We start from the raw sequence: 144,179 nt of genomic DNA, 5'->3' as shown, positions 1-144,179 counted from the left end.
TTAGCACTTGTGCCCTGTGCTACTTATCCAGCAGACCTTCCACTGTGGATTTATGGCTGCTGTCACAGTACTTTCTTCTCTGGCTTTTCTCGGAAGAAAGCTTTTCTAAGAACTAAATGAATTAAATTCATATAGAGTGTTAAAGTAAAAATACTGTCCATATAGATATACACACACACACATATACAGGCATATACATATAATTAGTAAGCAGTTGTTATAGGGATTTGATCTAAATCCAACAGATTAGATTATTTGATAATTATTTTGTTTTTAGTTCAGATCTCTACGGTAGGAGCTGGACTCCACACAACATAATTAGCTTGCAAAAGACCACCAGCTTGTCAGTAATTCCTGTCAGATGTTCTCAAACGTGCTTCCCGAGAGTCTTACAAAGCTCTTCCGTTCCAAATAAACTCAAAGCTATGTCTTGGTTGCCAACTATAAAAAAACAAAAAAGATAGGGAGTTTCAGGCGCTAGTCTTTTTGAGAGTACTCCGCTCATACAGTTTCTCAACTCTTAGCTCGGTATTTCCAGCATTTGTGGTGCAACAGAATAAAGATCACAGAATCACTGGGATTGGCAGGGACCTCTGGAGATCAGCTGGTCCAACCCATCTGCTCAAGCAGGGTCAGCTACAGCAGCCTGCTCAGGGCCATGTCCAGTCGGGTTTTAAACACCCCCAAGGATGGAGACTCCATAACCTCTGTGGGCAACCTGTTCCAGTGTTAACCACCCTCACAGTGAAGAAGTGTCTTCTTGTGTTCAAGTAGAATTTCCTGTGTTTCAGTTTTTGCCCATCGCTTCTCATCCTGTCACTGGGCACCACTGAGAAAAGTCTGGCCCAATCTTCGTTACACCAAAACATGGGCCAAAATGAGTAACGTTTTGTCACCAGTGAATTTCTGCTGCTTCAGAAAAGAAGTGATCTTACCTTCATGATCAGCTATGATCTTTCATCAAGCATCTTCAGATGAAATTTGGTTTCTTGTGGCCATGCTAGAAAAGTGGTACATTTTCTGTTTGCTCTATGAGCAGAATTTCAGCTGTCCTGGCTTTTTCTTTTGCTGCCTACAAATAAGGAGTGTCATCCAAGTTTTATTTTTCCTATGTGTAAATAAGAAATCCCATTCTCATTTGGCATAGAGACGCTTCAAATGCTTAACTAACATTTTATTGTCTGCTTCAATAACAGCTATTCTGGCTGTTCTGAAACACTGTGGCTTCCATTAGACGGTTTTATTCATTTGACGCCAGTGGACAATAAAACATGCTGAATGATAATGTGTCTATAGAGACTTAAAGAAAGAAACCATTCTGCCTTCTGGCTCTCCATTGGTTTTCCCATATCTGAGTGTGTCCCCCACCAGTGTATTTTAATGGAGGCATGGCTCTTTTAACGTATTTCTGTTACTTTTGTAAGGCCCAGTGTAGGTCTTGTTAGATAAAATTGATTACCTTTTTTTCCAAAGGGGAGGGTGGGCTACCAAGATCTCAAAGATTAGCACCATGCTGTTGGCAAATGCTGTTTAAATGCTTTTGTGGCAGATTATTCTGGAGTACTTGAAAATCATTGGAAAACTGAGTGCTTTAAACAAAAGTACTGCTGCTATGGGTATAGATGCAAGAGATGGCTGAGAATCAGTGCTGAGTGCTAAAAATGACTAGTCGGTGTCTCACAGCAGGGGAGACATAATTTCTCTGCATAAATTGGCAGAGTAAGGTAGCTGGTATGGAAACAAAAGACAATTCTTTCACTCAGGTTGGAATTTACCGTGTTGCAGAAGCCTGATACAACATCGGCACCATTTACATTTCCATCTGGCATAGGCCTCATAGTCTGCATGGGGATATGGATTTATTTACATTTACATATTTTTAGTCCTCCCACTCAAAAAGAACTATAACCATCTGTGACTGTAATACTTTTCTCTAGTAACTAGACTTGACAATTCCACAACTTCTGTCTGCCATACATTTGGCTTTCTGGAGTTCATCGGAGGTCCCTTCTCCTTCTGAGAGATCAGCTAGAGCTTCAGATGCCCTTCAGATATTAAATATCAATATGCAACTTTCAAGGTGATGCAGGAAATTAATTTCTCTCTTTCTGGAATGCAAGCCGGGATCTTTCCTGTTTATCACATTTTTTCTGCAGGTAAGAAATATTCCAAAGCATGTTAGAATTACTCCTTCCCTTTCTGAATATTTACATTTCGTTCCTTAATTAGAAAGTCAGGAAGTGGCTAGAGGCTGTAACTTGGATGCAGTGGCCTCTTTTCAAGAAACCGGTTCTTGAAAACTTGGCTATAAGCAGTGGGCTAAGAGGGTTTTTGTGTTTCCTTTTTTTTTTTTTTAAGATGGAAGACTTAACACAACATTATTACAGAAATATACAGTGCTCCAGCAAACACATCCCTCACCTTCTAAGTGATGTTCTACCTTGTGTTCAGCCGTGCACACCACAGCCTTTGCTTCCAGGAGGTAAGATCTATGAGACGGCGAGCTTTTTGGGAGAAGCAGCATCTTTTCATCACGTGCGAGTATAAGACATAGCATAATTGTGACATCGAGAAGCTACTGCAACATTTGTAGGACCAGGCTGTGAATCTCAGCTACTGTAATAAGCTGCTGCTTACCCAGATGAGCTCTGTGAAAGCAGTGCTTGCAATACGGGCCATAATAAACAATAATGATAGAAAATAACCATAACTGTGCATTTCTGTGGCTCCCTCCTTTTTCTATTACATGGGAGACATTCAGGTACTGCAAGACGGATGTGGTATAAAATATAGATGTATTGTATTTGAAACCAGAAGTAACAGCACCACATGAGAGGTAACTATAAATGAATGCTCTTGGAGAATGATGATAGTGTATGCTTAAAATGTTCCATCTCTCCCCCTTTTAAAATTACATATACTATTTACAACATCTCTTGGTTGAGTGGGGGCTTATTTATGTTGTTTTATGTGCAGCTAAAATGTCAGAAATGACGTCATGCGCTATTGCTCCATCTCTGGTTGAAGGCACAAGCGGAAAGACATACAGAACTTTCTTTTCTTTTGTGACATCCCAATCTATAGATATGTATGAATTGATAGAACTAACCTTTCGTAATACCCACAATTTTCTGTAGTTCTAATTTTTATTGTGCCTGCTGCCTGAAAGATGATAAGACTTATTCATAGAATTCACACTCCAGTGGTTTGATAAATATATAACAGGCTGAAAAGGAGTTTCTTGGTGCAGTGCATGTTATTCATCAGATCTCAGTTTTCCTTGGTTTTGGTTCTGAGGTTTATTCTTTTTCATTTTATTTTTTTATTTGACATTTTTGGCTGACTTCTCTGATCCTCTTCCTACCAATATCCACAAAGAAAAATAGCATTTGGGGCAACTAAAACTAAATATGGCGTGACAAAAAATATGTTTATATACCTTTATTATATTATCTCTTATTCTCTATCTGACAAATGAGGGTGAGAGAATATTGTAAAGTGATATTCTATAGCAGGCACAATGCTTATCAGTTATTTTCCTTTGACCTTCTGCCTTAGAAAATTAATTCACTTGAGCTGTTCATACACTAGAACATTAGGGAAAAAATAATGTTAGCACTAGTGAATATAATCTCTGCAGGAAAGCTGGGCAATTATTCAAAGGTCTAATCTTATCTCTTGTTTCATTTTTATATGGCAAGTCTACATTTAAAGTATTAGATATACTGTGCTTCTGCCCAGTACCTTCAAACCACAGTAAATAAATGCTGCTAAGTGCCACCATGAGTGAAAGAGCTTATAATGAGAAGTGTGAGGAGACATGTGCGCCATTCATCATTCTGTTCAGGCCGATATTGGGGCTCTTTTTATCAGCACTATTCGTAGCAGTGTCATCACCTCTGGTATAAATCTTCTGTCAGTGGCTGTCGTCCCCGTGCCCTATTAAACTCTTGCTCTCACATAATCACCGAATGACCTTTGGATGTCTTTCATTAACCTCTGACCTGAACCCCGCTGGCTTCTTGTTGGTAGGTAAATCTATAACATGACATTTGCTTATGACTCAACCTTTATCCCTGCTTAATAGTCTTGCCTTTCAGTTTTTTTTGTTGCGGAGCACAAAGATAGTTACAATCTTAAACAGCAGCTTGGATTTCAAAGGTTGGAACACAATAGTCTCCGCTACAACATCCCTAAGTGTCCACTAATAGACGGTCTCATATTTTTCCACTGCTGCTTGCTGAAACTCAGTAATTGTAAACTGATGCAAGGTGTTAGGCTCACAAATAATATTTTCGTTTCTGAGAGAAGTTTGTTGTCTCTCAGATATTTTCCTCTTACTGTGTTCCCCTAATCAGGGATTAGGGATTGAATAATTAAAATTAAATTGTGCAGCTGCAACACAGCTTAGCCTAAAATTTCTGGTGCTGGAGATGAGGGTAGCTATTGCACAGCAATAATAATAATAATAATAATAATAGCAATAACACAAGTTTTAGTTCTCAAGAGGATCAACCTGGGCTGGAAACTAGTTACTCCAGAGCTCTATGTTGCCAATATCTTACTGCAAAGCCTTGGTCAAGCTACTTGCTTTTTCTATGACCCATTTACCTCATTTGTAAAACGGGCCATGGCAAAACTCTACTCTGCAGAGTAAAACATGAAAAATGGCTTCTATTTACCCAGCAGATCTCCTTTTGTGTGCTTGGGAATCATGCTGATACTCTTATTAACCCTGCTCAGCTAAGTGTGTGTACAGTTAAGACTGTGCTGAATTTTTTTCCTCCTCCTTCAGCCCTACCTCCCCCTGCGACTGTGGCCCCAATTACAGCTACCTATAATTAGTACCAATTAACTAAAATTCTTAGCCGTTGTATTCCTGCAAACCCACTGACGAAAGGCCCCGTCACCAGTGCCCGCCAAAGCCAACGCTCAGGATTTGTGAAGGCATCGGAGAGGGGTGTTGAGGGACAGCCGCAGCAGGGACCAGCGCGCCCGTGGCCGGCACGAAGAGGGTGCGTTCGGTGTCTCGGAGAGAGGAAACACATAGAGCAGCAGAGGAAACGGGGGGAAATGGAGTTAACTGCGAGGGAAGCAGTGTGAGCAGAACAGGGTGGATAGTTTCTATTAGGGGCTGTCTACAAGCTGCTGTGTTCCTAACTCAGGCTTTTGGAAGTCCACCCAACCAGGAGGAGCACAGAGCTGCCTGCAGGAAAACTAAGGGAAAAACCTGAACGAATGTTTGCGCAACGTCGTCTGCATTTTCTGCTGCAAGTCATTCTTAAGCACTGCTAACGTAAGAAGTGATTGGATGATAGTATCTTCTCCTCAACTTTATATATACCTTTAATTAGGGTATCTCAACGGACTTGTGTACTTAAAATTAATTCAACTAACTTGTGTAATGGCAGCAAGCTATCCTGAACCATGTAATGCACACACACACTTGCAGAATCCACATCTTGATGGTTTTGCTATTGCAAAAAGCAAAATGCCAATAGCTTTTTCTGAAATTTTCTCTCTCTGTTTCTCCTTGCTGCATTCAAATACAGTAAATAAATTATACTTCTGATTCCTGCTTCAGTATCAGGCTGTCTCCTCACAGTTGGAGGGCCCATCTCCTCTCAGCTCATGATGAAGCACCATCAAACTGGAAAAAAAATTCAGGGTATTGGGAATGGGCAGATGAGCAATTTGGCTCTTCTTTAATTTACTATGTTTTGCTATGGCATTTCTCCCTGTTTTTTTCAATGTTGGCCTCATTCCTCTTTTCCCTCTCTCTTAATTTTCTTCTACACTTGGATATTTTTCTTTTGATATCAAAAAGGGCAAATAACCTAGATGTGATATTTTGCACTTGATAAAATACCTCAGACAAGTTATGTGGATAGCTAATGAAACTGTGACAAGCCAGAGAGGTCAACACACAGACATCGCTGGTGTCAGCAGACTGCCAGCACTAAAGGCACATTCCTATCATCCAGCCAAAACAGTAACTTTTTAAACTCTCTGGAAACACTAGGTTGTCCTAGACATCAGACCTCACCCTTGTAGGGTGACAACAGACTACATGCTTAGGACCAATGTCCTGTGGATGACTGAGATATCATCTGAAGTGGTATCAGCTAACTTGTGATGCCTAAAGGCTGGGTATGATAGATACTAAGAGAAGTAGCTGCAGCCCTTTGGCAGGGAGCAGAGATGACAACAGAGGCATGTGCTTCAAGCCTTTGCGTGATCTTCCTCATTTTTAGATCACTCCTAATTAAGCTGCATAGAGAAATCCTGAGTCATACAGACGTGGAACAACAGCGAACTCATTGCCTGATCCCAGGCTCATCACATGGATGGTGTTATCAAATATAATACAACTTCCGTACAGATATTTTGCAACATTATGCCTCTTATTTAAGATGCATGTATATTTTACTTTTTTATATTTAAATCAAAATGAAAAAGAACAAGGATGGGATAAACAAAGAAAACAATACAGTGTAACAATCCATACCTCCTAGGTCATTTTTAAGCATCTTGCCCTCCCCCTTTAAACGTATAGCTATTTCACAACTCATAGGCAGCAGCAGGGGGAAATCCTTGAGAGGGGAGATGAGGGGCCAGGAGTCCTCGTGGGAAGGCAGGATGCTGGGACCTAGAATTGGGGTCCCCCCAGCGCCACCCCCGGGCCCAGCCCAGGCTCCTGAGCGACCCCCACTGCCGCCAGCCTCCCGGGCTCCCCAGGGTGGCTTCAGCATCCTCCTTGCCCCCTCAGCCCTCCTGGGCTCCTCTTGGGCAGGCCGAACACTCCAAATCCCCTCCTGCCACGTCCCTTTTCAGTTCCCTGCCCCAGCTCTGTGTGCCCTCAGATAGCCCACTATTTATTTTTAAGACCCCACAGGAATTAAATCCCTCCACAGCAAGTCCCTTCTGAGGCCAGAGCTCGGTCAGGCCCAGGGATACACCGCGCTGGGAGGGGAGGCTGTTTCCCCAGGATAATCGGAAAAGTGTAACGTCCTTCTGTGGTCCAAAAGGCAACTGCAGCCCAAAACAGACTTAGTTTTGGTTCACGGTTCCAGAGAAGAGACCAGGTCATACCTAAAGGGACAGAGGTCTGTTACTCACACTGATTTAAGTGAATACATAAATGAAAAAAGAATTTGGACTTCATTTAAGATCTGGTTTTGAACTCTTCACTCGGTCTTCTAAACTGGAGAACTGGGACAGAGCTATTACATTGCTATTACTTCATATAGCCAGTTCCACCAATCTGATACAAAGCAAATGTGTGCAAAAACCCTACCGTGAGATGGCTGGTGGGCAGGTATACAAAGCAGGAAGAATGAAGTCAAAAAAGCATGGGACAGGAATGGGAAAATACCCTTTATTTTTTGTTTAGATTTACAAATACATTTGGAAAAGCTGTTTGGGGTGGAGTTTAACTGAGCACAGTTCAGAGAATTTTTGGAAGAAGTGAATTTTGAAGAGAAGCACATAGACTGGGGACTCTGGCCCTGAGATGTCTCTGTCCTACAGGTTTCAGTGGACTTTTGATCTGGCTAGCAGAAGATTTTCAACCAAAGAGGACAACTGAGAGGATCTGGGATGACAGCAGCAAAGAAACACAAATGGGTGGTTAATTGTGTGACCCACAGGGAGCACTGGAAGACATTAGTGGGTGTGAAGAGGCCATATTTCCATAAATGACCATTAGTCTTCTGCAAATGTTCCTTCAAAAGTAAAGGAATGATTTTCTCTCTCCAATTAATCATCCTGGAAATCCTCCTTCGTGTAATCTTGAAAATACCAGAGAGGACTTAGCATCAGCAAATGTTGCCAGATGTACAAAATGGCAGAGTAATGTGTTGTATAAAATGATTTTGGGTGGCAGAAACTGGATAGCAAGCCAAGAATACTGCACCAACATTTGAGCTTTCAATGAGAGGCGTTGCCAGCCGCAGGAGGGAGCACTGGATAATTTATAGGTTAACATTTTCTTTTTATGTGAATAGCATTTTTTCTCATTTATAGTTAATTAGGTTAAGCATGCATGGGGAGCGAGGGAGGGAAGACTTTCAGAGAGGATCTAAACGATTAGTAATTTGAATGAAGTAAAGGAAACTGCTAAAAGCTGTAGCTCTGGAATTAAATATGTTGCTGTAACACATGTAAGTATCAGATAGGAGTTTTAGAGGTTCTTACATTAATTATAGCACCAGCATAAAAAGAGGTAGAGCATATTTACAGATTTGGCATGTGGATTCTTTTAACAAGTAACTGCTGTTTAATTTTACTAGAAGAGTAGAAGTTATTTTCCCGCTATTTCACACGTTTATATCTTTTGCACACATTTCTTGTCCTAGAAGTTTTGGCTCACATAGAGGATCATTTAAGGGGAACTCTGAAGAATGAACATTGACCTAACCACTGACTTTCTTTGAATCCTTTTTCTGGATCAAAATCCTCTTGACTGAGCAGTTTTTTCAGGCAGATTCTGTATGTCCATCTACACACAGAGACTGGAACAATTTAACTAAGATCCACCTAACAGCGCTACACCATATTTAGACTGGGGCAAATGCCTATGCAGACACTCAGAATGGTTCATGGTATTAAAATCACCCAAGTTGCAGTGATATTACTGGTACACAGACTTGACAAATCCTGCACGTTGACAGCGAGGCTCACACAGTTTGCTCTTATCTCCCACTTCCCACCATCAGGGCTGTATATCACTGGTTTGCAGCGTTGCACCACGGACTCTCTCCCGTTTTGTAGCCCCATTTGCAGGCACAGGTGAGCAGCTTCCCCCATCACACGGCTTGTTCTTTTCTCCCCGCCTACATCGGATGATCCAGCACGTGGCTGTTGGATCCGGAGCTACCATGTTCCAGGGTGTCTTTGATGAAGAAGACAGAATTTTAGAAAAAGGAGGAATATTACGAAAAGTTAGTTAAAATGTATTTCCATCCTCAATGCCTTCCGCTGCATAATTTTTGAAAACTCTCAGAACAGCATTTAACTAATTTTCAGTTTATTTTGCAAGCTACCTTTAAGTATTGGGTACAGTTTTTAAATGTAAACCTGTAAGTCCCAATTTAAGCACCTTATTAGAGGTTTCTGGTCATAAATTCTCAAGGTCTCCCAGCTTGTGCAGTACTTCTGAAAATCAGGCAGAACTTTGACTAAGAGACTAAATATAGATTTAACAGTTTATCCTGCAACACCCCAATAATTCAAGAAGTGAATGATTTATGATTTCAAGAAGGGAATGATTACTTATACTGAGAAATACTGCCATTGTTATTGCACATGAGCAGCTCCACATGGAGAATTATTCAAAGTATTTTAATGCTTGTGCTACATCCATGAAAGCCATTTTCTTTTTCTAGGCTGGGATCTGTAAAATAGCCTAAAAGAGTTGAATGAGCACCCCCCGTGAAAGTCAGGGAGAGAAGACCACCTGATTCCCTTACACTTGTTGGAAAAAAAACAATGTTTTCCGGCTTAGCCTCAGCTGCCTAGCAGCCAAGCCCAAATGCTGGACCAGTTGTGCAACAGTGACATAGTCTGCAGGCATCTGTATTAGGCTTTATGTTAAAAAAAAAAAAAAAGGACAGCACCCACAGGCACAGATCATGTGCTCGATGTGGGGGACGTGGTTAAGGAAGGAGTGACTCAAGCCAGAATTAGAAGGAAGCTCCTCGGAGCACAAAGCCAAAACCTGGAAATCTGGATCCATAACCACCCAGGAACAGCTGGGCGCAGCCCTGAATCGCCCCGCACTGCACTGGGCTGGCGTAACGACCTGTTAGGGGCTCTCCTGGGTTTCCCTGACGTGGCACGTGTGGTGCAGTGTGTTTCAATGCCTTGCCGAACTCAGGTGCATCAGTGGCAGACTTAGTAAGAGGCCAAGCCACCTTCCCAGAGCCAAGCCACCCTCTGAAGCACAGGCCTTCAGCTACAAGCTAAAGGGAAGGCTTTTGCACACGCGAGGGGAAATGTCAGAGAAAACAGTATAACTGGCTCACAGTGAGCTTGGATAAATATGTTGTGGTCGAGCAGCCAGAGGTGAGGACCAGAGCCCAGGCCTTTGAGATCTGTTCCCGACTAGCCTCATTTGTGCCCATGTCCTTCACTGGCAGTCAGTAGAGCAGGGCAGTGGTAGCTTATGGAGTGCTTGTGAGAATTAAGTAGTTAACACTGGGGAAAAGCTCTGACAGAGAACAGACTGCAATATATGCTCTGTCCAGAGGTTATAGACTGTTGTCTGTTGCTGTTGTGATCACTGGGAGGCATTTTGATCCACCCTACAGCCCATGTATTTTCCCTAGCAGCCCCATTAAGCAAGAACATGCCGAAGGTGTGACTGGTGCAGTAGAAGGTAATTCTAGGCATGTTGGGCACCGTCCGGCTCCCACAGAGCTGCTCAAATACGGAACTACGTAGAGCTGTGCTTCAGCAGCCTGGGGGATCACTGCTGCCTGCGGAGCAGCACCAGATCAGGAGGGGCAGCGGGACTTCTGCGGTGCCGAACTGCTGCACCTCCAAAGCATGTCCACAGCTTGCTGTGCGGTGATGCCAGCCCAGCTAGAAAGCTGATGCGACTCACCCGTCCGCACACGTATTGGCTCTCACGCATGGCAGGAAGGGGCTCAGTAAAGGGAACCAGGCAGGGAGCCGCAAGACTATCATTGCCCAACACCCTTGTCTTCAGAGAGTCGGGCTGCTGCGAGAGGGACCTCTCTGGGGTTAGCAGGGCAGGCTGGCGGCAGCTGCTGCTTTATTTGTGCCAGCAGCACCCAAGTGTCTTCTCTCTGGGTCTGAGAGAAGAAGGGCTGCAGGCAGAATATTTTGTAACTGGTAAAAATAGCAACAAACACCGAAGGTGAGGGATCAAGAAGGGTTAAGAAGCTTTGATGTGGCATCTTTTCCTTTGCAGGGCTGGACCACACCATTGTTAGCAGAAATACTGGTATTTGGACCAGTTGTTTTTCCCATGTCTGGGGAGGGCTCCATTCCCTGCACCTGGGCTATGTCTTTTCACCGCTCCTACACCTGAAAGGCACGGCAGTGGGAGGTGTTGGGGTGGAGTAACATATTGCCTGCAGAACTGCATAGCTCTGCGCAACATCTATGATTTCCTCACAGTATCGAACCTGGAATCTGTGCCAGTGGATGTACAAGGCCTGGCTCATAGCAATGTTCCCTTGAGAAATAATGATTTCACTGGAAGAAGGTGCCAGTGTGTTAAAAATGTAAGAAGGACAGCATTTTTCATGCAAACGCTTGCTGTCAGTATGTATAATGAGTTACTTGCTACTAGTTTCCTTCTTTCTGGGGATGGGAGGCAAGGAAGGAGAACCAGACTTAGCGCTGAATGGGTAGTTCTGAGAAGCAGATACTATTCGGTCATTTATGAGCAGCTTGCAGACACTGGGAGTGCAGGTTCATTGCATCTCTAATTTTTTTTTTCTTCCTTTGGGCAGGTGGTCTAACAGCCAAGCAGCTGATGCTACTTTTTAAATTTAATTTTAATTGAATGCACTGCTAGAGATGCCTTAAATTGACTCTTTTTGTTTAAATTTCCTAAGGGAGTTTCCCCCAAGACCTCTATCCTGTGATAACTTATTCTGGCCAATGGAACCAGTGTATATTTATTGTATTCTCCTTCCCTTCTCCAGCTTCTGCTACCATGAACACTGCAGTTGCTGATGACTAGAAAATTACTCAAGTGTGAACTGGTTCACTGTCTGTCACCTTCCTCATTAGGCTAGTGAGAAAATGTATCTATGACTCTGTCACACACAGCCCTCATTAGGTTAGCGGCACATTGCGATCATTGCCTTTTTCAAAGATGGCTGCAGGAAAATGGCTGTTTAGCTTGATGCTCCTCAGTAATAAGTGTAAGTAGCAAAACTAGGGCTCACTGCACTCTCTTCTGCAATAATTACATTGTTTGCAGAGCCTGATCAAAGGACTGAACTGGTACTGCTGGGGAAGTCAGATGGCAGTGCATAATCTCACCGCTTACTCTGAGCGGAGGGGGCAGAAGATGCTCGAGGTAAGACTAATTTGTTGCGCAAACTAGATTTAGGACAGAAACACTATCCATTTTTGGCATCTGCTTCTCCTTTTGCCTCTTAAACTGGAGGAACTCTATCGAAGGCAGCTTTTTTTCTTCATGTATTAATAACAGCAAATTCAGGTCTATTAGATGTAGCTCTGACCCCTAGCAGTGAGGGACTCCTGTGTTCTAAACCTAATTTCTACCTAGGGGCAGTTAGCCAAAATAGCACTAATTGGTAATATACACCTGCTTTTGCCATTCCCAGGAGGCTGCTTTTAGACAGTATCACTGCCAGATGCCCATGCTGAGTTTCTGCTAGAAAAGATGTGCTAAATGACTGCATGCCTGCTCTCTGACTCGTGCTCTTTTCTTTTTAGCACTCCTGTTCTTTTCCTAAGCAAAGTGAAGATTGCCACTGCCTTCCGTATTGGATTTCCCCCTGAAATTGGTCCATTAACTCCTGTATGCTCTAGAAAGACAGGTAACTATTTTCATGCCTGAATTCCTTTATTTGGAGAAAAAAAAAAAAAAAGAGTAACTTATGAACTGCAACATATGCCAACCACCAGAACAGCTACATAATCCTGCATGCAGTAGGGCTGAAGTGTTGAATGGGACCATTATATTGGTGAGAACTGCTGCTCGCTTCACTTGAAAGTGCATTTCTGAAAATTACAGTACAGCCTAGTCTGCTGTGGCTGTTAGGTTTTTGCTTTGGTGCAGCAGACACAGCCTAGTTTACCTACTTGCTAGATGTTGTAGGTGATGGTGTGCACGGCACACAGCATATAAAAAGTACTGAGAAAAGTCATTTTATATGAGGAGCTTCTGTGCTTTCATTATAATGTATTCCTACCTAATGATTGCTTTTGTAATGCAGTCCCAATGACCTGAAAGGCAGTTCACACAAAAATACTTGCACCCACTGAATCTCGATAGAAATGTGTAGGGCAATGTCCAGTTGCCACATCAGACCTTCAGTGCTGATGACCCATCTCTGCTTTGCCATAAAAATGTTCTTGCATTAGCACTGGCATAGAGGACAAGTGATGTACTGTAGTTGATTAGGTTCATAGCAGATGTGTATCCCCTAGGAATAAGTTGATGAAAAATCTTATGGCCTTTTTGCTTGTTTAAAGTTGATATCAAACTCTAAATTAAATTGGATATCAAGTACTAGACTTGCTCTGCATATATTCTCTACAATTCCATATACTTATGATCCTTCTAATTAGCTGCATTTACAAATTCAAACCAATTAGCCCTGAAATTGCTAGAAATATAGAGAAAGAAGTTTGATTTTTTTTCTTTCCCATAAAGTTCCTATTTCCATTTCCATTTAAGTCAAACTTTAATTCCTTCTAAAGAACAGAAGACAAATATTAAAAAAAAAAAAAATCCCTCATGAGACTTGAGGCTGAAAAGGACCATTACCATGAAAGAGAATATTAACCTCCCAGGCTGGTGATTCAAAAGCTGTTCAAGAAGCTGAGTCTATACTGGCAGGCAAAATGTAGGCCCTGGTCTGCAGTCTGTGTGTTGAGACTGCCAGCCCTGGCACGACAGGGCTCAGATATGTTTCTTCTTCTTTTTCTTTTTTTTTTTTTTTCTGGGTAGCTTAAGCTCAGGATGTGTGCAATACTGAATATTTCTGGGATGGAGTCTGGCTTCTCTGCTTGATATCAGCCTGCAATGTCCCTACAGGCACCGGTAAGCTTGCACCACACCATCTGGTGCACTGAAGGTCTGATGTGGCAACTGGACATTGCCTTCCACATCTGTGCCCAGTCCGTCTGTAGAGCAGGCTGGCATGCAGCTGGCTCCAGGGTGAGTAGCATGAGCTCAAGCTGTCATCGTAGCCAACCAAGCTCTGGAGCTACCTATACATGAGCACCTTGAGTTCAGCCAGGTGCTGAATGGATGTTAAGGAACATTTGGGCTCAAGAAGTTCAAACCCCTGTTTCAAATATGATCTAGATGTAATCTATGTGAAATAAGCCCTTCCAGTTGCAAAGGAATAAGTATCCTCATAGTAAGAATTAGTATGGCTGAAAAGGATTGGCTCTCTTAAGAAAAGCCCAGTCACTGGGCAGCCATAGGACAGGAACCATTTTCTTAGATTTTGTTCCTTTTTGTCAGAATCACAGTACTTTGGTCAATATGAAAGCTTGAAATATGACTGGTTTGGAGGGTAGCTCTGGGACCCTCTCTTCACCATCAGTACATTCACTGAAGACCATGCTGTAAACCCTTACACCCAAAGATGAGCAGTATTTCATATGGCTAGTCCCAGTTTGCCGATCTGAGTAAAAGGTTCACGCTCTGTGTTAACTTCATAATTGCCTTCAGTTTTATAATAGCAATTACTTTTCCTTTCCACACATAACTCAGCTTCAGACACCAACTTTTCATGAAAATAATTCATTTACAGCAATATTACTTCAGCCTGCTGGTTGTGCCTTAATAATGCCTAGGTCCTGGGTTTTTTCTTCATTCTGACAGGGATTCTGGGAGCCTCAATTAGCAATTAGTATTAAAAAAGCTGTCCCGGGGAGACAGAATTAATATCAAAAAAACCCCAAGCTCAAACCTGCAAATCTTCAAAATGTCTGAAGTTTGCATATTTTTTTTATTCATTAAAGGATGCATTACTAACGAACCATCTTCCCAAAAAATACATGCCAGCTATTAAAAAAAAAGGCTAATAGCTTTTCCTTAAAGGTTTCACAAGTTAATTTTAATAATTTTAATTTAAAGTAAAAGCATAATGTCATATTCCAGGAGATCAAAAAGTGTCTTGTTTCACAGATGATGCTTCAAGAGCCCTTTTTTTTTTTTTTTTTTTTTTTTTTTTTTGTAGAACAACAATTTTCATAACGAGGTACTATTTCCAAGAGCGTAATTACCAATGGAGTTTCCATTTGGACTGTGTGAAGGACCGTTGACAGCATCAGTTTCTTCTTTTTATTATTTTTATGAGAGCTGGTAGAAGCCAAAAATAGATTATTTGGGTTTGTAACAGGTGTAAACTATGCAATACCTTCTGCAGTAGGAAAAGTAAATAACAGCATCGCATGAAGACATTATACGTAACATGGCCCAAACTGGTATCTCGCTAATGTGTATATAACCTGCTTTACAGAACCATGTCTTTACCACGCTAAGTGCTTAATTGTTATTGATTAGCTCTGCCCACTGTTCCAATATCAGTCGTTATTGAAATAATCTCCGTATCCCTCATTAAACATGCATCTGTTTCCATGGGAATGCATTTTTAAATAAGAAGTGCTATTTGAATATTATTGGTTTCACTGGTTGTTCAGGCACTTGGTACTGTGGTCGCCCAATCTGTCATAGTTAATCAACTCTCATCTCTTAACACTGGCTGCAGTTATCAATGAGTTGAGGATTAATATTCTGGGCGAAGCAGATGATAAATCATTTGTATATAATTAGTGTACAGCAAGGTTACAGCTGACATGAATTTTTATCTTAATTATGAGAGAAATTTGTTCCATTAATTTAATTTAGTTTGCATGAGTGGCTAGACACCTAACAAAGTTAATCTTACACCTGTCATTACAACATTAAGGAGAGGCTCATTTTCAAGCTGTAGACACAGATACTCCAGCATATAAGGATAATGTTGCTCATTCTGATGTGAAAATAGATGATCGTAGACAGAAGATATAGAGCCTACTCTTTTTAAAGTCTTCCCAAAGGATTTATGTGAGAATATTACAGAGATTCAAATCCTGTTGCCAGTGTACTGAATAGACTAATTTTCCTTCAATCTTCCTTCCGTTCTTCCTCATGAAAGAAGTATGAAGCACTTATAAACAAAGGGAGATGGTTTTCTTCCTTATTTTTATAGATGTGCATTTTAATTATTTTAACTATACACATATATATTGTTAGCAGAAGGCATGTGACATAATGAAATACCTCTTGTATGACACGGTATCTGCATTAAAGGCAATAGATGAGGAAATATGTATTGCCTCTACTCTAGCCTTCGTATTTATATGGAAAAGAATTATTCATAACTTGATCTACTACACAAATGACAATTATGCAGGCATTTCTGAGGTTTCAGCACTCTGAGTAAACCTAAATTCTGTGTTAATTATCCAAGCAATTATCAAGTCTGATAAATCATACATGATTGATAGATAAGGTGGGGCTGTTTAGGTAACAGGATATGGTGTTAGTTATTTTGCTGATAATTAACCAAGCACCTAAATGAAAGAAGACTATTTGTGGCATCCCTTATAAAAATGTTTATTTTTATAGATTTGTTGATTATAGTTATTTTATTCTGGTAGGATGACTTTGGAAAAAGAAAAGCCGATACCCAAGTCTTTTTACAGCTAATGAGATGAGACTGAATACAGCGGAGACAGAAATATAACTGAAAATTGCATTCTGCACTAGCTGAAGTCCAAACACATATTTGTAATACAAGCCACAGTCTCCTTCACATTTGCAGCATAAAAATAACCCTCGAAGAGAAACATTAATTGAACAGTAACTCAGATTAATGTTTTGTAATATTAGTTCACAATTATTACTCTGAGAGAGGGTCAAGAAGTATATAGTTGGATATTCACAAAGAAATGACTGATTTAAAAACAAAGAGCTCTAATGGAATTCAATAGTGCTTTTCAGTCATTCTAGTTGGCATCTCTATTACCTGAAATGATTCACAGTCCATTATGGGAGCTTCCATGCTAATAGAATGTCTATCTTCTGTAATACAGACACATCAGGGCACTAACTGAGAATCTGTCACAATGAATTTCATCTAGATTTCACTTCATCTCTTCATGGACTGTAAAATTTGCTCTTGTACAATGCCTAAATTTACTGTGGGTAATTGAGAGAGATCTATAGATGCAGCACACAGTAAAAAGCCGTTTTCCAAAGATCTATTGTAAATTCTGTAGATTTGGTTCAGCTGGGAAAAGATTATGAAGTGCTGAACACCAGTCTTTGCTAATTAAATGTTTTTGGTGAGCTCTGGAAATATTTTGAATGGATCACAGTGAACAGAAAAGTGAAAACAGCAGCCTGGTTAAAATGTCTCTCTTGCAGCTAGAAAGGCAATGAAGAAGCTTTTGAAATTTAAGAAACCCAAAAAAGAGGTAGGCAAATGAGTGAAAGTAGGCTCCATTACCCCTTGTATGATTTATGAATCATATCAAGTAGACCTATGCTATTTTTTATCTGTCTTGTGTTTACATAGTGCAAAGTGGGATATTACCCACTTAATCTGACTTCCTCTACATCTTGAAAATCCTCCTTAAATAGTGTAGGTAACTCCATTTTATTTTTGCAACTGAGATTATTCATCCTAACTAAAAATGTTGCTATTAAGTTTTATGCATGAATTGTTGATAAAAAATTAAAATAACGTTTAATGCACGGCTCATTTTTTTCCCAGCTGAATACTTACTCCTCAGCTCATAAAATAGATATGCTGTGCATTTTCAACCATTTCTTTTTTTTACATTTTACTTGTTCCTGTTAAAAGCTAAACGAAATTATTGGTATCCTTACCAATCACAGACTTTAATATTTGTTAGCCAATTACAATTGTGATACATTCTATAGCTTTTTTCCTAAGCCACAAACTGAATAATAGCATCATGCTCCACTGCAAGTGAAGTGATCTCAGCCTTTACATTAGGAGAAAATCAGAATGGTATGACTGCACTTCATTACTGAAATAGGTAACTGATGAACTGAAAAGACAAAGGGCATTGTTAAATGAAATGTCATTATTAGAGCTGCTCATGTTTAACAAATGTACTGTAAGTTAATTCAGTGGTGTTTTCTCCAAAGTTCTCCGTAGAATGTTCACCATTCATTCTTATGTTCTTTACATGTTCAACATTTTTATTTTCTTCAAAGAAACAATGCTAAGTAAACCTTAAATAAACACCAGTTAAAGTGATGCAAAAAATGTCACATAACTTCCGTCCGAGCTTTACTTCCAGTGCTATTGCTCACCCACTGATCCCTAGAAGACATGCCATTGTAAATGTTTATTTATATTGTGTTTGAATAAACAAAAATGCCTTATTTTCCTCAAAGGAAATTGGAAGGTAAATTCTGAGTTCCATGGGAAAAAGATTTAGTCTTTGGGCTCCAATTCAGCAATCTATGACTATGCAACAAAGCACTTTGGCACGTGCTTAATGTCAGGAACTGAAGTATCTGTTTTAATATGTGGCTGAATTGGGGCCTTAAAGCACAAGCAGAATCTTGGACCTCATATTTTAAGAGCTGTGTAAAAGTGGTGTTCTGATATCAAATAAAAAACATATCATACTTTCAGCATCTGTGGGAAACTGTTTGCATTGCCCCAGAGGTGATAAAAATAATTTATGGACCTCAATATTTTTCACAACAAGGAAATGACCTCAGCTTTGGCAATCTGAGGTAGTTAGTGAAGCTTTTCTGCTACATTTATGGATTTACTTGAGCTACATATTCTTTGACCTGTATTTTAGATTTATTGGCAGATACATAAGTCACAGTAAATAACCTAAAAAGCAATTGATGCTCTGTGCATTTTGTGCATGGATTGATTGAAAGATTAAGAAGGGCTGCTTCTTCACAAGTGATTGAAACTTGTGCCCTTGCTTGTTATAAATATGTCTACTGGTGTGTCATGCACATTTTTTAAACAAAAATTCTAATATAACTGGAAGATAAAAAGCATATTCAGACTATGGTATGTGTAAATATGAGCCTGAAAAGAAAATATGTAGTTATGCATGCTACGATAAGGGCAATCAAACTCTGAGAAGAGCCCTGAAGAGAGCCTGAAGCTCTCTTCTCTGAGTAGTCCCACTGGCTTGATACCTCTCTTGGGAACAGGGCAACAGAATCCAACTCGTTGTGTGACAGAGCATTAACGATCCAAACAAGAGGGGCAAGAAAAGATCCTGTCCTTCTGCTATCGCAGTATTTACATCCAGACCAGCACTGTAATATCTGAGGACTTCAGAGATTGCTAATGTCTTGAACAGGTTTTGAAATGAAGAGCTGGGCCTTCAGTGCCATATCCAATTTGAGTGCCTTGCATAAGCATACAGGGTGGCATAATTACCTTGGTATGTGACGGAGGGAGTGTAGTGTTGTGTTTCCTCAGGTGTATCAAGTACTTAGCAGTGAATAAGAGAGATTTTGTATATGATGGTCTAGCATCTGACTGGAAATCACAGACCCTACAAACTTGTTTTTCATGATACCACTATGGAACTAACACATTAATGACATTAAGCAGTTAATATTGATCAATCGAGTAAATTACCTTGAAGAAAAAGGTAAAATCTTTAAATCTTCTGTAATTTTCTTTAAATCTTTAAATTTTTTTCATCGCTTTTTTCACTTTAGATAATGAATGTAAAAGTTGTGATCAAATATCTCTACTGACATCTCCATCATTTGCCTGATGGAAATCGGAAAAAAAAAACCCTCCCCTCCCAACCTTCCACCAGAAGCAAGATTAATATAAATTCTGAGGCTGGTTTGTAGAAGTTTACTCTTAATCTCTTTGTTCTCATGCCTTTAAATCAAGATCTTATTAAACCTTTCATGCAGCTTTTGTGGTGGTAAAAAAATGGTATTATGAAAGTTTCAAAGCAACCCTTGGTGATATAGCTTCATTCTCTTGAACGTAGTACAAGATACATAATAAAGAATAGAAGTTTACTCACTTGAAACTGAGCTTCATCCTCATGAGTTCAGATATGCATAGGTTTAAAAGGTTTAAGAAATCATGGCAGAATCTATCTGTTCAAATGTAAAAACATAACAAAATAAACATGCATTGGATTGCAATAGCCATTAATTAATTAATATTTTCTGCTACCTGAATGTGCCTAAGACATCCCACGGGTGATCTGTGCACTCGAAATGAACCTTGCACTGTCTGAATATGCATGGAGCGCTACGAGCTATCTGCAGCAGCACCGTCCAGAAGGCAAGACACATTTTCTCTATTTATTTCCACCCATTTGTTTAACTTCACTGCCATCTGCTGTTAAGAGATGGAAACCTGCACTGCAGGCCCTGGAAATGTCTCCGATACGCACAAGTATTGCCGTGTCACTTCTAACTTTTCCATATTTTAACCTGATGTAAAGGACAGGGGGGGAAATGTTAGCCCATATAACTATTTGCCCACTATGCTACTGCTACCATTGTCAGGAGCTCCTTAGTAGACTGGAAGGTGCTGTGTTCCTACCAAATTGTGTTAAATGGCCAGTGATTAAATCACAAGCAAGCCTGGCCCCTAGGACATGTTGCTGCTTGATGCCACCCTCTGCATGCGTATACCCTGCCCAAGGGAGCATTTTATCACAGTCACATCTTGCCAAGACACCAGCAATAGCAATACCAACCTAAGTAATCCCTTTGCTCCTTGTGCTCATTTCCTCTTCAGCACCTTCCTCCCACTTTTGCTGTCGAGAGAAAGCCTTCCTCAAGTTCCTTTTCCCAGCACCATTTCCCGGTCCTCCTACAAACAGATCCCTGAAAATCCCATCTTTCCGACCCTGCTTATAAGACCTTAGAAGAACAACTTGGGAAGTAATCTGAAAGTATAACACCTTTCAGTCTGTGCAGTGGAAACACCAGCAGTTTATTAGGCACACAGGACCAGGCCAGATGGATCATCAACTCCTGTCATTCAGTATGGCAGGTAGTGCCTTCGAGTCCAATATGACTTGCTGACATTTTCACGTGTTTAACAATTAGAAATATGCTCAATGTGGACAACTGGTTGCATCCAGCAAGAAATGGGGCTATATGTAAAGACTATGAATTCAAACAATAGATTTTGATTACGGAAAAGATGTTAAAAGTGGAAAATATTCTGTCAGTGCTGGGTGTAGTTAGAGATAGGAAGTCTGAAAAAGCAAGGCATTTTCTATTACTTCTCATGTATGCTCACCAGGCTTTTTACTCAATGGCTTAATTCTTTGGCTTGATTCAGTATAAAGGCAACAGAAATTTTTCCTTTGAATTCAGCAGGCTTTGGATGAGACTCTCAGTACAACCGCTGTGCAAGCTGAAGCAATTCTTGGATATTAAACCAAATATTGTGTTTAAATAATTAATCTGACGGCCTTGAAAGGTAATCAATGATATTATAAAGTTATATAAATAAAAATAAATAAATAAATAAACATATATATTAAAAAAACCCAAGCAGTTTAGTTTTCCTCTGCAGTGTCAGCTGCCAGAAGCAAGTTACTACTCTAGTAGTAACTCCTTCCCCATGGCAACACCCGCTATCTCTTTGCTTTTCTGATCTTTTTTAATTACTAAAGAGCTTGATAATCAATACAGCTGCAGAAAAAGCAAGATACAGTCCATCTCCCCTTATGCCTCAGCAATAAAATTACAGTTCAGTCCTGATCTCAGAATCTCTGTTGCTATCAAAGGTAAGTTATGAACTACAAGGCAGAAAAAAACATAGCTCGATTTTCAGATATTCTGTTAAGTGCAGATCTGGCAGTTCAAAAAAATCTTATTTTGCCTTATAAATGGAGTGAATTTGATATGGAATTCAGTGAAGAAGCACCAGAATGGAACACCAACATGTCACTTCCCAAGTAGAACAACATCCTTCAGGGCAATCAGATTCATATGAAAAAATATTATCCAGTTTTGGGTTACCTGGTGGCACTGGAGTGTGTTCTGGTGGACAGAATCTATTAACTCACACTCATGTTTGGATCTCCCGAAAAATCTCTGTATGAGACATGGAACAAAATGCTCACCTTCCATGTCTTAAATGAAAGAGCTAAATGAAAAACTTTATAAAGAGGTTGGTCTAGAGAGCTGAACAAGGTCAAAGGCCAGATATTTGTTTTTCCTTTGCTTTTTTCTTTGACATGCTGAAAATAATATATTTTTTCTGATTCTAACCCTTTCTCAATGCATTTCTTCTTTTCCTTATTTCTCCTGTTTGAACATCCAGTCTTCTGCACATCATTGCAGCATATAGGCAGATAGACTTTCTGTATACCAGAACCTCTTCAGAACTGACCTAACATGAGAAATTCTGCCTCTGCTGGCAGGTTCATGGGCAATCACTGGCATTTCTGACTTACCGCATGACATAAGAGGCACTGTTTGCCATATTATTTTGGAACCCCTAGTTCACTTCATCTTACTTACTGAAAGCAGACACTGTTTCTCTCTTACAAATCAGCACAGACCTGCTTTCTCTGAGCAACTCAGCACTATGACCAAGAACAGCTGCAACTTTTCTCCCTCCTGTGCTGACTTCCCCATCTCCCTCTGATCCATAGCATGCTGCTTCACTTCATATATGCCTCCCGAAATAGAGGCAGGCAGATCCTGATACGATATTCTGATATAGCATATGCAGCTCATGTCATCCCATTTTCTAAATGGAAAGATAGCAGAATATTTTCTGCTGTATGAGAGGAGAAGTACAGCAGAAGAACTGACTACAGGGCAGACAGGTAGAGAAGCAGAGACTGTCAAGAAAGAGAATGCGTTTTCAGATTTTTCTTTAAATCTGCAGTAGAAAGGGAGCTGGGAGCAATTCCAGACAGAAGTTACACAGAGACAAAGACAGAGAAGTGGCTTTAAGCTCAATAGAACAATAGTCAAAGTAAAAGCTTCAACCTTCTCTCTGTGGAAATGATAGTCCCTGAATTAAAGGGAGCAACTGTATCTCCTCCCTAGAAGCAGTTATTGGATTTGGATCATTTCTGTTCCATATTGACTGTGCTGAACTGACAATTTAGAGCATTGCTCAGTGCTCACTGTTCACCCTCCTGCCAGCACAAGACTTGTGAAAGGTGAAAGGAAGCGGAAGGAAACGATTTTCTGCTAAATCCATCTGCAGGGAGTTGACATTTTTATAGGACAGCATTTTAGGTTACAAAAAGTCTGAATAAGAGAAGCAATGGGTCTCTGGAATCACAGGTAATATTAGCCAGGAGGACACTGCTAAAGGAGGACCAGTAAATTCTAAGAGCAGGGTCAAGGGATAGGAAGCTGGAAGAGATTATATTGCTTACACGGAGACAGATTTAGGAAAGAAGAGGTAGTTGAAGGTCTACTTCTTATACCAGGCAGAAGTAGCACTGATCCAGTAGCAGTAGTAGTGGGAAGCAGAGCTAGGGACAGCTTTTAATGCTTGCTTTGAGCTGTGATTTTAATAGCCATTCTCATCAAACTAGACTGGACAGCCTCCAGCATAGCCCAAATGTTAGTGTATCGGTAGGAAATTCTTCTTCCTAATTGCAAAAGTCATGGAAGTTACAAGGAATCCTGTTCCATCTTCAATTTCTAGAAGGAATAGTCAGTGATAAGAGGCCACGCTTTGGGGATATGCACTATAATTCCAAACATATTACTTTGAGCCTTCCAAACTCACAGGAATATGAACTGCTGGAGACAGCAGAAAAATTGCTAGGAGAATTCTACAACAAAAAGACCTCATTAGCTTTGAACTGTAAAAAAAAATCCAACACAGTCACTGGAGTCAGTCAAAGTCTGCTGCTTATGAGTTGACTGATAAGAAAAATGCTAACGATTTTAGGGGTAAATCTTTGTCCTAAGTGGCCCTGCTTAAAGGCTGTGAGGCTGTGTAATAAGGAATTGCCAATTCTCCCTGTTTTTATTATGGGCCTTGCAATATTTGATGTTTGTTTAAAGCCCAGCTCCTGGAACCAAGAGATTAGGTGAAAGTCTCTGTTTTAATTAAGAAACAAGCAAAAAAAGGTTTTCTTCATTTTGTGGTTGCTGAAAAAAAGGTCTCCAAGGGTTCAAAAGCCAAAAAGCAGATAGAAAAACCTTCATATTGATATATGATTTGTATATATTAAATCACCTGAGTTAAGTCAATTACATTATTTATGGAGACTGAATTTTTAATGTTCATTGTTTAGCAACACTGAAGATCCCCAACCCAAGAGGTGTCAGGTTTCTTTTTTTAAATACCCCGTCTTTCTTTAATCAGCAACAAAACAGCTTCAAAGACATCCAAATTCAAATCAGTTTATTCCTTTCTGTTAGAACTGGTGAAGGAAAAATAGCAGGTAGCACTGACAGCTGCTACTACCTGTATAATTGGGGCTAAACAGAATATGATTATAAAGACAGAGAATGAATCCATGGCTGTTTCCAAAGCGAGTGGCCATCTGACTGACATCAGATGCACAGGATAATAGCAATAGTATTACTCTGAAGCACACAAAAAAAGGAAATAATTTTGTCTGGAAAACTTGTAAATCTGTTGAAGAGGAATCTTCCTCTTCTGGCCTGTGACACTGGATCCTTGGCAAGATTGAAATGCAGATGTCCAATCCTAAAAGCATGACCCTCAACTGAAGTCGACTCACAGTTCTGGCCACAATATGCACCTGGTCTTGCTATTAGAAGGTCAGAAAGCTATCACAAATGAATGCAGGCTGCTTATTCTCTCTGCATGAAACAGCTTCTTGCAAGCTATAGACAGATGAATTTAATGACCCTTTAATGAACTTAATCCTACTGGGTTCAGTTTTGACAACTGAACTAGAACTGGGTCTTCTGGACTTGAGTCTTTCTTGCTTTTTATCTGCAGCATATAATAGTTGTGGCTGTTTTCTATAGATCTTAAATCTGTTATAACGCATTTGTAAGAGATTTGGGGCATGGAGTGTGTGGACGTTAGAACTCCATTTGCAGGATGCCTGCAAAAGGGATGTTAGACTTACAGACCCTGCTTCGAAGACCCTGCTTCCTTTCTTGTGTTTCCAAAGAACCATTTCTCAGAAACCAGATCTTTCACATTCTTGTTTTGAATTTTGCGCTCTAAGAAGTCTTAGAACTTATGTACCAATTGGAAGCTAAGGCTTTTGGAGGTGCAACTTTTTTCTGCCTCATCATTTTGGGCATTGATAGGCCTGATTTATAATTTACAATTTAGTATGAGTGACTTTCTCCAACTCACCAGCTACTGCAACCTTCTTCAATATTCCTCACTGCACAAAACAGTAAACTTACCAGCTGTGTGTCTTTGCTACAGTGTGATCAACAAAGTTAACATTTTTAGATGTCATCATAGGCTGAAGATTTATCACTCCACTGATGTGTGATGGTGGGAGGAAGCAGGACATATCACTTCTCTTTCAGAATAATCCCCATATGGTATGTGCAGACTTATTCAGACACATTGCACAGTTTTATGCTAGGTGACATTTTGATGATTACTTTTAGACTTGCCAGAGGTAGTGGTTTAATATCTTATTAAATGCAAGATTAGGTGAATATTATGCGGATTAGGATTATGTGAGAAATTAAAAAATGACTTGGTAATTATGTGACCATGTTTTTCAGGAATTACATACTTGAGAGTCCTGCTTAACACTTAGGAAAAAGAACTTCCATGGTTTGCATATTCTTGATCTTTATCTAATTTTCAGCAAGGTTCCCTGAGGTTTAGGGGCTTTGCATAGCTTTCAAAGTGAGTAAATTAGTCTGCACAAATCAAAAGCCTTAGAAAACTAGTTGTTTGCATAAACTGAATTTCCAGAAATTATTTTCTGAGTCTGATATGACTACTAAATGCTTTTATTGATTCCTAACTAAATTCATGTTAATTTGGTCTTGAACGTCAATGAAATGGGTGTCATCATCATTGTGAAAAGGAACCTTTTCAGAAAAAAACATATATTTTATTTGTTAGCATATTCAGGTTTAATCTGTGCTGAAATTACCTATGATTTGAAAATAATTGTCAGGTTAGGATCTATTCTTCTTCCCTGCCTCTGAATAGATGGAATGGCAAAAGCTAAATCATTTTTCTTAATAATTGCTTCTGTAGAAAATGAGAATCTTTGAAAAGACAGCTAAGCCAAGCTTCTTCAACACTGCAAGAAAATACTTGGATCACACACACAAAATCCTTGAAATGTCCAGGGCAATAAAACTTAGGACTGGATTTCATGGGGCCCATAAAATCTGCTCCATAGCCTCCTAAAAAATGGCTCAGAACAACTCAAGAGAATGTTTGATTCAAATTATGAGAACTTCTCAGTGATTTAAAGGACAGTAGAGGTAGGGTCACCATCAACTCTTTTTCTTCCTCTTTTTTTTTTTTTTTTAGCAAGTTCACTCTTGTAATCCTTATGCATAATTGAATAACTATTAAAACACACTAAAACACATTAAAGTAGGATTTCCAAAACACAGGCTTCACCCAAACATGAACAGTGTATTTTGTAATGGCAGCAGAATATAGCGTGGTGGCTGATGTCACCAGATGGTGCTCTTCCACAAGTTTCCAAAGTGCTTGCCTTAGTGTGAGCAAATTTTGACTCATAAAAAGATAAGTTGTTCTGATGTCACTTTTGGGTTATGTCAGAATCTGCTTAGAGATAGTTTCAAGATGGAGGGAGTAGAGTGAGCAGTAACAAAGTTTACTTTTCATTTAGGGTTAAGTTGCTTATTGGGCTAAAATTCCTAAAAGACATTGCTCCATGGAACTATTTCATTTCAGGATGGGGATACATGCATAAATTAATCAAGTTAAACTTGGCGTCTATGCAGACTCTACACAACTAATTTATTCTGCATAGGAAGCTGCTTCACAAGGTCCGGGATATCTTAGAGGCCTGGTATTAGTGCCAGAATTAGACATTAGCATGAAAAGAAGATGGGGGTTAAATGTTCACATTTTTTATCCAATTTTTTTCATTAAATAAAGCCTGTAAGTTGTTTCTTTGAGAAGTCAATGAAGTGAAGTAACACTTGATGCAATGCTTGTAATTCACAGAGAAGACAAAGTCCTATTTACTTGAGTAAAACAGGAATCAGACAAGAAGTTGGGAATGTGTTTGTTCAGTACTTTACATGCCTTTCTACTGCCTTCTTGCTTAGCTTTGTTCAGGGTTACATTTCAAGTGCTTGCCTTGTGTCTGCACCTTTCTGTAGCCTTTTCTACCTCCACTTCACTGATACTTTCTCTTGCTCATCTTACTGCTTCTCTGCTTTTTCAATTCTCTTTCACAAAAACCTGAACCAACATGAAAAACAAAAGCCAATGAAATTCCTCCACCTTAGACTCTTCTTTTCCCTGGAAAAAGGGAAAGCCTAGATTTCTCTTGGGAGTGAGGTGTATCTGTGAGGCATCTGTTACTGTTTTAGAAGAACTTAGCTGTTCATTCTTATAACTGTTTTAAGTGAAGGAAGTGCATACTATTATGGCATGCAAAAGATAAAGTCTAAATCCATATATCTTGCCTGAAAAGCAAAGGTGAAAATACACAATTCTCTTCCCCTTTGTAAGGATTTGTTCCAAGACACTCAGTGATCCGGCAACTTAGATTCTTTTGTTCTCTGAACAGCAAATAAGTCTTAAAGCATGATTCTATTTGGAAAAAGTTTTACCTTTAGAAGTATTTTAATACTTCTTGTGCTTTTTGTTTTCCAACAATTCCAAATCAGATTTGCTCAGTCTAAATATAAAAATGAAACAAAACATTTCTCCCCAGTGCTAGCATCAGAGACATAGCTGCGATCTGAAATTTAATATCCTGGCCCAAATAAAGGAGGGCTCTGCGACGCACTTACAGTGCAATTGTTCTCATTTTCTTTGTACCTTTCCAGGTAAATGTTCTATGACTCGGACTTAATTAGTTGTTCATGGATTATGAGAGTCATAAAATACCTGCCTCATTCTCTCATAGATGAATTCCTCCTGACTGTAACAGTTACAGATGCCCTGAGACTTCTAGAAGAGATGGGTAACAGTATTGTCCTGAATAAACTTCACTATGGATAATTATTCTGTGTCAGTGTGTAGTGTGCCTGTCCTCTTCTGGACTTTGTGATGTGCACCTGTATAGAAAGAGAGCTGCCCCCATGCTACCCAGCCTTTCCACTACGGAGAACAAGCCCCTAGGCCATCAGCTGCACAAGACAGAACTCCAGAGGTCAGCAGGACAGAGATGAAGCAGATCCAGGTGATAAGTTTCAGAGTAGCTCAGATAGCTACTCTGCCTGTATATTTTCCGGCTTTAATCATGAATCTCCATCATTAACTCCATGTAATTCTTCTTAGCAGCTGCTATTCCACAGACAAAAATGACCCAGATAAGAGCTGTGAGGACTGATTGAGGTAATGCTTATTATGAGTCATTAATATAGATAACAACAACCTAACAAACATTTCAAGAAACAGATTATGAAGGCCAGAGAGGAGGAATCTAATTATTTTTCTTTCAGTTGCACCACTTACCCACAACCAACACAAATTATTCTTGCTCTCCATGAGGATTATTCCCAGGGAAGGGGACTCCTTGGTGGTGGCCTGATTTTCAAAGCGGGCACACTAGGTACGCTCTGAAAATCAAGCCACTCATAAAGTTTCTCAAAAATCAAAGCACCCCAAATCACTACTCACTTGAATATTCTGACCAGAGACTTTGAGCGATATGGCCAAAATCATGACACCACAAAAGACAAGTCAGATAAAACTTGAGTCTTACTGAGATAATTGGTCACAATATTGTTGTCTTCTCCAGCCAGACTGCTTTGCTTTCACAGATGAAACTGTAGAGAAGATCAGCTACCAGTTTTGTCGACTTTAGCCTATGCAGACCATGAGTGAGTAGTTTATTTTCTTACCAGAACATAAGCAATTTTACCATTGGGCTGTCTTGTCCTCTACAAATTCCACAGGCCATAAAGTCTTACTGTTCCATCTGCTTAAAAAAGGAACTATTGCATGGCCCTTTGCTATCTACTATTATTAAGTAGGTGACCATGAACAGAAGCTTTTTCATTTTCTCATCCATTACTCCCATCTTCTTTTTTACTTGTGTCTGCCTTGGGTTTGGTTGATAGCTTGGTAAGTGAGCTAAAAATTCTCATGTTACCAATCCTAAAATCCTAAAAAATAATATTAAAAATAACACAAACATAATTTTCAAGAAACATTTCTTTTTCCTATCTCCCTGTATGTTTTAAGCTATTAAATGCTGGGAATATGAATCATTCAGAGGAGAGACTGGAAAGGATTTTGGCTAGACTGTACTTTCTAGATGCCATCACTGGATGTGATAGCAGGCATGTTTAAAACATCACTATCTAATGTCATCTGTGATTGCTAAAAGGGCACTATACCTTGCAAAACATATCAGCCTGTCTGATGGGATGCAATGGTCTGCTGCAGCCTCTAACACAAGGGCTAGTGTAACAGGTCTGTGACTTTTTCATTTCACAGTGCACAGAGTCTCACTTTCACAGATGATAATTGGGAATTTGCAATTGCCTGCCAAATGACTCCTCATGCCTACTACATTTTAAGCAATAGCTGAAATGCAAAATCACAGAATCGCTAGGGTTGGTAGGGACCTCTGGAGATCGCCTGGTCCAGCCCCCTGCTCAAGCAGGGTCAGCTACAGGAAGTTGCCCAGGGCCGTGTCCAGTCAGGTTTTGAGTATTTCCAAGGATGGAGACACCACAACCTCTGTGGGCAACCTGTTCCAGTGTAAATGTGTGCACAGGAAGATACTGCCGCTGTGCCTGGCAGTCCTGCTAATCCTGGAAATCCAGATACCTGCCTCCATGGCAGTAATCATTCCATTAGAGATCAGAAGTGCTCTCTGCCAGGCAACAAAACAGGAGGAAAATAGAGCTCACCCAAGGCCTAAGACACAGAAAACAATGCAAAAATTGATATTGGCTTCAGGAAGCTTGGGTTCAGTCTCGTATGGTTGGCTCCAGCTTCTCTTCAAATTAGGAACAAAACTCAGAAGATGCAGTTATGACATTATTGAAGTCAACAGCAGAACTCCAGAATTTGAGGGACACAGTAATTTCCATAGCGCAATGCTTAAGAGGAAAAATATGTTTATTAAAAATTATGAAAAATTAGCTTCAGATACAGATGATGCATTGCTTGATTCACAGTCCAATGAAATCACTGAGAACCTTTGCATTTACTCTCAAATCTCTTCACGATGCTTTATTTTACCATACACATAAAAGAACACTGTACGCTTCTATCACCAAAAAAAGGACCAGTATGCAGGGAGTTGTAATTATTTTATCTTTATTTTATCTATTATACAGAATTTATGGAAATAAATCTGTCTTTTAGGCCTCCTCAGCATAAAGATCATTGGAAAATTCCTTAAGTCTATCTGATTCACTGTGCCAGGCCAACAAAGAATGGAGCCCTTGCTGTTGTTGTTATAACCCCATCTCATCTTTTAATTCTTGGTGTTATGAGAAAAAGCAAATATGTGCTACAAGATACAGGGAAACCTGACTGCTACATTCAGTGGTAACCAAGTCTGATGTCAGAAGTCCAGGCTGAACAGTGAAATAAAGTGTGTGGTTATAAACAGGGAGGAAGCTCTTTAGTTCAGCTTCATCGGCTCAAGATTAATGAAATGGAAAAATCAAGACAGGATTGTTCAAAGCAGCTGCACCAAAACCCAGAATCTGACTTATCTTCACAGATCAAAATAGAGCAGGGAAGGAGAAAAACAGGACTAACACTGAATCTGCTAGAAATTTACAAGCACAAAATCTAACGATTTGAGGGAAAAAATGTTTTTCTTTTTTAGGCTGTACCCCTCATGGGACTTTTTTTAAACCTAATTGGTATTTAGAAGCTTGATTATCTGAATGTCATAGGGGACAACGGCTCTGACTGAATAATTGGGTGAATTTGCATCACAATTAGGTATTGGGAAGCAAAGCCTTTGTTAGGTATTTTATTGAGGTTCAAGTAATCAAAGATGAGTTGTAATGACAATAGAGATACATTTTTGTATTTTCATGCCTTTCCTTTTGATTTCCTAGCCATATACCATGTGAATGAAAATTCCAGCCTTCGCTGTAAAAGAGAAAAATGTTTCCAGTTTTCATGATCACATAAACAAAAAAGCAAACTAGAAGAACCTATTACATTTCTTTCAGTATGTAATTTCAAGTCAGCTTTGTGATTTTGGGTGCCAGATGTATGGGCTGTAAACTCCACAGGACTTAATTAGTCCTGTCTCCCTTCTTTCCTTTACTGTACTTGAAGAAATCAATGAAACAGTAAGTTTCCCAGGGTAGTTTTGATCCCTTCCCGTCTGATATGCAGTTACTACTTAAGCCTCTAGTTTATAATGCCCTGACCTTATTTATCTATTTATTTATTTATTCCTACGGGTTTCTCTGAAAAGGAATCCAATGACAATATCACAGCTCAGGAATCCTGTTTCCGGGCTGGTGTTTCTTTACAGTAGTTACGTTACATCCTGTGCTGGCCACCTCAAAGGACACACGTATCAACTCCTAATATCCTTCCATTTCAACTATTCTTTTAGTCTTTTTGTTCTTTTTTTTTCAGTCTTCCTCTCCCTGACAAACAAATTAGCGCCTTATAGTTTTCCGTGAGTAGAAAGCATGCCAGACAAAAAGCAGAAAGCGTGTATTGCTCTGGTGAGCATGTTAGCCTCTGGGGCTGCAAAACAGTTTTCTGCAACTCTAATTAAGACATGGCCTGTGGTTATACCAGTACTCAGACTGAGCTAGTCTGGCATATTTTTGCTTTTATTATTATTGTTTTGATCATTCTGTCACAGCAGTAGTCAGTATGGACTGGCTTGTGTATGCACTGCTGCCCTCCAATGGACGGAAAAGACACTTGTGCGGCTTTTCTTGTTCTTTCACCTGAGAGAGGTCTTCACTTGCAGCCTAATACAGAGTTGATTTTTTATAATGCTCTACATATGGTAAACAGCCTAGAAACGGAATATCTGGGGTAGACGTAAAAAGAAATCACTGTCAGATATTCATTTCTGAAATCTTAGTCAATAAGAAAAGCTACCCTGCCTCCAAGCTGTGGATGAGTTTACTACTGGGCTGTTATCACCCTGCAAATCCTTGTGCATCTGTATGATTTTATTCATGAGATCCAAGGGTGGACTTGCTGCATTGGGGTGTCAGCATTTATGAGCAGCTTTCCAGCCCCTGACCTTGCAAACTCCCACTAACCTTTCCACAAGGACTTCCATGTGTTTGTAAAAGTGTAAGGGAAGGCCTGGCTTTAAGAAATCGTACCGCTACAGCCAAATCCATACCCGCCCTCCTGCCAGGGCAGGGCTTCAGCAGGGGCGCTCAGAGGAGCCGGCTGCATTGCTGCAGCGCTCACCCAAGAGCCAGACATCGCAATGAAGTAACCGGGTACAAAGGTCCCGGAGCACAAGACCCATGTTCAGGCCAGAAAAAAACACCCTTAAATCCCCCATTGGCTATTATTTTACTGAACGCCCATGAAGTTACTAATGAGGAATAATACTGCCTAGCGGGGCGACAGAAGCAGTGAGACATCTCTCAGGTCACAGAGCGCTGAATAATTGTCCTCCATGCCAGCCACAGGCCTTAGTTCCCCTTCCCCCCCCCACAAAAAAAAAAGAAAAAAAGAGTAAAGCAGAGGAAGAGGTGCCTGGCACTACAGCGTGCGGCCAGGGAGGGCACAGCCGTGAGGGGAAGCCTCCGCCGCCCGCCCTGCGGCTCAGGTGGCGCCTGGCAGCCGTTAGCGCGGCCGTTGGGGGGAGGGGGAGGGGGGTACCGAGCGGCGGCGGGGCGGGGCAGCAGCGGGCACCGGCGGGCGGGGGGCGGGGCGGAGCTCCCGCGGTTGCGCTCCAAGCGGTCACGTGAGCCGCCGGGGCGCGCCCGCCCATCCTTCCCCCGACACCCCTTTGGCCGCGAATGGCACGGCCCGGATGCGCTTGCACGCAAGGAGGGCGCGGGCGAACCACTGAGCGGGGGCGGGGGAACCCGGTAGCCGCCGGCTGCGCACACCCCTTGGCCTGGGCGTTGCGGCGGGGGGCGCGGACGTGACAGGATCAGCTGCGGGGCGCCGGCTGCCGCAGACGGAGGGATGGTGGTGCCGCGGGGACAGGAGTACCAGGCCCCCCAGGAGGTACGGAGCCAGCGCCGCTTCCCCCCCGCTCTGCGGCGCAGCCGGGCTCGCGTGTGGCTGCCGCTGCCCCTGCGACCCCTTCCTCCCCCGGGGCGCCCCTGCCTGCTCCTCACCTCGCCGCCTCCGCGCGGGCGCCCCCGAGGGGCCGGGGGGCTGCGCTGGGCTTCTGGGGCCGCTGCCGTGCCGGGGGGGCTCTGCCCCGCCTGGTGGGGTCCCTGGGCCCTCCGCGGGGGCCGCCCCCGCTCCGGGACGAGTCCCCCGGCACGAGGCCCCGCGCAGGGCTGCGGGCTGCGCCGTCGTAGGTCACCTTCTGCGCGGCGCCGTGGTTCCCCGCTCGTGAGGCTCCGCGGGCTGGAGGGGCTCCGGGGGGAGCTCGGCGGTGCCTCGGCCGGAGAGGAGCGCTGGGAGGCTGCTCGGAGGATTTGGGGGAGCGGAGGGAAGGAGGGAGGCGAGGCGCTGCTGAGGGGGGTGCCCAGGCGGGTCTCCGCAGCGTGCAGCGCCTGAAGAAGATGCCTAAAGCGCTGTTGGCGCCTGTGCGGGCGCGCTGGAGGCCTCGGTCGGAGACTTGTGGGTGCTCAGTGCCCCTAGTGAGCCCCACAAATCCTTGTAGCCACGGGTTTTCACCCTGCATAGGGAGAGCCCTTCTAAAAGGGTATTGGGCTGATCAAGCTCGGGAGCACTGAAGCTATCCAGGCCACCCATAAAGGCTTACTGTTTGTTACTGCCTTATTTTGCGTTTGCTTGAATTACCTCAAAGTGGAAATCCACATGAATTCCCGTTTCTGCTTTTGTAGGAAGCTTACAGAAACGTTAAGGTGAGGTATGCTGTTGTGTGAACCCTGAAGTTGGAAGTGGCTTGCAAAATGGAGAATAAATTAACTGTCTTAAGGCAATAGGAATAAATTATTTTTATCCAGTTGAAGGCAAGCCATGACCAGACATTTGTACAATAAAAGCAGATGAAAATACTTCACTAGATTCAAAAATGGGATATTAAATCCACCTAGAAATGCATTACTTATTTCCTTAATATTTTTCAGTTTAATAACCAAATCAAAAATGGAAGTCAAGAGAGTTTCTCTGACATGTGGTCTGTGTTAAGACAAAATTTGGAAAATGTTCATTGGAAAATATTGGAATAATGAAGGGGAAACACTGAATGTTAAGTTGTTTATTTGTTAGGTTGAAACAAGAGAAGATGAGGAACAAAACATCAAGTTGACAGAAATTTTGGAACTTTTGGTGGCTGCTGGGTATTTTCGAGCGAGAATCAAAGGGTTATCACCCTTTGACAAGGTGAGACCAATATGGTAGTCTTAAAAACCTGTTTTCAGTATATGTGTGTGAAATATTTTTCCAAGTTAGTTCAGCAGTTCCAGGTAGCAAAAAAGGATGTTTGCATCAAGTGAAGCTTTCTTAGGTAAATAATTCTGCCAATGAGCTTCTTTCAGGCAGGTAGGATTTCCTCAGTCTTATAAAACATTTTTGTGTGGCTAGGCCTGCTTTAATAGAAACAATTAGATGCAAAGCTGGTTGCTGGTGTACTTGTTCTGGGCATTATGGCATAAATTTATCTGTCGGTTACATTGGGAATTTTGCCCCTTTCTCACTTGGTTGCAATTAGAATAGTTAAAAGACTTGATTTTTGGAGATAGCATGGTCATTTTTAAGAAATACTTATTCTAAATAATGAGAAACAAAGAAAGATTTATCTTGGGAGGCTCTGTGAAAGAATGGAACAGTTAGCCCAGTGAGATGATTTTTTGGGTTCTTGTTTCATATCTTTAGAATGTTTTGTATATTAACCTTTCTTTGTCGTAGACAGGAAGTATGTGATACTGATGGTGAGCAGAGTTCAGGCTGCAAGAGGTTTCTTCATTGTTTTTGTGCTGACTGTATGTGAAATTTCTGAACCAAGCTTTGAGAAAACAGAAGTATGACAGAGTCTTTGAAATGGGCTCTTCTGTCTTCTACTGTTTGCTTGGTCATAGCACAGCTCCACTTTACAATACAATCTTAGTTTATTAAAACTGTGTGCCATAACAGACCGTAAGTGATCTGGAGGCTCTGCACATAGACAAAAAGGAGACTGCGTCAGTATGCAATATTATTGCATTTATTTGTAGAAAGGGGTGCATCAGGTCTGTATTTGCCTAAATATGATTTTGTATGACAATGGCCAGTTGTTAGAAAAATGAGCATTGCTATTGAAAATGAGTTAGCTACTAATGTAAAAGGGATACTGATTAACTTTATTAGATGGGACTGTGAAAGAGATAATGGGTGTTAGAAAACCTTATATGGAACACCTGAACTTATGTGATGTTGGTTAGTCACTCCACATTTTGAATCCTTTTTTCCTATTTTGTTCACTGTCTTTGCATGTATTTAGTTTGTTATGATGAGTTGTTGATGAGATGATTCAGGAGCTTAAATATGCTTAAATGTCTATGGGAATAGGGCCTGATTTTTAGAGCTGTGGATTTCTGCTACTGTGTTTGTACAGTGCCTAGCACTTGCTGTTGCAAATGACAGCATGCAAAGAATAATAGAAGTAAAAGTGTTGCTAAATATATGAAGGCAAAAATTATCTTTAGTAAAACTTTCATTTGGTCCATCTGGTCAGTTTTTAATCATCATGACACTTATACTGCCCTCTTTTATTTTTACTTTTGTTTTAAATCTGAGAGCTGTATTTCAAAACTATGGTATAAAGCTAAGAGGGTAATTTAGAACATCATTAACTGTTCTGTTTTTATTCCCCCTTCCTGAAGAGGTATATTGTACGTGAATATTGTATGTGGAAGTTGATATATCTACATATATATGTACGCACACTGAGGACAGAGAAACTATTAAGTATATATTCTAAAATAAATAATGCCTTTGAGATATACTTGTTTTTACCTCTTCAGCTGTAAAATGGACCTAACCATTCTCTTGCTCCTTTGATAGGTGGTAGGTGGCATGACGTGGTGTATCACTACTTGCAGCTTTGATATCGATGTTGATTTATTGTTTCAGGAAAACTCTACTATTGGTCAAAAAATGTAAGTTGTTGAAATAACAAACGTATTTTTTTCTTTCTTTGAAAAGAAGGGGGAGGAGGGGGAGAGTTACCTGGTACTTGCTTGTATATAAGAAGGATTTTTAATAGAAGTCTCCTGCTTTTCAAGATCACCTATTTGTAAAACATTGCAGGGGTTTCTTGGTTTCTCACACTGTAGTTCTGCAAACATTAAAACCATAAGGAAGTTTATTCAAAAAAAGGCAGTGCTATCCCCTTCTGGGCTACCCAGTTCTTATGTCCCTGCTCTGCAGTGAAAGCATCTATGTGGCTGCACAACGAACTGGATTGGGAACTGATCCAGGTTAAAACCTACAAAAAGAAAAAAAAATAGTTTTAACATGAATCAGTTCCTGGATCCAGTTCTCTGTGCAGCTGCACAGATGCTTGTGCTGGCACAAGGTGATGATGCGGAGGCCAAAACAAAGGGCAGAGAGACACCACGCTGCTGGAAACTGTGGAAGGCAGCATCCTTGAGTTCACTACAGCTGCAGTTTTCACTGTGTAAAATAGCCTCTGATTATTTTTTTTTCCTTTCTGGTTCCAGTTTGAAATTGTAGGCATTGGCAAATACAGTCTAAGGCATGATAACGTGGTCTAAACAGTTATCTGCCCCAAGCTGGGGAGAACAGATTCCTTCGTGCTAGTAACCTAATGAGACTTTTTTGGTTTGATAACATTTTTTATGCATGGAACTTATTCACAGACCAGCTAATTCCTGTATTAGGGAAGGCTGTAAAAATCATTTATGCTAAGAAAGGGAATACATTCCAAAGTACACTATTTCTTGATGGAATAGCCATAATTAAAAATTGCAGGAAATAAGAACAGCCAGTCAAGTTGCAGTTGTATGAAGAGGCTTATTTTCCCACTGTAGTTTAAAAATGCATCTTACTGTATTATCTTGAATGTCATTTAACATCAGGAAGACTGATGGCTTTAAAAATAAAGAGTCGTCCTCCATCCTCCCTCCCCCCATTAAATTTAGAGTCACTTGCATCATCATGGGTAACTAATTACATAAAGCATTGTTAAAGGCACAAAATCAAATAGAGAATAGAAATGAAGGTAGTGTTTGTTTGATTTTTAATTACCAAGGAAGGTGTGTGTGGTGGGTTTTTCTTTTCTTAATCCCTAAGAACAGCAGAATAAAAACAGTTAAGTTGATCTAAAAGTCCTGTGCTGTCTTTCCAGCTGACTGAACGCAAAACTTGCAAAACAAAACCCAGCCTCCTTTGCCAAAACAACAGCGATTTATTTGCAAATCTTAAGTGCTTAAAGTCACACAAGTGTAGTCTGTTTTGGTGGCTTTATAATGTTTATATTAGTGGTGTCTCAGTGCTTCTGTGACCTGGATATGAGGAAAAGTTAGGTTGTGTTTTCTTGATAGTGTTCTGAAAGCATTTTGACAGTGTCCTGTTAATTATTTTCTGGGCCAGCTATTAGAAATGTTGCAATAAACATGGAAACACAAATTACCAGGTGATCTTGCTAATCAATAAATTATTTTTAATTGCATTTGCTGTGATTATGTTGAGAGATGCTGCTACTTTCAAGTTGTAGAACATCAGTATGGTACCATTATGGAAAATGCCTTATAAGAATTATGTCAAAGTTCTTATTTCTCTTATCAAGTATGACTTTTCAGGCTGTGTTCCCAGGCTTTGGTCTTTCTCTCGTAAGTCCTGCCACCTTTTCTTCCTTCAGAATATTAATTGTCCATTTGGGCAATACTGAATATTGCTGAAGTCAATACTGGACCACTTTTTTTTTTTTTTTTTTTTTGTCTTTTTAGAAAAATAGTTTTAACTTTCCCTGTTCCTCCTCAGTGTTGGCACCTTCTTGGAGAAGGTGATTAACAGTATAGGCATTTAAAAAAAAAAAAAATCTTCTCTAGATGCCTGATAAGGGCTTCCATGGAAGCAGGATGAGGTCCTTGTAGATGAATTCCTTGTGTTAGGATAATCCTTTCATTTTACCAGCTCTTGGCTGAACTGTAGAATGACATGGTTGCTAACAAATTTGGTTTTACTCACTTCAAACTAAAACCATGTAAATATACCTATTATATTGAAAAGCTAAATACTATGTATTTAGACTTCCTAAAGTTTCAGTAATGACATTGACATATTTTGGAGATTCTATTAAACAAACTTTAAGTCTTTAGATTCAAATCTGTCTTTGAGTCCACATATTTTACTTTAGAATAACTATGCTTAAAGCTAGTGTTTCTTATGTGTGCGTATGTTATAATGTGCAAAGGTGTTTGTAGATACACTGCGCATAGGCATTTTATCTGAACAGGCATGCAGATATTAAAATTTGATATGTAATACTGTAAATGAAATAACAAGCTATAAGCCTGTAAGCAGGGTTTAATCATCTTTTTATAGACTGATAATATATACAGTAAGAATTAAAAGCTATTCTGTATATGAAAGCTTGATTGCTTTTCACAGCCATATACAATTTAAGCTACTAGAGGGGACTTTCTAACTACTAATTGTGTTTGCAAAAATAATTTGATGTTTATAAAAGAAAATTAAAGCAGAGATGAATGTGAGCTTTTTTGTTGTTCTTTTTATAGCGCCTTAACTGAAAAAATTGTATCAGTATTACCAAAAATGAAGTGTCCTCATCGTTTGGAACCACATCAGATTCAGGGATTGGATTTCATTCATATATTTCCCGTTGTTCAGGTAATAATTTTGCTACTTATCAACACTTTGCTGGACAAAGACCATAAAACATGCATACAAAATTTAACAAAGATCTGTGTTACTGTTTGGCTCTTTATTTGACTTTGGAATGAATAATCAAAGAGATACTTTTTTTTTTTTAACTTAGAGTGTTATAGATGATATTCTTAAGCATTGTCTGATTCATGTTCAAGAAAAACATGAAACAAACTCTTTAAATTATTTGCAGCTCAGTCAGAGTCTGCATCTTGTGGAATTTTTCTGCTTAAAGAAGCTAAAGTTTAAGCTTGTTCTGGAATCTGCTAATCTACTTTGCCAGACTAGGAAACAGAGCAGGTATCTTACAGACTGTGTTTAAGTTCATGGAGTAAGTTGCAGATAATCGCTCAAACAAGAGGATATGAATAAGATTAAAGCTAGCTGGGTTTGATTCTTTAGGCTTAATTAAACATTTCTTTTTATTCTTCATTCATATCACTTAAAGAGGGCATGGTGTGGAAAACAAATTATTGCTCTAACATGTGATCCGGTTACAGTGTTTTTGCTGAGCAGCACTAACCATATGCATACTCATAATTCTCCTTTTTATTAAAGTTTAAGCTAATACACATGATGTGTCCAACTGATGTGGAGTATCTCTTAGAATATGTCTAAATCTTGGAGTGCTGTTAGCTTTTTTTCAGATTTCAGTTTCATCTGCACAAGAAAATGTGTCTGATAAGTAAGTTCCCTGATAAGGAAAATGAACAGAGTTCAGCAGATTTCTTTAAATGTCTCCCTACCTCTTCCCTGTGAAAGAATTTAGCAAGTAAGAGTTTGATCTAAATGCCATTTTGTAAGAGTCGTGGAAAACTTCTTGTTTTCTCTTTCCTGTTATCTTGTAGTGGGAGGCTCCTGAGGAAAACCATGCTTAACTGCCCTCTCCACAAAAAGTGTGCTGTGTGCTACTGTTATCAATACAATTTTCAAGCTGTGCTCATGCTGCTTAGCATGCAAAGTTGTATCTCTTGCCAATGTGGGTTTTTGCTTCTAATTTCCATTTTCCTACCAACCCCACCCCTAGTCATTTCTTGCCTCAGTCACTTTAAAGTGATGTTAAATGGTTTTGTTTATCAAATATAAGATTTATCGCACCTGTATGAAAAGTAATTCCTCTCCTAAAATGTGAATATTAACTATTACTCCCGCTGTAAAAACTGTAGTGCCAGGTATTCTTTTCTCTGACCTGCTTTTTCCAAAATGCTGAGATGGGATATTACCTCTGAAAGGAAGAAACATTAATCCTAAGCAGGGTGGAAAATCGGTTCCTAGATTTCTCTGAGAGCAGTGACTCTCAATATTAGTAGCTGGCCAGTAGATGGTATATCTAATCTGTATTTGGTGAGGAAAGCTTTCTTGATGTGCTAAAGGGTTTTTTTTAATATGTGGAAGATTTCCTAGAAAGCCTTTTTTTTTAAAGGGATGTGTGTGTGTGAGGGGGGAGGTCCCTGTGAGGTTCAGGCTGCTCCAGATACTCTTGTTTTCTCATTTCCTCCTAATAAAGAGGCTTACAGGAAAGCCTTAGTTTTTGTTGGTGTATGTTAAACAGTCTACAGTAGGTTGTCTTCTGTAAGAGCTATATTAGGCTGACCATACCATGGCATTTAGGAATTGCGTATTTAATAATGATGCTTTACTCAATGTCATGTCAAATGTAAGATTTTTGCTTATTATCTGTTAATCTTAAATAAGTAGTTCTTGTGCTTGTGTGCTAATCCAGTGAACTTGACGGCAAGAGTTTTGTTGCAGATTCCTTACCAGCCTGGATTACATTGAGCTGGTTGACTGTCATATAGTGAGCAGAACAGAAAAAAATGCCACTAAACAAGATCCAGAAATGGTGCTGTTCTTCCTAATAAACCCTACTTGTGTCCGCAAAGAAAAGTGCATATATAATCTTATGTTGGGAAGTGCTTTGGAATTAATAGCCAGCATTTTCAGCTCTCCTGTTTTCAACTTATTCCCCTCACTTTCCAGGGATTCATGGTTATAGCACTGAAAACTATTGCTGGCTCAAACTTGGATACTGTGATTGACCTACTGCACAGACTGTCAACAGCCCACAAGATTTATCTTCTCCAGAATTACTTAACTCTCTATTCACTCTCTTGTGGCTTTTTGTGTGATCTTATGAATGTCAGAGGAGATCTTACATGAGCATTTGGTTCTTGAACAGTTCATGGGCTAGAACATACGGCTTTTTATGGCTTTTTATTCTCTTGAAAAAGAGAAGTGATGTATAGTAGGAATGTCTGATAGAAATGCAGATAACCTAGCTGTGATGGTTCCTACGTGGTGTACAGCCAAGATTAATGAGATAAGGTTTTGTCCTCAGTGGTGTCCTCTGTCAGAGTGCCATGGGGTAATGCTAAAAGATGGATTCTGTGTTGGGCCTCGGTATTGAGGGCTCAGCACATGTTCTGTTCAAATTCTCAAATGCTCCAGCTTCCAGCAGAGTTTCAGCCCATCTACCTGGCTTGGACTGATAGAAATGGGTGCTGTGAACAGTTCAAGATTGCTTCCTAAAAGGATGTTCATGCCATTGCCCACAGACTGTATAAAAGCCACCTGGACTACCCATTTATGGCTTCTTTGGAGTAAAGAGATACATAACTCTATACATGCCGAGTACAATCACATTCTTGTATACATGCTGCAGACTCCACACTTCCTGGGACCGAGGGATTTATTGCATGTTCAGTGTGGCCTGCTCAGTAGAAAAACCGGGCACTAATGGCTTATAAAGTACAGTAAAGTTTTTAGTTGTTTGAATATAGAGTAGGATGTATGCTTTGCTGGCTGGTACAGCTGAAGTCTTGGTCTGGTGAGTTGCAAGTTATACTGTCTGTTCAGTTGTATAGGTCAAAATGAAAAGCCAGGAAATTAAAGTTCCACTCTTGTTAACTACCATTCTGTATTACTGTATATTATTCTACATTGTTATAGCATATATCATATGTTTAACATTTAACAAGCGATAACAATGAATACTGTAGGTTATGTAGCAATATTTAATCTGGTAAAATGTATTTTGTTAAAAAACTTTTGACTTGAACAGTAACTTTCTTTTGCTAGGTTGCACAGTTTATGCAGCTGTCAGGTTTTTGGGAAGGGCATTTAGGTTTGCCTTTTTTTCTTTCTTTCTCCACCTTAAAGATGCAAACTAAAAGAGCAATTTAATGTTTAAAGTGGCCCACATCCCTTTCACAAATGCTTTTTGTTTTCTGTTTTTGGAATTAACTTAGTGTGAGATACAAATATTTAGATTACAGAAATTCCATTTTGGCAAAGTTCCAATGAACTTTGCTTGTAGTTGTGATGATTTCATATGTTTTTTATGAATCATTTTGTCAACTAAGTATTCATACTAGGGGAAACTTGCAATAGGATTTTAGCATATAGCATATAAATTTTCTTTTATTACTTACTATAAGAAATTAAATTTAAAAAAATAATTGGAATTTAAAAATTCATTGTATGAGAAGATACAGTGCTAGCTGAATATAAGGGAAATTATGCATGAGCATAACTAATTCTACAATATATTATTTACAAAAATGTTTAGAAAAGCATTTTTGGGGATACCTAAGGGCATCCATGCTTTGCTCCAAGGATTTTATAAGGCAGGGCAGTTTGCATCTTTGGACTGTCGAATCTCACTGTAGTGTGAATGGTGTGGTTCACTGACAATGGGATAAAGAATGTATAGGTTTTGATAGGTAAAACTTTGGTTATAAGGATAGCCATGTGGTTTCTGAGTCTATGCATTTACTTGGTATTTCTTAGTATGTGGTTTGTTTTAAGTATATATAAGGATAGCAAATATGAAGGTAATGGGTAATGTTGAATCATTTTGTTAGGAGTCTGCTGAGTTATCACACTTACAAATATATGTTCCTGTTAGTGTGCTTAAAATGTACTTTTTACATTTACATAACTATTAAAAAAATTATACAACAGTTTGGAGGTGGTATTTGCTGCTGTTGTTGTTTTTCTTCCCCTTTCCAATGACACAAACTTTCTTTTTAGTGGCTGGTGAAACGTGCAATAGAAACTAGAGAAGAAATGGGAGACTACATTCGTTCCTACTCTATATCACAGTTTCAGAAAACTCATAGGCTACCAGAGGTGAGGTCAAGCTAGTTCTTGTTTCTATTATATGTCAAATGGTCAGATGCAGCACTAGCTCCACAGCTGATGTAAATCAGCCCGGATGCACTGGGGTTGCTGAGACTATGCTGATTTACATCAGGCTGTGTGTATTCTTTGCCTTTTTTATCATTTTATTAATTGGTCTTGCAGGAATCCAAATACGAGTTAATCTGGGGAGAAACAGAACAGTACTGAATTGAGGATTCAGCCGTTTATTATTATGAGTGAGGGTTTATGGATATCGGTTTCCTTTTTGCTTTGTTAGCTGCCTTAGTTTTTCTGCAATATTTGGTAGTGCTCTGTCTATCTGGCTTGCAAAGTACCTGGCTCCTGGAGTAGAGCTCTGTGCAGTGCATACAGGCTCACTGTGCAACTGGAACTACACTACCTGGAATGGGTTCAAAAACAACCAGTGTGCTCTGGAGGAGCTGATCTAGCTAAAAGGGATATGCTGAGAATTGGTATGCCATTAATTCTATGTCGTCTGTGACTTATGACTTTATTTTAGAGTGCTGGAAGGAAACTCTTCTTTCCCTGGTTCCAAACTCCAAATCTGTTCTTGGAAGATAGATGCTCAAAAGACTTTCTTCAAAAAGTGGAAAGGCTTGTGGAAAGGCAGAGAGGACAGGTTTGGGTTGAAAGGAATTAAATTTATCTCTCTAAATGTAGTTGCCAGAGGAGTCAGAGCTACTGCTTTATCTGGAAGCATAGTGGTAAGAGTAGTTATGCAATGTTTGAGATACCCTGGTCAAATTCCTCCTACATCTGACAACAGTCAAATTCTGACTGCTTTGAAGTTATGTGCTTTAAATGGTGATGTGATCTCCTCTCCTCCTGCTGAGGAACTTCCTATTCCGCAGTAATGGTTTAAAGCTTCCTTGGCATAGAGGGAGAACAGAAGTGAGTTTGGATTTGTGCTGAGCTGTCAGTTCTATTTATGCATTTTATCCAAAGGCCTTTTCCTATTTAAAACCTAGAACGAAAGTTTTGCCTCTAATTCAGTAATAGTGTTAAAGGTGGATCTCCTTATTACTGGGAATGACAGCAGGATTTTCTTTGCTTTTTTTTTTTTTTTCTATTTGTTTTCAATGCTTAGAAGTTAAAATAATCATAGAGGAAAACTTTCTTTCCCACATAAGCCCATCCCATTCATTATTTCTTTGTGCTGGAGAAACAATTAGAGGTCCCAGTAGTGGGCTAGGATTGCAAATGTTGGATACTGTATAAGCAGACACCGGAAAGATTACTGGTCTGAATACAGTTTTAAAGACTTGCTTATCTGATGAATGAAGGAAATCGCTGCTATTTGACTGAACAATTAATTGAGCAGCTCAGTTAGAAACTATTTGACAAGTCTGTTTGCTAAACTCATTACCGTTGTTGAGATTTAATCTCTGTTCCAGTATTTTTAATCACCTTTGTTAAATGTCTTGCAGGATGATGAATTTATGCAAAGAAAAGAGAAGGCTATGAAAACAGTTACTGATATCTTTGTAAGTATAGTAGATTTTTTTGTGATCACTTTTAACAACCAAGAAGCAAGTCCTTTTAGTAATGAAATGGTGGTGGTGAATTCTATTTAATGCAGCTGCTCCTGGGTTTTCTCAGGAGAAGGTTCCAGTAACATGTCAAGCTTCTTTCTTAGAAAGGGGACAAATGCCAGTGTTTCATACTGGAAACCTTCTGCATGTACAGTGTACCACTAGATAAACCAAGTCATCTGCTTGTGCAGAGAGTATGTTGTTCCATGGCATCAAATAAAAGTCATGAGGTAACTCACAGCTATTAAACACCTAGCAGACTAACTGTTTATTTGAAACTATCAGAAATTGGACTATATTTATCTTCTAATTAATCAAAGTGGCAATGATCTGTCGATTTTAAATGTCTGCATGTCAAAACTCATTTTCAGTTTCACTACTTGTGAAAGCAGTGAAAATAGGTCCAGTCAGGTGCCTTGTGCAAAGTCCCACAGTGCTTGATTGGGTTCCTTAACATATCAGGTTGCATGTTTTCTAAGACTGCTTTTTAGAGTTCAAAGAGAAAGACATGGCAGAAGTGAAGCAGCTACAGGTACGCTAGATCAGATATTTCCCTGCTGGTTGAAGTCAGTGAAGTTGTTTTCACTTGCCAAATCTTTTAGGTCTGTTACTTTGAAATTCATAGGTCATGCTCCAGGAATCGGGTATGCATGTGCCTACTTCTGTACTCAAGAGAATAGTTCCATATTTAGGGTCTGAGAGTGGAACAGATAGCGGAAAATAAAGAAAACAAGGTGCTGTCTTAAAAGTTTGACTGTCTTGCAGGATTTGGCTAGCTTGTCTAGGTACCGCTGAATAGTGCCCCTGCCTTTGAGCATAGCAACTGCTCTCCCCAATTTGGATTCATCTGCAGATTTGATGAAGGTGTATTCTGTCTCTCTCCTCCTCCAGGTCACAGATCTATGGGTTTTAGGTGCGTCTTTATGGCAGATAAAGTTTTGTCATTTGTTCATTCATCACTGATCAGAGCATAATTAGACAAATGCCTCTTCATTAAATATTTGAGCTCTGTTGGGATTACAGCCGTTGCTGCTGACACCTAATCTTCTTAATGGAAGATTAGACCATAAGATCTCTTAAGGCATCAAGGCATGAGTGCAATCTAGAGGAACATGCAGAATGATTTTTTTTTTTTTAAGGGAGAGGAAGCCTCACAGGCTCTCCTTTCTATCCTCGGGAACTGGAAAAAGGGTGTAAGCTTTACTCTTTTGCACGTCACCTTCAAATTGTTGTGCATTAGAATTAGAAGAGAAATCAGCTCTCCTAAAAGGGGATCAGCAAGTGTGAAAGATTAGTCTGTTGTCTGAATTCATTATTAGAACTCTGGTCTAAGGACCTGCCCTGCTCTTCTCAGGGGGACAGTGCAATGAGATTTATGGTCGTGGTCAGGCCCGAAGGTTAGAAAAGTGAATATTAAATATCAGGCATGGTAACTGAAATAAGAACTGCTGCTGCTGAAAGGTGAATATGTTGTGAATTGAGATTTTCCTGCAGTCGTTTTGTTCATCTGCTCAGTTAGTGATGCCAATGTTTGTTTACTAATGTTTATGGTATAAGGTCTGCACTTTATATAGCACAGGTAAAATACAGAATACCTCTATAAAAGCTACAATTGCTCTTATGACTTCTGTTGTTTTTCTGTAGGTGTAAAAGTACCTGTTGTGGGAGAATCCTAGTCATAAAATCTTTTTCATGTGACAGGCAAAAATGTAGTGTGATTTAATAGCTAGAAATGAAGACAACACAAATTCAGATCAGAAATGGAGTAAAAATTAAGAGTAACAGACAAATTCAGCAGAAACTTATAAAGGAATAGGATTTATTTTCACTTGTTTAAAATCTTTACTTTGGGATTACCTATCTTTGAAAAAGAGAGCTAATTCGATAATACTATGGTGCAGGAATTCCTAGTTGAAAATCAGTTTGTTGTATAGAAAGTCAGATCAAGCAAAAAAACAATCCTCCTTTTAATTTTCTTTTAGAATCCAATCAAATCAAAGTAAATTTTATCTTGGTTCCAATTACTAATTTTAGGAAAGTTACAAACATCCTTTAATTTTGTTTGTGTATGAGATGGAGTAGTTTTTCTGATTTTTTTGGTATAAAGACTATTATGCTGGTCCTGTTGCCCTATATGGAAGGAGGAAGAAGGCCACTTTAGTATAAGCCGTATTTGTAGTGCTGCAACAGTTTTGTTGATGTTAATGCTTGCATAGGATAGCAGCTCTCTCTTTTTGTCTGTTTTATTTTTATACAAAAATACCTTTATCGGTACAAAATAGTGAGTGCCTATGAATCCTTGTTTTGTTTGCTGGATTGTTGTCCAGCTAGGATCACACTGGTATAGCCTGAGATCGAATGATTTTAGTAGCAGACTGCTCAAAATACATTTTTTCCTTCCTTAAATTACAGTAAAATCTGCTTTAATTCCATTGTGACCAGATAAAATTGTGATCATTGAGTAGATAATAACATTTAATCACTTAACAATTGAATAAAAATAAAATTAACTACCAAAAAGATAACATTTCTAGACGTTGGACTTATCAGTTTAATCATAGAACTTTGATTTTAAATAGGCATCAGTTTTGTTATTTTTGACTCCTCTCAAGTGTGATTGATGTGATTGAGGAGAATTGAAGAAATCATGTTTTTCGCTTAAAAAAAAATTGTTTATCCTTTTTAGAAAAAAAAACGTGGAAATCAGATTCTATAGCAAATCCTTTAGAGGTAAATTCAGTAAGATTTTATTCATGCAATTCCAGAAAGAGAAGGTCAAGGATGTTTATTTGGGTGAGTATATTGAATTGGAAAACAACCAGTGGTATATCTCACTCTAAAAAACAAAATTCTTCATTTATTTAAGAAAAGTCTTGGGCAAGCTTTAAATTTATTCACTGGCTTACAGGAGGTTTACAAACCCCAGAGAAAATATAAACGTCAGGAGGGAGCTGAAGAACTGCTAGACGAGGAATCAAAGGTTCACGCTACACTTCTGGAATATGGCAGGTGAAAGGCTTCAATCTGTATAAGTTGTGCATGGGTTTTGTATTGTGTATGGTTAGAGGTATCTCAAATGATTGTGTGTGTGTGTATATATGTAAATCTTGCTTGAGAATGGACTGTTTCAGATTTTACTTACTTATCCTGTAAATTCACTGGGAACTGGACAGTCCTTTTATATAAGTGAATAATGTCTTGTACAATGGAAGTCCAGACCCTGACTTTGTCCTATTAGCTGTGCTGCAGCACAAGTAGGAAATGTCTATTGAATATGCTTGTTCTTTACTCCATAAAAATGGCCTAAATCCATGATGCCTTTAGGTAGTCTTAGATTATCAGTCTTGACTGTCAAAAAAAGTATTGCCTCTTTTTTAGCATTCCTCCAGAAACTGGGGAGAAGACGGACTGAAGCTGTTACTGGTTCTTTTTGTAGTTCTAACGTAATTATTACACTGGGAGGCTGAATTATAGTTTAGTGCTTTGTCTGTTTACCTTCTACAAACTTCCGGTTAGAGACAACTACTAAAGGTTTGCGTATATCTGTTACTTCTAGAAGTCTCTGGTTTTCTGTGAGCTCTCCAAACACAAAAAATAACTTAAGAGTTTCTGTTTCAGCATCTCTTTCCCATTTCTTCTTCTTAGCTTGGTAATACGGACAGCTTTTCTTCTAAGTTCTTAATACTTAATCAGTATTAAATCATATTTTCATTCCTTTTTGAATTTTTTATGGCTTATTCTCCCCAAAAGCTGTAGATTTTCTGTCTTACTATTGTGAGTACCTTCCTCTTTTCCTTTTTGTCCCTTTGTTTTGACATACAGTTTAAGTCAGCAAATGGTGTCCTGATTGCAGATTGCTTACAACCTTTCCCCCTTTCATTCATGGTATTTGATGATGGCAGCATGGACAAATTAATGTCTTTCAGCTTGTTTTCCTTTAAAGTAGGATGAAATCCACAGTGCATTCTTGACGGAATGAAACTAGTGGGAGACATTTGGGTGTCTTGTTACTCAACCGAGTCTGACCTTGTATAAACTCTCTGTATAAATAACTAACCATAGAACTCTTCCCATCCATCCAACATCAGTAGAGTCCAGTGCAGTTATGTGAAGTATTAGCAAGCTGCTTTAAAAGCCTGAAATGACTGGCTGCTCTAATAAATTTGTTTAATCTATTCAAAAAACAAGGAAACAGAGGGCCTCTTCTGTATATACTAACCACTGATTTTATTCACAGAACTAATATTCATAAATTTTGTGGACTGTAATCTTGAGTGACTCCTATTTGTCTAATACTTCTAGGCAGTTAGGCTTGATTTACCTGTCAGTCATCCATTTTAGTTTGCTTCCTCCCTGAATGAAAACTGAATTTGCAAGTTGATGACATTGTCAGGGCTTATTCTACTTGGCATCTGGATTTTGTCCCTAACTCTTCAGGGGAAGATGTGCATGCAGAAATCATTAGATTTAGATCAGCTCATTGATGCAAAAGAGCTGGTATAGAAATGCTGAAGTCTTGGTATACTGTCTAGTTATCCTTTCTTGTACTGTTTCAGTGTCTTTACTGCATACTGTTGGTGTTAGGCGTGTTTCCTAATAAACAAAAAGAACGTAAAATACTTTATGGGGTTGGAGGGAATTCCTGTGTATGATTTTTATGGAGTTAGTTTAAAAATAGAAGAAAACTTGAAATCGGGTAGCTTGAAAGCTGAAATAAAAAGATGTTTTCATCTCGTGGATCATCACAAATTGTTTTAGCTTAGGTATTGTGGAACACTTGAGACCCAAGTATTTCTTGAGAGAGAAGCTCCTTTCTGCTGGAAAAACAGATAAAACTTTAACAAAAAAATAGATGAAGATGAATGATGGAGAAAGTTCGAGTACAGAGAGAGGAAATAAGAACAGAAAAGCAGGAAGCACTGAAAATGTAAGGGATCTGCTATTATCATGCATAATATCTATCAGTACATAGATGTGAGGAGTGGCTTGGAACTATTTTTCTAATAAGAGAGGCAGTCAGGAATTTACAAACTCTCAGGAAGGAAAATGCCTCTTTAAGACAGTGTTTGTTTTCTTTTCTTTATAAGATGATCTTGATGGTATTGTACAGCCCTAGTAGAAAAACAAAGGGAGAAGAGGTATTTGGTCTTTGAAAGGCATGAAGCATGACAGAATACCCATTGGACTGATTATTTAAATTAATGAGAAGGAAAGACAGTACTTACCAATAACTAGCTGTATCTGTCTTCTAATAGGAAAAGTTAAGCTCAACCTACAAATTGAATGGAAAAGGGAGAAAATTAGGACAGTCGTAGGATTTGAATGCATTCTAGTGATGCTTCGTAATAAATTCCCAAAGCATATAATTCTTGACCAGAAAACCGTTATTGATATAACTCAAAAACAAAGAAGAACATCTGAGAAAATGACAGTAGTAAGACAGGTAAATGTCCAGTTCATGTGTTTTGACAGAGAAAGAAAATCTTAAGGAAGGCAATTGTATGTCTACCTTGAACCTACTAAGAAATAACAAGAGAGTACAAGGACTTAAGAGATGCATACAAAAATCTGAGAGGGCGGTAGGGATTACTATCTACCCTTCAACACTTAGGGAAACTAGAGCACTGCTGAAAAGGCAGATAGTAGACTTTTGGCTGGTAGTTTTAGATAGAAAGTTGAATGCTTTTAAAATTCAAATAGAGTGAACCTCTCATTCTTTCACTCTGTATAGGTGGTAGTCTTAAAATCATGCGAGTAGAGTTTTTTACTCCTAAGTGCTCCTCAGTTATCATAAAAATGACTCCTTTCAGTGGACACTAATCATAAAAGTTCTTTCTCTCAGTGCAATGAATAATAGAGGGTCTTGTCATGACTTGATGCCAAATGCAGCATTACACAGATACAGCCAGTGATATAGTGCTGTGTTCTGAATTGATTTTGTTCCTGTGGCCTTCAGTTTAAAGGCTATCACAAATAAGTGTGACGTGGTTAGCCAAAATCTGTTCTGAGAGTGCAGTGATGTCAGTGAGCATCTTTCTGTGTAGTTGTGTAGTCTGTTTCAACTAAGGGCTTTCGTTGCCCAGTCTTTGCATATTCTCAAATAGTTTTCGGATAAAGTACAAAGTCAGTTCATCTAACATGTGAAATGTTAGTCCTGGAATGCACATGGATTCTGTGTTGGTATAATCGATGTTCAAGTTTTTATTATTTCTATTTTGGTGCAGTTCATTTCTTGGACGCAGTTATCTGCATGAAAATAACCTTGCACTCATGCAGAAGGCAGTAAAAGATGTACAAGAATGGCAGTACTACTATCAAATGCTTCTTTATAAATACAACTTTATGTATATTCTTCATGGGGGTGGTGCCCTATCACCCTGTATTGATAAGCTTTAAAATGCAGAGAGGTCTTAATGTTTGGGAATTCTGGAGAGCTTGGAGTTATGCTACAACAAAATATGACTGAATTTACCCTGTAGTTGTGAATGTTGAGTAAATGGAGAACTGGTAGCAATTGGTACTGTTGCTGAGGATCACTTCTAACTTAGAGCCATAAAAGGCCTTTAAATAGTTCTGCTTGTGCAGTAGATAAGGAATTAGTCTTAGTTGTAAATTAGTCAACTGGGAACATCTTTCATGACTATGTATGTGCTGGGTTTTGTGCTCCCTGATAATGAGGGTGATTGCTTGCTCAGATCTAAAAATGCTGCTTGCTCAGATCTAAAAATGCTTTCTGCCTGTCTTTTCTGCAGGATAATTTCTAAACTAACACTGTAACTCAAATGTTAATTTTTTCTCCTTTTTTTTTTTTAAGTAAAAAAAAAAAAAATTGCTTGAACATATATTTAAAGCTCGGAAGCTCTAAGGCCATGCTTCAGAAAGAAATTGCAAGTTCATCAAAGCACACAAGCATGAATGTTCTTTAGGAGTTGAGATTGCACTGACAATTTCTTAAGGCCTGTCCAGAATTCAGAAATATGTCTCTTATAGCTCAGGATCATTTTCCAAATGGAAAGAGAGCATTGCTCTTTCCATCCATTAGCTTTACATGACAGTGCTCTAGGAACAGTCCAGATTTGCAAATCATAATGGATGGAATAGATGGAGCTGACATTATACTGTAAATATGCTGCAGTACCTGCTGCTTTAGTTCAATTGAAGCATTTCATAACTAACGTGAACCTGGCTTTGGATGTTGCTTTTGCTGAATGATTCACTTTTTAGTGGGCTTCTTATGCTGAAAACTGATAGAAACTTGCTTGTTATGAAATCAAGAATGTTGGAAACAGCAATATACTACTTTGATGTTACTATTGTTCTTTTAGGAGATATGGATTTAGCAGACAATCAGGAAAAACAGAACAGGTAAAAATACTATTGATATTATTTATTTATTTTTTAATTCTTCCTGCAATTCAAGTATTATTTTTTTTCTTGGAGTGCTGGTTACTGTAAGATCTTAAAGCAATACAATAGAATAGGAAGCTGTAACTTATTCTTAAAAATGACTGAGACTAAAAATTCTCATGCTGTGAAAGATGCTATTGCTTACTATCTGTCTTTTTTTTTTTAAGTGAATTCTTTCATCTGCCAGTAGCTGTCAAAGATTACATTTTGCAAACATAGATTGCTTAAATGAGAGGTTTGTTGTTGTTTTTTCAGTGTGGGTTAACCATATATCCTATCTGCTTAATGACTGTCTTTAAGTGTTCCAAGATGCATTTGTTAAAGAGGTTTGTTTCTTTTTTGAAGAATCATTCAGCTAGGTAAGAAATTCTGTAGGCATTTATTACATACCAGGTCATTTAATGTGATAGAGAAGCATGATACAATGCTGTAAATAAATCATAGTGCCTCTTGAAAACTAGTATTCTTGCTTGTGCCTTTGATGGTTATGGAATCATAAGCTGTTCTAATCAGAGTTTTTTATAATTTTATTACTTCAGTGCAGATATTACTTTGATTAAAAGTTATTACAGGTGGTGTTAATGAAGAAATGCGCTAAGCATGATATGGTGTTAACAGTATATTGAGTATATTAAGGTTGCCCTCTTTCATTATCTCAATATTCCACATATACATTTAACATGTAAATCATATAAATGGAGATGTTTTCAAATCTATGCCCTCTTCTTTTTCCTTGAAAGTAGCTGCCAGGCTGCAGTCATGTTTTATACAGTTTATTTTTTTCTTCATAAATATTACTGAATTTGGAGTATTGTATATTAGACTGTCACGCTCATTGTGTGAATTGAGTTACCACTAAGGTAGAAGAGGAAGATTAAATAGTCTGGTCAGTGGTACGCTACTGTGACCTAGAAATTGAGTCTATCAGTTGTCAGCACTCATTATTTTAGTGGTATGTATGCTTCTGTCTGAACTAGGCAAACATTTTGAATTTCATATGTTTGTTACACAAGTTGAATCATTTTTCAGCTCTTAATTTAATTTCTGTCAAAAATAGCAGCTTTCTCCTGTATACTAGATGTCTAAGGCCAAGCTTCTGGACTAGACAGTTGGCTTGTGAGGTTGTAGGTCTCAGAAGGCTGTGGAATAAAGGATCTTTACCCCAGACGTGTGCATAGCAAGCCAGAGGCACTGTCTTGAGCAACCGGGTTACTTGTGAAGTTCAGTGAGGGTTGCACCTCGGTTGTCATGAACAGGACTGTAGGGTGTTCCAATGTTACCTGTAAAAACAAGGTAAAAACGGAATAGTTACATTCCAGTTTTCTCCTTGTTGTCTGTCTTAGTGCATCAGATTACTGGAGTTAGATATAATATTTTCTTAATTTCTTTTAAACAGACTGAAGATAAAAAAATTGTGCTACCTCCAGGGCTTGCAGCAGCAGGAAGAACTGAGGCTTGTGATGAAGATGACCTTCGGGCTGCTGAAGAGGTGTGCCATATACATAGTGGGCGTGGATGTTACTTGCTAGGGGAAAGGGGCAGTAAGCAGTGCACTGGTTGTTCTCTGCGAGGAGGAAAATCTCGGTGCTTAGCTGATGTGGGAGTTCCTTCCCACAGGCAAATACGGAATCCAAAATGGAAGCACAAAATTAAATGTTTGTGGATATTTAATACCAAATACTCAACTTCCATTTTGGAATCTAAGCATTTTTAAGAGGTCAGCATATGTATTCTGCGTTGCTGTTTGTAGCTGACTGCTCTGAGTTAGCCTCTACTGTGATAGGGAATTTTCCTTTATTTGGTAACTTTAGCACCGCTTCTCTAACTTTCATAGAATTATTATCCCCTTGCATGCATTAAAATAAGCATGCTAGATGATACTAATTGTATATGTATGTCACTATCGATAAACAGAAATATGTTAAATATAGTTACATGTAATACCTCCTATCTTGCCCTAGCTTCGCATTAAAACTCTGATGACTGGAATGGCTGTGATGGGAACAGAAGAGGTAAGCAACATTTAAAACTAACATAGCTTTGTTTTAATTATGGATGGATATGTTTTAGTAATCACAGTTCAGATTAGTCATCAGAGGGTTTGCCACATAGTACATTAGGATATTCACACAAAGATTAATACTGTTTTTCCAGTCAGAGTTTTAATTCTTGCATTTTAATGTTACATGAGAGCAGTTCAACATGCTATTTATGCCACTTACTTGCTAGCTATCACTTACTCTTAAGGTAATTTTTACTAAAGTTGAGTTGTGAGTCTAAAGTTGTTTGAAAAAAATTTTTGCATATAAATTTTCATAAAAAGAATGCAAGAAAAGATGGTTGAATTAGGAAGGCAGCACATTTTACAGGGCTGCTGACTTAATCCTTTGCCTTGAAATAATTTTATTTAAAGTATTAGAGTATTTATTTAGAGTAATCTAAATAAATGCTTCTTTCAAATGGATTCTACAAGGAGGACTTCAGGGCAAAAACATCACAGTACAGCTACCCAGGAAGTAATACAATTATATATATCTCATGAAGATAGCCACAGAAATAATTGTCTTACTGGGGAGAGGAGAGGAAAACTGTTTCAAGGGTTTTTTCAAATCACTGATAAACATTATAAATTGTATCGTTAGTATACAATGCTGAAAATATAATATTTATATTTTCTGTTCAAATTCTTAATTGGCTGTAGTATATCAATGATGTAGCGGAACTTTTAGGCTGCAGTTATTTTGGAAACTCTTATACTTCCATTTTTGGGTGAGGGTAGTTGGAAGAAATTCAGTTGTTTGACATAAACAGAAATAATATGTTTAAGTTGCAGAAGAGAAGGCAATAAGCAGTCTAGTCTCAAAGTCAATTGACATATTTTGTAGTGAAATCCATTGTAGAATTCAGTCCTATTAAGTGGAAGATTATTTCTCTGTTTGCATCTGATTTTAAAGCTGTATGCTCTTAAGCATCTACCTAGTCATAGTTTGTCTCAAAATGTGGTCTAAAAGTTTTATTACTGCAACTTTAAAATTCAGTATGTAAAATACAGTTCAAAGTAAATATTTGAAAATCTGAATTCAAACTACTGATAGTGTTTGCCAAAGGTTAGAAATGAAGAAATTTTCATCAATGAAGTTTCTTTCTATCCTTTTGGGATAAAATGTGTTGGGCTTTTCTATGGTTAGAGAATTTAATGCAATGTAATTAATCTTTCTATGTTTCTGTTAAAATTAGAGCTTGTGGAAATTGCCATATAAAAACCACAAGCTGTTCCAAAACTCAAACACTTTTTGATTCAATTGCAGGGCAAGTTGACAGCAAGCACAGTAGGCCAGATTGTTGGACTCCAGTCAGATGAGATCAAGCAAATAGTGTCAGAATATGCTGAAAAGGTAAGTGTGTTACCTGGTTATGCTTTACCACGTCATGCTTGGTAGCTTACTAATTTAGGTTTCAAGCTTCCAAATAAACTGGCGTGATTCTCCTAAGACGGCAGTGTTTCATGGTGGAAGATAGCAAAATCAGGATTCTGGGAAGTATTTAACTGAGACTCGGACACGCACGAGTTTTAGGGTGAGAGCACATATTCCTAAATTGTGTTCATGAGTAAATAAGGCTTAAACACCTGCTTAAATGTTTTCATGAATAAGAGGCTGAGCTGATATTTTACTGAAACCAGAGGCCTAAATTTTTAATGCGTTTTTAGATGTTTGGTTTTAAGCACAGAAATACAGCTCTGTGGGCCTGTTCAGTGAAGAGCTGGCCTAAGTCTTTCAGGTACTGGAATCTTGCTTGCCCTTGGCTCCAATTACCGGTCATGTGCTCGATCTCTGATTCCGAAGCTAGTATCATCGAAAAACAAACCTTTGTTGCTTTTAGAAGTCAAGGCAATTAACTTTGTTTATTAGCTCCATTTATTGTGTTCAACTGTGATTGCTTTTACAGTAATGTGAAAAGAAAATCTGGCTCTTCAAGCAATTAATACGTATAATACATCACTGCCAGTTGTGAGTTATAGGTCGCTCTTATTTGTCCAATAGTCTTCTCATATTTCTTCCTTTTTGTTGACACTTATGAGGTATGGAGCTTTCCCATTTGGGAGATAAACCCTATAACTCAACAGAGTCTATAGCAATTTCTTGGCCTTTCTTTATTATAGAGGATTGGAAGAACAGAAGCCCAAGGGTCATATTTCAATGTTACATTTCTTCTGTTCTGAGAGAAGGCAGCAGGACCTTGACTATTATAGTAGAACAGTGATTAATACTCTGGAAAGAACTGATTGAAGTCAAACTAAACATATATCATTTTTAAAATCAAATCTACTGGTTGTGACCAAAAAATAAAATCTTTGTGTGTGCATGCACGTACCAGGAAAAGAAAATTAGGGATGTTATCAAACAGCTTATAGAAGCATCAACAATGTTTGCATATGGTTCTAACAGCTTTAACCCCTTGTAACTATTTCTACTCTGATAAAAAGCAGGGCTTATTTGTCTGTCATGGCCTTAATCAGGACCTGATCCACAGGCCCATTGCCTGTGAAGACAGCTGGCAAATAAAATTCTAAATTTGCTCTTGCCGTATGCCAGGATCATTCTTACAGGGTAGTGTTTTTGCTGAAGATCAGTGCGTACAATTTTTTTGCGTTTGCCCCTCTTTCTGCTGTTGAGTGGACTTACTGGATAAACTGGAAGGGAAGATTCTAGTGGTGTTCCTTTGTTTTCTAAAAATCTTGACAGAAAGTTGTTAACTTGGCTTTTATCTGCCTAAACATTGACGTCTTTTTAAGGCAATTTTTTCAATGTAACTTTGCTTTTACTGTGTTTGAGGGATTCTTTCTCTGAAAATTTGTAATCATCCCCTTGTATAACAGGAGGCTTTGCTTTCAGTAGAATAGGAGGAAAAGTTTGTTCTCTGTTAAAATGAGAGAATGACTAAAACTAGGTAAGTATTGTCTCAAAATTACCGCCTTTAAAAATGCCTGAAGAGTATCCTCTTCAGCAGTTGTAAATGCTGTTTGCAAGTTGCTTATATAATGAGAAGTTGACTCAGAGTATTTTTCAACTTCTGGAGTCCCATGTTGGATGTTACTATGTCCCCTGTGCATTCAATTGAAATAGCATAAAGTAAACATTTCAACAGTCTGGTATGATAAAGAGTAGTCATTGAAGGAAGATACTAAATTGCATATTTATATACTTATTTGCTTGCTGGAACTTTGAAAGGTAAGGTGAGATTCTGTCATTTATTCTTGAGTTCCTGAGCCTTGGGAAAACATCAAGAAAAAATGACTGCATATTATTTTGAAATGGCTGCTAAAGATCTAATTGGATCTAGACTGAAAAAAGATTTGAGCTGTTACAGGGTTTGAGATTGTCTGAGGCCTAAAGGGAAAAACAAAAAACAGTGAACTTCATAGTTGCCTCAATTCGAAGTTAGTCACAGATAGGAACCTCCGAAGTCTATTTGCTAGTAGGAGATGATTGTACCAGAAGGGATACACAAAATCTGCTACAAAATTAGTTACTGATACAAAGTTTGTATTTTGATACAGACACTTTTTGGGGGGGGTAATGTCTGAGAGATGATCTCATTACAAAAGATAAAATTCATTGCCTCTATTTCCTGCCTCCTTCCCATTTAAAACTTTTTTTAATGTGAACAGTGGGAGGCAGACTTGCAGGGTCTATAATTAACTATTTATTTTCACTACCAGTTTTGGAATTACAATAGATTAGTGATCCTAATACACAGGGGAAAAAAACATTATTAATGTGGAGTTTTAACTTACCAAGTTCTGTCACACAAAATGAGGCTACTAATACTTGTTTAACTTGTTTTATTTGAATTAGCTAAATCTTTTTAGGGCAGTTGAGCTGTTGCAGGAAATGGGGAAGAATGAAGTAGTGAGCCAAGGATAGGGATAACACAATTTAACAGAAGAATTGAAGGATGTATCATGTATCCCTTCTTGCCTTCTATAACTGAACTTCTTTTCTTGAGATAGTGCAGTGAACTGATAATCTTGAGCGATCTGAGACACTAGTACTTAGGAGGCTTGCTCAGATACAGCTTTCTTAACATTGTTCAGGAGGCAACTACTGGTTCAGGCTGGTGAGAGACCAGGAAATAAGCAGGGATTTTTGTTGTTGTGTGTTAGTGGCTATTGGTGATAAAGTCATGGGATACTGGATAGAACATGACTATTTGGGGGGAAAAAGAACTACATTCTGGGTAATTTGTTGCTGTAAAGTCGCAGATGAGAAAAGAAGAATGAAGCATGCATATAGAAAACCTGTGTGAATTTTCATTCAAGAGTAATCCTTACTTAAGAGTAATTCAGTGTTTCTCGTGATGCAGATATTAGCAAGTATTAATGCATGTGTTAATCCCTGTCTTTCCTAAGCCAACTGCTACCAATCTGTAACTTGCCAGGGGAAAGTCCATATTGAAAAGAAATGTTTATCTTTAACCATCTGCTTAACTCTTAGGGAAATCATTTAGGTTTAAATATGTTGCAGTGCAATTCTAGAGCACATACTAAGTCATTAAACAGATAAAATGAATTTTTATCTCAAAGAATTACTGTGTTGTGCAGTGGTGAGAGAAGTCATAGCTGTGAATCAAACAAAGCAGAATTTCCTTTGACTGCTAGGAGAAATCAATGAAGGTAACAACAATAGTGTCAAAGGCAAAGTAGCTTATAAAAGTAGTGCTTTTTTCCTTCTATGCCGAAAGCTTCATTTTCTTCAGTAGTTGGAACCTAATTCTTCAGTAACTTCAGTAACACTGTAGTGTTGTTGCAGAACGAATCCATAGCGCAGTGTGACCACGTTAGGCTTACCTTAGTTTTTTCATTTGCAGACCAGAACGATTTTTTTCTGCAGAAACCTCTGTATCAGTGATGGTTATTTTCCAGTTTCAGAAAGCAAACTGTAACAGGCCACTTCTTGAGGCACAGCCTTTTCATTAGAAAACAGTAAGCATCGTAGTGTAGAAACAGCTTTCTTTTAGGCTTCCAAGAGGTTAAATATGAAGCTAAATGTCCTTAACAATGTTCTTAAAGCAGGTGTGTTTTAATGGTGTCCTTTTAAAAGCTTATGCTCATAAAAGAGAAAAATCTTAAAATACTGTGTTCTCCTTTTACTCTACAAGTGTATTTTGAATGTAAGTTTCGTAGTAACTACTAGATTGGGTCAGTAGTACTTACTTTCTCTTGATTTTTAAAGGTCAACCCAGAAAAGACTGCCATTTTTTTCCAGCAGCTTAGAGTAGAGGACAAGAACAACAGTAGAACTTGAGGACCAGCCAAGTGTTCTATGGATGTGTTGCATAATGAAGACCAAAAGGATATTGGAGAGTGAAGATAGTAAGAAAGAAATTCTTAAGTACATTGCTGTAAAAAGTAGGAAGTATTGCTTGCGGAGACAGCAAAAATCTTCTGATGGTACTTACCAGCAAAGGGAGCTTTAGGGATTAGGTGTTTTTTTGATATTTATTTAAAACATATAAAATATCTTTTTATACTGAAGTATTTCTGTATATTATATTTTGATTTTATTGGTTTTAAATGACAAGTTCCATAAACATACTCGCAAGTATGGTAAGTCGCTACTTGAAATAATCTCTGTTGCACATTGCCAGTACCTAGTCAAAACAAAAGCCAATTTGATTTGTGCATGTCATATCATTATTGCCATCTTTCATTGTAGTGTTTGAACTAGACTAACTAGGACAGCTAACAGTGTAATTAAAGCAAAGTCATAATAAACTGTTCTCACTAATCTTTTTCCTCCTTCACATTTTAAGCTTAGGCAGTTACTACTTAAAGGTAAGGAATGAAAAAGCAGCCTATTTTGAGGAAGCATATTGGAAGATCAAAGAATTTTCAAAGTGGACAAATGTGTTTTGGATTCTTCTGTAGTGATATGGAGTTGGGGAACAAGGGTTTACTGTATTTATAAAGTCTTTAAAAGGATGCCAGTCATGCTAATTTTTGCAAATAAGTGTGTAGCTGGCCAGTTGCATAGCTGTTGGATGGGCGTTGCTTTTTCTGGGGAGAGAGGAGAACACAAAAAAGGGTGTGTATCGTTACAGAGAGACAGTAAGCTGTGAGAATTGGGGACAAGGAGAGGCTAAAGTGAGAGTGAATGCTAGAGTAAATCAATATAGACTGTACTAACTTGTTTCCTTCGGGGATTTGTGAGGATGGTTCATGGGATCTCAAGTGCTTTCCTGTCTTGTTTCTGGTCATTCACGCGAAACATCCATGAAAGAGCTGATTCCACGAAAGAGCCAATTCAGACTGAATTCTTCTAGGGGTACATAGGAAGTAGAATGAGACAAGTGTTTCCCTTCTGTGTTTGCTTGCATGAGAAGTTTCCCATTAGAAATAAAGTTTTGAGGGAAGTTCTTCTGCTTAGGGGAATGTACTGTTTTATTAACACTACAGGTTTCTGCTTTCTTCCCCCTTCTACTAGGAGTGTAATCATTGAAGTCAAGATATTCATGGCAGGTTCTGGCAGAGTGAGTTAAGGCCATGCTTTTTAGACTTTAAGCTGAAAATTTAATGAAATGCTTGAACTTCCTGTTGCCAAGGCTGAACTGTGTGGATTCTTCGTATTTTTACATGATCCATCTCGGGCTCTTTTAATTGATGCATCTTTCTCTTGCATTTCCAGTTATCTTGACTTGCATGTTATGCATAGTAGTTCAGCTAATAATGTGAAGGAAAGAAGAATGGGGTCTTGGAATGCATGACATCAAGAGGCAGTCTCGTTTGCCTAAGTAATGAGAGAAATGAGTAAATCTGAGTGTGTATTTATTCAATAATTTGGTGTTACAGCTGTTTAGAGGCATTTTTCCTTTCTTAACAGATATAAAGGAAGTCTGAGATGTCAGAGTTAGCCTTTTCTTGCTGTAAATGTAAAGGGTAACAAGTCATTAAGCTGCTTTTCAGTATGAATAATATAAAATGAAGAAGAGGGAGACGAGTTTTTGGCTCATGTTTTCATTTAAAAAGAAGCTGTTAATGAAGCTGCTTCCCCCTCTGTCTAGGATGGGTACCAGAAGCAAATACCTGTGAGGAATAGTTCATACTTTCTGTAATGTTTTGATGATTGTACATTCTAATGGTTGTCAACATCTGGTAATCATTCAAAATGCACTTAGTATTAGAGTATTTGACAGACTTTGCAAATTAGCACCTGAAATAGCTGAAAATTAACTGCTTTGCTAATGAAATATTGGAAAACATTAACTGGAAAAAGAAGGCTGAGCGAGTGAAGCAAATTACAAAAACAGATGGATGTAAGTATTAAAGTGAGGACTTTCAAAAGGTACAAATAATGTTTAGGCAAATAATCACTTAGACATGTAGCTATCACTGATTTTTAATTACTCTTTAAGCTGTGGCAGATACACTTTTTTTTTTTTTATTATAAATGTTATCTCTGGTAAAGAATATTTCTGGCATCTGTCCCTTTAAAATTCAGAGATAAGAAATGACTGCATCCAGGTTGCTGTCAGTTGAGTAGCTTTCAAAGACTGGTGCCTGTAGCAAATAAAAAGAACTAAATATGATGTGGAGAGGTACAAGTAATTACCGCACCAAGTGTGTTATTCAGCATAAAGGTAGATCCAAGCTAGTACTGCAGAATCTAAATACCATATTGTTCAAGGTTTTAAGTAGTTCTGAATCTAAATATTGGGATATGAAGCATCTCTGATTCAGCAAATTCAGTGAATACTACCTACACTGGAAAACTATCTCGACTGCTTAAGGTGTTTTTTAGCACATTTCTATTTCTTCCGTTTAGACACCCTACCCGGTATAATTGTAATGCTGATTTCTTTCTTTTCGTTTACTGTAGTATCTTTAGCGTGTCTTAGGGCACCTCACTTTACTATTAACTTACTTAAAATAAGCAGCGTGAGGGACACATCTGTTACCTCTAGGGTATAATTCAGTTGGTCAGCTGCTTCTTGACCTTGGTTCAAGTCTATAGGAGGAGAAATCTGTTTTTCTATTAAGTCACTCTGCATGCTGGATGGTGGGACACAATTCTGGATGAGCAATATCACAGGTCTGTCCCAGTCTGGCATTTTTTGAGTTTCTGTAGAAGCAAAAAGTAATGGTGTGAGGTTCAACAAGCTCTTGTTGCTCTTTATTTCAGCAGTCTGAGCTTTCCACTGAGGAGCGACCAGAAAGGCTTGGAGCTGCCCAACAACACAGAAGAAAAGTGGCATCTCTGAATAAGCAGATTTTGCAGAAAACCAAACTCCTGGAAGAAGTAAGTACTGTGTGTGTAACAAAGAAAACATTGATAAATGTGGTTGATCATAAAGTTTTTTCCATCCAGAAAAGACTTGCAAAGTATCTTTTGTACCAGCAATTTGTCATGCTGAACATTCATTTCAGCATCTCTGAATGTCTTGCTTGCACATTTATTACTAAGACAATGTGGCTATTCTTGTATTCAAGAACTGGATAGCCCTGTGAACAGAGGACTAGCTGATCAAAAGATGCTTTTCTTTTTTTTTTGTTTGTTGCATACGTTTTTTAGAGATGTTTTCTATGTTTCTGTATATTTGACTTGTTAGGTATAGTGTTGAAATTGTGAAAACAAGTCCATTCAAGAAAAAATTTAGGAAATTATTCTAAAATATGTTACAAATGGATTTTTAGCCCTTGCCTGTTATTCTATATGTTTGACTAAAAGCCAGCTATAGATTTGCTCACTGAGCTTCTTCTGTTTTTCTTTATTTTTTTTGATCTTGTTCATTGCATCTTTTGACATGACTTCAAAAAAAAAAAAAGTTTGTTGGGGGGGGAAACGCTCTTGAATTTGTGGGTAGTGTTCTGTTCATATCTGTAAGTAAGAGTAAGAATCACCATTCTCGTACTTTAACCTATTTACACTATTGCCATTTTAATGCAAAAAAGCGTAAGTGGAAAAACTATGCCAGTAATGAAATGTTGCTTCTAAAAGTGCATATTGTGCTAACCAGTGCCATGCCACTTGTAGCTTGCCGAATATGATCAAAATGCACTGTATCAGTGTCAGTAGTTGGAAGAGCTTGCCGGAAAACAAATAGTACTGGAGAAAAATTGTTGCTGATGGCTTCTATGGTTGATACTCTGTCAAGTACAACACTGCACCAGCAGCCTTCATCTTTTCTTTTCTTTTTCTTTTTCTCTTTTTTTCTGCTCTCATTGTCTGTAAGGCACACCTTACATCTTAACTCGTTGTACCCATTAAACATCAACAGTACAGGGCTTTGAAAGATAGACTTGTGTGGCATATCTCATGAGACAGTGATGTGTCCAGTCTTACAAACAACAGAGGTAAAAGAATGATAGCTTTGAAATATTTACCTGCTATAGTACAACTATGGGAGTACTAGCTTTTAATCCCTTCTGCCTAGCCACTTACTGGACCTGTGTGTTTTTTTATTTTTTTTTTTTTATTTTTTTATTTTTTAATGAGAATAAAATAGTCTCCACTTTTGGTCTATCTGTGCAGTAATCTTTTTTTTTTTTTTTTTTTTTTCTTGTAAGCTTTGAGGGGATAGATATCCCTTAAGTAAATTTCCTTTCAGTGAAACATATGCTAGGAACCATTTTTCTAAGTCTCTAAACTAGCATTCAAGTAATGCTAAGTCTAAATAAAGCTATAGATATAAAACTTCAGCACAGAAAATTGGAAAGACTAATTGCTTATTCTGTTACTTGTTTCTTCTTTTTCAACTTAAATCAAAATGTTTAATGAAGAGCCTGTGCAGGTGATTCTTTATTTGTTTTTCACAAACTCTTTGGAAAAAAAATAGACTTTTAAATGGTAGACTGTAGTAAGTGGTTTTTAGTGGGTGAATGTTAGAATGTATCTCCTTTGGAACAGGTCAAACTAGATTCATTTTTCTTTCAAAGCTGATGCAGTTCCATTTCTGTATTGCCCGCTGGCATGCCCGATCTGTCAAAAATAGCATTTTTTTTTTCTAGCCAGTAACACTGCAATTAACATTTGTGCTGTATTTTGGATCTAAACAATGTCTGTCATCATTTCTCTTTGTTCTAGAGTGAAATATTGGAAAGCAATAAAAAAGAATATACTCATTTGCTTTTGGATAAATGGTCCTGCATGTAGGTCTCCTTACATCATACACATTATAATGCTGTGGAAGTTGTCAGTCAGTCCTCAGACAGAAAAGGAAGTGTAGAGGAAACAGAACACATACAAGGACTTAACAAAATAATGCTACTATGTTATACTAAAATTAGTTGTGCTGCGTTTTTTACTTGAATTTTGTATCCCTTTAATGCTTGGTTAGTGTGAATTTTCCAAGTATGTTTATGTCAAACATAACTGGTTCCCTATCAAAATGATGACTATTACTAACAAAATATTGACAGTGCCTATCATTTAAATGCATGCTGGAGTGTCAGGCTTTCAAAATCATAAAATGGGATTAAAGATGGTTCAGTCATTCCTAAATTCCTTTGTGGATTTGTGGATTTTTTTTTTCCCCCCGGAGTGGGAACAGAAATGACAAAATGGGGTCTTCTGGAATTTTAGAAGCAGGGAAAAGAAGAAGGATATTCACTGAATTCTAAGTCATTACGGTACACTTGCATCACACTAACTCTTCTTTTAAACCACAAGGGCCAAAAGACTTTAGCTAAAAGGGCTTAAATATAAACAAAAGGAGATACAGGTGTACTGCTTGAATGTTACAGAATGGAGGCAGATACAGGCTCTCTCAGCATCTGCTCCTAGCTAGCTGGCTGCAAACCTGTTACAGATCTGTTGTAACGACTCTGTTGTAATGACTCACTCTGTAAGTACTCCATTAGGTTGCAAAGGGTATGTTTGCTCAGGTTTAGTGTTGTTCTAATGCAGTTGTACAGCTTTTGAATGGAAGCTGAGTTATATATAGCCAGATCACATCTGTCTGCAGTTTTTCTGCAGACAGTATGTACATACTTGAATGCTCAGTTTGAACATGCAGATGCTAGAATACTGCACCACACCTCTACTGTGTGCTTGCCTTGAGAGCTGTTGGTGTTCTTCGGGGCAATTAGCGCAACCTTAATTTTGAGAAAGAGAACCTAGGTACGTTTGTGTAGTAAAGGTAGCATTAGGGAACTGCAACAGCTATCTCAGGCTTTAAAAAAAAATAATAATAACATTTAAAAAAAAAATCCATATTGCAGTAGCACACTGTTCTACAGCCATGCTGTTTCCTTTTTCTTTCTTGCCTACCTGAGCAGTAAGGCTCAACAGCTAAACCGACTTAGCGGTTGTGGGTAGCGTTTGCAGCCATACTGTGTTGCTGCATTGTGCCTTTACAGTCTGGAAGATCTCCTGATGTCTGTTTGCAGTCTTAATGACTGAGATGTTCAGAAAGCATTTTCCTGGAACAGGTGGCTCTTCTATTCTACCAAACTGTAGCATAGTGTGCCTGCTGGATTACTAATAGAGAATACTCCTGTAACTTCATACATGTTGAGTGAGTTTTTTTACTTTTTCACTTCTGGCCCAAATAATTTCCTTTACTTATTACCCAGTTTTCCCGGTACATGAATGAATATGTTTGTTTGCTTTCCACATACTGTTGAGAAGATGAAAGCAGTTTGGGGAGGGGAGGAAATTTGGTTGTAAATGACAAGAAATTGGAGTCCATACTTTTAACTGCCAAAGATAAACTTCATATTACAGGAAAACTTACGTATTTTCTAAATCCGTTGTAGTGCTGTTTGCCATTTTGACAGTTGAAGGCTCTTTAATTCCTCTGTGCTTATTTGCAGTACAGAACGGTCTCAGTGTTATGTTTTTGTATGGAGGCATAGTGCTGACAGATATAAACCAAGCATATCCTTCTTTTATCATTCTAGTAAAGCATTTACCTGGCTGAAATTGTTTTGTGACTTGCCAAAGATGGCTTTTGGAGGAGTGATGTAGAAGCTGAAATAAGTTAAAAGTAACAGTCAAGACCTCCTTTTAAAAAATATTTATAAAGTTCTGGCTTGAGCATTGCAATAAGTTTTGGCAAGAATTCTTAGAGCAAATAGTCCTTGAATCCTCATGAGATGTGGACTGCCGACTTAAATTGTGATTTTTTTTTTTTTCTTCTTCATCCCCCTCAGCTAGCTAGAATTCAGTCTCTAAATTATAGGTGAAAAAAATTAAATATATAATGAAAGAGCTTTACTGTTACAAATTTGGCTCTGGAAATGGATGAATGGAGTGTTGAGCCATAGCTCCATATTACAAACAGCAAACTAAACCAACATAAAAAACTAGAACAGAAATCCAAACATGCATTTCCTTGCAGCACTTCTATTCCTCTCTTCTAACCCAAGTCCCATTTTTGTTACTATTTGTAATGTTATCTTGAATTATAAGAACTCTAGAGAAAGGATACTCTTCCAGAATTTACCTTCTGTAAATTATTTGACAAGTGAAATAGCCAGTGGCATTTTGCTGACTGCCTTCTTTTAGGCTTTCCATAGTTCCACAAAGAAGAATCTTACATAAGCTTGCTTTATTGGTATGGTACAATTTTATGGTTTGGTGCCCTGCTGCTTTTATGCAAGTCTTGAATCATCCTGACTTTTTTGGAGAAGAATAAAATGGGACTGTCCTATTAGCCTGGTATGAAACGAGGCTAACATAGCTCAGCTAAGTAACTTTCAACAATTTAGAAGAGATTCTGTCCAATAAGTTACCATTCCATTGGCCTCCATTTTGTAAAAGCCACTGTTCATTCTAGGACTGAATACATCTAGAAAGTCAGATGGAAAATATTTGCTATTAATCATTCAATCAGAATTCTCACAATGAAATGCACCCAAAGTATCTGACAGGAAAAGACGACGACTGTGATGGTATGCCTGTTGTTTAATAGGCAACCATTGTGAACTTGGCAGCTCAGATATTGTTATTCTCCATTATAGATATAATTAGAGTAAATATAGAATCAAAACTCTCTTCTTTCTCTCTTTGATAACAGCTACAAGCTAAATGTGCTGATCTGCAGGCAAAATGTGCTGAAGCAAAGAAGACATTAATCGAGGTAATCTTTGGTTTTTTATGTAAAAATTGAAAATCTGTGTGCCTTGTTCTTAGGGGAACGCGTTGTGTATGTAAAAGGGTGAAAAGAGAATTTCTGCATTGATCATGGATGTTCCTACTGGGATAGTGAAACATCTCTTTTTACTTTCTCTGTTCTTTAACAAAATGGTTAAAGAAATGTGGGTTGCCTTAATTTGAAACTAATCTTATCTATGAGTTCTCTGTGCTGTCATATCAACTAGTCAGTATATTTGTGATGAGTAGTATTTTTAGACTGTGACACGGGGATACATGTCATGGTCAATCTGGGAAATAAGTGGATATAAAGATCAAGCTTTACTTGCTTTCTAAAACAGCTCTACTTTGAAGAAAAGCCTGAGAAGCTGCTGTGGAATGAACAGTTCTGAGGAACTCTGAACAGCTCAAAGTATTTCGGAAAAATTAGACTTGCTGGATTCACTGTTGTTACAGTTGATCTGTATGATTTTATTTCTGTGGTTTGACGTTTAGTTCCATATTATTTAAACTAAACAGTGATCCTCACTGAATCTTTATTGAGACAATTTTAGTAGTAGTGTTTGTGGAAAGGAGTATTAAATTGTGAAGCTGAATGGAAGCTTCTCCTGTTAAGGTTCTGAGTTCAGGGATGAGGATGTGGATTTCTTCCTTTGTTATTGCTTAGTAGCTTTCCTAGTCCAAAAAACCCAGATTTTTTTCAGGTAATTTTGAAAGGGAGACCAGTTAATGATATTCTTGGCAAGCCCTTGGTTTCATTCCGCTGCAGCATCCTGTGTTCAGTATTATAAGCTGGTTATGCCGTTTTGTAGGATGCTGTATGTTAGGCAACCTTTCCCATTAACACATCTTACATACCACTATTGATTACTTTTAACATACTATGTAGTTTTCAGAAGATTTTTATTTGCTCAAGGTAGAATGTACTTCACTCATGCTGTTATTAGAGGACTTCTCTTCCTAGACCATTTGACTGTGGTATTTTGCAAAGGTGTTGCATAGATGGGGAGGAAGGGAACTGCTGTCAGAAAATGACTTCTTTGAGGACGTCTGCTTTGTAAATAAGACAGGGGAAAAAAATCCAGCAGAATACCAATGTCAAGTTGGTTTTAAAATTAACACACTGTGATTGCAGAAAAACCCAGTACTCAGTTATGCATCTGTTCCAAATGTATGGATTAGGCATACTGCTTTTTTTAATAAATAGTACATGTCAGTTGCAGGTTACCAAAGACACTAATGCATCTGTGATTGTAACATGATGTAAAATATGAGAAGAGAACAATGCTATTTTTAATGGTACCAGTGAATCTATTAGTAAATATATTTGCCTGAAGTGAAATGTTAGTTTTATTGAACTGTATGGAGTTTATTTGTGGTTTGGATTATTTTTGGGGTAAAAAACCCTACTTTTTTGAAGGTTTTTGTTCTTAAATTTTAGATCATTGTAGTGAATTAACTCTTGCTCTGTGTATCTTTGTCATAATGTTTCTATACAACTTAGGTGTGAAGTGTCAGTAATAGTAGTGTGTGTGTGTGTCTCCCATGAAAGTTAAGGAATTGCAATACAGGCATTGGTCAGAAACAGGCAGTTGCATCTGATCCATTTTACTGTCTGATCCTATGTCAGCTGTAGAACCCTCTTCCAGTTATAAAAATCTCATTGTGATTGGGCTTTGCTCTATGTAACTTTCTGCACTTTTGTGTAAATTCAACACGTAAAGCTTTAAATTTTTTGCCTTTTACTGTATTAGCAGTGTTTCAGTTGCACTCACAGCTTGTGGGAGGATATTATTACTGCCTTTACTTATGTTACATTCCTGTGGAGTGTGGGGCAAGATAAGCCTATTGAAGTGAATGGACGCAATGTAGAGGGTAATCATGATTTCTGCTTCTGCAAAACAAGCATGCATAGTTCAGAGAACGGTCTTTTAATTAACATGATTTCCTCCTTTGGTCTAGCTGTACAAAAGAGTGGCAAAATACAGGACTTTAAAGAACAGTACCTTGAGCAGTTCAGGTTGGCAGTTATCTGAGAGGCAGGGAGACCTTTCCTGAGATCTTGGCCTGTCAAGGACTTGACTTGAGAGGTTTGGTAACTTGTATCTGTATTTAATGTAATTAACTCCTTCCAAAACCTCCTTTGACCCAAAATCATTGTATTCAGTATGTTCTAAGCTGCAGAGTAAATACCTGTGTTCCCACATAAATTTTAGGTGAGTTGTATTTTCTTGTGTGATAATCATTCTCAGTCTCCTGCCTTTTTTTCCTGTCCTGGGTGTAATAATTTTACTTCTGTTTGCTACTGGCAGTAAATAATCTCAAACTATCTCAGCTGCCCACACCGTGGAACAGAGAAGTGAAGCAATGCCCCTTTCTAGCCAGTGTTCTCTCTGCTCTGTTGTTTGGAGCCTTTTCCTTACAGCTTGTGTAAAGGGGAGAGTCTTATTGTGCTTTGTAGCTGCATGGTCTCAAATACAATCTTGCCTTGCAGGGGCTGGATGGAGAAATTTAAGAGATCAATCTTCGTGTCGTCTTGATCACTCTAAATACATGAGGCTATTTTGGGGGGGTGGGGGGCAGAGAATCTGTAAACAGCAGTTTTCTTTTAACTGTTAAAATAGTTCTGTTTTAATCCAGCTTGATAAGAACTTCTGGCACAACCACATTAAATAGTTTGTCTGATTCCCTTGATACAAAGTAGGATTTCTACATGTGGGTAAAGGTAACTCAAGAGGGTAATTGATACATGTGCAGAGCTCATATATATGTAAATTCTACTAATACTTCCTCCTTTGGGCCTTTTTTTTTTCTTTTTTTTTTTTTTTTTTTTTTTTAAGGTCGTAATAGTGGCAAGAGAGAGACAAAGGTTGTAGGAGAGTTGCTAAAGCTTGTATTCATGGTGCAACTTACCTCATGAATTCCATAGTGTGGGAAAGCTGAGCACCATGAATCATTCTATCTGTACAAATGTATTTCATTATATTATTAATTACAACCCTTAGGTTAAGAGTTGCAGTGAAAAGCTGGACAAGGAATTGGCGGCCTTAGAAACAATAGAATCCCAAGCAGATTCTAGGTAAGGTTGGTTTTTTTTCTTCCTTTAAGACCTTTTAAGTTCTGAAAAGTTATGGTTTTAAAATGAATAATTTTGTTGTTTTGTCAGCCTAAACAAATAACTAAATTAAGCAAAAAGTTCCTCCTGCTCCCCTTACAAAGGCAGGGCACGGACACCATGTTATTAAGTCCGAATAAATATTGTGTCAGTCTGTAGTTGAAAACAGTTGCAGATGCTTAAATATGTAACACAAGCAGAAGAACCCAAGACCCATTTGACAAGTAGATGAGGCCTTCCGATCTCTGGTTTTTTTTCCTAATTGAAGCCTTCATCTTGCATAAATTAAATAGGAGGACCTCTTAAAACATCTGCAATAATGAGGGAAGAACAGGGCAAAGCCATCGAAACACTTGGTGTAATAGTACGTTCTTGTTCTGACCAATCAGTGGTGGTACGTGGATTTATACTTTACAGGAAAATTACTTAGAACTAATCTTGTTCTAGTATCTTTTCATTCTCCATCTGTTTAAATTAGAAACTAAAAGACTAATGCTATTTTCTGGGTCTTCTAATTTAGCATATTACAGAACCTGCGAGCACTTGTAGCTATGAATGAGAACCTCAAAAGCCAGGAGCAAGAGTTCAAAGCACATTGTAGGGTAAGTTTTTTTTATTATACCAGCATTGATAGAAAATATCATAAACAAGCATATGAGCATTATGTATGATATGCAAAGCTCCTGCTTTGTTGTCTGTGTGCCGTGCCCCCCCCCCCCCCCATTTTAGTGGTATTTTACTGGTTCTGCAGTGTACCATATGTGCAACAAGGCTGGACAAACTATAAGGCTGGAACGGGAATAACTAGAAGCCCTTGCCCTTGAGCTGAGGGGGAAGAGAGGTATGAGGAAGGATGCAGGGATATCTAAATTAGCATGGCCCTCAAGGTTCTGTAGTGCCTGGGACTCTAGTAAGATGGTTCCTAGACGTAGTATTAGATCAGCCCTGTGCTGGTCACGGCTGTGGCTCTTTTTGTTCTCTTTACCATTCTACAGAGAGTAACTTGGAGTGGGGTGGGAGGGCACCACACAGACTGTAAGGTTGAGATCTGACTGTTACTAGACACCCACCTACACTATTCACAACCTGAGAGAAATTGTCTCTTCTTGGATAACATAGCCGACAGTGCCCTGAGGGACACAGTGCCAAAGATGAAGGCTTCTTGAAGGCCCCTGGCTTTGGAGCCACCCACCAGAAAAGTCAAGACTGAGATGCAGCTATTTCAGTTTTCAGAGCATGTTTCAGTTTTAGTAGTTATTACTGTGTTTTGTTGCCCTGTTTACTGCTCTGTTGATGGACTGCCTAGAAATATCAGAAAGAATTTTCATTCTCTTTTCATTGCATTAAATTCCTTCCACTATTGTTTAAGTAGAAGTAAAAAGAAATACTGCCCTGAGGCAGAGATTGAACTTAGAACACCTAATTTACCCATATATACCTCTTCTTGGAAAGTTGTAATGGAAGCTATCTTGCAACTAACCTTCGATTCGTTCATTATACATTATACTGTAATATTACTTTTCTTCCTCAGTCTGATTTTCCATATCATTCATTACTCATTTTTGCTGGATCTAGATATTTGCAAATAAGAAATAAAGCTGTTTCTGTGTTTGATAAAAGAGGATGTTCAGTTTTATGTAATGAGTAATAATGGCTGCCTTAACTTTAGGCAGAGAATGACATTTAATCTTACAAATTTACAAATGTTGAGGTGTGTGGTCAACTCCAGAAATTTGTTGTAGATGTGTGGAATCAAGCTTCCTTCCATCCCCAGTATAAAAGAGAGATCTTGATTAAAAGCAACAAAAACTTTTTTTTCTTATTTTAAAGGAAGAAATGGAGCGACTTCAACAAAATATTGAGAATTTGAAAGCAGAGGCAGTGGAAAATGGGGAGGAAGAGGTAAATAGCAAATGCCTAAGAGTTTACTTTTAATTTGTGCTTTAAAATCCTATTTTAGGTCCTTCTGACTTTTGGCACGTTCTAGAAAGCATTAAAATTCGTTGTCTTTGTAGTATCAGAGAAGAATTGCTGGGTGTTAGGAGCCATGTGTACCTCTGATGACAAAAAGAGTTTCTTCTCAAAAATGTTTGCTTGATTATTTTTTTTTAAAGTGGTCTTGTTTAGTAGCTGGAAGCACAAGTTTTCAGTGGCTCAGTACACTGCATGCAGTAAGCAGCTGTCAAAACTTTGGATTTTACACAAGTGCATCCAGACTGATGGGAATGAATGAAGAGTATAGAAAAGGAAAAGGCTGAATCACTTGTATTTTAAATGAATAAATATTGATATATTTGTGTGTCTGAAGTCAGGTAGATTATAGGTCCCACAATGCTGTTGTCCTCCTGAACCCAGCATGAGAAAATTGAAATGTAAGCTTAGAGCTTAAATTTTTACAGAAGAAAGCATGATCACAAAATCCCCAAGCAAGCAAATCTAGAATGCGTGTAAGAGGGTTCGATTTCTGTCCTGGACCATGTTTATCATTAACTCCTCCACTGATTCAAAGAATGAACATTCAGAAGATGAGCATAGAGAAGAATCTTCCCATACATATCTGTTATTCTCTCTTTGTTTTCGTGAGAGTGACTGTTGCTAAGCAGTGGAAAAGCTATTGACAAATCTTGAAAACTAAATATCAAACACTTGAAAGCTAGCAAAATGGAGTTGGTTGCTGTGAAAGATATTAATGATTTCTTTCATGCATATCATGAGTCACTGAAAAAAAAAAAGTGAAAGGTGTTATAAAGTAGGTTTCATTGAATGACAGATGAACAAAGCAACAAAAAACCCAAACCAAAACAAATCCAATTCGCACGCTTTTTCAATTGCAGATCTGATTTGCTACTGTAATCCAAAATTATCTTTTGGGTTCTCAAATTCTAGGAGCCTAATAAGATTATAGACCAGCAGTACAAAACTGAGAAAGATAAGCTTCAAAAGATACGGCTACTACTGGTGAGTAACCCCTTGTAAATTTACTGGAACAAAGTTACTGATGTCTTTGTCATCTTCTTGCTTTTAATACTTCTTTTACTTTTTGTTATTATGACTTTAAAAAAAAATAAGTTCTGTCACAGGCCAACTGTAAATAAAATTGAGTCAGTCAATACTCTTTTTTGAAATTAAGTATTTAGTAACGAAATCTTGCTGGGTGGGTGTCATCCATTTTAAGAAGAGAACTAGTAGAGACTTTCTGTCTTCCTTCTTTTCTATTCAGGCCCGAAGAAACAGAGAAATAGCCATTTTACAACGCAAAATTGATGAAGTACCCAGCCGAGCTGAGCTAACGCAGTATCAGAAAAGATTTATTGAACTTTACAGTCAGGGTATGTATATCAAACGGAAACATTCTACTGAAGGCTAAAGCCCTGGAAGGGAGGGCAATTGCTTCATAAGCCGATGGTGCATAACAACAGCTCTTGCTAATTCTGTGGTATTTTAAGGGTCATTTGACACTCACATAATGCACCCAATTTTCAAGGTTTTATAAGCTGGCTATATAATGCTTTTGAGGATGAAACTTGATGCACAAGCTGTCTGGAGTGAATTTTGTCTGCAGAAGATTCAGTCATTTGAATCAATGATCAGTGTGTTTAGACTGAAGTCCTTAATCTGCCATTTACAAATGAGGTAGCTGTATGTATAAATCATGTTTACTCTGCTCTTAACATTGGATTGTTTTCTTTGGCATGAGATGCCTGGTTCTGTATACAAACTATGTCAAGAACTAAAAGGAAAGAGTTTCTTGAAGGGATTGTTTTCCATCATTGTTGCTTCATAAATGTACCCCTGCCTTCAAAAAAGTCAAGGAGAATCTGGAGAACTACAGGTCGATGAGCCTTATCTCAGTTTCTGGGAAGGTGATGGAACAAATCCTCCTGGAAACCATTTCCGAACAACTGAAGGGCAAGAAGGTGATTGGGAGAAGTCAGTATGGATTTATGAAGGGGAAATCGTGCCTGACCAATCTTCTGCAATGCCTTCTACTGTGAAATGCCTGGCATGTTGTTTATCTCAACTTTAGCTGTGCTTTCGACATTGTCTCCTGTAGCATTGTCACTGACAAACTGATGAAGTACAGGCTAGATAAGTGGGTGGTGAGGTGGATTGAAAACAGCTGTTGGGCTTGAAGGGCTGTGATCAGCTGCATGAAGTCCAGCTGGAGGCCAGTTACTAGTGGTATATCCCAGGGGCCAGTACTGCTTAAGATCTTCTTTAATGGTCTGGATGATAGGATAGAGAGCCCCCTCAGCAAATTTGCAGTTGATACAAAGGTTGGAGGAGTGGTTGATGCATTGGGTGGTTGTGCTGCTATTCAGAGGGACCTTGACAGGCCGGAGAGATGGGTGAGGAGGAATATCACAAAGATCAACGGAAAGTGCAAAGTCCTGCATCTGGGAAGGAATAAAGCCATGCACCAGTATAGGCTGGAGCCTGATGGCATGGAAAACAGCAGAAAAGGACTTGAGGGGTCCTGGTGAACAACAAGTTGACCACAAGTCAGCATTATGGCCTTGCAGCAAAGAAGACCGGTGGCATCCTGGTCTGCATTAAGAAGACTGTTGCCAGCAGATCAAAGGAGTTGAGTATTTCCTTCTGTTCAGCACTGGTGAAACCACCTCTGAAGTCCTGTGTCCAGTTTTGGGCTCCCCAGTACAACGGAGATATGGACCTACTGGAGCAAATCCAGCAAAGGGCCGCAAAGATAATTAAGGTTTTGGAGCATCTGTCATATGAGGAGAGGCGGAGAATGCTGGGACTGTTCAGCCTGGAGAAGAGAAGGCTCAGCGTGATCTTAATGTGCATCAATACATGATGGGAGGATATAAAGATGATGGAGCTGGTTCTGTGGTGCTCAGTGACAGGACAAGAGGCCGTGGGCACAAGTTGAAATACAGGAAATTCCATATAAATGTAAGAAAAAGCTTTTTTACTCTGAGGGTGGTCAAACACTGGAACAGATTGCCCGGGCAGGCTGTGGAGCCTCCATCCTTGGAGATTTTCAAAACTTAACTGGACGTAGTCCTGGGCAGCCTGTTCTAGTGCCCTGCATGGAGGGGTTGGACGATTCTGTGAAAACAAATCCATTCAGAAAACAACTTAGGAAGCTATTCCAAAACATGCTACAAATGGATTTTTAGCCCTTTTCTGTCCCTCTGTATGTTTGACTAAAAGGCAAGCTGCAGGTTGGCTCACTGTGCCAAGCTGCCACTTTCTTAAACCCTAACTGAAGTGTCTTCCTTTATAAACATTGAGCTATAGTTTCAAGAGAACCAGTGAGCCAACTGGCTCTTCTTCCCCCTATTTTCTTCCTCCTCCTCCTCACCTTACATGTGCTCTGGTGTATGTTGGAGTCTCCATGAGCTGATACAGCTTGCTAAACCAGTGGAAAACATGGATAGTTTTTTTCTGAGTTAATAAATCCAATCAACTGAAAGATCCATGACTGGCAGAGCTCTTCCATCTGGCAGCAGTTGAGTCCTACAAAAACTGAACTAATCAGGAAAGCACATCTTGTGGAGAAAGCCCTTCTGGAGATTGCTGCATGTGCATAGATTCATGCAGTTTGTCAAGAAGCAACCTGATTTCAGCATTTGGAAAATCTCCTTCATGGAACATGTGGGGCAGCCCTTCATACCGTTCTTGATTCCTCTGTGCTTTCGCACTCCTTGCGCTCTTCTGTGTGCTTCTATAGGCTACAGCATATCCAGAATATGCGTTACAGTCATACTGTGGTGACGAGAAGGCTCTTCGGTCCATTATATCTCACTACTGTAGAAGTAAGGGACTACTAGTGCCTTTCTGGATTACAGTCATTAAAATGTTCACCTTTGAGCTGTAGGTTGCTGGTTTGATTTCTGTGTGAGAACAGAACTCTACAAATCATTTTACAGTTTTGTAAAGATTTTATGGCAGCTCGTTAGCCTTTAGACTATAATGTAATGAAGATGATTTCATTCTGGCTTATTTGGCCTGCTCATGACCTCTGGAATAACTTTTATCATTAAATCATTTCCTCTTTTTGAGCCATACCCTTTTCTGGGTTCAGGATTCTAGACAGTGCTTAATAAATTAACCATAGTAATTTTTGCCAACTGTCCTTCTCTGTTGAACTTCTCCCTCGAGGATCCTAAATATCTTAGTTTTCCTTAGACCTTGAAGAACTAAAGAACAGAGGAACACTTAGCAGCCTTGGAATATCAGTCATCATTGTCTCATAGGCCCAAAGGGGATGAATGTGTGAGCCTTACCTTCCCCACCAAGCTGTGACCATATGCTACAGTCACCTAAAGCAGCCTTTTGAAAAGAAGGTATTGTTTAATTATATCAGCATAAGCAAGTTGTAAGAAGAAAAGAGGCTTTAACACTGTCAAGGCTTTCTTGGGTATCTAGCTCATCTGTAGCTTGAAGGGTATAGTATAAGATGTGCAGCTTCTCTCCTCCATCCACCCCTCTCCCTATAGTGTTGGATTATCTAGTTCCTATCTGTCTTTGCTTAATCCCTTCTCCCTCCACGCATAAACAAACACTTAAGTTATGCTAGGGCAACTGTTAGCAGCACAGCAACCTGTGAGGTGCAAAGGAAAACTTATGAAAGACGTATGGACAGACAACGACAGGGAAGCACAGCTGACAGTGCCAACTTTTGTTCACATAAAGTGTGGTCAACAGTTTAGGTTTAATTTAGACACTGAAATGTGCTATTTTGGAGTCCAGTGCTCATATAACCTGCTAGTTGCAAACTCTGCTGGAGATTTACATGCAGATGCAGTATTCTTTCAGGATGTATTAAAGAGTGTCTTCTATTATTAATAGTACAAAGTTAGAGCAAACAGTAAAGCCTACAAAGTATTTTTATAGGTTCTGTTTCACCTAATGCTCTTTTATTATTCTACCCTTCTGTTGTTTGCAGTGTCAGCAACTCACAAAGAAACTAAACAGTTCTTTACTCTTTATAACACACTGGATGATAAGAAAGTATATTTGGAGAAGGAGGTAAGAAAATATTACTGTTTTCTAAATGTTTAGTCTGTGGAGGAGAAGATGCAGAGTTCTTGCATAGCTTTCATATTCAGCCTTGTCAGAGGAGGGTTAATAATCTTTACAAGTAAAAATGAAACTACTGGCTTCATAAAAATACTTAAATAATATTAATGTGAAAATGGTCTGCATTATTAAAAAAAAAAAAGTGGTATCGTTAGTATGGCACGTTCAAATTACTGTGTTCACAAAACATGAAAGACATTTGATTGACAAATATCTCTGTCTTGGTGTTACAGGAGTAAATCAGCCTCACTGTCCTCTTGATTACTATTTTTTCTTATGAATTCACGCTATAATTATTGACTTTTGGAGACCAAATTTCAGCTGTTTTCAGCAATATCATAGTTAATTCTCAAGGTCTCATCCAGCCTACACTGAAGTCACCGATGATTTTAGTGGGTCAGGATCAAAGGAGAATTTTTGTGAAAGCAAGTTGTTATTCCCTTCTCCTTGTCCCCACTATACAGAGTTGGGCTGCTTCTTGAGGATGACTTAATCAAGTGATTTCAGTTTTCTTTTTTGCAATGATAGACATGTGACTTCAGTGAAGATGGAGAAGTAGGAGGAATCAAAACTTGATTAAAAAATGACAGCATCACTTTAAACTGTAAAAGGTTTTGATACTTCAGGCTTCTCTGATTCTAATACAATAAGAACAGAAGATGGTTTAACTGGTTTTGCTGTAATATATTTGATTGCTTAGCATGTGAGACAAGCCATAGTCAATTTTATGACTATGTAAAGGCAGTTTACTTCCTGGATTAGGACTGAAGAAGGTGAGCATCCATTTCCTTCCCATAAGCATTTGATTCTGCTACATGAGCTAGATAGTGTCCAGTTTTTCAATTTGGAAAATCAGTAATTTATGTATCTTTTTCTGAAGGCATGTGATCTTGACAGTTGCTTGCCGTAGAACTCAGTTAATGGAATAGATTTAAAAACAGAAGTGTTCAAGAACACTGTGCAGCGGGTACTGTACCTGTGGTAAAACTCTGAGAAGGCGTAGCTGTGGGGAGAAGGGGAACTTTTGGCAAACAGCAGTCCTTCAGGCTAGAACGTAACATGTTAGGCATGTACAAGAAAATGTTAGCTGTGGAAAAATCCCACTTCATCCTTTCCTGGTTCTCTTATTTAATTCTACAGTAACTTAGTACAGTTTCCTTGCTTTGGTTTTAATAACCTTAAAAAGTGTTCCATGTGAGTCTGCCAAAGTTTGCTGGAAAGCTCACAGATACTCCACTTCTGTGCAGAACTTACTCAGAGATATAGTGTCGTCTTCCTCTGGCAATCATGCAAGACTAGGCTTTCTCACAGACTTTCTGGAGGCCAGGGTGATGAAAAAAAGACCAGAACACTGTGTTCATACTGATATTCTAAACTTTGACTTCCCTAGTTTACCTTGATACAGGTATTTTAAGACCTGACAGTAGTGTTAGGGTAGATATGTCTTTTTCTGTTACAGGAAAGTATTTTAGTGCAATATAAACATTGTCAGAATCCAGACTGCATCACAATGAATTTAAAAATAACTTCTGTGACTGGATGGCAGTTTGAATATTTTTACAACTATTTTACAATTATAATATAATATACAAATACAATATACAAAATATTTGTAAAAACATAAGTTCTGTGCTGAATTGTGCAGTTTTTTATAGAATTATGTATGTTTTGAATTAGATCAATGATGAGTACAAGGCAGCATCTTACAGAAAGCTGTAATTTCACCTATTTTGATGTTTATTACATGCTCTAGAAATATACAATATGTGGGAGAGGTTTCATTTTAGCATAAGCTAATGATATTTCTTAAAACTTTTCTGCTTCATGATCCTTAAGTTCCTCAAATAAGTTACCTTGGAATTATAGGTGTAACTTACCCTTTTGTCTCCTGAAAGTATGTGGTTTCCTTGTGTTGCTTTTCACATTGGAAATAAGGTTTCAGCAAGCAAATGCTGTCTGATAATACATGTGCAAAAGATTTCTATGCTTTTGGCACCTTTGTTTTGTAAGGATTTTTGACAGATACCTTTTTAAATGCAGAAAAACCCTCAAACAACCAAAAAACTTTCTTATAATAGGCTGAGCATAATTGCTTTAAAATAACAAGTTACAATTACCATACAATGGGGTTGTGGCTGTGAAGATTAGCATTGTAGCATGAAAGATCTCGGCTCATATCGTTGATAGTTTTGATCATATCTTATAAAAGATTCATTTTTAAAATGCTGCAGAAGTTGTGAACTCAGTTTTTTCATAATTATTTTTGCTGTTTGGGTTTGGCCCCTGGTTTTCCAATTTTGCAATATAACACATCAACACTCTTACTTTGTCATAGTTGCAAAATACTACTTTTCATTACATGAATGTTTTGCAGTATAAACTGTGTAATCACATTCCAAAAAGCACACTTTTAAGAAGTATCTGGAGGCAAAGGCACAGGTATGGACTTGGCAGATATTTGTAAATTGTGCAGTCACTGCCCTTAATTGACATACTTTCTTTCCTCTAAATAACAGGAGTTCTTAAACATCTTAACCTCTTTGGATTATGTTTGGATTTTTTTGTTTGAATCTTTAAAAGGTCAGGAATGACTGTGCAGATTGTGCCATGCATGTGCCTATCGCTTTGCCGTTCATATTTTTAGATCTGCAGGAGATCAGTTTAGCTTTCCATAGTAGTGGGGCAAGTGGTTCTGTGCTTAGATTTGTGCAGTACAGAACACTTTCAATTATTTGTCAAAAGGAGAAACTGCATGGAAGATTTGGCCACGTGAGCCTTGCATGAGTATTAAAAGCCAAGATAAAGAATCATGTTAATTGTTACTTGTAAATTTTACTGTTCTCAGCAATATTTAGAAAGCAAGAAAAAAATCGGAGGAGGTTATATGGAAAATATTCAATATATACTTCAATTAGTGGAGGAGTTTTATACCAAGAGCAACAAAATATCCCTGTTACATTGTCGTAAACTTTTCTTTATATCTTGATTTAGCGTAGTGTTCATTTTACATAACAGGAGCCATAGTCTTGCTGTGTTGAGTGTGTAAAACCATTCTATACTTCCAATGTTCATCTTTTAACAGCCTGTAAAATTTGTATAAGCAAAGCAAGTACCAACGCACAGGTTGTTCAGAAACTCTAATAAAACTCTAACTGAGTTTATGCTGTACAGTGAACACAGTGTGGAAATTCAGCTGCTATTCCTGCACTGCTTGGTGAGTCTGCACAGCGTTGTGGGGAGATAGTGGTCTGGTCTCCAAAGCGATAGTTCTTTGCTGATAAAATATTCTGCTCAGGCTGAGCTGAAATGCAGCGTCTTGACAGAGCTGCACTGCTCAGCCTCAAAGCTGCCATCTTCAGTACTGGGGTGGGAATAAGTATTTTGCAAGCTGGTGCAGTATTGACTTGCCCTAACACTTGTATTGATGAAAATTATGTCTAAATGCAGATCTTGCATATATTTGATGTATGGTTTGTTTTGTTTTTAAGATACTTTTTCATTTATTATTCTGTTCAGCTTGCAAGCATACTCAGGGCTGTGTATGTGTGAAACCCTGTTTCTTCTACCTTTGTCTTTACAACTAAAACCAGTTATTCAAACCTAACAGTTTCTGCACATACTTGTGTACCATCAGTGTTGAACACTGGGCTATTACCTGTCATGAATTTGTATGTCAAGTTTCAACACAGGTGTAGGCCATCTTAGTTAATTAGTTTAGTCCAGAAAGTCATCCTAAAGGAAAATTCTCAGTTGGACAGCTGGGCATCAGTATGACTAAGAGTCTCGCTTGCTGTGCAAGACTTGCTTCGTTTTACTGTGGCTCCTCTGCTGGGATAGATTTCAGTAATGCAGAGGGGGATGTGGTTTCTTTTCCTAAAAGAAGTCCATAGTGATTTTCATACAGCTGACTGCTTGTCAGGGCAGTATTTGTATGGTCAGTTTTTAGATCTGAATTTCATCTTATTGTTCATGAAAATTGATTCTGACAGAAAGGACAGTGTATATATTCTGTTTTCTTTTTTTAAATTCACAGGTTAACTTGCTGAATTCTATTCATGACAACTTTCATCAGTAAGTCATGGTCAATTTTCTCTTGATAGTTGCAATAAGTAGTAGGGCTGGTTGGAAGAATAGGAGGGGGCATGACTCTAAAAATTGGTTAGTTTTTTTTCATTTAAACTGTATTATGAAATACAATGACAAATTCTGTTTAAAGTAGTTAGGGGAGTCATAGACTTGATACTACCTAACATGTATAGTCAACATATGGTTTTTAATAGCTGGCTCTTCAATTGCATTTGTGGGAAAAAAAAATCATTCAGTCATAATTTTCCTGGCATTAATTGAAATATTTTTCTCATTTCTGTGAAGTTGTGGTTACCGTGATGAAGTGTTAAGTCTTTTGGTAAAATCATGGTCCCACTGGAAGTTCAAGGTCAAATATCAGTCTGCAATGCAGCCAACATTTGTTTCTTTCTGTTTTTTGGCTTCTGGGGGGAAAAAAAAATACCCAGTGTAAATGGCTGTTTTAGTAGTTCTAAACAGTTCTTCCTACTGTATCTTTTAAAAATTCTTTTGTGAAGTTATATGACTACTTTTTCCAGACAAATTCATGATCTTTTTGCTTGTTTCCATATACTTGTATCCTTTTGTCTTGGGTCAGGTATCACAATAGGAAAAAAAATTTCTAAAACCTTTAATTGGTACAAAAAGCAGGAATTATTTCAGATGTTTTCTTTGCAGCACAGATTGTAGATCTGTTTTGCTGAATTATGAAATCCTTTTGATTCTGTCCAGTCAGAAAGTTGCGCTGTAGTTTGGCACGGTTTTTTGGATTGTGTATGTTTTTTGTTTTAATTTGTTCAAGGTATGTTACGAGTTCAAAATCACTTCTGGGCTTTTCCTAATGGGGTACAAAGCTGTGTTCAGAATATTTACTGACCTCCTAGCCCGTTAGTCACCTTCCTTATTTTGACATCAGCTGCTCTTAAAGTTTGTTTGCAATGTCACTTTTGGTTAAGTAATTGCAATTTATTTCTGTTCTTGTGCGAAAGTAGTAGACTTGTACTGCCAGGGAAAACACTTGTGATGGGCTCTCTGATAGTTTATACTAGCTGAAGATCTGCACTGTTACCTGAAATCAGTGATTTGAAGATTAATTTTCTTACTTACTAAGCAATGTGTATAGTTGGACCTAGGTATATATGAAAGATAGAAAAGATGAAACATTATCCCACACATTCCTATCAGTCATTATCTTTTTCTCTTTCCAGAGCAATGGCTTCCTCTGGTTCTCGTGAGCAGTTTTTACGGCAGATGGAGCAGATTGTAGAAGGCATTAAACAGAATCGGATGAAGGTCTGAGACTCTTCTCACTTTCTTTGCTAGAAGCTGGGAATTATTTCAGAAAACCTTTTAGATAATAACTATTTATGGAGAAATCTATTATGTGAGGTGCAAATTAATTAAGCAACTAACAAGTCCTTTCCTCGTCACATCCAGAAGAAAGTGCTCACCACAAAAATGTTAATGAGTAGAATAGAGCAGAGGTGTTGTGGCACTTCTCTCCTGGCAGGCAGGTTGTAGCAGTGGAGTTTTAGTGGCATTGTAGTGATTTTTGATGCTTGAAACCACTGTACATCAAGGCTCTTGATGTATAATGAGGGTCTCGAGGTGAAACAGATTATGAAAATACTTCAACAGTGCAATTCTCTACTGAAGATAAGCTTAAAGATGGTTACATTTATTTCTCTTGGAAGACTGACATTCTTTTAATTTGGCAGAAAGCAACTGCAGCAAACAGAAACTGCCCATGAGTTCAGTGTTCTTTTGTCCTCCATTTTACATATAGAAATGAGTAACAGCTTGGTAAATCAAAGGAGCGATAGCAGATTGAGGGCTCTGCAGTGACTTTCTTCACGTTCTTGCAAATGGACCCTTACAACCTTGAAGTCTGTAAAATTATTCTGTGCTCTTACTGTATTCTCAAGTGGAATCAAAAGTGTCAGCTGCTTCATGTGCAAAGAAGGGAGGGGTAAGGGAATGGGAGATGTCATGTCAGATGGCGGTCATTATTTTGAGGGAAAAATACAATCTCTGCACCTCTGATGGTGGCTGGAAACAATGGCAGCTTACTTCATTTGTGTTGTATTTCTCCCTTGGTGGTTTTGCCACTGACATATTGTGAGTGAGGTCACAGCTATAGCTAATAACTAATATTAGACACTCTAAGTATCTGGATGAGGAGGAGGTGGCAGTTACAGCTATCTGAGGAAGCTAACCAGAAAGCTTTTGAATGAAAAAGTTAAGTCTGTCTGGATAGAGAGCAAAAATGGATTATTAGTGATGGAGTAGATAATCAGACAGTACCTTTTAATGGTTGGTTTATCAATGCCAGTGAAGAACCTAACAAGAAATGGTTGCTTCTGCAGCGGAAGCCTTCTTGTGTTTTTGTGGTGTTTGTTTTTTTTCCTCTTTTTTCCTTATTCTTCACCTAGCAAAAGTCCCTTTAATTACTTTGTTTTGAAGAGACAAAGTAGTCTTATACAGCAAGAGTTATCCGCCACCTTGACGATTTAGTCTGATCCACTTTACTTCCATCTGCAGTGGCTTAGAAGCGCTCACAGTCAGTTACCATGATTCTCTCTTAAAGAAAGGCCATTTTAATTGTTTTCTGTACAGACCTGATGACCCTCTACCTGAGGATAAATTCCAGTTTTCAAAGCCCACCATATTGTAACTGCATTGTAAAAGAGGCCTAGAAGGAAATCAGACATACTTGTTACTGAGAACAAGTAACTTGCAAACAATAATTTCTGTGTGATAATAGATATTCATGAGACTTTCTGAGGAGAGACAGGTTGGTTTTCACTGTGAAGAATATATCAAGAAAGATTGTCATGATCATGCACAAAAGGAGAAATTTATTGAAGGACAGTAATAGGGTCTTATCTCTTCACAAGAACCTGGTTCCTTGATGTTTTAAGCAGTATAGTTCTTAGCCTTGTTCTGAAGGAGTGGGATGCATATGATAATGCTTTTTCTGTCTCTTGTCTCGTTCTGTCTGCGGAGAGTCATTTGAAACAGGAGAGGAATGCAACAAGCATATTCACATGGCTGTTCCTTAACACCAGAGAAGAGCAGGAAAAATTTACTTTCTAGACTAGCAGCAACCTCTTCTGTGGTGCTTATGATGGAAGGACTTTGTTAGGACTGCTCCTGAGAGGAAGGCAGTCTGTTCTGTAATAAGTACTGATCCTCTTCACTCTTAGGGGTTTACATTATGCTTGACACAACTTTGGCACGTTCCACTCCTAGGTTGAGAGAAGAGGGGAGAAGAGAGATTTCTTAAGTGTAGGTCTTGCGCAAATACAGCATTGTATAGTAAGGTAAAGATGCCTCCCCCATGTGATCGATACAGCAAACTTGAACACTGAATCAAGATCTCGGTGTTTCATCCAAAACCTCCGTTTTTTCATTAATTAACTTCACTGAGTCATCTTTGATGGAACACTGTTTAGTGGGCAAGATTCTGGGCTTGCAGAGATGTACACCTTAGTTCAAATCTGAATGTTCCCTGTAGCGCTGCTGCAACTGAGACTTTAGCTTTAGGGTATTTTTGTTTGTTTTTGTCAAGAGCTGGCCTAAAAGTTCATTGTATTAAAAGCACCAGCCAGTGGTATCACTTACGTATCATTTATGAATCATCTGTCTCCCATTATCTATAGTAGACAGTTGTCTGTGTGTCTGTGTATGTATGTATATATCTGTGCATACATGTATATATACCTACACGTACATAGTATATGATCTTCTATTCTTCCTATATACCAACAGATGGAAAAAAAGAAGCAAGAAAACAAAATGCGAAGAGACCAATTGAATGATGAATATTTGGAACTTCTAGAGAAACAGAGGCTTTACTTTAAAACAGTGAAAGAATTTAAGGAGGTAAGAGCACTTTTGCTAATGTAGACTGGTGAGTATTTGAGCTGGTAAATAGTTGCTTACAAAGGTGTTCTGCTCAGTGATACTGGTTGCTTTGAATGGATCATAAACTTTGCTTTTAGTAAGGGTCAAATTTCTGGATATATGGATTTGCCAGAACTTTTTCTTTCTTTCTGAATTTCTCTTCTGAAGTCTCAAAGTTAAATCACAAAGAGAAGTGGTCTGAGGAGACAAACAATCTCATTTTGAGAACGAGCTCTCTGTTACAGAGAAATGGGCATTTTTCAGATTATTGGAATGGCTGAAGTGTTTTCTCAGCACAAGAACTGTGTGTGTGTTTTTTGTTTTTTTTAAGGCTCATAATGTAGCTCATTAAAATCTCATTGAGCAGCAGTTAGAGGGCAATAAATGACTTGTTATTACAAATACTATAATTAGATATTAGAGGATAGTCAGTTGCAAAGTTGTCTATACATTAAAGAAAATCTCAGCAACTAATTGGCGATAAGGTTGAGTTTTTGGAAGAACAGCTAATTCCACTCCTATTCAAGTCCACAATGGCAGAGGCAGGTCACAGGCTTCTTTTTCAGGAGTAGATTCTATGCTGCTTTGCTTTTCAGCATAATATTAGTGGCTTAAGTAATAATTGCTTTAGATGTATTAATGCTATAAGAGCTAATGAGACCTGTTTTACTCTCTCAAACTTCTCTTTGTGCATCATGTGTATCCTTGGGATGAGGTGTTAGGCCTTTGGGGTACACTGTACCACAGTTGTAGCAAGAAAGGCAAATTTCTGGAATTCAGTTCGTGACTCCTGCTTAGGAGTTGACAGTGGAAGTAATTCAAGTAGGTTAAGTCATCTTGGAACAAACACGAAGGATTGTTCCTTGACGTTTATTGCTTAAAAATTCTGCAAAATTAGGGTAATATACAGTAGCTCAGCAATCTGGGTAGGAAACTTGATTGCAGAATAATGTTAGAGCCTTATATGAAAGCTAGTGTAAAAGTGAAAAAGTCTGCCAGTGGATAGAGGAGTGAATGTGCATGCCTGTGTTGTGTGTGGAGGGGTTGTTTGTGGGTTTTTTGTGTTTTGTTAATGAAGTAAATCCAGAAAATGGAAGATGAAGCAATTCAGCATTTTAAGATTTCTGGAAGTGTGTAAGCTCTGATGTTCAGTGACTTAGTTTCTGGCTTGATTTAAGTATTAACTTGTGCATTGATGTTTATACAATACTTACAATGTGATGTTCACAGTGTCTCTTGGTGGATCTCTCCACATGATTCTTGGACTCAAACTCTTTTGTCACAGACAGATTTGCAGGCCTCCTTGTTTCTGGGGAAGTATTAATTTGTTATTGAGCAAGCTTTGTATTTAAGTTTCCTAGTGGAATCTCTTGGAGATCCATGAACAGTTAGGTATTGGAGCAGAGAGGGTGATGGAAACGTGTGTGAGATTTTTTTATCAGAATGAGTCTTGCTACTCATACATAATAATACTTCCTGAAGGCATTTATTTCAAGACTCAATTAGGTGTCCTGTGCATGCATGCCCTTTGTGATAGAAGAATCCATATTGTAGATGAGAGAGCTGGTGGATTACTGAGTTTGTCCTGGGTATTTGTTTCTAAGTCTAATAAAGGAAATGGCCAGCCTTCTTGTCTAACTACTATGAAAGTACTCTTAATACTTCATTGATTTAGCTTCTCCTTGGTTTCCCTTAATCATCATAATGTGCTTCTATTAGTTATTGTCTCGTTGATAATGAATGACAAAGTAGTGCTGCCAACAAAATTGTCTTTTGATTTCTGATGTTTGGGGAAAAAACATCTTTCTCTAATTTGTCCTGGTTTGTTCTGAGACAGTTCCCTCCTGTTTTGGATTGCGTACTCTGGGACACTGACAGGGACTGCTTAGCTATGTTTATGACTGGCAGAATTTTATGTCCTATTTACAGCACTTAGATGTGTGGTGTTTTTATGTTTTTTGTTTTCGGTTCCTTTTGTTAAGCATACAGAAGCCATTTGTCTTCCGCTGCCTTTGTGAGAGCATTTCTACTCTACCTTTTTTATCCTGTCTTTTACCCTAAAAATAAACACATATTTTAAAATGGCGATGGCTTGAGAACAGATAGTACGTACATATGTACATACATTTCTTGACTTGTTAGTGTTCATGGAACAACTTTTTTTTGTAAATTGTTTTCTGATGTTCCAGATCACAGTAATCTCGATTTCAGTTTTTTTCAATTTATAACTAAAAAGGTGGATTTGCTTTAGCTACTTATAACAATTTTAGACTAATGATCAAGTAGCATTCTTTTTGGCTTATACATCATAAAGTTTAACAAATATGCCATTGGAACAATATTTTTGATGAATCAGAAATATCTGCAGCTCATCACTCACTCCAGACTACTTTGGATCTTGGAGATCTTTCAGAGTAAGAGGTTTCGGTTTGATGGTGTGAAGATTTATATCACAACTAATAGAGTTAAGAGTGACTACCTGATCTGTTTGCTTTTTTGTTAACAGGAATGCCGTAAGAATGAAATGCTGCTGTCCAAGTTGAAAGCTAGTTCTTCCTGAAGAACTCCAGCTGATGAAGTTATAAACAATTGTTCAGTCCGTAAATTGAATCTTTTGTGAAGTGACAATGATAACTGCAATGTAGACATACACGTGTGTGTGTATATATATACATATATATATACACAGCTGTAGAAGTCTGTTTTTTCCAATATGTATTCTATTTTACATTCCCTTCATCTAATGGCTGTATTATTCATTGTTGCCTCCACTACACAGTAAAAAGTTAATGCAGTACAGAAAAATAGAAGTACTGTCTAACTTTATTTATTTGGGGTTTGTTTTTCCACAGTGAGGATGATGGGATGATTTTTATTTGGGTTTCAACACTGAAGAAGGTCAAAATTCTGGAAAAAGTAGATGTGGACTTTGTTGGTAACATATTTGAAAATAATATGTGCAAGTAGCATAAAAGGAGTACTGCAGAATGCAGAAATCTGATAATTTTAGGCAAAACAAACACAGAAAATAGTTCCTAAAATTCTTTTCACTAGCTAATAACTTCACATTATTTAAATTTACATTCTAGCCATAGATAAGATTCCAAAAGACAAAAATTAATTCCTAATGGTTAAGACTTAAAAAAAAAAAAAAAAAAAAAAAAAAAAAAAAAAAAAAGTGGAAACTTAACTTAGATAATTCCTGGTGTAAAATTATAGATTTATATTTTTATAAAGTCTAGTTGTTGTATACATTTTTTTTTTTGAAATTCCATTTTTATATATACAGAGAGTGCTTGTTAAATTAATAGCTCCAGGAAAAACACCTTAATCACTAGCACCATCATGTTACCCTGGCTGAGATGAAAAACAGTCCGCTTCAGCTGTAACATAGGAGGATAAAGGTTCAGGCGTTCTGCTCAAATGAACTGATGCTCATCTTTGAAGACAACAAGCTGTTTACCCTGGCTGAAGATTTGCCTTTGAAAGTTTAGAGAATCTGTTGAACACCTCCTGGAACATTTTTATATACTTGTACATACAGTATTTTATAATTCAAATAGCTCTTTTTGTACTTAACATCAGAATTTAAGACTGGACTTATGTACATCACATCTTTTGTTCAGGAAAAGAAAAACAGTATTTCCCCCCCCCCCCCCCCCCCATTAACAGTGATGACCATGCTATTAGATTACTTTCTATGGCAGTGAATACAAAATAAAAACATGTTTGGAATCCAGTGACCTTCCGCTATTGTGTTTTTAAGGTGACACATTTTTGCTTTGGAAGCCTTAATATGCTTTTGAATTACCAGTGCATTAAAAGATGAATTGTGCAAATGTGGTATAAATGTAATGTAAATAGTCCCTCACAGAGATGTCTTCATGTGTCACATAGCAGTTGGTACCATTCTGTCTTCTCTTGCTGCTTTTTAAGAGTTTGGTATTTGGAACAAGCTGTCAAACCTAGTAGATGCCAAAGAGGTTCATTGAAGGTTAGATTTCTCTTACCTAAGCATCAATTTAAGATACAGAATTTTTCTCAGTGGAGATAGTACAAGTTAATTGCACTACAGTGTCTGATTCCAGTCCTTCTGAAGAAAGTAGTATTTGTGTCCAGTTTTATATGAACTTCATAGCATTGAAAGGGATGCATTTTTTTTTTTTTTAATCATCGATAGTCTGCCTGGGTAGATGCTGCGAGCTTCCCGTTGTACCCGTGTTCCCCACAGCTATGGGAGACTAGATTCAGTGTGATACATCTTCTTGTAAACAAGTCTGTCTGTTGTGACAGCCTGAAACACTTTTTCTGTTCCTTCAGTACCAACAGAAGGAAAACCTTTTTACTGTGACAATTTATACCTTGCTCCCCACACTAGTTAGTGACTGGATATGTGCAGGCTGATCCTCTTGTATGTGTTCAGAAAGCCAGTCTTCCTAGACCTAGTGAAGTAACAAAGACAAATGCATTCAAAAATCCTGAAGAAGGAAGTTTGCATTGAGTGCTACTTGCAGGCATTCTCCAGTCAGCTTTGATATTAATTCACAAGTTATAATATTACTAAAGACCACACACTTCACAATTTTACCCCCTTTCTTTCTAATTTGTAAAACCAATAATTTGATTTAGGAATCAAGATAACCTGTTTAGTGCATTCAAGCTCTGACATATTTGCATGTGGTCTCCTTTTTAAAAGTAATTTTGACTTTTCAATTTTCGTTTTAAAAATATTTATCAAAATTGCTTTAAACCCTGTTTTTGTTGTTTTTAAAAAGAAATAAAGCTTTTAGGTGTAGATTTCTACAGACCAATGAGAGATGGCCTGTGCATATCACAGACAAGAACTTTTACTCCATATTTTAAACATTTTACTTACTGGTTTAATTAGAATGTTAAAAGTAACAACCAAAATTTCCTAGGTGGATGATTAATAAATACTAGTTGTGTATAGAATAAATGACATGATTGTTTTTTCAGCATAACACAAACTTTATGCTTACCTGTTACAAACACAGTAATCTGGAAACTTCAACACAATATAAAAATACTACATCCATTAATCTGACTAGGAGCTAGTGATTTTGGCGAAGATATAAACAGAATCCGGGTTTTGTGAAGATCCAGTTATTTCTGATAGAAAATATAATCAGAGTTGAGATGATAACTTACTGTAATGAGTCAACTTCTTTATATAACAGATTTGAAATCCAAGGCAGACAGACACTGTCTCTGCTTTCAGCCCCCAGTGTTGAAGGAAGGGAGAAGGAGAGGCTGGAGAGGTAAGGAAAACGTTATGTCAACTGTTTTTTGCTTTCTGTAGGTAGTCTGTGTATGTTAGAGAAACTTTTGGGCTCTGATAACTGGAGAGGAATCAATAAACAGTATGAGAAATGGCACCTCTGTTAACAGCCCAGTTTGTGCCTGCTTCTGCTCAACTTGGTCACAATCATGCTTAGCCATAATCTAATGAGATGACACCCAGTCCTACTGTGGAGGAAGAACTACACGTCGCACTGTATGGCTACTCGTGGGAAAGTGTCTTTTGGGAACAGTATCTAAGTTGTTTTGGCATTACAAACATGACAGTTCTGCTAAACAAAACCATATTTAATTTTGGCTTCCATTAAAATGATAACATTTGTCAAAGCAAAGGACAGTATCAGCAGGGAATGTCTAAGTGGAGTTTTAAAGGAAGAAGGACAGGGAATATTTTGATTATTGTTTTCTTTAAGCCCATGAGCTTTGATGTAGACCATGACTTTTCTAGAGATTTAAGGTCTTTTTGCGTAATTATGACATTGACAGAATCACAAAAGGGTTGGAAAGGACCTCTGGAGATCATCTGGTCCAACCCTCTGGCTTAAGCAGGATCAGCTAGAGCAGGTTGCCCAGGGTTGCAGCCAGTTGAGTTTTGACTGTCTTGCCAGGGATGGAGACTCCGCAACTTCTGTGGGCAACCTGTTCCAGTGTTCAACCACCCTCGCAGTGAAGAAGTGTTTTCTTGTGTTCAAGTGGTATCTCCTGTGTTTCAGATGCAGGTAGCTGCTGCAGAAGTTTTGCACTAAAAATGTGTACAGTAAAGAGCACAGATTATTTCAGTGTGCATCCAGGAGCAGGGTGTTCTCAGAGCTATAAAGCTAGTGTTCAGTGCCCTCAAAAAGCATTCAATGCCCTCAGCTCTCACTGCCCTCATAAGAAATTATGAGGGAGTTCTTCTCATCTCTGCTCTGTCCCCTGTGAAAAGTACAGATAGACCTAACACCAGTAAGTGAAGGAGGAGGGACAAAAACATTGTTTTAAATTATAGCAGTGGAGGGACAACTTGCAGGTTAACATACTCTATTGCTGCCTATAAGGCAGTAGTTGTTCTTGTATGGTTTTACTGTTTTTTAACTTGGTTTGAGATAAAGGCTTACAGAAGTCTTTTGTTCCATTTGGTGTCCAAAGGTGGTTTCTCCATTCATCTGTTAAAGACTTGTACTAATGCTTTAAAGAAGCAAGCATTGCTGGAGGATTGGTAGAAAAAGGAGTCAGAATAGGAGTCGCTGAACAGGAACTTCAGAAATAAGCGATTTTGAGAGTACAAAATACAAACAAGCAGCTAGCTGGGAGAAAAGGAGCTATGTTGTGTGTAGACTTGAAGAGGAAAGACTTGAGAGAGATGTGATCTGCCTGTAATTACTTTCTGCTTTACTATAAATAAAGGCTGGTATATATTTAGTCTCTGAATGTACTTGAGTAAGGAATAATGATTTGAAGCTGCAGATGAAGTTTTGACAGATGCTAAATGAAAGTTCAGAGCCTTAAAAATAGCTGAACTGAGCAGGCTTCCAAGTGCTGAAGCTAAGGCAGCTCTAAATTCAAAACCAGGTTAGAGTTACCAAAGAAACAAATGAACAAAACCCCCCTAAACAGAACAGAATGACAAGCGGTAAGAAGCTGTGAGAAACTGGCCTGCTGAATGTAAGAAAGAACTGTATTTTACCTATGTGATCTGTGGCATTGGGAGATTGACTACCACTATAAGCATCTTAAACTTTCTTTGAAAACTACTACTGGCCACTGTTGGAGACAGTAAAGCTAGATACATATAGACAGCTAGCTAGATCTTGTGTTGCATAATAGTGGTTTTCCGATCTCAAGTAAGCGAAGTGATTAAGAAAGCATTGATGTATATGAATGGGTATCATGAATGATGAAAGTGCATATTTTACCAACTAGAAGTTGATCGGTTCTTTTTTCGTTTAAATGTGTAATTTATTATCAGAAAGTGTATATTCTGTGTATTTTGACTTTTTGATGGTTAACTTAAAAATCCCAGTTTCCAAAATACAACTTATGCATGCAGAATCTGCCACAGTTGTTGCTTTCAGCTGGTTGCCAGGGAGGGGCTAACAGTTTCTCAGAACTCTTGTCATCATCTCGCCCTGAATTCATTAGTATTACCAGGTTTGTAAAATAAGATTTACAGGATCTTAGTTGATAGAGCCTCCTCAGAGGTTTAATTTATATTTCAGTAAGTCTTAACTGTTTTGATCTGCTGATGAGTAAACTGCTGCAAAATAAGCCTGCTCTTTGTTCCAGAACCTGGGACAGTCTCCATGAAGTTAAGGCAGGCACGTTAACTGTTTAGACTATGATAGCTTTCTTGAAATGCTGTTCCACAAGTGCATACTTGTTAAAGTGTCTTTTCAGAGTGAAATCAGTGGCATTCAGCAAATCAGTGTGTGATTCAGACAATCTTTTTGTTACAGTATTTCAAAAAGAATGAAGTACTGCACCAAGACGTACTTAATTTGACTTAAAGGAAAATCTTTAAGGGCAAGTTAAAATTTGATCAAGGTTTCTTTTTAAGGTTTCTTTCCCTCCTCTCTTTTCACCTTATATCCTGAAAAATCTCCTCACTGAAGTGTGAAATTACTGTGTAGGTTCCTATGAGCGAAACAATGTGTTTGGGGATGGGGGAACGTATAACATGCACAGGCATTTTACTGTGTGCCCTTGGGATACGTATAGCACGTGACGAGCATGTACTCATGTTCTCTGGAAAAAAAAAATGCTTTGTGTACATCTAGCCATGCAGGAGATAAGGAATTTCTATAAAGCTTTCTTTAGAAACATAAAAAATTATTTGCATGAGATAAAGGGTGTTAGTTCCTTTAGACCCCACTTTGTAAAGATGTTGGTACTTGTGCTAAACAGACAGCTGAAGAATTGTGCTTTGCTGGTACACCCCAGCTCCTTGGAGCCAGCTTGGCTTAATTAGGCTTGTAACTAGGGCATCTGTGCAAGACAATATGCAGATCTTACTGGGTTGGGTGGTGGGTGACATACTCTTAGGACAGTCTTTCATATAAAAAATGTTGAATGCAAGCAGATTTATTCATGCAGTGTCTACACAGCTATGGTTGCACCGTATATAAACTCAGCCAGCTGACATGCAGAGGAGTGCATCTCCTGTCCCTAGAGTTTAAGGGAAGAACTGCCAATTTCCCAGCTCTTCAGGCAGGTTTTGCAGCCACTTGGCACTTAGCATGTTACCAAAATAAGCTGCTGCTACTAGCTGGTTGCTTGGTGACTGTGGTGTAGACCAGCTTCTGAGTTACTGTTCATGGAAGGAGTTTCTCACACGCTTGTAATTTCAGGCCCACCCTTCATTTTTTTTTTTACATCTATCTTCATGTAGTAAGTGCTTGGGAATCCTAATGTGAAAGAATAGCTATTTAGAAACAGAGATTAAAGTGTGTTTGAAAGATCAGGAGCTCCTGGGTATGGTAATGAATTACTGAACAGCTTTCATTCTGGGAGCTGTAGCATGGATGCTAGCCGTGGGTTTCACATAGGCAGGAGCATGTAAAATGATTAGCATTTTTCTGTTTGCTTTCATCTTCTGAAATACTTGGATTTCTGCACAGTCTGTATTTCACCAGCATGAAAAACTGAGGCCTTAATTTGTATGGCTGCAGTATTTGCAGAGCTTTGCCACAGGATACGGCAATGACTTTCTGCTGAGCAACAGCCTCCAATGAGATTCAGTGCCAGGAAATAAAATTGAAACTAATCTCAACTGTGTGTAAGCAGAGGTAACTGGTCTATTCCATATTGGCCACTTGGATTTGGAGAAATAAATGAGCATATAGCTAAGCACGGCCAAATGAGGTTTCTTTACAATAGCTGTTTTCTTCTATTTGGATATTCAAGGTTATATCATTCATCTTAGTACATGTGGGAGCTGTATTTTCTGTGTGGTCTTCACGCCATCTTTAAGCTAAGGATAAGAACACAGCAACTATTAAAGATCTGAACTCTAATGCTTGACGTGGCAGAAAAAGGAATGCTTGCATGCTTCACTGTATTCTTTCCTCTTTATTTTAACTGAAAAAAAGTTGCAAGTTTTAATAGTGAGAGTGATTAATTAATTACTGAAACAAAGTACTAAGAGAGATGGAAAATTATCCACTGTTCCAAGTTTTCTAATCAAGGCTGATGATTCTCCAACAGATACGCTTCAGTTGCACTAAGTTACTGGGTTTGGTACATGAATTGGTGAGTAAAATTTTGTTTGCTGTGCAGGTCAGATGATGGCAATGTCTTTTATGGCTTTAAACAGGAAGCGGCATACAGCAGGCTAGGCCATATCCCCAGGTAACACATTCTTTCCCTCCCTCCCACTGAGCTCGGTTTCTGTACGATTAAAATGCACTGGGGATTTCAAATCCTGAGTATGCGTTGCTGCTCCTCTAAACACAGACACACACAGAGCCAATACGAGAAGCTGATTTTGTTCAGAGCTTTCTAAAATTGCCCTGTACTGAAATGAAAGCTCCACTCATCTGTGATCTCTGAATTAAAGCCAGACTGTTTTCAGTGGAAGTATGTCATTCTGTGACAAGTCACTGCTGCCACAGTTACTTCAGTGGGCAGAGCAGTAAACTGGTTATCTTGAGAATGTCTCACAGTAAAACAATAGAGACAGACACAAATTCACCTCTTGAGGAGGCTAAATTCATTTTTGATGAGGTGGAGAGCTCTACTTTATGCTACATCAGTAGCCCTGCTACCAATTCTGGAGCTAGCTGAAGATAGCTGTGCTACCTCTTGAGCATTTGTGAAAGTATCAGTGCAAGTATACAACTACATTGAACTGCACAGTAGTCTTCTGGCTTTACACTAGTTTTCTCAAGTCACAGAAGTAAACAGTAAAATGGAGCCCCTAATCTGCATTACTTCTCAGAAGTATTCCTGCACTGGAACCTGAGCCAGATATTTCTCTCACCAGCTGACATTTAAAGTTTAAACAAATCTCTCACTGGTGCTGCAACCTCTGAGTATTAAATACCTTAAATGTAGTGCAACAAGGTCACTATCAGGTCTGCATGCAAATAAATAGTTGTCTTGAAGATAGGGTACAGGCACTAAAATTTGGCCAGAGTGCGGTCATTAGAAACTACAAGGATGGCTGCTTACAGGAGACTTGTACAATCCTGGACAACCACCTTAGGATGGTCTCTTTTTTACAAAAGAATCTCCTGTATCAGCTATTTTGAAGGTTTACAGAGCAGTGACCATCTTATGTGGACACTTGAAAAATTAATCAGTGGTTCTGAATGAGGTCTTCAGGCCTTAGTTAAGTTTTTAGACTTTTACGCATGTGTCTTCCTTCCGTTTCAATTAAACCTCCAAACACTAATTTGAACTACATCTATTCCATATGCAGACGATTGGGAGTCACAATGGAAAGAGGTATTTAAGTTGGTATTTACATGTCTGAGCCACTATCTAACAACTTTTTGAAAATCTAGGATATTAAAATTTCTTCATTCATACTGAAACTGAGGAGAGAAAGGTGCTCAATGAGTGCCTAAGATAGAGATGTCTGTGGCTACAGACACAATAGGTCCTGGGTGAGTTCCACAGAGGAACCTTATCTCACCATACACTGTCTTAGTGAGATAAGACCAGAAGCCTCCCTTAATAGTGCGATGAAGTGAGTGCGATGGACTGCAGTGAGATCAAAATGCTAGTGGTGTTAGTATTGGTGGAGCTGTAATTTGCAACTCAGTCATGTTGAATTTTGTGCTGCTTGCCTCAGAGTACTGCTCTGAATCAAAGGGTTGCTTAAGAAGCAGAAAAGGCAAAACTACGATAAAGGCGGCCTAAAAAGTTAAATATCTGCTTCAAAAGGAGCTAAAATCTTTTCTGGCTCCATCCAGGCTAGGATGTTTTGTCCTCAGGGTAATTAAGCTTTAGGAGGAGATGAGAGGGGCTGCCAGGGCTGTGTCAGTTGAGCTAGAAATATTCAGAAATACTTCCAGTATCCCACCCCAGGAAGGGGGAGGAAGCTAAACAAATTGGAGGGATACAGATACACTGGGTAGTACGCGTGGAAATCTGTTTCTCTCTTTTTTTAATTGTTGTGAAACAGGGACTTTAGGTCACTTTAACCTGATGGCATCAACACCATTCTCAGGGTAGGAGAAAGTTGATGCAAGCTGACAAATTGTGGATTTTACTCAGGCATGGTGAAAAGCACATCACCTGTGGTGCAGGGACCCCAGACAGGGCAGTGCAGACTTCTCATACCACTGACGAGCAGCCCAGGTGTTGCTGCCAGCAAGCTTGTCTGGTGTTTTGTAGCAACAAATGCATCCCAAGCCTTTTTGGTACTACAAAATAATAACACATGCAATCTCCATTTATGTAGAGGTATCAGTTGTCTACCTTGAGCTCACCTGGGTTTCAGAAAGCAGGGAGGGCATAAGACCTGTAGGATGAGTGGGTGCAATGCAGATAAAAACTTGTGGCTAGATCCTCCTCTTTTGGAAGTGGGTGCAGGCATATTTTAAATAGCTCAGAATAGCTTTGCAATTGGCTCTAAAACTTCACTTAACCCCAGTGGACATAACTAATGTTTACTTCACCAAGACTTCTAGCTGAGAACTGTTCCTTGCTAATGAACGCATGGCACTTCATTTACATTACGGTATGTTTTGGGGCTGCTTACAGTCATCGATTTTAATTTCGCATCAGTTCAAGTAATGATTGAATACAGCATGTTTATTTCCTCCTTTCTAAATAAATTTTGAAAATGAAACCAGCATCCTGCCCATATCACAACATTTTGGTATTGCTCAATTAGCAGTTCCCATTGACACTTTTGCTAATGAAGAAAAAGCTACAGAATGGCAGCTGTGGCTGGCTAAATGAGATTAGCCTGGTGAGATTTGACAGTCATGGTATTATACACATATAATTCTTTGCTTGCAGACCTTAAAGGGAGGTATTTGCTGCTTCAGTCGTCTTTCTTTGCCAAACCCTAGAGCACCACGTGTGTATTTCCAAGGGGGAACTGTAAACTGTCAGTACACTTGTCCAAAGAAAAGCTCCTGCACTTGAAAACTGTACATATCACAGGCATGTTCCCTCAAGAAATCTGTGTATTATGCAATAAAGGAATCATTTTCTCCTCCATATCCCCTTTTATCTTTGCTTTACAAAAAGGTTCTTGAAGGCATTGTTGTAATTTTTGTTAAATGCTGTATAAATGAGAGGATTAAAGAAAGAATTGGAGTAGCCAAACCAAAGAAAGATGCTTTTCCAGACAGGTGCGATGTTGCAGGAGCAGAGGGGACTTACTAATTCTGTGACGAAGAAAGGCATCCAGCACAGTACAAAAACTCCAATTAAGATGCCAACCATCAAAGCTGCCTTTTTCTGTTCTCTCTATGTTTCTCCATCTGTCTGGAAAGTGATAGCTGCATGATGAGCTGTAAACACCATCTGTGGTTCATCCGAAGCTTCCTTCACCTCAAAACAAAAGCAAACATGGATTCTTACTAAGACAATTTGTTTGAGTGAAGTATTATTTTTAAATGACAGCACAGCATCTGTGCACAAACCACAAAAGGCCCCAACTCTATTCCTTTCATGCTAAAAGAAAATGTCCCAGAGTGCCAAAATTACCAGACTTCTCATTATGTTGGAAAGGCTTCTGAGTGTGACTGACAAACAAAGGTAAATAAAGACTAACTGCTGCCATGTGTGTTGTGGACATTCTTTCCCAGTTTATTTTACTGGATGCATTGATGCCTAAAGGGAAATCATGCTGTTAAGATAAGGCTAAAAAGGCAGGTACCTTCTGCATATCCCTAAATTAGAATCTCCTAAGTTGTTACATGATCTTTGGGGTATCTCAGGCCTGAATCATAAATTAATTTCATTCCATTGAAGGCCCTTTGGGTCACTTCTCTAAGGTATTACAGAGCTTCCTATAACGAATGCACACATCCTTTGTGGGTGCTGGAGCATGGCACCACTATTCATTCTCCAGAAGAGACAGAGTACACCCAAAAACTCTCAGCTGAACCTGCTGGCAATTTTTTTCATCAGAACCTATTTTAATGAAAGACTAGCATTTCAAATAAATGAAATGTTATAAGAAAAGTGTCTGATCTTTGGAAAATACCAGTATTTCATCATTAAAAAGGTAATCTTAAATGTTTGAAATAAAATTGAATACTTTAGATATATTTCAGTAAAAAGTAAATCCATCATATGGTAGGCAGAATTCAGGTGCCTTCTGCTCTTCCTTGAGGCAGACTGTGCATACGCACTTTTCCATCATAGAGGGGCACAAAGCAGTGTGCCACAGGGGCTGTGGTCTGGTCAGAGTGCCCACACAGTTTATGACCATGGGAGCACAGCAAGGCACCTGAAATGATGTACCTTTAGGCACTGTGCTACCATTTTGAATTAAGATATAAAATACTTGGGCAGTAATCAAAGTATTTACTTAAAAAAAAATCCACTTTCCTGGGGAAGCATCACTGTCTGGTTCTCATTTCCCCTCTTCTATCACCTATCCTTCATTTTGTTCAGTTCTACTTGCAGTCTCACAAAAAGTACTGAGTTTGTTGCTGAAGAAAAAAAGCATTTCAAACAGCCTTCAGCTCATACTTTGGCCTCCACAGGAGTTGCATGAAATGGCAGAATGGCAGCTACACTGAGCTGCTGGCAGTGCGTCTTGTCTCCTTCTCTCTTGCTAAGGGCAAGACATTCAACTGCACGGTGAGTACAGCGCACAGCTCTGGCTGGCAGCAAGACTGTGCCAAACAGGTTCTGCACACAAATTAGTACTATGCTCAGAATTTGTCCGGAAAAAGATATTCCCATGTAATTTTACTCTTACAATTGAAGTGTCTGTGAGTTTACAGTTCTGCTACGCACTACAATTATGAGGAAAGCCTGCTAAAGCAAACAGTTTAAGGATGCAACCTGTGGCTCTAAAATTTGTCTAAGTGATAATTCATACGAATTCCAAAAACTTGACATCTTTCCAAAGATGGCTTGTGGTTTAGAAATTAGCTACCTGTTCTACATCCATGTGCCTCCTTTGTGCAAGCTTTATAATAGATGAAGCGCCTCTGTTTAATACGAGCATAGCAACTCTGCAAGTGAAGCACTGGCAAAGGCCAAACGATCACTCTTCAAGATGGATATCCCTGTCGTCACTCTCAGACATGAGACATGACTGCAGAATGAAAGAGCAGCAGATTATGAGTGCAGTCAAATAACAGAGGAAAATGAAAATCACATCTGTCCGGACAATTAAAATGGGACACCCCTCATGTAGCAAGGATCACATCATTTGTCCGCAGAAGGACTTGTTCTGCATATCCTTAGTCATACTCTGCAAGAAGGGATGAAAGTATGACATGAGGGCAAATCTGTGACAAGCAACCCTGAAAGATTACGTCTTAGCCCTGAGGATCGGCTGCATAAGCGTGCCCCTTGGGAAGAGCCACACAAAGGATATTGTCACTTACATGGAACATGTTTTGGGTACTATATTCAACCTTCAACCCGTACTCAAAAGATAGAGCTCCCAGTATGCCATCATCAGAGCAGTGCGTTTCTTTTCAGTACTTTCAGTCTACAGTTTTGTGACTGAACTGCAGAAATTGAAGACAACAATTCTTCTATCACTTAATTTTATGTGGAGGGGTAAAAGTGATTTAATTTATTTTGATACATGATACCACACTCCTCGAGTGTTTTCTCTAATGCAGCATGCATTTACAGCCTGATCCAGCTCCTACTGAAATCAGAGGAATTCCCACAAACTCCACTGGTTTGTAGATCAGTCCTCTGAATGCTAAACAGCAAGGTGAAAACAGATTACGCTATTTTTTTGTAAATTACAGGACAGCAGTTCCCTTCATATTTACTTAATTTCTGCTTCCTCTCTTGTCATAGTTTTGTGGCTTTTTTCAAAAGAACTTTTTACTAGTTCTTTGTGGGACTTCTCAATACTGTTGTAATAATAGTAATGACAAAGTGCAAGTAGGAGCCTATCACTTCAGGAAAAACAGTTGTTTCTCCCATGGAATGTTCTATGAAGTAAATTGCATTAAATATCTCTGGCAGACTGGAGCTATTCACTTTTCCCTCAGAAATGCTTTCAAAAGCCAAGAATACACAAAGTATTCTTTAAAATGTAATGGATATCTCTGCTCAGCAAAGTCCTTCAGCCTGTGACTTCAACAGGACTTCAACAAGCATTTGAATGGTGGAAGTTGTATTAAAGCTCAGCCTTTCACGATCATCTCGGCATCTAATTCTCATCCCCATACACCGTTTCCAACTGGCCAACTGCATGCACTGGGGATGATGCTCACTCAGTTGCCTTTCCATCAGGCATGCCTGCTGTGACACCTGCATCTCGTGCACGCCCGGCGTGGGATGCCAGTCCCCCATAGGAGTGTTGCCACTCTGCAGACCTGTGATCTATGGGCCAGCTGCTCCTGATGTTCGCTGTTGCAAAATGGCTGAGAGACCAGACCGAGGCACAGCATTTCTAGAAAGGCCCCACACTCAAAGCCCCAGTAAATGGGGCAGCTTCCTGGATCTGTGGTCCCTCCCTGCCAGGTTGACCATATGTATGTATTACATGACCTCCAGCATCTCATCTTCAATGTGGAGACTGATTGAGGACAAGCTGAAAGTCCAGTGCATGTTTAAAGTTACATATGGATTTAATCTGAAGTGCTCTTTTCAAGCAGTATGTAATGGAAGTTGGGAAAGAGAGGACCACTTTCCTGTAAGAGTATTATAAAGAGAGCTGAATGAAGGAAACGGGCTCCTGAGTACACGTTCTTCTTCTGCACTACAGACACAGAGGAATCACTGGCAAAAGGAGGTTGGTTTTAGAGTCAGAGTTCATTCTTCTGTATTACTCTACATGGATTAGTAGTCACAGCTCAATGCTACTTCTGTTGTTCCATCTATCCCCAGGAAATTACTTCTACAGAACGGCTTTATGTTGCTTCACAGAGCTGTCTGTTCCTAATTCCTATGTTCCTAACAGTGTTATAAACAACATGCCACCAAAGAACTTCTACTGAAATCCCTTGATATAAATTGTTCCTTAAGACTTCTTTAACAATTGTTATTACAGGTCCTTCATGGCAGACACTCTGCCTGTACTTGTACTGCACCTCCAGGGTCTGCAATATCTTCCAATTTAAATAACAGTAATCATGATAAATATCAATCAAATCTACCTTATTCCTGCAAATTTAGAGTTTTTCCTATTACAGTGTGATTTAGCAAAGAAAAAATCATTATTGTCTCAGTGCAATGTTGACATACTTGTTCTTTGAACAAGGGCATGCGAAACTGAAATGCACCGCAAAGAATCAAAACATATGAATGTCTACACTTTTTTTGTATGTTCCACCAATCCTGACCAAAACCCCCCACTTTTCTGGACAGTTTTGCTTTGTTTTCTTGTATATCTCATCTACTTGCACACCCAGGGAAAGAAAGAAGAAATACAAGGCCAAGACTTCCTTCAGAGAAGGAGAACTTGCTTTCTTTCCCATGTGGTCCTGGCTGGTTACGTGAGTTGGGGAGACTAAACTGGCCAAGGTGCAGAACGACACTGCACAGTTTGGAGCCCCGAACATAAAACTGGAGGACCTGACCCAAACCCCACTGAAGTAATGGGAAAGACTCTCAAAAAAATGATACACTTTGGCTCAGGCCCTTATTATACATAAACTATGCAAGGTACCTTGGGGGAAAAAAGCATCAACAGAACTTGATTTTTAGCTCGTCATGCTGAAATTGAGGCCTGATCCTGCAATTGTTACACATAAGTAATCCTGACATTCAGATTGTGCCATCCTTGTTCTTGCTGAGCAAAGCCTGTTGTACAAGTGAGTTCACTGATTTAAAAGGGCCCTATCCAGCAGTATCTGGGGTTTTTCAAGCAGTCTCATTTATTTCAATTGGTCTATTTACAGAGAGAATTATTACCTACTGTCAACAGGGTATGACAGACTATAGCTTTCTGTCACAGACGGTATGTCACTATTTTTTTACATGAGGGCCACTCACCTCAGTATGGACTGTAGAATTGACTTTTCAGTGTTTATAATAAGCAAACAAAGAATTAGAAAAGCGCCAGCCTAATTTAGCATCCCAGTTCTGCAATTTTAGGTTTCAAAGGGAAGTAAGACACAAGCTATGATTTCTGGGGGTAGGCTGCTCTATGTTGTATTATATTAAAAGATCTCAGATATTTCTCAGAAATTTCAGATTTTTCTTAAAAGACTTTAAAAAAGTTTTTCAAAAACTCAAGTAAAATCTTAGACAAAAGACTACTCAGAATAGTTATTATAAACTTGCACAGATATCTCTGTAAGTGTGGCAACTGACCCTATGTATGCCAGCTCAGCCTGGAGACAACTGCCCTTTCTCTGTTGGTGTGGGTAGTAGCAGCCGGCAAAGCACCATGGGGTCTGACTGCTGGCTGAAAAGCCAACTGTACAAACCACCAAGGCATGATTATAATCCTTCCACTTAGTGCATCAGTTTCTTCAGGCATTTCTACTGGCATGTGGGTACTATGACCTCAGATCTTTCCCTCCTTAAATTACCTTGCTAGACTTAGCCGGCTGCACTGCTCGGTATAGCTCAGCCCACAGCCTGCAGCTTTGGCATGCAGCACCTGAGCCCAACACAGAGATCTCTCCCAGCAGGAACTCCTGCTGTTACTACTCGCCTTCAGCCTGGGACTTCAGCACTGCCAGCCTTTGACATCCGCCTCTGAAAGCCCACCTAATATTAGTCGAAGCAGCGAATCCAGGGTGCCTGGGTTGAGAACAGCCAGAGATGCAGAGGGCACTTAACACCGAGAATAACAGTGGCAAAAGAGTGTTGCTGGGTGAGGAAGACAGGCTCAGGGAAGGGAGAAAGAAAGAGGATGAAGGAGAGACATTAGGGTAGAAAGAAGCAGCAAGAGTGATTAAGTAGGCAAAACAAGAGAAGTGGAACAGAACTTGCCCCATCACAGAGACGAACAGAGTGGAAAAGCACTAATGCAGACAGCCTATCTAATTGCACTGGGGTGTGGAGGGGCAAATCTGAATCACCTCACTAGGACTGCGTCTCCCCCAGGAAACACTATCGTTGTGTTTGCATCTGAAAAAAATCTGCTTTTCCAAGGGAACAGTAATAACGTCAGGGGAAAACAGAAGTGATATATTTGAAGATTCTTCTCCAAAATTAACTACAAAACTGCTACTTATCCAGTGGTCACAATGAATCCTGCTCCTGTGAGCTTAAATTGTCTCAAGATAAAACTCAGCGAATGCATGTTAGCTCAGAAAGCAAACTGAGAATAAATGCATCCCAAATGCCAGCTTCCTCCGTCTACAGGTTCATTAAAGGTCCAGCTGTTTGCAGCAGGTCATTAGCTCTTCCTTTAGGTGATGAGTAGATATTTCCATGCGAATCACAAAAGTATCTTTCCTTAAGTCAGCAAATGAAGCTGCTAGGAGAAAGGGAAGGTTGCCACTATATACTAAACGTAGATTCAAGAATCATTGTCACAAAAGGAGAAATTAAAATGTTAATTGTCACAAAGGTAAGAAAGGTGAAGAACCGCTACCTTAAAACATTTGCTGGCAACACAAAACTAGCACAGATATACTGGCAACCCCTCCAAAATGAGTAAATTCAAACTGAAGAGCCCATTTTTAAAATGGGTCTGGAGATTTGCAATGGATGGACCTGTCATTTCAGCGCACGCATTCTTGTGGCACAACACTTAAGAGAGAAAATACAACTCTCATCCCAGAGCGGCGCTTTCTGAGCGGCTACTTGCGGCCCACACCTGGACTGCGGCCAGGGCCCAGGCCAGGGCGACCATGGCGTTGGAGGCGCGGTGGCATGTACTCCAGGTGGCAGGCGACGGACCAGTAGTGGTCCAGGGCCACGGCGGTGACCCAGATGCTGGTTGTGCAGCACAGCACGTCGAAGCACACCCGCGCATGGCACAGCTCCTGGCCCAGCCGCCACCGATGCCCACCTGATGCCTCTGTCGCCAGGCTCAGGGGCATCGCCAGCACCGCCACCAGCGCGTCCCAGACCGCTGTGGAGGCCACCAGGTGGTGGGGCACCCGGAGGAAAGCCTCCACCCCCAGGAGAGTTACCAGCACCAGCAGGTTCCAGAGGAAGGTGGCGACGGTCAGGAGCACCAGCAGGGCGAGGATGAGGCTGCCAAAGATGGAGAGGGGCTCGCGGCCCCTCCACATGCCACCCTTGCCACCCCTTCCTTCCCCGCCTTGCAAGCGGTCGCCTGCAGCACTGGGAGCTGCCCCCCGACCCTGTTCCCCTCACCGCCCGCTAGCAGCCATTTTCCCCTCAGCAGCCCACCCTAGCCGCCATGTTCCCCTCAGTGCCCCTCCAGCCACCAAGTTCCCCTCAGCACCCCTCCGTCAGCCGCCATGTTCCCCTCAGCACCCCCCAGCCACCAAGTTCCCCTCAGCAACCCCCCAAACCGCCATGTTCCCCTCAGCGCCCCCCCTGCCACCAAGCTCCCCTCAGCACCCCCCCCAAGCCGCCATGTTCCCCTCAGCGCCCCCCCAGCCACCAAGTTCCCCTCAGCACTCCCCCGCCAGCCGCCATGTTCCCCTCAGCACCCCCCAGCCACCAAGTTCCCCTCAGCAACCCCCCAAACCGCCATGTTTCCCTCAGCACCCCCCCAGCCACCAAGCTCCCCTCAGCACCCCCCCAAGCCGCCATGTTCCCCTCAGCGCCCCCCCAGCCACCAAGTTCCCCTCAGCACTCCCCCGCCAGCCGCCATGTTCCCCTCAGCACTCCCCCGCCAGCCGCCATGTTCCCCTCAGCACCCCCCAGCCACCAAGCTCCCCTCAGCACTCCCCCCCCAAGCCGCCATGTTCCCCTCAGCGCCCCCCGCAGCCGCCATGTTCCCCTCAGCGCCCCCAGCCGCCGGGCAGCCGGCGGCACTGCGAGCAGAGAAGGAGGCACTTGCACAACAGGCTGTGGCAGCGACCACCACGGTGGCCCAGCCCCAGGTCAGTGAGGGGTTCAGGGCGGGTGTGAAACCTTGTTCGAGGTTGCAGTGTTCACAGGGGAGCATTTCCCATTTGAAAGAAACGCCTGAAATTCCCCTGCGCTTTTAGGTCTGTTTTGAAGCAGAGTAATGGCGTGGGTGAGTGCTCGGTATGATACCCAGCCTCTGAAAATGCACAGTTCTCCCAGCTGCTTTGAAATAATTGCCCTCGAAATTGAGATGCTTCAAAAATCCTCTTAAACCTCTCGTAAAACCTCTTTTAACAGTCTCTAATAGCCTCTAACAGGGAGATACGCATAAAAGAAGGATAGCGGCGAGTGTTGTTACTTGGCAAGGTGATGGCTCTTTTGACAGTAGCAGACAGCAACGTGGATACGAGCTGGTGTTATATTTAAGGTGTGTTTCTCTGTGAGATCCAGCCTGCTTTCATTGCTGGTGTCCTTCACTACACATAACTAACGTTCTCACCCAACTTCCCCATAGTCTGCTACTAGTACAATTTCAGTGGACATTGCTGGACAAAACCTCAGGCAGTTTTCAAAATTACCAGACTATATAGTGCTGCTGAGAGCTCTCCAGCAGGGCTTGAAGTTTTTGGTGGTCAAAATGAAATACAAGATCAAAGAAGGTGAGTGAATATCATTTGCTCATAGACACTTACAGTCACTGATTGTAACAGGATAGAGTTTTGGGACAGGGTTGTTTGCTTATTTTTGAAATAAGGAGTATTTCCTGGGAATCAATGTTCTTCTTCACTTGCTTTCACTTTCACTGAAGAAATAAAACTATCTGACAAAATAAAAACGTTCACACCACCCCTGATTACCCCACAACAAGAAGGCCTCGGTTCGCATGCTCAGGAGTCGTACAATAAAATACAGAAATCAAAGACACAGATTGTATCAGAACCACCAGGATGATTTGTTTGGTTAATTTTTGGATGCCACTTCACTCACTAGATGAACAACACAGAATCAAAAACTAGACTTGATTTCAGCTGGTTTTTCGCACAGTCATTCTAGCAGATGCCCAGATGTAATCCAGGAACAAAGGGAAAACTATCTGCATTTCATACCAGCTTTCGTTACTAGGAGAAAAGAACTAAATAGCTTTCATTTTGCCACCTGACCTTCCTCCCTACCCAGCAGTTAGCAGAATTTGACTGAGCTTCACAAGGAAAGCCTTTTAACAATTCACATTTCAACAATCATTCCAATTCTGTAAGCTTAAAAAAGGAATAAAAAAATCTTGTCACAATCTGAATAACTCAGCACAAACTTGATAGAAAAAGCAGGAAACAAAAAATCCAGACTAATTGTAGAAGTTTCATGCTTAGGGCTCCAAATGGATCAGCATATGATCTTACATTGGTTCCTGCTCCTGCAGGAATGATGTTGTCTTATTCTATTACAAAGAAACCTAATGTGTGGCTTGCAGACAATGTGTGAAAACCTACCATGAAAGCAGCCTAGATGATTTCAAAATCTTCCTTTCTTAGAAGCCCTGTGTCCCCCATCCCTCTACTCCTATTAATTACATATACAGTGTATGCTGCATTTGCACAGTTACATTTCAATCCACAAATCAAATGCACTGAAATTTTGTGCTTCTTCGTTATTCGCTATTGGAAAGCTTCCACTTGGCTGAAGTAACTTAGTTCTATAATATTGAGACTTGAATATTGAGATTTGAATAAAGTCTTAAAGGAATTTATTTTTTCTTGATAATTACTCTCTTTCTTTCTTGTCCTGTGAATACAAAGTCGTAGTGCTCCTGGAAGATTGCCATGGCAAGACATTACAGTATCTCAAGAAATAGTATCTCAAGAACTACTTTTTGAAGCAGAAGAGGGAATTTTTTAAAAAATTAGGAGAATTGCAGATATTTGTGTATTCTAAATAGCAGAAAAGCAAGTAAATGTCAGATGAAAGAATAAAAAACCCCCACAAACACACAACTAAACAAAAGCAGAACAGACTGCTTCTTCTACTGAGTAACTAAACTAAAGGAAGATCTATTTTAGTTTTGTTTACAGTTACAGTATTAGAAGTTGATCTCATGTCCAAGCACAGTGAAAACAATGAAAATCACTTTTCATTCGATAATACTTTTCAGTGACCTCAGAAACTACAAACACCATCCTCATAGTTAAATCTCTCTGAGTGTTACATAGATCCTCAAAAGATGACCGATACTGCCAACTGTTTCACTGTTCTTAAAATAACTAAATAAATACATAGTTAAGGACATAGAGCTAAATCATGAAATTAACAGTAAATACAAAATAACATCATATTTCCAACTGTACATTTGGAGGCTTGTGGGCTCACAAGTCAGAGGGCTGCAAAACACAAAAGGGTGGAAAATAGCAATCTACTCATAAGTCTAATTGTAGAAATCCAATTTAGATGCATCTGCATCCAGACTCTGATTAAATTGTATCTCTAATTTACATGTGGATTTACTGTGAGAAATTACTATTTATTCTATCAAGCAAACTCTGCCCTCTGATGATTATTTTGTCAGTCCAGTTATATCCTTCTACTCTCCCATTCATAGGTGAGCAATGATGTTAGGAATTGAAGGGAGCTTTCTCATTTGATTTCTGTGGTGTAGCATCAGCCGTGACTTCTTGCATCTTTAGAAATAAGGATTTCTAGGCAAAAATCAATTAAGTTTTCATCTTGGAAGCTAGACAGTGCTCACATTTTGGCCAACACACGCTGGTCAGCGTGCATAACAGTACAGAACTAAACGTGTTAGTCCCTCTGTAACTACATACAGAGAATAAATACCTATGCGCAGACTATGCAGAAGGTCCTTACTTCTTTCTTTGCAACATTTCTCACTTTTCCCTGGTGTCCTGAGATTTGCTAAGAGAGAAAAGGACTTGTGACAGAGTTGGAGAGTGTAACAAGTTCCAGAATGCATTTCCCACTCCTTATCACCTTACCAAGTAGCACCTGCAAAACTCACACGTCTGACTGCTTCAGAGGAAATTCATCTCAAAAGTCTGCAACCCTCCTGTAGAGGCTATATCCCCTTCAGATCAGTGAAACCACATTAAGTCTTGTCACAATTAGATTTTTTTTTTCTGTGAATCTTTAAGTTTTCAGCATAGCTTAATATTCCCTGCACCTTTATAATTCTTGTCCAATGGCCTCCTTGTACAATTGTGCTAAAGATGTTGCTGTCTCCACCACACAGCTACCCAGACCCATTTCATTATAGCTCTCTGTCTTTTAGCACTTTCAGGAACACCATGCTGCTTAGGGGCAGGTTTGGAGGAGGATGATTCACCTAGATAACAGCTTTAAATAATTACATGAACTGGTGAGCTTGTTTTTGTATTCCTGTTTGCTTTTTTTTTTTAATAGCAAATACATACAATTTAAATATCATTTACATTTTTCACAAATTTGCTTTTATCTGTTAGAAGCAGATTATTTTTATACCATTGCACAAGGACTATACTGAACTTTACTGTTTTGATGCATTTTCCATTTTTTTTCTTGTTTTAGGTGCGAAGGTCCTATGAGAGCTTCCAGCAGATGGATTTTTATTCCATTGTGTTCTCTATTAGCTCCTTATTAGAAAACCAGCCTCCTTTATAAAACACTCTTCAGAAAACTGTTATATAAATGCTGCAATTATTTTGTTAAATATCTAGAAAGACTTTCAGCTCTAGGAAAAAACAAACCATCAAGAGCCTTTTGGCAGCTAGATCCATATTTCTATGACTGAAAATGTGATGAGAATGTAAATATCACATAAATACTAGCTACTATTAATAATGACCAAATCTTTGACAAAATAATTTCAATTCAAATAATCAGGTTTATGCAACCCATGAGGAGGCAAGCCACTAAGTATGAGGTTTTCAAGCATAAGGACCAGTCTGTAAAGACTTGGGTACCTGCGTAAGTTAGGTTTGCCACAGGGATGTGTGCACATACGTTCTTTAAACAGGTATTAGCCTTACCTGTGCTGGAGCTCATATGAAGCAGATTATACATTAAGAGTTTTACTAAAATTAGACCTTTCTCCTAGCTGCCACATGAAAAAAACTCAGCTATTAATCTATAATTGAGTAATTCTAATTTGCTTGGCCATGATTATTGGCTTCTGCTACCACCAATAAGGAGGAACAATATTTTTTTAAAACAATTTTTCTGACTATGCTATACAGGACATGGACTTTCCCCTTGTGGATTTTAGTATTTTTAAGTGTCAGATTCAAACTTATTTAGGAGCCCACATCCATTGATTTCTGTTGTAACTGAAGACAGAGAGTTGAGGTGCCTGAGTATCTTTTGGATTCTAGTTCTAGATCACTTCAAATCTGTGTAGCAACTCATTTTACATTTTTTTTTATGTTGTAAGTTTCATAGAAATGGCATTCCCTCCCCAGACAGAGTTTACAAAACATTCTTCATATGGCCCACGTATTACTATTGATTTATTCCACTGCCATTATAGACAATGTGGAGTGGATGTACAGTAAAATGTCATCTTTCACCTGTGTTTGTATGAAATGATTGTGGGCACAGGTCTGAAATCTATATATGGATTGTCTATTTTCCTGTGCAGTACTTCTGAACAGAAAAAAAAACCTTAATTAATCTCAAACTGATTTAAAGGATCTTTTTCTTTAAGACCTGTACATCTTAGCAACCCTCACAAATAAGGTACTTTGAATTATCCCTTGGTAACAATACAAAATGGCCTCCATATATACGACTAAGAAATCCTGTGCTCACTTCTCTTCAGCCTCTGAATGAACTGAAACAGAAGGAGCAGCTGTCACTGGTGGTGGCATTTCCAAAGCAGGTATTTGTCAGCAGGGACCAGCTCAGGTAGCCAGTCTGTTTTCTCACTCATCCCTCTTCTCATTTATTAATTAGAAGTGACAATATATCAAGAACACTTATCAGGAGCTTACAAGGAAGACTCAGTAACTCTTACAGATTCACAGGGTCTGTCAATCTGTAAGAATAAATGTCTAGTTTTAGGTAAGCAGAGTAACACTTCTAATGCTCCTGTGACTCTCAACATTCATAGGTGATTGCAACCACTTACAGATGAGCCCAGAAACCCCTGCTTGGCTAAATATCTGCAGATGACAGCCAGAAGAAAGAAGAGTATTTGGAAGACTGTGGAGTTATTATACAAGATTTTACAGGACTTACTATTTTCTTCTTTTTAATTCTGACCAAGAGGAAAAAATAGGAGAGGACTTCATCTTTTTGTGTTGTAGCCTACGGAAGTGTTTGGGAAGATGAACTGTTATCATAGCGTATGCTCAGATTTTTTTCTTTTTTAAAGGGTGAATGCAGTTCTTAAGCTGGTTGACACTGATACAACAAATAGTGTGTCTAGACAGCACCCTGATTTTCCATTCATCTTCCATCCTCTTAATAGCACCCTATATCTAACTCTTCTCACAATTCCATATCAGAAGTATGGCCAAAAGAAAGGAAAGGTAATCTCTTCCCCATGTGGCCATGCAATAAAGAGATTTGACACAAATATTAAAGTTTTTTTGACTTTAACAGAAGCCAGCACTTTTTAGAAGGAAAGAACATTCCAATTCAAGAGGCTGGATTCCTACTGTCAGAGCTCCTCTAAAAACCTAGAGCAAACAAAAGCATCAAGAACAGTTGTGTGAATACTCTTACCTAGCCAAGCAGGTAAAATCCTGGAAAAAGCAAGCCGGTGGAGCAGAAGTCAGTAGTAAAGAACAGAGAGATTTTACTCTGCATGCCCAGCGAGTTGCTTCTGAGCTCCATTCAGCATTATTATTTTAGTTTGAAAAAACCCCCTGTCTTCTAAGGAAGAATACCTGGCTCTTTTGTAGTTGTTACGGTTTTAGACTTCTGTAAAATAGCTTGTAGGTATAGAGGGCTGAAGTAACTAGACACGTTTCTTTTGAAGAGGACAGTGTCTCCTGTCAGCACACACCTTCCTTATACATGTCACAGTGGGAATAACTTGGAGGCCTCTACTCAAACATGATTTTTGAATGACGTACCATCTTTACTTTCTGCCCTTCCTGTGACAGCTTGCTTCCCTGGACCTTAGATTACTAGCTTGAAAGACTATCTAAAGCTCTGGTAGCTTACTTAAATTAAGCCATCAACTTAAATACCAAACAAAATGGCTAATTACTACCAAGAGATAAACACATTTCTTATTCACAGTGGAGCAGACAGAGGTAGGTAACATCCTACCAGTTCTCAAATATTTTTGCTCTACCTTGTCAATAAACCTGTGCCCTCTACCCATGACATTCACCCTGAAAAATGTGATGGCAGTGCTATATTTGGCTAGTCCTGTACTTGTCTATAACTCGGCAATGTTACAGCATAGGAAACTTGTATCATGACAAGATTTTTCATGATTATGAGCAGTAGCTTAGCAATGAATTTTTCCTTTATGGACCTGTTCTGAGAACTGTCAAAAAAAATCTTCCAGTTCAAGCAGGACAGTTTTGATCACCCCTTTAAGTGGTTTAAAGAGTCCAATTTCTTTGTCAAGGTTCTCAGAGAAAGAAGACAATTTCTCAAGACTTACAATATTAGTCCCCAACCTATCAGTCATTGTTATGAGACAAGCCTTGAGAGTCTGATGGCTGAAGTCTATTAACTGCTCACAAGATTGATAGCAGGGTAAGTTGTAAAGGAAACAGTAGATTTCCAATCAGTTGGAGAATCTTTTAAACTTGCAGTATCATACTAGAATAGATGCTGCCTGATACAAGCAGATCTTCCATTACAAACTGTTTTTCATTTGTGATTTCATAAACAGAGAAAGATGACCGTGAATCTGCACAAGCCAGAAAACTGAAGCCCTTTTTCAATACCTAGTCTCAGCTTTGAAATTCCTCTCCTAATTAGTCAGTAAATCACAGTGTGAAATAGCACACTATGTAGTTACTTCACACTGTGCAGCCATTATACATCTGAAATATTTAAATAAAAGCAACAGCATTAACTTTTATTTGTGGGGTGGTGGGGAGATGATACTTCAATCTGCTTGTGAAAATATCCTCTCTGGGGTAAGCTAGTTCTACTCTAGAGCAGTATCATCTAGTGTTGTTATCTTCCAGATTAGATTATTTTAAAGATTTGCTTGTATTAGGGTACACAAGAAAATACAAAGCAAAAATACCTGGGAGGACTTGGATGCTCTGGCACCAAACCCCTATTTTTAGTTTTCCAGATGACAGACCTCTGAAAGTGACAGTGCCTCAACTCTCCCAAAGAAAAAGTTAGGTGGAGCTGGAGGTTGTCTGCTGCCTAGAAAGCAGTCTTCTGCTCCCTGAATCACCAAGAATGACAGAACAAAGCAGCTTTCTGCAAAACAGACTTTTGCCTACACAAGGAAGTGGCATGAATTCTGATGTGCCTTTAAGCCAAACTAGTCCTGGCTATGCAGCACCTGGAGTTACTGCTCTGACACAGTAACTGACTGTGCCCATCATCACAGCTTGCTTTTTTTTTTTTAAAAAAAATATATTCCAAAATAATACTCCCTTCATTTACACTGCTTGTGCCCATGCAACCATATTTTGATCTTTACAGTAGCTTACCGCAACTTTGCTTACATCTCTTCCCAAGTGATTAATTTTGCAGTTCATTTAATGAGTCCCTCAACAGAATTAATTTTGTTGCAAGTTGACTCCCATAATGTAACTGCACAACTTGCAAGTGTAGAAAAAACCTTTTAACTGTATGATGCTGTAGATCTCAGAGATAGTTCTTAAAAAGTAATATTGCAAAATAGACTTGAGATTTATTTTCACATCTATATTTATAGATTTAGAAGCAAACCCAGAATCAAAGATTAGAGCCCAGTGAACCAGGTATCATGTTCTTAATTAATGTTGCCTACCCATAAGAGCAGATTCTGCTTTTTCATTGCAACCCTGGAAGTGTAAGACCTTCAAACCCTAACAATGAAATTAATACCGTTTAATATTTTTAAAGTATTTTGACATATCAAAAGTTTTAATATTTGACCAACATTAATTAAGAGCCTTTAAAAGTTACGCACCAGGGCTACAGTCAGCTGTTTCACAAAAAGAAGGAAAAAATAAAAGCAGCATTCTCAGTCTTGAATGGTGTAAGCACTAGCATACTAGTCACAGTGGTCATACTAGTCATAGCATACTGGTCATACTGTTTTTCCAAAGAATGATCTGTTTTCTCTCAGGGTGGAAAAGACTGACCTCCAACATTCTTCTCCAATACTTTTATGCACAAATTATCATGATAAATCTGACATGCTACTTAAAAAAACCCCTATGGATTATGGTCCATATTACACTGGAAAAAATATTGATGCCTTTGTATTCATAATTGGTCCTGCATAACATTTTAGATTATACAGAATGCAGAATAAGATGAATTACAGCTATTTTACTGTAATCATTTGGGGCCTGAACTTCTGTATTCTGTAACATTTTAATTCTTCCTTGCACTGATAAATATACATTTTTGAAATACCATTCCCTCTATCACCTTAGCCTCATGAGAATAGTAGCTATCTATTTTTGCAATGGTGTTAGGGAAACTGGTTCCTCCTCCAAGGGACCCAGCTCGAGCTGTAATACTAATAAAATCAACTTATAAAGAATTATTTTGTATTTTTTGGATAAAGCAGAAACTTAGAGTTGAACGCTGTTAAGGACATTGGATTGAAGAGTTTCCCTAACAAATGGTACAGACTTGAAAATAATACATGCAATCTAGTTCCTCCACTTATTTTTGCCCACCTTATATATTCTTTCTACTTATTCTCTGTATTTGTTCTATTTGCTTTGTGTATGACATCCTCTTCTATTTTAGTCTTTTCCATTTCTTCCTCAACATACCTTTCCAGTACACTTACAGGCAATTTCTTTTTTTCTTTTTTTTTTTTTAAATTTGGACACAAGCACTTTTACAATCTAGTCTTTCCACTCCCTTGATCCTGTGGTAATATCTTTTTCCATCACTGATCTGATTAACTAGGACTAAAAAGCAATTCACTTCTGTAATTTACAAAATAAAGCTGCAACAATTCTCATTGCATCAAGTTTACAGAGCATTTTAAAATCATTATCTGGGCCGAGTGCTTCAAATTATGTAGTCTGCCTTTCTTAATTTTATTTGCATATTCATAAGAGAATACACTAGTCACTTCCAGATGGGTAAATTCAGATTAAAGAGAACATGAAGCAGATCTGATCATTTCACTAGAATATAAGCATTTTACCACAACATTAACCACCCCCCCCACCCCCCCCACCCCAATTCTAAGCATGTCACAGATGTGGTATAAAAGAGTGATTTTGTCTTTGACATTGTATTTGTTATACAGGTGCCATGACTTAAAATAATTACAAGCTCATACAGTCTTAATTAGATTAACAGACATGTTCTGTTTTGAAGGAATCTGCCTATATTCTTCAGCATATTTTTTGGACAAAGCAAAGTTTTGTAGCACTAGAAAACTCTGCAATGATTCATGTGAACAAAAATCCCTTTTACACTGTAAAAATATTTTCAGACCTACAGCTCTTTATTTTTGAGCATTCTGAGGTCTCTTGCTTTCAAGTTATCTTTCACTGTAATCTGTCCTTGTGTTCTACCTACTCCAAACTTTTCTAGAGGTGTGCACATGCACAGAAAAAAGGGAAAGGGGAAAGCAAAGTCTCTTGTAACAAGCTGAAAATATTCTTCTAAAAAAAAAAAAAATCATAGAACTGACTTAAAATAATGATATTCAACTATATTCTTCCTTATAATGAGTATGGCTAAATTAGCAGACTACTTATCTTCATTCTCCTTCCCAAAATGTCTTCCTGAAATGAAAGATAAAGATGTTACCAAAAACAAAACCAAAAAACCCTAAAATATTAATAGAGCCGTTTAAACTGGAAGTAACTGTCAGCTAGCTCTGATCAAGGTAGTCTGTTCTAATGACAGAAGCCATTTAAATGAAGATATGATTAACGAGAAAACTGCCGATTGTCTGATTTCCTGTTAATGTGTTTGAAGATTTTAGCTTTGTGGACGTTCTTTGATTTCTGGTAACCAAATCCTCCACCTCCACCTCTTTTTTGTAGTCTTCTGCCTTGGTTGCTGTTCACATCTGGAATTGTTTTCGTTAAAGAACTTAAAAAAGGAACCATCTGAAAGGCTGCTTTTTAGGTATTATAAGAGTTAAGGTGAGGAAAAAATAATAGCATTATACAAAAAGTTTAGTTGTATAACTACAGAAGAAACCATCTGGAACTTAGTGCCTGCCATTCTAATGAATGCTTTTTATCCTCCAGTTGTCTAGTTGAGTAGGCCAAAGTATCAGTGCTTCAAATTCCACCTTCTGGCAGGTTTGAAAATAATCTAGAAAATCTTCTATTTCATGCTCCTCTATTTCAATATTTCATGATTATTATACTTCAGTACATACCTTAGAATGAAAATGATGCTACATGAAAAGGAATATTACTCTAGAACATGTATGTAATATTCCCAAATCTACTAACCTGCAGCAACTGAAGCATTAACATTGTGCACAGGCATTCATAAGTAAGTATTAACACTGGAAAAATTGCCATTTAACATCTTCTTTGACAAACTATTGTTTAAGCATGATGCATTTATGTGATTAATACCAAAAGTGTGTGGGGGGGAAATCAACATTTGACCTTAGGTACTTCAGTAAGTTGCACCGAATGTTTTAGAGCAGAAATTCAGTTCTGAAACACTGCAGTAAAAGGATACTGAGGTCAACAAATGGAGGGACTTTAAAACCAAATGAAAGGCTGACTTTGGGCAGATCCAAGTTATTGACATTGTAGATCTGTTTTAGAGAGTGGGAGTCATAAGCTCTAATGTAAGCTTTGTACGCTTCCTGGGCTGACTTGTGAAGGAAGTAGTTCTTCTCAATCAGTTTCTCCAGCTGGTGAGGAAATAAGCAAGAGACATATCCAATTATGGCTGTAGCAACTGTATAAATTACATGCAAACAAGTTATTTGCTGTGTGAGTTGCAGTAATCTTCACTATTCACTTCAGTAAAGTGGCCCTATTACAGCAGAGTGCACAAATATGTATCAGAACGCTTTTGTAAGCAAATGGACAAAGAAAGCCTCACGGTAAACTATAGTACATAGCCTCAGTGATGTGAAAAAGTCACAAAAATAATCAATTAGGTTTTCCTAATCAAACTAATAAATAATTATAGCCACCCCACAAAACTAGATACACTGAAAATTAACGGACAACACCACTAGGTTTTTAAATCGGTCATCTAAACTGTACCATCTCAGATTCTGCATGTAATGTCTTTATAATGCTGCAAATTCACCATAAAATAAGAATTCTAAGACAAAAATGCACATTCATTAGCGTTAACTGAGGCATTTTGTTAGTTGAGGGTTAAGTTTCCAATGCTTTCACCTCTTTAGATCTGAATGTCTCATTTGACCTTTAGTGTACATTGATTTGGCATACTAAAAGTAAGTTATATTTGACATCATTTCTTCCTAATTACTGCTAACCAGGAACCTCTTTCTGTAACGACTGTCTTCAGTGCTTTTTGTACTTGCTATTTTAAATTTAAGTTATGGCAAAAGGGCTTTACAGAGCTCATACAAAAGAAAACTTTTGTATGATTCACATAACAATATAAATTCACATCAACAGACCTATCTATGCTATTCTATTCAACTTTGTGCCTCACAGCTATTTTTGTAGCATTAGAGCGCAAAACAGGTTTGGCTGCTGCCAGCTTTTAGTTCCATCAAGTAGTTAAAAATATAACTAGTATACCTGGAATACATACTAGCATTTTTAAGTGTTGGTACCACATGTCTTTCAGCTTGCTGAAGTCTGAGGAAGTTGTCTTACAAGACATGTGTTACTAATAATTAATCTGAACACATGTAACTTCAATAAAAGCTTTCATATATCTGTTTGCTGTGCTAGACAAACATTTACTCAGAAGTTGAAAGCAAGTCCTATGTTACTGTGGCACTGTGGCATAAATGAAAAAACAATTCTTAAATACAAATTCGTAACTATGACACAATTTGGTACTGGATAATAAAACATCTTTGAATTCAAAACATTGTATCACTATAATGTCATAGAGGGGCAATATGACAGGAGGATTTACTATAGAGTACTAATTTATAGGAACTTTTCAAAGCATTCACATTAAAAAAAATTTCAGTCATTAAAGACTATAACATTCTCTATATAAGTTATTATCATACAAATGTTCAAAGTAGTCATAGTATGAGGTCATTTTATACCTGAGACTGGATGTCTGAAATTTTTGACCAGGAAAATTCAAATTCACTTAATGGTACCTTAAAAAAAGAAACAACAACAACAACAACAAAATCAAGTATATGAATTATTTATACTTTGTAAACAGTGACTGCATTTAAGAACTAAGCCAAATAGGAAAAGGTCTGTTAGGTAATAGAAGATTTTTTTTTTTTTTTTTTTTTTTTTTAAAATCACAGCTATATCAGTTGATACGCGATTATAACTCTGAAGTTCAAGGATGGTTTTGAAAGTGAAAAGCATACCTGGATATGTGTCTTAGGATTCTGACATCATCTTTCATTCAAAACAGTGATCCCACCATTGTTTCCCTCAGAGATGTACTTATAAAGTGCCTTTACAGCCAGCATTATCACTTTCTTTAAACTAGCGTAGTAAAGATGCTCATTATGATGCTTTATCACTTTAAACTATACCACTTTAGTTGCAAGTGGTAGAAATTTGTAGTGTAAACAAACCCATAAGAAAAGCAACTAAGAAACTATGTTCTATCATATTAAAACAATTATATTTGGAAGAGGGCTACTGTTCTTTTGAAACTGAACAAAATGCAATGTATTCTTTGAGCAGAAAAACAACAACTGCAAAAAACAACATCCAGGTTTTAATTCCCATTGGAGGGCCAAGCTCCCAATATCCTTCCATGGAGAGGTCATAGGAAAGAACTTTTTTTATAGCACACTCCTAAGCTCAGTTGCAAAGCAATTCTAAATATACCTGATAGTTATCTTTGTGCTGCTCACTTTACACTTCAACTAAGTTTTCAGTTAAATATTTCGTAAGCAATAAAATGATTTTTGCTTAAAAATTAAAGTGTTTGATTAACCATTACAGTTTCTGTCTTTAAAATCCTCCTTGCACAGTATTAAAAAAGAAAAAAAAAATGCTATACATAAGTTTACCCTGGCTTGCTTTAGATAACGAAGAAAACCCAGTTCTTCTGGTCGTAAAATGAGCAAAGCATGTCCTCTGCCATTTATACCTCTGGCAGTTCTACCAACTCGATGAATGTATTCCTTTTGGAAAGAATGAAGAAAAGTAAGTCCAATCAGTCTTTCACACATGCAATAATATGAACAGTCTCACAGAAAAGCAAATTTAACATTAATACAGTTCAACATGCCACCAATTATATTTTAAAATTCATTCTTACTAAAGACAAGAGACAAGAATACTTCATTGTATTTCACCTTTCACTGTGAACAATAACTTGGTTTGCAGTAGCTGAAGATTAAACTTTTGATATGTATGCTCTGAATATTTCTGAAGACTTATGAATTTTATGGGTTTTGCTTGTTTGCACTGGACATTTATTCAAATGAGAATTTTGCTTTTTAAATAAAAATCAAACTTCTGTTGGAGAAGCTGTTAGGAGACTCAGGGATACATATGTAACATTACACTCCCTTTTAAAAGTAATTTGTTGTTTAGCTTGATTAGATTTTAAATTGCTTTAATAGCATGAAGAGTAATATTTAAAAAAAACAACTCTTAAAAAGATACCAAAGGTTTCACACATTTTCTAGGAGCTAGTCAGAGGGAAGTGGAAGAAATCAGCTGCTAGACATGAACATGGCTGAAGCCTGACCTCTGTCAATAGCAGATTCAGGTCTTCTCAGCAGCTACATTTGTAGCTAGGATTTGATTTGTTGATAGGAAGTTATTCGATTTCCTCAACTTACTTTTGGATCATCTGGAGGGTCATACTGGACAATCCAGTCCACTTCAGGAATATCCAGTCCTCTAGCAGCTACATCAGTGCACAACAGTATTCCAGATTCTGCATTACAGAACTGGAAAAACGTTGTAGTACGTTTGGTTTGTTTCTGCTTGCCCTGGAAGTAGACACATTAAGGATGAAATTTCAACCAAGAAAGTCTGTCAACTTATAAGCTTAAATATAATTTCCCATTTTGCATATTATATCACTGGCAAAAATATAAAATCATTTAGGGCATCTTGCCATCTTATATGCTTGTATAGATGAACACCAATTTCTGAAAACAATGCCATTTCACAAGGAAGAAACAAAGCTACCACAGTAAATAGCACAGAGCCACATAAAACCGTTTATCAGAGATTATGCTATACCTTTAAAGGCATTAAAAACTCAGTTGCATAAGCATTTGTTTCAGGAGGATTATATAAATACCTGAAGTTCAGAAAAAGGATATTTGCAAGACTAGGAATATATTAGATCGATTACAGGTTTAAAACACACACACACACACACACACACACACACACAGAACACATACTTGTAATAAACAGTTCCATTAAAGTGCAGCAAAAATATCTCCAACACATCAAAAAGACAAGTACATTTGTGGTTGGTTCTAACTGCTTCATAAACTTTCAGTCAATCCCTTCTAAACGATGCAAGTTTGTCTTTTTGATAACAATTGAAGATACTCATCCAAATGGTGAGAATTGGTATACTAAAACCAAATATCACCCTAGCCATAGAAAAAGTACCCAGAACTCCAACAATCAAAGTGTTTTGATTTCTATGACAATAACTTCAGTCTTAGCGCTTGTGAAAGGCCATCGCTTGAAGAAAAACAAAAAGCTTTCCACACAGAACATAAATTAGTATCAGTGCTCCAGCCTTGGTTTGGAAACTAATGAGATTAACAATATTGACACGCTGTTACTAGACAGTCTTTGCTTTATCTCCTTCCTCTACAAACTAGTCTCAAGATCATCATCAGTTTCTGAGCATGGTATCTCTCTATTAGAAACTGGACTGAAATAAATGAAGGCAAAAGAAAGGTCAGTAACTACTTACAGGTACTATTAGATTGATTAAAAATAAGCTGATGAATAAAATACTTACATGAATGGCCATAACAGGCAAATCAATATAGTTGAGTAATTCATAATGGTACTTCACTGACATACATGAAGAAAAAAATACCATTAGTTTCTTTTTCCGGTTCTTCTTGAGGAAGGTGAAGAGCAAAAGGAATCTTTTTTCAGATGGACATACTACATAGCCCTGGAAATTATTCATATATTGTAAAATAAAGCAGTATGAAATGTACTTTTGCTAATACAACTATATCTTGGGTGTGTTATGTTCTGAAATAAATATGCCAGATAGATAGTTTTTTCCAGCAATATCAGGCCAAACCCATTCCTTTTATGGTCTGTCCCTCACCTTGGTATATGAAGCTCCTGAAGTAAGATGATGAACTTGGCAAGAATCTTACTGTACTAACTTGAAATAATTCTCTAATGAAGAAGTAATTTTTACTTATTTCTCCAAAATAATCTCATTTAAGTTCAGTGAAAAGCAGCTTGTTTATACAATAGTAAGCATTTCAAAAACTTCTCAATTACTGACATTCAGCATGAAAATAACTGCACAGGGTTCTTAAAATTCTTTATGATTTCAAGAATTTTATTTCAAAGAATTCTTGCCATAAATTTATTCTTTTATGGTGATACCTATCTACTGGCAATTTTATAGCAACACTCATCATTCAGTCAACAGCACAAATCCAGAAACTGCTGTGCAACTATTTTGCTATTACCTGAAGCTGCAGCAATTAAATACATCTGTTCTCTAGTTAACAACATAGTGACTACAGTAATAAGAAGAACTGAAGCTTATGTATGTAATATAGGTAGGAACAAATAAATGTAACTAAGCGTTACTATTTCATGACTTTTTATGTCATCTATCTTGCAAACGTCTACTAGATGCATAAAATTTATTACAGAGAACAAACTGAAAAAATCCCTTTAGGCAACTGATAGCTTTTGCTCATTAGGATGGTAAACACCCTCTAAGGCAGTATTTATACAACCCATTTAAAACCATGCAGAACTTGGTATGTTCACGGATCACAGCCCTTTTAATAACATTTCTGTTTTTACCTGTTCAAGACCATCTACTGTTGCTGTCTCCTTGTTATCATCAACCCCAACATAGAGTGGCTCTTTCTTCAGAGAGATCTTAGCCAGATCTTCAACCTTTCTGGTTTGAGTAGCAGAAAAAAGCATCGTCTGTCTGCGCTCTGGAAATATTAATTTTGAAACAGAGTCTCATCTTTTAAAGAAAAATTCAAATAGCAAGTCATTGTCTTCTTTCCTGAGCAAGTCTTCTCCTTTTTCTCTATTGAATTCTAATTCAGCTACTGAACAGCTACTGAAAAACAGAGCTAAGTGTAGTTGTATTATATATTGTATATGATATTTACTGAGGCTGCCTTCATCCCCAGAATACTATTATCTATAAATTAAATATCCTTTCTTGCTCGGAAAATGTTAATAATCATTTGCACTTCAATTTAGACAGCAAACAATGACTTTAATAGATACTCACCTTGTAATTCCAACTACAGATTGATTTCATTTCCATGAACATTAAAATGCTTTTGTTTTCTTCAAAAAAAAAAAAAAAAAATTGCCAGAAGTTCGTTTTACAAGATAAGTGGTAACAATGCACTTCAGATTCGTTTTTCTTTCATAGTCGTTAACATACATATTTGTGCATGCCGTTTGTCACATGGCATTACTGCTGCTGATCCTCAGTGACTTTAACGGGTCTTACAGCAGGTGTAAGGATCCACATGTCTATATGTTGTCCCTCAGCTCAACTATATATCCTGACCCTGTGGCATTTTCCCGTTGCATGAATGCATGGGAAACATGGACATAAACACATTCCGTTTTACAACTCCAAGAACAGTACCAATTGTTCTTTTGGAACAACTGGTTCCACCATTTTTGAAAAGCTGTTTTTCTATTTTGAAGTCTCTGTTATAAAATATAAACTCCTTCCTAACAGGGCAAGAGTAAAATACATTCATGCAAAATAAAAAACTATTATTTTCCATCTCATGAAGTACATGCAGTTTTTCCACTCTTCCCTCCCTTTGCATTTTTTAGCACTGTGCATTAAAATTCTTCACAGAATGTTATTAGATTTATATATTTGCATATTGAATGTGCGCATCTGAAATATAAAATTTAAGATGTGGAATTTAACATTACTTATTAATATACTATTTCCATGGTTTTTTCTAAATTTTAAGAATCAAAGGAAAAGCCTTAGTAACTCTGAGAAAAGCTGAATGCATTTTGCAGATCAATTACACGGAATAACTAATTTAAGAATCAGAAATTAGGAAAGGAAAATTTAAAGGTAAGCGTTCAAATAAACTTCCTTAAGAGACTGTTCTTGGAGATACGAAGAAAATTCTAACAGCACATGGGAAGACCTTTTTTCTTATAGTATTTAAACATTATTAGGAAATAAGGAACTGTAGGAAATAAACATGCACTGAGAGAAAGATGAATGACATAACGTAAAAGTTAAACTAAAAGGATCTCACATGAACAGAATAATATCCATTGAGCGCATATGAAAGTTCTGTGCATCAAATAAATAATGCTAAATAAAGTAATACATACTAGCTATCAGGAAAAAGGACAGAGTAAGACAATCACTCTGAAGTGCGTTTACAGAGCTATAAAAATTCATGACTTTTCTTAAAATAATTGAGTCATAAAGAAGACAATGTTAGTCAAGTGATTTCCAGAAAAGATAGATTTTTTTTTTCTTACTTGGTAGAAGTTTTATGATCTGTTTCATTTCTTCTTCAAACCCAACTTCTAAGATACGATCTGCTTCATCAATTACCAAACACTGCAAGTTCTTATACATGAAACCTGGCGTGTTCTAGAAGATTAATAAGCTCAAAGTCAGACAGTGACAAGGGTCTTGCTTTAATAATGCACATGAGAAGTCAGTATTTTACCTACCTGCATATGATCCAGAAGTCTTCCTGGTGTTGCCACAATGATGTTGATGCCATTTCCAAGTTTCTGTGCTTCTGCTGATCTGTTACTGCCCCCCATTATCAGACCATAGGTGTGAACATGATGATTCATAAGTTCTTTAAGAACTCCGTATGTTTGCATAGCAAGCTCTCGAGTAGGTGAAAGAATAATAACACCCGTTCCTAAAAAATACACGGATCAAAGTTACAATAGCTCATTCCATCCCTTTCACAGCCCTATCCCTAAATGGGTGGGCCACTGTAAAATTCAACAGTGAAACAAAGGAAGAGCCTTACCATTTCTAGGCATGAATTTTAACTTGTAGATGAGCTCTACTGCAGGAATAAGAAATGCAAGTGTTTTGCCACTGCCTGTTTTCGCAGCTGCTAAAATGTCCCTGTATACAGCAAAGTTAGAAAGAGAAGCTCTTAATTAATTCTAGAGAGAGAAAAAGCAATCCCATTTTGAATGATATTGACATTGCGAAAATATAACACGGCTTAAAAGAAACTAGTATAGTAAGTTTAAGAGCTCAATGGCAGATCTCATCCATTGGTCTCTATGTCTCTAGAGGCTCTATGGGATACACTAACACAGGAGACTAACGAAAACAGACTTCCCTGCTTCCAAACCAAATATAAAGCGTTTTCCATGAATTTACCCTGAGTACTTCTTCACACACACACCATAGATATACTTTGCTAACTTGTACAAATGATTATAAACAAAGTAAACAAGTATTTAAAACACGTGAGAAAAGCATACTTAAAATTTAGCTGCAGAATACATTAAATACATTTCATGTATTTAATTTGGTAACAAAACTTACATGACATTCAAGATCAATACAGTGATATAAAACAAACATATTTCTTACCTGCCTTCCAGAAGAGGTTTAATACTTTTATGTTGAATTTCTGTCATATGCGTGAAGCCCATATCATTTATGCCTTTCAGAGTGTTCTCGCTGACAAGAGCAGCAAGGGAAGCAAACGAAGTGTCTTCAAAAGCACCTGAAGAGAGACAAACAGAGAGAGAAAGAGACACAGAGACGGGGGGCGGGGGGGTAAATCATTTCAAACTTGTTTCTTCAACTCCATCCATCCTCTGGAATTACCAGTTAAATTTACCTAAATGAAAAATCAAAGTAAAGGACTTTTTCTTATTCCTTCCTACCACAAAATCTTATGACACGACAAAATATTTTATACTAATGTGTTCCTATAAACACCAGACAGAGCTGTTAAAAACGAACATGAATGCACTGCTCCTTATGCCAAATTTAGTAGTCATCTATCTCTACATTGCTCTTGATTTTTTCCTTCTATAATTAAATATGTATATATACATATGTTTGAAAACATACAGGCTCTATGTGCATGTGTATATATGGTACATATGTATATACACACACACTATACGTATATAGAATATGTGTTTTCAAACAGCTTTTTGCTGGTAAATTTAAGACTAATAGTTAAATAAGGAGTATATATGATGTAAATTTCAAAGAACAGCAACTGAATAAATAGTTCTACAGATACCAGTATCATGTTACATCTATTCAAGTGCCTGGCTCTCAACACAAATTTGAAAATGGAAACTTGTCCTAGAGTAGAGCTTTAGAACTTGGATTTTAGCACATACGTGAAAAAGAGGACTCAAGATACCTGTTACACCTAGTGGTAAACTGGGTACTTCCTCCTCTTCCTCCTCCTCCTCTTCCACTTCTTTCTCTCCAGAATCCTGCCCATCTTCATCTTCTACCTGTGCAGACTCATCTTCTTCAGTCTTTGCTTTTTTACTTTCTGTATCTAGTGTGTTGTTTTACACAAAACAAAAAAGTCATTTTCCATTACGGACATGAAGAACATGCTCCTCACAGGAAAAAAAAAAAAAAAAAAAAAAAAAAAAGAAAAAAGCCACAAAATGCATTTCCTCAGCCTGAAAATCACTCTTACAAAACTCATGTTTTTCTGATCTAGCAGCGTGGAGGGGGTTAGGGGGAGGTAAGGGGGAAACAATGCCCCCCAGCCTGGTATTTCTATGAGGTTATGTGCATTTAGAAAGGAATATTAATAGGGCAGAAAAGAAGGAGTTAAACAGGTTTCTATGGAGTTTTAAGATGCAGACAGCAAAAATTTAATTTCATCCTGCACACAATCCACTTAACACAGTGAAACAAAGAAACATAATTTATATTGTAAAAATTAGCTGCGGAACGGGACAATTTAGCCTTAAACAAGTTACAAAATCCATTCTTTTTTGCAGTGTGGAGGAGCAAGACTGCAGCACCGCCTGTGCTCAGATCACAGCCCAGAGAGCAGGGCGCGGGCAGGTAAGGGAGGGACGCCGGTTTCGGGCTCCGGGGCAACACGGCGGCAGCCCTGGGGGACTGGCGGCCGCGCCACGTACCGTCCTCCGCGCCAGCCGGCTCCTTCCTCTTCTTCCTCTTCCTCGCCTTGGCCCCCACGCCCTCCGCGAGGCCCCCCGCCGCTGCCGCCACCTCCTCCGCGGGGGCCGCCGCCGCCGCCTCCTCCTCCTCTGGGGGCCCCGGCGAGGCCGCCTCGGCTGGCGGGGACACAGCGCCGCGGGGGAGAGAGCGGAGACACGTTAGACCAAGCCGGGAGGCCCCGGGCCGGACCAGCCCCCCCCGCGCCGCGCCGGGCCGCCCCTGCCCTGCCCTGCCCTACCTGCCCGCTCGGCCGCCCGCAGCTTCAGGTTGCGCTGCCGCAGCTTCAGGTTGCGCTTGTGGATCTTCTTGCGGAGCAGCCGCATGGGCAGGTTGCCCGCTGCCACCGACACCGACATCTCCGCGGCACCACGCGGCGGCGCCGGAACCGCCCGCGCCGGAACCGCCCGCGCCGCCGCCGCCGCCGCCTCACTGGCGGCCCGCAGCGACCCCCGGCGGCGCGGCGGAGGCAGCGCCGCGCGGCGCCGCCATCTTCTCCCCGCCGCCTCCCCGTGCCGCCCCGGCGGCCGCGCGGGCGGTTACGGCGTTTAACTGGCAGGGGAGCCGGCGGCAGCTGCCCTGCACTTCCAGCGGTACGGGCAACATGGCCTCTCTGCAGGGCATCTCCCTCCGAACAGTGTGGTTCCCGCAGCCTGGAGGACAGCCGCCCTCAGGCCCTGCTTGGCAGCAGGTGGCGCAAATAGTACAGGAATTCGCAGCGAATTGCTTTGCTGCCTTAAATCAATAACCCCTGTACTCTTAGAAGTCGGAATGACTGCAAATAGTGTCATCTTCAGCCTACAATTTCCTGCTGTAACAGAGATTAAACCCACTGTGCAGAGCTATTTCTGCGTTATTTTCATAGTTTTTATTACATATAACTTATTTTTTAAGAAGCAGCTGATGTTAGAATTGGAACAAAACTGATTTTTCACCGTCTGTAATTGTTGTCTTGCAGGGTTTGTATGGATCACCAGGATCAGAATTACATTTTTTTGCCAGAACTTCAAAATACTGGGAGAGACATACAATTTTTTGATTTCTTTTATCTGTATCTACATTGAAATTAATAGTACTATTATACTATCTTTACAAGAGAAGCGTGTGAGGTGTCCGCTTTTCTGAAGTGTGAACACCTTGCTCCAGAAATGCAAGGATTCATTGTCCCAGGAGTTTCAAAAGTCATAAGGAAGAGAGAGACTTATAGAAATCATAAGACATCTGCAATTGCACCGAATAATCTTGTTTATGAAAAGTGTTTGAAAGGAAGAGGAAATACTAGTGCGGAAGAAAATGTAACATAAGCAAGCATTATCGGAGCAAGAAAAGATGTCCCTATCTCAGTATTATGTTTTAATAACACTAAAATAAGATTAAGCAAAAACCGTATCCTAAGACTTTTAAGCTTTACACTTGAGATTGGAGCCTTCCAGTTGACTGAACAAAAACTAAGAAACAAAAATGTCAGTATTTTATATTAGTTTTTTTGAGCAGAAACAAAAATCCAGGTGTCCCCTTGGATAACTCTTTGGTGATGGAGTCAAACTCACTTTTTCCCAGTGTACAAAGCAGGACAGCATGAACAAGAGAAGCCGAGGAGTAATCTGGACTTCAGGACACTCTAGAGCAGCACATCTTTACCATTTTAATCCATACCTCACTTCATTACTTTGAGAATTCTTCATTTTTCGTTACTGCATGTAGTTGCCATGGTTGTGCAGCAGGATGCGTCACACTTCGCTTGGAGTGAAGTTCACAGGGGTTTCCTTTTGGGACATTCCCGACAGTTTGAAAAGTATGGCTTGGTTGTGGAGATGCTGCCCTTAAGGGTGTGACACTGAAATTATGAAGCAGCAAAGGTAGCCTAACCCAAACTTTCCACAAACTGGATAACAGATCTAACCACTGGCTTATGAAACTAAAAGGGTGACTGCCATTTCCATCAACTGCATTTTGAAAATAAACTGAACTATCCTCAAAAAGAAAGGCTTTTGGTACAAAACTCCAGGGGAAATCAGTTCAACTCTGAATTCTAGGCAGGTAAAAGTCTGTTGCTGTGGCTCAGTGTTATTTAGGTTCTGGACATACATTTCTGTCTTTTCTTCCTGGCTACCTTCCTGTGGATATGGTTTCTATACTATAGAAAATATAGAAAGGTATAGAATATAGAAACTATGGAAGGTATACTACCTTCCTGTTACATAACACATTTTTAAATAGGTATGAGTTTGCTCTTCCCAGTGCGTAATGATTTATAAGTGTATGACTAGATTTACTGTTTGGATCCAGATTTAACCCAGGCAATGCTCCTTTGTGGAATATGCTCACTTAGTAAACAGAGTGAGTTAAAAATCTGGATAGGAGGAATGGATATCAACACTCACATCAAGAAGGGAAGAGACAATGTCATCGTTCAGGCAGTGCAAGCTCCACATGATCCTATCTTAACCAGTACTGCCTGGATCATCACTATTTGGCTTTCACCTACTTCCTTACACCCCCAGCTCTGCCAAGAACTACGACCTGGGAACCCTGGTAAAGCAAAACTCTTAAATAAAGGGCTGATTTGGCAAGTCTTCATGAAATTGCATTAGTGTGGCACAAGGCCCAAACTGATAAACTCCCCAGAGAAGGTATATTACATCCTGCTGGGAAGGATATATTATTTTGGTACTAGTCACGTGGCAACATAGTTTACACTGCTTTTATCAGCTTGGAGCGCAAGGAAAACTCTGGTGCCCTTGCAGAGAAATGATGAACTTTCATCTGTCTAAATGTTGTGACCTCATATATGGAAATATGGATATTATAGATTTCATTAGGTGGCTAAGTGTCATGTGTTACAACATAGCTTTGTCTCAGTATCTTCTTGTAAAAGCTGTTGCTTAGAGTTTGCAAAGATGTTTGTGTCTACTGTGGAAATTTCAAAGCATGTTCTATCAGCTTCTTTCTTTGTGTCTGAAGTTTTTCTTCAAACAGCAATTTTGAAAAGTCATGGAAAAGAATACTCAGAAGGCAGGAATGATAATTCCTTTGTAACAGGTCCAGACAATAGTTTAAACCACTAACTCATGTTAATATTTTTTCTCTGAAGCTGGGCATTTGTTAGATGTCATACAAATTCCCCCTGGTACATATGTCTTATTTCTGTTCGATAGATTCATTCCTAATTGCTTGACTTATCAGGCAATCGTTACTAAGAATAGGATTTTCTCAAATGGCTATTGAGTTGCTGTCAAAATATGTCAAATTCTCAACACATGATCTTGCAGGAAGGTTTGTAGGGAATTATGCTTTGGGTTAGCAAAGTTTTTATAGCACTGAAAAAGTCCATATTAGAGACTCTGAATTTATCTCTGAAGATAAATGTTTTTGACACCACAATGGGCTGCTGATGTCACTATTTTATCTCTCAGAGTAAATTCATCTTTAAAGCCAAATTCAAAATCTCTGTTCCTGCTTACTATTACCCTGCTTGTGTTGATAAACAATGTAACAAAAAAGTAATCACTGATTTCAGTTGTATCATTTCAAGTATATGGTAGTAATTTATACAAAAGGTATCAAAATCCAATATAGAAAAGATCAGGAAACAAAAGTGCATAGTCATTTTGTTAACTTCAGGTTGTTGTACAGAGCTGAGATAGTGCAGACAGGCTTGATTTTCAGAAAGTAGAATCTCTGAAAATATTATTTTTGATATCATAGATTGGATATGGAAAAAATCACCAGCCATTTATGACATCTGCACCATTAAACTAAAAATGTTGAACTAGAAAATTAGGGCTTTTATTGCTTACAGCCACAAACCAGAAAGCCTTTCAGAACAGTCATTTCATTTTTAACATTGTAACATCTTTTAACAGATTATAATTTTACCTGTTAGATCAAATTTATCTGTCAGAGAGTAATCAGTTCTGGATAGGTACTGGTCTTAAAATCAAGTATCAGATAGACAGATTTCAGTTTTTTTACAAATTTGTCTGTTACATAAGAAAAAATCTGTTACATAAGAAAAAAGGTGCCATACTACCTTAGTCTGGGCCTTTTCTGAAGTGATACCTACCCACTTGACCCTTCACTGCTGGACACCTGCAAAAATCAATTCTCTCTTGTCTCCTTTTCTAGTAATGGAATTCAACCACGTTGGCAGCTGGACTCAAGACCCTAGCAGTTTGCAGAGAATACCCAGCCACGTGTATCTGCTAGCATCTATGACTGCTGCATCATCAGCTCTGCTACTACCAAGGTGATCAACTAATTGTACGAGATTAATTAAACTGAAGTGAGCAAGATAGATGTGACTACAGCTAGATTGTGTTATGTTTCTGGGCAAAAATCTTCAGTGTTTAGGAATGCCACCTAGTATAAAATGCTGTGGCTCATCCCTGCAGTAACAGAGGCTACCACAAGTGGCCTGTTTCCTGTAAATTGCTTCCCACGGAAATTTAGAGTTAAGTGTTTTGGTTCTCATCTCCAAAATGCACCACCACTTGGGCCCAGATTCTCTAAAACATTGCTTAAATCTCTGAAATGAAGAAAACAGAATCACAAAATCACAGAAAAGTTGGGTTTGGAAGGGACCTCTGGAGATCATCTGGTCTAACCCCTCCTGCTCAAGCAGAGTCAGCTAGAGTCAGGCTGGCCAGGACTGTGTCCAGTCAGGTTTTGAACATCTCCAGGGACGGAGACTCCGCAACCTGCCTGGGCAATCTGTTCCAGTGTTTGACCACCCTCACAGTAGAAAGATTTTTCTTAAGTTGAAACATAATTTCTTTGTATTTTGTTTTGTGCCCATCGCCTCTCATCCTGTCACTGGGCACCACTGAGAAGACTCTGGTTCCATCTTCTTTACATGCTCCCTTCAGGTATTGATAAGCATTGATAAGATCTCCCAGACCCTTCCCTTCTCCAGACTGGATAATCCCAGCTCTCTCAGCCTTTCCTTGTATGCCAGGTGCTCCAATCCCTTATTCATATTTGTAGCCCTTTACTAGACTCACTCCAGTATGTCCATCTCTCTTGTATTGGGGAGCCTGGAACTGGACACTGTACTCCAGATGTGGCCTCACCACTGCTGAGGAGAGGGGAAGGATCACTTCCCTTTTGTTGTCATGGTTGTCACAGTGGAACTTTCTATTATATAACTCATTTTTACTAAGAAAATTTGCTGTTTTCAAGATAAGTATATAGTCATTTTATATTTAGCACTTACACACTGCAAACCAGAAGGCTGTAGGAAAACAAGGTGCTATACTCAGTTTTCTCCTCACAGGGGCAATGAGAGAACAAACAAAACGTAATACAAGTGCAGTGCATGATCTGTAATGTACTACTGGCTGTCATGAGGGTACCATGAAGATAACCGCAGTGTAAATGTGTGAAAGTTGTTTCTGACATTTATAATTCAAACGTACATAATACTTTTGGGATTCTCAGAACCTAACTGATTTTCTGAATTGGATGAAATAATAATCAAACTTATTTTCTATTTTATTTTAGGAGGCTGTTTACAGCTGTTTCAGTCATTCCATGGTCCATTTTAAGTGCTGATAAATAGCTTCTTTTGCACATGACCTTGCAAAATCATCTTTTTTTTTTGTAGGTACAGTCACTTTTGTTTACATAGCATTTTAAGTCATTATATTCTTTCTGTACATATGAAGATCATTTTTTTTTAACATTTTAGGTTTTGGAAAATAAGCACAATGAAGGTTTTTCAAAATACTGCAAGGGCTACTGGTAGGGTCAAGTGATTAATTAACAGATTAATCAAACTGCAGATATAGCAGCTAGCTCATAATTTATAGACTGTCAGGTCCATAATCTCTGAAATAATTTTATCAGGTGTAAAAAGCTTTCATTTTACATTGCCCTTATTAATTTAAAGAATACTAATAAAAATGTTAGTGTCCTTTTCAGCAAGGGTGTGCCTTTTATGTTGTCTTATCATTAACATACCTTCATTTAGAATAGCTCTGTTAAAATAATATAAAGTCACAATAAACTCAGAAAGAATATGAAATCTGAGACAATAAGTGAAATACACAGGGTCAGCTAAGCTTTATTGCAACCATTTTGAAGATAAAATTTGCACCATAGGGATAGAGCTTTATCCAGCAGTAGTTGGATAAAGTCAGATCTGTGGCATTTGTGGAGACAGTGAACACAAGATGTCACCCTAGTTGTGAGATAGCTCCAAAACAAAAATGACATTAGTTGAAGAGGGAGGAGAAGGAAGAATTGAGGTTACTTTTCTTTTTTTAACAAGTTGTCCATCACATCTGTTTCTTCATTTACAAGTGTAAATTAGTAAATATTGCAAAACAGTTTCAGTACAAATTTTCTACACATTTCTGAACCTTTCAATTCTGTCATGCCATTGAGGAAATTTTTTTTATTTGTTCGTTTTAAAGAGGGGTCCTGAAATCTGAAGCCAAATTTGGCTTCATTGAATAGCAACCCTATGTTTCTTGTAGCTGTTGGTGAAAAAGACAATGGAGAACAGAGTGCAATATTTTTCTGAGTTTTCTTTAGTCTCATTTAACTTCATGTGTGCATCTACAAGTCCAAAAGCTTAGAGAAGGAAGAAATGGCAACTGTTGTGAAAAACTTTCAGATAACTTCGCATAGTTAAACCTTTATGCTTCTTCCTAAACTTTGTAAGCCTTTTAGAGCTGAAGAGTAATATTTTCATTACGAAACAGTTTGAAATTCCCTTTGCCTTTATTCTAAACGATGTAAAGTTCTTCCTTCAGGGTAGAAGGGAATGAACATATTGAATTGAAGAACACATTGTTTAAATGATGATGTTAGCAATCTTCTGAATGTGGATGGGCAACTGATCCATTAAATTGTAATACTGCTTCAGCTCAGGCCACTGATTCCAGTAATACAGACCACATACATATATTCAGTATGACATTTATGCTTTAAATGTTTGTTTTCTTCCTGTATAAAAAATATAAAAGGTCTTGCAGTCAAGACATCTGTTTTGGACTTTGGAGGACAGAATTCAATGTGTTATTGTGCTCTAGATGCTCATATTACTTTAAGTGATTGTTCTGACTTCCTTTATCACGTCCATACAATGAGAATATTGAATGTCTTCATTTTTAAGATAAGGATAACCATTTCTTTATTCCCACTGCCTGCTTTTATTTAGATAGCGAGCCCTTATATCAAGGACTAATTTAAAAAATGCATTTGTATGGGACCTAGAACAAAGAAGGCCCATGTATATCTGTAAGCTCTAGGCACTATTGTAATACTAAGTTAACGAAAGTGTGTTACCATTAACCACCACCATTTAAATATACAAGTGATAATAAAATACTATGTTGGTACAAAGTGTAGCTCTCAAGGAACCAGATTCTTATAATCCTGGATGCAGGAAGAAACTGAAGGGTGGTACATACATCTGTGTGTGCTTTTACACCATACTGAATACAGGGTGACTCATCTCTCAGCAAACTATCAAGTGAGTTGATTCACATTTGCCGCAAGGTGCAAAGAGGTAGGAATACACTTACTAGTGGTTTCCTTGGAGTGGCCCACCCCTCATTTGCTCAGTATTGGCATGTTCATAGATCCATAGTTTTACACTACTCTCCTGCTTTATGTCATTCTAGTAGTACTGCAACTGGTGCAAGTTACTTTTAATTTTAAGACCCTTTCAGATTGCCATTTAAAGGGGTTTTAATATTGCTGAGAATGAGAATGATTAATTCACTGTCTATTTTTTAATATTGCACTTTTTGATTGAAACTCAGTGGGAGCTTGGACAGTCAGCGCTCCGTAAGAGATGCTCAATAGCTTGTATTATTGGACTCAGAGCTTTTATAGTTCAAGCCTTTATAAACTGTGTCAAGCTGCAATAGTTATAATTATTGCACACGTTGGCCTAACCTATATAGTCAAAATGCATTAGCCTTTGCAACTTTCGCTTGCCTGTCCTTTATTATCAGTGACATTTTCCCTTATAAGTTCAGAGCAAGCATGACTTTATGATCAGCCATAAGCTTTAACTAGACCAATTCTTTTTTTCTGTGGAAGACTTGTTGAAGAAACCAGTAGATGGCAATGTTTCTTAATAGCTCAGAGTTAAATTCTACTAGTGGTTATGGACATGTATAGGATTAAGACTATAAACTTGGTATTGTGATACTACTCATATAATTTGCCCTTGCTCATGTGATGTAGCTCTACTCCACAAATTGATGAGAATTTAAAAGGAAAAGATTTTCTGTCCTTGTGCCCCAAAGTAGGCAGAAGTTTTAAATGAAATGGAAGAAGAGTCACATTGCTTATTTTGCCAGCACAACAAATCAATGCACATCTGACCCCTCTGGTATCTTCCAGTGCCTTTTCTCCCAGGTGTCAGATCTTGAACAATCATGTACATCCAGGGAGAAGCACAGTCTTCCCAGTCTTCAGGCTGGCCCTAGTGCAGTCTCCTTACCTGGAAGTTTTAACATGTCTGACTACAGTTCTCTTTTCTCTGGTAACACTGATAGTAGAAGTCAATGACTGGGCAGCCTTCCTAAAGCTCTGTGTACTTTATATGAAGAAAGACTATTTCAGAGAAAACTGTCTTAGAAACAAAACACAGTACATGCATGTCTAACTTACCAAGTGTTTAAACGGTTTCCTAGAGACTGTCTGACCTTGTTTCTGTTAGTTTGCTCCTTAGCAGATATCAGCCACTGTCCTTGGACAGACCCTTGCAACTCGGCACCTTTGCAGGGAATCAAGGTGGTTTTAACTGGCTGTGATACCAGTTAAATGCTTTTGGTTAGTGTAACCTTACGAAAAGCTGTGTCACATCAATTTATAGCCTGGTGGGATGCCACTGTGTTGAGGCATGTGATTGGATATTTTTACTGGAGAAGTAATTGTGTGTCCTTTTTGTAGAGATTTCATTAAAGCTGATACTGTAAGAATAAATATCTATCTCCAAACGACAGTAGCTACCCCTGTGTGACCTGGTCATATACAGTGTATAGAACTGTACAAGACTATTAGATATCAGTTTCTTTTGAGCTGTTGGCAGCAAGCATAGACAGGAACTTCTCATCTCTCTATACGTTTTTCCGTAGAGTAAGCAGCAGGGACTCCAACACAGGGCAGCATCAAAGTGGCTTAAATTTACTCTTTGTCCATATTGTCACAGTCCTACTCAAACAGAGCTCAGGAAAACTGCGATCTGTCTTCAAGGATTTGTCAGAGCCAAGGACCAGCGCTGAATTTAATTGTAACAAACTAATAATTTTATATCTCCATATTCACTTGTGGACTTTCTACTTCTGAAGCCACTTTTCACTATCGCCTCTCCTTCCCTTCAGTTGAAGTGAGGTGCATGGGAATGGCAATTGTATAGAGAGCAAGAGCACATATTATTCATAATCATATCAGGTTAATGCATTGTTTGGACTACTGCTTTGTCCTCTACTGGAGCAAATTCTTGCTTTGTACCTTACAACCATTTCAAACTGCCTTAAACAAACCCTCACTGATTAATAGCAATAATCAGCTGATGAATAACATCTTTTAGGCAACGCTGAATAAGGTGAGGAGACAGATAATGGTTATTATGTATTGTAGTTGCTACCTGCGCCTATTGCAGAACCAAGTAAAGGAGGAAAACAGTAAATTGTTCCAAATGCCCAGCTATATCTTCACTCTTCACACTTGTCAGTACTATAAGGAAATGGGTTTTCTTTGAGTTAATGATAACAGACCTCCATGTCACATTTGCTTGTAGAGGTCAACCTTTCTTTTACAGCTCATCATGTTCATTTTGGTGCAAATTACTCAGTATCTTGCCACTGCTTTTCTGAGCAGACATCCTGCAGATATCCAGTTCTCACAGCAGAGCAGCATTCTTTCCCTGGCAAGGAGGAGAGCTGGAAGACTGGTTCTGCACATCTAGCAGAAGGCAAATGTCTTTGGACAAGATTTTGTAGAAGAAAATCATGTCCATGGTAAGGAGTATCTGGATATAAATTTGGAATATGTATAGACTGAGAATACAAAACTCCTTTGTGGGACAAAACTTCTTGAAACACAAATGGCACTGAGTATTTTGACTGAAGCTTGTTATTTTGTCTGCTTCACAAAAACTGAGCAACAGTTCCCGGATAGCTATAATGGAATTTACCTTAACTGTGTGTTTGAAGTTTCAGTTGCTGTGCAGCATCATAATACAAGCCTGTAAAAGCTATGTTAAACATTTAAAGTGCACTTAATCATATGCCAGAAATGTACAAAGGCATAATGTCCCGTTAATAATTATTAAATCATTGAGTCGTGCAAAGAGAGATGTTCTGTCTTAACTTACATAATGGTAAAACACAGGTCATTTACCAAGCATGCAATAGCACATCAGATATTGGAGTTCTGCTGAAAGGAATTAACAGAGCTTTATTAGAGGATATGTCTCAGTAAAGGAAGCAAGTACATAGTGACTGAAACAATGTTCAGCCATGGCAAACAATCTCGTTTCCATACTCCCTCATACTCTGACAGCTTAAAACATTCTCATGTAATTGGTAGGTATAAAGAAACAACATTAATAATATAACCAAAATTATTTCAGAGTATGAGCTATTCACAGCTATGGGACTGGGACTCAGACAACACATATTGAACTCTCAGCTCTGCCGCAGACATGCTGCATGATTAAAATAAATCACTTGTGCACTCATTCCTGCTGTCTAACTGTGGACATTAACGGAGATGCCTGTTTTAAAGTGCTCAATTGAGAAAGCAGTTCAAATGTCATGCGAGCTCCCTAATGGTGCCTTTCTCTCTTCATTGACTATAGGGAGTACAGGGTGAACAGGCTCTTAACGTAGTCAAGATCTCTAAAGATGGTTTAGTGATACAAGGTCTCAAGCTCTCTGATCTTAGATCTGTTTAACAGAGACAATATTTCCTTTTCCTTACCTTTTGTCATTTCTATCTGAACAGTAAACTCCTCCATGTAGGAAGTACATTTATCTTGTATTTGTAAATTGTGTAATACAAGTTAGTCACAGTCTCAGGTGAGGCCTCTAGGATTATAGTATTCAAAAGCACTAAAGTGAATTATCAACCTAACTCACATTAACCACCCCCCTCAAGCTCCCCCAAAACCCCCAAAGCACCCCCGGGGGGAGGGAGGGGAGTGAGAGAGAGAGAGAGAGAGATTTAGAATACAGGCAAAAATGCAACAGAGCTACTTTAGCTGAACAAGTTCCTGCCCATCAGCTGATCTGTTGTAAAAAACTGTGTGTTCTCGTAAGCCACCTCAGTTGCTCAACTTCAGAAGTGGTTTCCTAATATCCAGTTAGACATAGAATGAGATTTTCATAAATTCTAACATGAGATTCAATTTCATTGAAATGAATTGTAACTAAAAAAGTTGAATGTTTTGAAAATAGCACTAGATATTCTGTCTGGATGTGTAGGCTTTGAGTATTACCTGATTGAGCTGTCATGCTGGAATCAGTTCCCAGGAGGGTTCCTGATATCCTTTTGTACAGAGTTCAGTAATTACTCACGGTTACCTACACATGGTAACAAACAATCTTTGCCTTGGCTTCAGGGCATGTAGGGAGTCAAAGTTGAAGGATGATACATCTTTTCATCCTTGGATAGGAATAATTTCTCTTCTCCTCCCTTGCTACCAGGTAGTTTACACCCTTGACTAAATCAGAAAACTCAAAATCTTGTTTGCACAGAGTATTCTTATTTTCTGGGTCATAGGCTTCACTGGACGAGTGCTGCCTTCATCCTTGCAGTGAAAAGGAGAAATGGAAATTTCACTTGTTCTTTTCCTTTAGCTAGGGTTTAGATCTTTCTCCTTTTCCTATATATCCTTCTTCAAAGGAGAGATCCAGAGAAATACTCACAGGATCAGGCATTTTATCTCATAGAAACAGTTGCTAATAGCAGTTCCTTGAACAGTTCCTCAGCTGTTTCTGACCACATGAGAAATCTTGTTGCTTTTGGGACAAAATAAGCAACTGAGTTTAAGCCCTTTGTAGTGGCATTTCAATTTACCCTGGAATGAATGAGGTGATTTTTTCCTCTTTGATCTTGAAGGCTTCCTGTCAGCTGAGATGAGGTAGTGGTTTGTAAAATTGTGGATGGATTTAGCATACACTACATCACTTGCTTAACTACATAGATGCCAGGAAGTTCCAAAGACATAATTTAATGGACATTGAGGGCATTTTGTGGGGAATTTTACTATATGTTTGTTCCTCCTAGGCATCTGCTCCCTGTCAGAGACAGAGTCTGGATTAGTCAGCTGTTCTGTTGTCCTGGTGTGCCCCGGCCTCTGTGAGAGCTCACCAGCAATTCTCTCCTCCCTCAGCCCTCTCTCCACAAAATGTAAGAAAAAGTCCTGATGCCCAGCTTGCTTTGTAGCGTTTTTATGCCTATGCCTTCATTCATTTTCTGGAGGGTAAAAGGTCAAAGTTTTTTCAGTGAGACTGAGTGAAATGGAAAGGTTTTTTGTTTTGTTGTAATCTGGAAATAACATTGCTTCAATATAATGCCCATCCTTTTAGTAAATAGGATGTTCCACCCTTTCTCATCCATGTCCATAAAGAATAAAGATTTTCGAAGAAGGAAGAAAAGGAGGCAGCAAATCTGTATAGGTAAGCTCCATGCAGAGAGCAAAGGTACTCACTGTATACTATTTAAAAAGGCAATTTAGGGCTTTAAATGAAGACTAAGTACATCATCCCTGAATGACAAAATGCATTAATCTGTAATTAAAGAAAGTGAAAAAAGTGAGAGTCCTAACTGACTCAGATGGCAAAATACCAAAAATTTTCTGGGCTGGGATTTATATGATTCAAAAAAAATTAAAGCAAGGATGCACATGCAGACCTGGAGCATGGGACACACATGTGTTTTACAGACGTACGGCAAGGTATGATGAATGAAGCAGGTGTTTGTGTGACTTCTTAGGCTCCGGAACCTTAACACCATAGCAAGTGTTGCATTTTAAAATGTTACCAGTATGGATAGTAAATGTGCAACAAGATTTCTGTTGTAAAAATGCTGTATTAAGTACCTTAGAATGAAGTGTTTGATTAAAAAAAAAAAAAGAAAAGTGATAATGGACTTCAACAAAAAGACTTAATTTTGGTGTACCCTGAATGTCATCACATTATTCTGAAAAGAGCACATCACCTCACAGACTCTGACAGCAGTAGTGGGACATGATGCCCAACAGTTTTGATGATGCCAAAATGCCATGTCTCCTACCTATGCACATACAAGTTGTCAGTCACCGCTCTCTCTACATGTTGAGTATCCTCAGAGGTAAAACTGTTTTCTCAAGAGGCCTGTTACATCCTGAAATTAATGGCTCACTGCTGATCATCTCCCATCAGAAGGACAACGAGCATCTGTGCCGATGGGTGATACTCACTAAGAACCTGGAGACGTGTTTGGCTTGAGGTCAGCCATGTTCCCTGTGCTTTGAGGCTGCCTCATCTAGCCCGTATCTCACACAGATTTGGAGTGTAGGCTCTGAGATAAGCTGTATGCCAGACCCCAGGTCCCTCCGTTGCTCCCCCTGAATTTCATGAGCCTGTTACAGGATTCTGGCACAATAAACTCACAACAGATTGTTAGGGAGAGTAAGGAGGTGGGAGGACACTGTGTTGGACTGCATGTTGAGCCATGGCTTTGTGCATGGTGCAGATGCATAGGTGGGGAAGTAAGTACTGGAAGGGCTTTGTCAGAAACGCTGTAAGGACAGGGCAGGTGGAGTAAGTATCATGCTTTTAGGGACAATATGCTGTGCATGCAGCCCGGGTTCCCCTGAGCTGGGGCGCGTGGGCTGGGTGCTCCCTCACTGGAGTGATGGTAAAGCATGCCCCCTCAGACTAGTATGGTCATAGTCACTGAACTCCTAATTTAGGAGTCTTAAGTGGTTCTTGACATAGAAAGGCCTTTTATGGATGATTTTCATCAGTTTTCATTCAGATTCTCACATTTCTGTTTCATCTGAGCTATAACAGTTTACTCAATTTGGAAATGTGTCCCTCATTATTTATACAGATCCTCTGTAATTATGTCTGTAATAACTTGAAGAAACAACTGGAAAGAAAATCTCGCTTTTTAGCCAAGCTTTTATGGATGTGTATACAAAAACAAGCAAAAAATACATGATAGCAAAATTTCAGCTGATTTTTTGGGTTTCCCTTACTTCCCCTTACCTTCCACTTAGTTTTCTAGGAGGAAGACTAGGTCACAGATCTCTTTAAGGAGAAAAACTCAATACTTCACAGCTGAGTATGTCTCTTAAGCCTGCAGGTACTTAAAGTAGAAGTTGCTATGTTGGCAACTCAGATTTAGGAAACAGACAGACTTTGGCATCCTCAGAATAAATGAGCGCTGTGAAAGTAGCATTTTCATTTGTATTCTGCATTGATGATTTTATGATACTCTTATTTTGGCTAATGTAGAGCTATTTGATGGTCACTATGAGACTTTCTTTGAAATCTGATTGCTCTGGGTAAGCATTTACCTGCAAAAGTAAAGTCATTTGTATTGCACTGTTAAATTAGTGTTAGTCACTTTTCTTCTGACAGAAGAAGGCAAAGCTCTGAATAAGTCTGGCCCTATAGGTGATGCTGATGGGGATACATTTTTTCTCCTGTAGGTGATGCACTGGGAGATATAACAACTGAATTCCCTGACATTAGTGTAGGATATTTACTTTTTCCAGGGAAGTTGAACCTCATGTCCACCCAGCATTTTTATACCTTCCCAGGTAGTTGACTGTCTTCAAAAAAGATACATAAGCTAATTGTAAATAAATTTTAAATTACATAATTTCCAGCATTGCATTGTCTTTTCATTAAACAATGCAACTTCAACAGAGACACAGGTCTGTAACACAGCAGCTGTCGATCTGTTAAGCTCTCTATTATTAATGTCCTGTTTTCATTGGTTTTAAGACAGATTCTTTGAGTCACATTTTCAAAACCATCCTGCAGATTTTGCACACATGATTTGAAATGTGAGTGATTTGAAAGGTCCCCAATGTCCCTACCTGACCTGTATGATTTTGCCTTTTTATTTTGCAGTGAAGGTCCTGACTGAAGAACCGATCCTGCTTCAGCAATGTGTCTCTTATTATATTGCACTTCATGGGGAAATGTTTATAATTTCAGCATGTAATTTTCTGCTGTTCTCAGACAGCTTTAGTGGTATAAGCAGTACTCAGGGCATGTTTGAGAGATACACTTTGATTAATAAAGAACAGGATAGTGAGCTGCTATGAAGAAATGTGTAAAGATTAAGATTTTCCTGTAGTGGTGGAACGGAAATAGGCCTCTGGGTAAAATATTTTGGCAAATGAATGCAGTGAGGGGCCAATTAAAAAAATAAGTCCACTTACATGCATAAGTACAGGTGTCTGACTTTCCCTCTCTTAAAGAATTGCCTCCAAGTTATAAAATAAGAATAATTACTCTTAGTAAAATTTTCTGTTCGTTTATTCTACCTGGATTTTTTGGAGTACGTTTTCAGATCAGTATGTGGATTATATGTGCATATCTCATTATCACTAATGAGAATTTCAAAGCAGCATATAATTTTACTGTGCTATTTTGTCTGACTTGTATTACACCTGTCAGTCTGCTTTCTTCCTGCTATTTCATTAATATTTAAACATTAATATTTAAAGGTCAAAGTTATTCTGCAGTGATATTAAAGTATATTATTCAGTTTCATCTGACTTGAGGAGAACTTCTTTGGGACAGTGTTTGCCAGACAGAGAGAAAGATGTTACATCAAGGGCAAAAAATGAAATCACTAACACTTTGTTACCTTTTATATGGACTTTTTTCTCCTCCTTCCAGCAGAAATTAGTCACTTTTCATTTGTGAGAGGGAAGGATGAGATTTTTATAGAAATGAAGCATAATTCATACTGCAGTCAGTGGGAGCGAGGTGTTACTTCTTCTCTGTACCTGGAGAATATTTCCCTGAAGCAGTCACAGAACTGAAAGTCTTCTGAGGAAAATGAAGAAAACCTGTTTTTCCACTAGAATTTCTTGATGAAAGAAATGTCTATCAGGTGTGATCCGCCTCTCATTCAGGTCAGTGAAAGAAAGTGTCTGATGGCAGAATCAGGACCAAAACTCAACCTCTCTGCTGGGTTCTGGAAGCAAGCATGATGTTCATTTCAACAGTCTGGAATTCTGGAATAAAAGGAAATGTTAAGTGCTAAGTACACTGCTGGGATATAGACAGTGCCCCAAATTAAATAGCTTTTGGAAAGACTCAGTGGGACACTGTTTCCACAAATGTTTGGGTATGTGAGTAGCTGAGCTGCATTCCATATACACAGTTTTGTACATTGAGCAAAACTGTATTATCCCCCAAACTTGCTTATCTGTATAAATGTTTGTAACCTTAAGGTTATAAGGTCAGGTTGGGTTTGCAAAGAATTGCAAATAGAGAATGTGAATTCCATAAACCAGTGTTATTTGACTAAAGACCTAAAGCTACCATTCTTGCATGCCTGAATCCTCCTGAAAACACCAGGGAAATTATTTGGCCTCTATTTGCTTGCGATGTTCTGAAAGGTAGCCTGGAGCTGCAGAGAAAATGGTAAAGGTCCTATAGAGAGGACCTATCTGCATAGATATTCTTCATTGCATCAAAGCAGCTTGTCTTCTGGATCTAAGGGAGGGTGCCATACAAACACCTGAGAGGGAGGTACTGTAAAATTAGGGCTGTGCACATGCTGTGTATGTGTATTGTTGCCTAGAGCATGCCCATGGCTTGGAGTGCAGGTGTCCTTGCAATATTTGCTCTTAAGCAAACAAGAGTCCTAGGAAGGACCTAGTAGATTGTGTGTCTTCTTCACATCAGCCATGTGTCACTGCTGCAAGAGCAAGTGGAATACATAGTAGCAGACAGGTCAAACGTAGCACATCTATCCTGTCCACACTGCAGGTATGGATGTATTTGGACTTGTGCAAGGGACACGAGGGATCCAGTCTTTCTCATTGTCTTGTCTTAATAAGCATGAAGGCTTCATGCGTCCTAAACTGAGGATTGTGTTCACACAATGTGGACATAGTAATACTTCGGACTGAGCACAGATTTGACCAAATGCTCACTGTATAGACATACCTCTGGTGCTAGGGAGCTGTGTAGCTTGACAGAAATTCTATCATAAAAAACTATCAAGCATCCGGGAAAATATCTAGTCAAGGTGTCAAATCTCTACCATGGATGTGAACAGAAGTGTTATCATGAGTAGAAACAAGATGAGTCTGTAAGTGTCGAACAGTCTAAATAATCCTGAACTGATAGCCTAAATGTGTTCTTGCGGTTGTTTACCACTGTTGAATGCCAGGCTGTATGTTTCTTTTACCATGTGTCTACATATTGTACCATTTGAGAGTACATAAGTGTTTCATTGGCAATCTAAAGAGAGCACAGCGTTTGTCTTGGAACTTGGCTGCTAATCCGTGGCTGGGAGGTGGTAAGTTAAAAAGGATCGTCTTTTCTTCTCCAACATTTTACCTAACCCAAACATTTTAGACTGTAACTTTCCATATCTGCACAATGAATCAGTGATTACAGTTTCTGCTATCAGATATAAAAATAGAAAAATGTAAATATGTCTACTTTTCATAGTAGAAATGATTAGCTATACAGCTGTTTTTTCCAAAAACGGATGTCATTATTATGAATCTAGAGCTACCTGCTTGTAAAGGTATAGTGTAAAGGTATAACTAATTTTGCGACTCTCCCCAGCTTAATATTGTTAATCAATGTGGTTTTCCCACCTCAGCTGTTGTTGAATAATCAAATGCTTTTGTTGTCTCTCTAAATGCCTCTTTTAAAAACACAGAACAGCAATAAGAAAATATAGTTGCAGATACATTGAAGGAAATGTTTAAAGTGGAATATGATATAAATAGCTGATCCTTTATCACTTTTGGCATGTCATCAAAGAAGAAAAAAATATTTTTAATAAGCTAAGTGAATCCTCCTAAATTCCATAGCTGAATAGCTCC

General features: G+C 38.6%; 2 protein-coding genes and 1 pseudogene across 2 annotated transcripts; 1 reads left to right on the top strand and 2 right to left on the bottom strand.

The window, feature by feature from the left end:
* Positions 1-32,769: 32,769 nt before the first annotated feature.
* On the top strand, positions 32,770-88,907 carry CCDC93 (coiled-coil domain containing 93). The gene is made up of 23 exons (XM_026097136.2): positions 32,770-33,032; positions 34,215-34,328; positions 35,988-36,082; positions 38,687-38,798; positions 42,867-42,965; positions 44,426-44,482; positions 47,439-47,539; positions 51,856-51,895; positions 53,334-53,426; positions 53,899-53,949; positions 55,246-55,332; positions 62,119-62,235; positions 66,956-67,018; positions 70,038-70,111; positions 70,668-70,749; positions 71,978-72,049; positions 73,034-73,105; positions 73,368-73,476; positions 77,064-77,146; positions 81,231-81,268; positions 82,471-82,555; positions 85,034-85,147; positions 87,675-88,907. The coding sequence occupies exons 1-23, from the start codon at positions 32,991-32,993 to the stop codon at positions 87,726-87,728; spliced, it is 1,854 nt and encodes a 617-aa protein (XP_025952921.2). The 5' UTR covers positions 32,770-32,990; the 3' UTR covers positions 87,729-88,907.
* An 8,741-nt stretch (positions 88,908-97,648) lies between these two features.
* Positions 97,649-106,032, bottom strand: LOC112981468 (5-hydroxytryptamine receptor 5B-like; annotated as a pseudogene).
* Positions 106,033-113,509: 7,477 nt separating this feature from the next.
* On the bottom strand, positions 113,510-126,564 carry DDX18 (DEAD-box helicase 18). The gene is made up of 14 exons (XM_064514642.1): positions 126,375-126,564; positions 126,097-126,252; positions 125,352-125,495; positions 124,559-124,694; positions 123,978-124,078; positions 123,664-123,863; positions 123,466-123,580; positions 121,774-121,913; positions 120,728-120,889; positions 119,574-119,726; positions 118,794-118,907; positions 117,855-117,911; positions 116,321-116,498; positions 113,510-115,688 (listed from the first exon to the last, which is right to left on the bottom strand). Exons 1-14 carry the CDS (start codon positions 126,490-126,492, stop codon positions 115,546-115,548), a joined length of 1,917 nt encoding a protein of 638 aa, XP_064370712.1. The 5' UTR covers positions 126,493-126,564; the 3' UTR covers positions 113,510-115,545.
* Between the last annotated feature and the right edge of the window lie 17,615 nt (positions 126,565-144,179).

Source organism: Dromaius novaehollandiae, chromosome 7 (genome assembly GCF_036370855.1).
Source record: "Dromaius novaehollandiae isolate bDroNov1 chromosome 7, bDroNov1.hap1, whole genome shotgun sequence".
NCBI classification, from domain to species: domain Eukaryota; kingdom Metazoa; phylum Chordata; class Aves; order Casuariiformes; family Dromaiidae; genus Dromaius; species Dromaius novaehollandiae.
Note: the sequence above shows the minus strand (reverse complement) of the source record. Positions and strands in the feature narration are given on the sequence as shown.

Bases quoted from the DNA above. Each gene is read 5' to 3' on its own strand.
- CCDC93 (XM_026097136.2), top strand. From the start codon at position 32,991: ATGGTGGTGCCGCGGGGACAGGAGTACCAGGCCCCCCAGGAG. The intron at 72,050-73,033 runs GTAAATAGCAAA...CTCAAATTCTAG, and splicing joins TGGAAAATGGGGAGGAAGAG to GAGCCTAATAAGATTATAGA. The intron at 81,269-82,470 runs GTAAGTCATGGT...TTCTCTTTCCAG, and splicing joins ATTCATGACAACTTTCATCA to AGCAATGGCTTCCTCTGGTT.
- DDX18 (XM_064514642.1), bottom strand. From the start codon at position 126,492: ATGTCGGTGTCGGTGGCAGCGGGCAACCTGCCCATGCGGCTGCTCCGC. The intron at 123,581-123,663 runs GTAGGTAAAATA...TTAATCTTCTAG, and splicing joins GACTTCTGGATCATATGCAG to AACACGCCAGGTTTCATGTA. The intron at 120,890-121,773 runs GTAAAAACAGAA...AATAATTTCCAG, and splicing joins CAGTAGATGGTCTTGAACAG to GGCTATGTAGTATGTCCATC.